The sequence below is a fragment of the Vicia villosa genome, linkage group LG1 (genome assembly GCF_029867415.1).
Source record: "Vicia villosa cultivar HV-30 ecotype Madison, WI linkage group LG1, Vvil1.0, whole genome shotgun sequence".
Lineage (NCBI taxonomy): Eukaryota > Viridiplantae > Streptophyta > Magnoliopsida > Fabales > Fabaceae > Vicia > Vicia villosa.
This window is the reverse complement of record NC_081180.1, coordinates 162,854,609-162,998,787: the sequence shown is the minus strand read 5'-3', so window position 1 is coordinate 162,998,787 and position 144,179 is coordinate 162,854,609. Positions and strand designations below refer to the sequence as shown.

At 37.2% G+C, this 144,179-nt stretch overlaps 1 protein-coding gene, 1 long non-coding RNA gene, 5 other non-coding genes and 3 pseudogenes across 10 annotated transcripts; 7 read left to right on the top strand and 3 right to left on the bottom strand.

Annotated features, from left to right (window-relative positions):
* The first annotated feature begins 26,419 nt into the window (after positions 1 to 26,419).
* Positions 26,420 to 32,734, top strand: LOC131644570 (uncharacterized). Of its 4 annotated transcripts, XR_009296554.1 has the most exons (7): positions 26,420 to 26,678; positions 26,861 to 27,479; positions 27,594 to 27,715; positions 28,881 to 29,186; positions 29,296 to 29,418; positions 30,084 to 31,954; positions 32,330 to 32,734. It is a non-coding gene; the product is annotated as an uncharacterized LOC131644570 (long non-coding RNA). The 4 variants fall into 4 exon arrangements; XR_009296553.1 differs by lacking the exon at positions 26,861 to 27,479 and having other exon boundaries at positions 26,423 to 26,678; positions 30,087 to 31,954; XR_009296552.1 differs by lacking the exon at positions 26,861 to 27,479 and having other exon boundaries at positions 26,424 to 26,678.
* Positions 27,836 to 27,984, top strand: LOC131645289 (U4 spliceosomal RNA). The gene has a single exon (XR_009296921.1). It is a non-coding gene; the product is annotated as a U4 spliceosomal RNA (small nuclear RNA).
* LOC131645277 (U1 spliceosomal RNA) lies at positions 28,616 to 28,776 on the top strand. The gene has a single exon (XR_009296910.1). It is a non-coding gene; the product is annotated as a U1 spliceosomal RNA (small nuclear RNA).
* Positions 29,623 to 29,739, top strand: LOC131645292 (U5 spliceosomal RNA). The gene has a single exon (XR_009296924.1). It is a non-coding gene; the product is annotated as a U5 spliceosomal RNA (small nuclear RNA).
* Positions 32,047 to 32,120, bottom strand: TRNAV-AAC (transfer RNA valine (anticodon AAC)). Its single transcript has one exon. It is a non-coding gene; the product is annotated as a tRNA-Val (tRNA).
* Position 32,735: 1 nt separating the features above from the next.
* On the bottom strand, positions 32,736 to 37,213 carry LOC131658578 (uncharacterized; annotated as a pseudogene).
* Positions 34,152 to 34,233, bottom strand: TRNAS-AGA (transfer RNA serine (anticodon AGA)). Its single transcript has one exon. It is a non-coding gene; the product is annotated as a tRNA-Ser (tRNA).
* Positions 37,214 to 37,417: 204 nt separating the features above from the next.
* LOC131644569 (uncharacterized) lies at positions 37,418 to 39,104 on the top strand (annotated as a pseudogene).
* A 7,351-nt stretch (positions 39,105 to 46,455) lies between these two features.
* LOC131644568 (uncharacterized) lies at positions 46,456 to 109,223 on the top strand (annotated as a pseudogene).
* A 19,352-nt stretch (positions 109,224 to 128,575) lies between these two features.
* LOC131658569 (uncharacterized) lies at positions 128,576 to 131,064 on the top strand. Its single transcript, XM_058927852.1, has 4 exons — positions 128,576 to 128,917; positions 129,037 to 129,336; positions 129,469 to 130,014; positions 130,900 to 131,064. Exons 1-4 carry the CDS (start codon positions 128,576 to 128,578, stop codon positions 131,062 to 131,064), a joined length of 1,353 nt encoding a protein of 450 aa, XP_058783835.1.
* The last annotated feature ends 13,115 nt before the right edge of the window (positions 131,065 to 144,179 follow it).

The following is a 144,179-nucleotide window of genomic DNA, read 5'->3' as shown; positions in this document are numbered from 1 at the left end:
AGCAATATGCCGCATACGAGCATACCGGAGAGCTGCCTCAATATTTAGAATATTTGAGGGCTGTTGGTTATGCTCGGACACCCCGGGGGTATATTCTAATACTTGGAATATAATTGATAACAATTGAAATGTGCTCGGCTGTCATACCCCAAAATTTGCCCATACAATTTCTCTTACACAGATACAAATCAATACACAAAGCTCCAAAACACACTCTCCTATACAAAAGCTCTGAACTAGGGTTTGATTAATTCAATGGAAAATCATTGAATCAATGGCTCAAGGTGTTTCCATAGGTTCACCAACATCCCAAAGTATATCCATATAAAGTTTCAAGTCAAACAGAGCAAATTTAGTCCCTCAAATCCTGATTAGGTCAACAGTCGACTCTCAAGGGCAAAACGGTCATTTCAAGTTAAAATACAGTCAAAGTTCAAGATATTTTGTCAACAACATCCTCATAACCCTAAAATCATCATTTGATCAAGGGTTGATCATGATGATGCAAGGAAAGACCAGAAAAGTCATAGGTCAAAAGTTACTATTTTGGGCATGAACTGAAAAAGTCAACCAAACTTTGAAAATTCACCAAATACTCATACTTCATCAGAAAAATTCCCACCAAAGCTCATTTTGAAGAGAATTCATTCCTCTATCCAATGGTCCAAGAATCAAAGCTCACAGGTCAATGGTTTAAGAATTATGGCCTCATACATTACAGGTCCTTTCCAAAAGTCAACAAAAAGACATGTTTTTCAAAAGGTCATAAAATGAGAATGGAAAATGATTTTGATATGGGACCAAAGACACTAGTTAGAGGACTCTCTAAGGTTTCCAAAATGTCTTAGAACACCTCCATACCTCAAAAATTGAGGGGGATACACCTTGTCAAAAGTTGGACTATTTTTGAGAAAAAATGTAAAGAGATAAGGTTCAAAATCCAAAATTTTCCAAATGGGCCTATGATTTCTTCACCCAATCTTCACTTTGAGCCCATGCACGCCCTATGATGAGATCCTTTTTATTTTTAAGTTTTTATTATTTATTTTATGGTTTTTATTATTTTAAAACATAAATTAAATACATAAAATCATAAAAAATAGATAGGGATCTTATTTTGCTCCAATCCCAATCAAATATATTACATTAATGATAAAAATTTCGTGGTCTTGAGAGCTTGAGTGAAAAATATTGGATTTGGACTTATTTAGAAAGAATTAAAATATATTTCCAATCAAATTTTCCAAAACTTGCAAATCAAGATTCAACAGGATTCTTTTCAGCTTTGTTAACCTAATTGCACCTCTATAAGTACCTGAACAGAGACAATTGCTAGGATTCACGTTTCTGCAGCCAAGGAATCCCATACCCGAGCACAAAAAATTCTTCAAAAACTCAAACTCCAAAACTGAGATTGGAGCCAATTCAAGTGTTGCAATCAGTCAAGACTTGTTCCCTGATCATCACTGGACCCTTCCCGTTCATCTTCAAGCCTTAAAGCATCAGGAATCACCCTCGATTTGCCACGGTTTGTCAATTCAAAACTTGATTCGATTTGCATCATACAAGCATCATTAATCATATTTAATTGTATATATGTGCTTATTATTATCTAATGACCGATTCTGGAAACTTTGAGACATTATTATGCTGTCACGAACGATTTTCCATATTAGGGTTTTTTGGGAATTTTTTAGGGCTTTCTTATACAGGTCCCGTTTGGTCCAATTAAGGACGTGATCAGATTCGTGAGATCCATACGAACATGTTGGATCCCTCGCGAAATGTTTTTGTGTACGTTTGCACCCATTCGCTATTTTCAGGTGATGCTTTTATAGCGCTTCTGTAAAACAAGCGCTGTAAAAAGTTGTTTCTGAAACTTCCCAAGGTTGAAGATGAAGACGTGTCGTCTTCGTATTGGTCAGAAAACGCGCGCGCAGCTTTTGAATCCTGGAGAATCCGGTGCGTTAAGAAACACGTGGTTCAGTGTTCCCTCGCTACTTCAACCGTAAGATTGACTCCCATCCAGATCCAACGCGCCAAGATGCGAAGGCTCACCATAGACCACGCGCGCGCGCCACACAGGATCCAGCTGAGTATTTTTTAAATTTTTTTATTTTTATTTATATAGCAACGTTAATGTATATATGTATATATATATATATATATATTTTTTTTTTCCTTTTCTTTTATTCAAGTTATTTTATATATATATATAATATAAAAACTTTTACCTTTTTTTTTTTTCTTTTAAAAAACTTTTTTTTTAATTTTATATCTAATAATAATTTTTATTTTTATGTTCTATTTTATTTATATTTTAATTATAAATCATATTTATTTTAATTTAATTAACCATGTAAAAATCACCCAAAAAATCATAATTATTTCATTTAAATTCCAAAAATTTTCCTAAATACAATTTTACGCTCGATTTAATTTTCTGAACCTGATTTAATTAATTAAATCAATCCATCATTACACTCTATTTGAATTCCAATCGGGAAGGATCATACACTGATTTGTTTTCTGTTCGGTGCATTATCAGGGTTAACAACATGATTCGTCCCGAGCGCGCGCCTTCAACAAACCCCAAAGTTAAGTAATTTAATTTCATTTAATTTAAATTACATCTAAATTACTTTGATATTAGGGTTTGCCTTGCATTCATCCTCTCTTTCTGCCTTTGCCTTTTTCAGGGTTAACCCTGAGATCTCTCCCGCCTATCAACCATATCAGATCAAATGCAAAGCTAAGTTGCTTTTTATTTATTTATTTAAATCCTTTATCTTTTTGCTTTCTTTAGGGTTAACTGTGTTTGCCTTCGAACCTGATAATGCACTCACATTGTGTTTTCTGCCTATTCTTTTCTTTTTTAGGGTTCGTCGAATGCCAAAGCTACGTTGTTGGTAACCCTAAACCTTATTTTTATTTTATGCCTATTATTATTATTACTTGTGCCAAACCCCATTGGGGGATCCGCTGGTTTCACTTTCCCCTCCCCTTTATTGACTTATAACTGCGTGGTTAGTAATCCTAGGGAGTGCAACTTGTTAGTGCAACTTGTTAATTGAATTAGAATCATTAATTACAAGATAAATATTTGAATATAATCACGTGATTGGTGCACACACGCACGCTTTTGGGTAACCCTCTCTGTTGCCTGTTGCCTGTTGCCTGTTGCCTTGTTGCCTTGCTGCCTTGTGTTTATTTGCAGAATAAGCCAGTCCCTCGAATACGATGATACCTCAGCCCTGTTGCCTCGATAATTAAAAGGTCATACGACCCTAAATGATGCTGCCTTCGATACACAAGTATGACCTTGACCCTCGAAAGTTGCCTACGGAAAAAGGCTAAGGTATCTTCTGGCTGCCTACGAAAAGGCTTATTCTGATCCTTCCCCTTAGACTACCTGCCCCTCTATGGCATGGGTCAGTCTTAGGGCGAACGATAACTCGATGACCCTTCAACCTCCAAACGAAAGGCTTCCTGCCCTCTTATGGCAAGGATTGACCCCTTCATTCTGAAAGGCTAAAAAGAGACCTATCATCTGAGTTTAAGGTAATTGCCCCTAATTGCCTTGCAATGCTCAATTTTCATATTCTTTCTCACAATTCTTCAGAAACTGGCTACGCTCATTTACGAGCTAAAGTCCACTTTTTTTCTTTCATCTACTTTTTCTAAAGACGAACGAGCAAGCAAAGCAATTAAGAGCCCATGGAAAACCATGGATGCAAAGGGTGCCTTACACCTTCCCTTTGCATAAATTACCCCCCGAACTCAGATTTCTTTTAAAAGGTTTTTTTCTGTTTCTTTTTGCCTTTCCGAATATTGTTTGGATAAAATAAAAGTCGGTGGCGACTCTTGCTTACCGCGACATTTCGATCGATAAAAAGTCAGTTCACCGTATTACAGAACTGGCGACTCTGCTGGGGATTTATTCGATTAAAAGAGGGGTTACCTTAAAAGTTTAGGATTCACTTAATTGTTTTCTATTGTCTGCTTTGCTTGCTTTATTTTTCAGGGACGTTTTGGGAAAATTAAAGGACGAATCCTATTCCCGGATTCAAGAACACTTAAGATTAGGAGTGGCATAGTCATGGCGACCTCTTTCACATATGTGGGAGATGAGTCAATATGAAGTTCACGCTTGAGTTAGGACTCCATAGCATATGCACACCTTTCTCAAATGAGGGGGGTCTATGTATGTGTCTGTGGGTGCGCCGGAGCTCAAGGACCTTTAGTTACCCTTAACCCATCCTGGCCTTTAGGAACGTAGTGGGGGGACTACTCTTGACAAATGTTAAGAACTAGTCGCTACCCGATGCTACAATTCAGATAGGTTCTTTCTCAAAGTATCATTGCATGGTGCGAATGCATCATGTCCGAGGGTGCTTTAGAAGGGCTGACAATTCTGGATAACTTATAGAACCTGTTGCTGAAATCTCCTTATCCATAGAAACACCCTTGGGAAGGACACCTGATCAGACTCCATGCAAGCCTTAAGCCAAAAATTGTGTGACTTGTGTGACTTGCGTGACTTGTGTGACTTATTGTGTTCACTACTAACCTTTATTTCCTTGCAGGTTTTGTTAAAAGGACTTGTTTGTCCTTGCTATCTCACACTATGCCAAATAAACTTCATTCGCATAACATCATGACATCATGACATCATAAGCATAACATGATTTAACTAACCCTTTCAAGGATCTTAGGGATTTAGGGCGCACAATTTCAGGTACCTCTATCAAAGGTTGATGTCCTAATCAAGGGGCAAGAGGATTTATTTTCCTCTAGCCACATACCTTCCAATTCAAAGACACAATACTTATCTAGGGGCAAGAGGATTTACTTTCCTCTAGCCATATACTTTCAAGTTCAGAAGTATCTCGAATCAGAGGCGATGACCCACTCGATATGGTGAGCTTGATTCTCAAAGAAAGACATTCAAAGACAAAGTTCAGATTTCTTCAGACAAAGATGCGACCAAATCACTTTCCAATGTCGCTAACTAAATTCCTTAAAGATCCTTGAAAACATTTCATTTGCATTCATGACATTGCATATTTCTAACTTTGTTTTCAGGTTCCGCCTCGACAATCATTCCTCTCAGATATAATCGAGCTGGAGATTCATTCTGACAAGCCCTTTTTACATTCCAAAACTTCGTCAAAATAACTCATCGACTCTAACAAGCAAGCATTCTCTATCAGATATGGTCTAATATATGATCCGTTCCGGTATCTTCAGTCAGATATGGTCTAATGTATGACTCGTTCTGACATTCCAACAGATATGGTCTAATGTATGACTCGTTCTGCCATTCCTCAACACATATAGTCCAATGTAGGACTCGTTCTGACATTCCAACAGATATGGTCTAATGTATGACTCGTTCTGCCATTCCTCAACACATATAGTCCAATGTAGGACTCGTTCTGACATTCTAACGGATATGGTCTAATGGATGACTCGTTCTGACATCCTTCATCAGATATGGTCTAATGCATGGCTAGTTCTGATTGTTCTCCTTCAGATATGGTTTGATGAATAACTCGTTCTGATTTTCCACTTCCAGATATGGTCTAATGTATGACCCGTTCTGGCATTTCTCTTCAGATATGGTTTAATGAATAACTCGTTCTGATGTCCTATGTCAGATACATTCCGGAAGCTCGAATCCCGGATACTCTGAATCTCTACACCAGTTCCACAACAACGAAGAAAGCCAGACGTACCCAAGCATCAATTCACCGAGATCAATATGTCATTGGGTCAAGCATTACAACATCTATTGAAGATCGAATTGATTACTCTGAGGGACCCTCCTAAAAATGCTAACACCTCCACTCCTGACTATAAACTCAACGCGAGGTGCGCGTACCATTCCAACAGTCCTGGACATTACAAAAACAATTGCTGGACATTGAAGAATGAGATTCAAGATCTGATCAATGATGGAGAAATCTAATTCACCCCTCTTGAGACTCCTGTGGTGATCGCCGCTCTTATGCCTAGTCATGACAAGACTGATTGAGATCTAGACGGACGAACTATTGGATCATTAGATCTACTTTCATGTGCAATTTCTATTCTGTTTGTTTAAACATTTGACTCATGATAGACATTATCTGTTTTAATAATCATCATCAGTGCATTGCATATGTTTGTCTTGAATAAATTATTTCGTTATCACTCATTTTTAATTATGTCTTTATTCCGCATATGTTTTTGTGATATTCAACTCCTGCTAAGCTGTAAGCCTTCTGAGGGAGGATGACGAAAGCGATACCGCAACCTCATACAGTATGTTTTTGAGCGGACTATGCTGACGATGTACAGGCATTGTTTCAATTCCTAAACAGTGGAGATATAAGGATGTTAATCCCTCGTCAACCCCTTTGAGCCTAAGAAGTAGAAGTTTTCTTTCTTGTACTAATTAAAACCCTTGATCATAACCTGGGGCAGGGCAGTTCTCAGTTAATTCGGCTGTGCATTCTATTTTAAGAGAATCATTCAGTACACCTTTCAACAAAGGTTTCAATCATAAACGTTCAACCATACACATCAAAGAAGTGTTGGAGATGTCAACCAAAAGACAATGATGGTGCATCAATCATCAAACAAGGCAGTCAATATCTTTCAAAAAAAAATGAAAAAACATATATACAAAGAAAAGCCTGCTAAGTCAAAAATCAAAAGACGACTTATGCAAAAATCAAGGCATCCCGCTGACTGTAAGCTCAAAAGAGACAGTTCAGGCAGAAGTTAGGGATATCAAAAAGATGAAAAAGAAGTCAATAAATTCTTGAACAATTCAAAGTTGTGACTACCAAAAGGAAGAAGTGACTGCCATCTCAAAAGTTCTCCTTGTTTGCGAACCATCAACATTATCAAAGGCGCAAATCCAAATATCTCTTGGAACCTGAATGCATAAGTCGAACCAACTGAGCTTAGGACTGAAGATCATCACGAAGAGGGGTGGGTACAATAAACTTTGAGCCATTATCCTTTGTTTCTTAAAACCGTGAACCAAGCCACGTTACAACCCTTGAAAGTCCTAATTGAAGCATGGTTAGTTCGAAAGCGTACTGTCACCAAAAGGGTATCCTGACTCCTTAAGGTTTACCAAAAATGCTGAGTTGATATCTCTTTTTTACAAACATCACATTGTTACAAATATCATGCTTTTACAAATGTCATGCTTTATTACATCCTGTTTTAAATGTTTCAAAAAAAAAAAAACTCAAGACAAACGTATGCATTGCATCTCATGAATTCATTATTAAACATATTCTGCTACATAATTTCAAAAGTTAGCATCAGAAAAAACTTGCACAGGGTACAACTAATGACTGAAAGTTATCCCGATAGACAAAATCACTCCAAGAAGCCATGTCTCTTACGTATACAAGGGGCATGACATGTTTTGCCCAATCAATCTGGGGCAATCAAGTCAAGATTCCGAGAATCTCTCATGGATGCTCGAACAATCAGGGGCATACATCCAAGTATATCTAAAGCTAGTCCCCAATCAACATGGGACACTGTCTTGAGCCTATGATTACTGGGGGCATATCGCCCATAGTGTACATCTCATAAAGCCCTCGCGAGGCGAATCTTTCCAAAGATCCTACTAGCAGGGGCAAATCTATGCAAGTCTAGTTTTACATCTTTATCAAATACTCAGTGGCATGTCCTAATCAAATCCAGGAATGGTAGTCACTATAATACTGGGGGAAATATTCAAAGCATCCATGCCTTCCCGCAATTCCGATTTCACAAAATCATATCCCCACAGAACAATCCTCTAGAAGATATCTTCAAACACTCTCGACAAAGACATGGCTCCCCAACAAAGTTTACATCTTCAACATTGCTGGTTCTCCAACACTTTGCTCTCCGCCAACATGGTTTATTAATTTCTTTATTCCCAATCAGGGTACATCAAGTTACTGATCATCCCCAAGCAAGAATCATAAATCCCCAGTTGTACTTCTTCAAGACAAAATCAAACGACAAAATCACAAAGATACAGAGATTTATTTTCTCAAGATACTCCAAATAGCATAAATCACTTTCATACATCATGTGTCATAGTAAATTCATACATAACATACATACGCCTCATTGCCTATGCATAACACTTTCATTACAACACATGCATCACAACATTGCATAAAACTAATGTTCCTTTTTCAGCCTACTTCTACAATCAAATAAACATTGTCTTCTAGATATAGTGCAGAGATAATCAAATCAAAGATTTAATTCTGACGCTCATTCAAGATGGAGATTTAGTTCTGATACTTAATTTTGGATATCTTCCAAAGATAGCTCAGAGATAATCAACACATATATCTAAATTCTGATACTTAGTTCCGGATATTCTCCAGAGATAGTTCAGAAATGATCAAGACAAAGATTTAGTTCTGACACTTAATTTTGGATATCTTCCAGAGATAGTTCGGAAATGATCAAGACGAAGATTTAATTTTGACACTTAATTTTGGGTATTCTCCAAAGATAGTTCAGAAATAATCAAGATAGTTATTTAATTCTGACACTTAATTTTGGGTATTCTCCAAAGATAGTTCAGAAATAATCAAGATAGTTATTTAATTCTGACACTTAATTTTGGGTATTCTCCAAAGATAGTTCAGAGATAATCAAGATAGTTATTTAATTCTGACACTTAATTTTGGGTATCCTCCGAAGATAGTTCAGAGATAATCAAGATAAAGATTTAATTGTGACAATTATTTCGAAAATAGTTTAGAGATAATCAAGACGACGATTTAGTTCTGATACTTAGTTTCGAGTATCCTCCATGAATAGCTCAAAAGACTTAGATTTAATTCAGTTACTACGAACGGTGCTGACATGATCAATCTCCAATAAATTTTCTCTCAAGGCCTGGATGGCATCTTTAAGCCCATCTCCGACAAAAGTCCCTATTTCAGCTAGGGCAAATTTCTTGGTATTCTAGTGTTCAATCATCTTCCACCTTCAGATACCGACTGGCATATAAACCACTCTACATCTTCAGGTTTAAGATAATTGAACAGGGGCAGCTGTCATACCCCAAAATTTGCCCATACAATTTCTCTTACACAGATACAAATCAATACACAAAGCTCCAAAACACACTCTCCTATACAAAAGCTCTGAACTAGGGTTTGATTAATTCAATGGAAAATCATTGAATCAATGGCTCAAGGTGTTTCCATAGGTTCACCAACATCCCAAAGTATATCCATATAAAGTTTCAAGTCAAACAGAGCAAATTTAGTCCCTCAAATCCTGATTAGGTCAACAGTCGACTCTCAAGGGCAAAACGGTCATTTCAAGTTAAAATACAGTCAAAGTTCAAGATATTTTGTCAACAACATCCTCATAACCCTAAAATCATCATTTGATCAAGGGTTGATCATGATGATGCAAGGAAAGATCAGAAAAGTCAAAGGTCAAAAGTTACTATTTTGGGCATGAACTGAAAAAGTCAACCAAACTTTGAAAATTCACCAAATACTCATACTTCATCAGAAAAATTCCCACCAAAGCTCATTTTGAAGAGAATTCATTCCTCTATCCAATGGTCCAAGAATCAAAGCTCACAGGTCAATGGTTTAAGAATTATGGCCTCATACATTACAGGTCCTTTCCAAAAGTCAACAAAAAGACATGTTTTTCAAAAGGTCATAAAATGAGAATGGAAAATGATTTTGATATGGGACCAAAGACACTAGTTAGAGGACTCTCTAAGGTTTCCAAAATGTCTTAGAACACCTCCATACCTCAAAAATTGAGGGGGATACACCTTGTCAAAAGTTGGACTATTTTTGAGAAAAAATGTAAAGAGATAAGGTTCAAAATCCAAAATTTTCCAAATGGGCCTATGATTTCTTCACCCAATCTTCACTTTGAGCCCATGCACGCCCTATGATGAGATCCTTTTTATTTTTAAGTTTTTATTATTTATTTTATGGTTTTTATTATTTTAAAACATAAATTAAATACATAAAATCATAAAAAATAGATAGGGATCTTATTTTGCTCCAATCCCAATCAAATATATTACATTAATGATAAAAATTTCGTGGTCTTGAGAGCTTGAGTGAAAAATATTGGATTTGGACTTATTTAGAAAGAATTAAAATATATTTCCAATCAAATTTTCCAAAACTTGCAAATCAAGATTCAACAGGATTCTTTTCAGCTTTGTTAACCTAATTGCACCTCTATAAGTACCTGAACAGAGACAATTGCTAGGATTCACGTTTCTGCAGCCAAGGAATCCCATACCCGAGCACAAAAAATTCTTCAAAAACTCAAACTCCAAAACTGAGATTGGAGCCAATTCAAGTGTTGCAATCAGTCAAGACTTGTTCCCTGATCATCACTGGACCCTTCCCGTTCATCTTCAAGCCTTAAAGCATCAGGAATCACCCTCGATTTGCCACGGTTTGTCAATTCAAAACTTGATTCGATTTGCATCATACAAGCATCATTAATCATATTTAATTGTATATATGTGCTTATTATTATCTAATGACCGATTCTGGAAACTTTGAGACATTATTATGCTGTCACGAACGATTTTCCATATTAGGGTTTTTGGGAATTTTTTAGGGCTTTCTTATACAGGTCCCGTTTGGTCCAATTAAGGACGTGATCAGATTCGTGAGATCCATACGAACATGTTGGATCCCTCGCGAAATGTTTTTGTGTACGTTTGCACCCATTCGCTATTTTCAGGTGATGCTTTTATAGCGCTTCTGTAAAACAAGCGCTGTAAAAAGTTGTTTCTGAAACTTCCCAAGGTTGAAGATGAAGACGTGTCGTCTTCGTATTGGTCAGAAAACGCGCGCGCAGCTTTTGAATCCTGGAGAATCCGGTGCGTTAAGAAACACGTGGTTCAGTGTTCCCTCGCTACTTCAACCGTAAGATTGACTCCCATCCAGATCCAACGCGCCAAGATGCGAAGGCTCACCATAGACCACGCGCGCGCGCCACACAGGATCCAGCTGAGTATTTTTTAAATTTTTTTATTTTTATTTATATAGCAACGTTAATGTATATATGTATATATATATATATATATATTTTTTTTCCTTTTCTTTTATTCAAGTTATTTTATATATATATATAATATAAAAACTTTTACCTTTTTTTTTTTTCTTTTAAAAAACTTTTTTTTTAATTTTATATCTAATAATAATTTTTATTTTTATGTTCTATTTTATTTATATTTTAATTATAAATCATATTTATTTTAATTTAATTAACCATGTAAAAATCACCCAAAAAATCATAATTATTTCATTTAAATTCCAAAAATTTTCCTAAATACAATTTTACGCTCGATTTAATTTTCTGAACCTGATTTAATTAATTAAATCAATCCATCATTACACTCTATTTGAATTCCAATCGGGAAGGATCATACACTGATTTGTTTTCTGTTCGGTGCATTATCAGGGTTAACAACATGATTCGTCCCGAGCGCGCGCCTTCAACAAACCCCAAAGTTAAGTAATTTAATTTCATTTAATTTAAATTACATCTAAATTACTTTGATATTAGGGTTTGCCTTGCATTCATCCTCTCTTTCTGCCTTTGCCTTTTTCAGGGTTAACCCTGAGATCTCTCCCGCCTATCAACCATATCAGATCAAATGCAAAGCTAAGTTGCTTTTTATTTATTTATTTAAATCCTTTATCTTTTTGCTTTCTTTAGGGTTAACTGTGTTTGCCTTCGAACCTGATAATGCACTCACATTGTGTTTTCTGCCTATTCTTTTCTTTTTTAGGGTTCGTCGAATGCCAAAGCTACGTTGTTGGTAACCCTAAACCTTATTTTTATTTTATGCCTATTATTATTATTACTTGTGCCAAACCCCATTGGGGGATCCGCTGGTTTCACTTTCCCCTCCCCTTTATTGACTTATAACTGCGTGGTTAGTAATCCTAGGGAGTGCAACTTGTTAGTGCAACTTGTTAATTGAATTAGAATCATTAATTACAAGATAAATATTTGAATATAATCACGTGATTGGTGCACACACGCACGCTTTTGGGTAACCCTCTCTGTTGCCTGTTGCCTGTTGCCTGTTGCCTTGTTGCCTTGCTGCCTTGTGTTTATTTGCAGAATAAGCCAGTCCCTCGAATACGATGATACCTCAGCCCTGTTGCCTCGATAATTAAAAGGTCATACGACCCTAAATGATGCTGCCTTCGATACACAAGTATGACCTTGACCCTCGAAAGTTGCCTACGGAAAAAGGCTGAGGTATCTTCTGGCTGCCTACGAAAAGGCTTATTCTGATCCTTCCCCTTAGACTACCTGCCCCTCTATGGCATGGGTCAGTCTTAGGGCGAACGATAACTCGATGACCCTTCAACCTCCAAACGAAAGGCTTCCTGCCCTCTTATGGCAAGGATTGACCCCTTCATTCTGAAAGGCTAAAAAGAGACCTATCATCTGAGTTTAAGGTAATTGCCCCTAATTGCCTTGCAATGCTCAATTTTCATATTCTTTCTCACAATTCTTCAGAAACTGGCTACGCTCATTTACGAGCTAAAGTCCACTTTTTTTCTTTCATCTACTTTTTCTAAAGACGAACGAGCAAGCAAAGCAATTAAGAGCCCATGGAAAACCATGGATGCAAAGGGTGCCTTACACCTTCCCTTTGCATAAATTACCCCCCGAACTCAGATTTCTTTTAAAAGGTTTTTTTCTGTTTCTTTTTGCCTTTCCGAATATTGTTTGGATAAAATAAAAGTCGGTGGCGACTCTTGCTTACCGCGACATTTCGATCGATAAAAAGTCAGTTCACCGTATTACATCGGCCTTAGTTGGTTGCCCGGAGGTGTGGGGAACGATCCGGGGGCGCAGAGCAGGTGTGCGCTACTAGCGAGCGCGAGACCGCGGTTGTGGCCAAGCGTTCGTGGCGTGAACGATCCCATCGCGAGCTGGGGTTCAGCCATGCAGGTACTTCCACGGAGGGTCTAGGTGTAGAATCCGCCGAGGGGTCGGTCCGTCCATCTGACGAGGGGGATCGACAGTTGCTGTCGTGGAATACTCACGTCCGTACCGACGACGTGGATCCGTGCCCGTCGGTTACCTGAGTTTGGGCCAGGTGCCGGGCGTTTTAGTTTATGTTTAACTGTAATAACGTCTGAGTTTTTCAGCGTTCCAGGGTCGAGCAAGTTTTTCGCCGAGAAGATTCTCGAGGTAGTAGGCGCCATTCTCGGTTTTGTCATAAACCCGGTATGGGCCTTCCCAGTTCGGGGCTAGTTTGCCCTCGCGTGAGTCTTTCATGTTTCTGCGGAGCACTAGGGCGCCGATTTCAAATTCGCGCTTTATAACTTTGGCGTTATGGCGAAGAGCTATTTGCTGTTTTAGTTTAGCTTCTCGGAGGGAGGATCCTGCTCGGATCTCCTCTACCATATCGAGCTCTTCCCTCATGGCCTCGTCGTTAAGTTCTTCCTCGAGGGGGGATTCGGTGCGCCGAGAAGGCTCTCGGATTTCCACGGGGATTACGGCTTCGGTGCCGTAGGTTAATCTGAAAGGAGTCTCGCCTGTGCTCGAATGGGGCGTCATTCTATACGCCCAAAGTACACTATGTAGTTCTTCGACCCAAGCTTTTTTAGCTTCGCCGAGCCTCCTTTTCAGTCCTCGGAGGATGACTCGGTTGGCTGCCTCCGCCTGCCCGTTCGTTTGAGGGTGTTCGACTGAGGTGAAGTGCTGTTTTGTGCCGAGCTTGGCCACGAATTCTTGGAACTTCCTGTCAGTGAATTGGGTGCCATTGTCGGTGATTATAGCCTGTGGTACCCCGAACCGAGCGAGTATGTTTCGTTTGTAGAAGCGTAGCACATTTTGAGACGTGATCTTGGCGAGAGGTTCGGCCTCTATCCACTTCGTGAAGTAATCCACGGCGACCACCAGGTACTTATTCTGGTATGATCCGACCGGGAAAGGGCCGAGGAGGTCCATTCCCCAGGTGGAGAAAGGCCAAGGAGAGGAGAGGGATTTAAGCTCGTTGGGGGGAGCTAGGTGCATGTCGGCATGCCGCTGACATCTGTCGCATTTCTGAACATGCTCTTTGGCGTCCTGCTGCATAGTCGGCCAATAATAGCCGGCTCTGAGGGCTTTCCTCGCCAGCGACCGGCCGCCGAGATGCTGGCCGTTGATCCCTTCGTGAAGCTCTTGCAGTACTTCCAGTGCTTGCGAGCCGTCGATGCATTTAAGGAGGGGAACGGAGAAGCCCCGTCGATAGAGTTTATTTTCGATGACTGTGTACGAGCAGGCTCTCCTCTTAATGGCTGAGGCTTCCTTCGGGTCGTCGGGGAGCTCGCCGTTGGTGAGGTATTTGTACACCGGGGTCATCCAGCAATGGTCGTCTCCAATGGCAAACACTTGTATGGCTTGCGTGTTTTTGCTTATGCTTGGATCGGACAAGATTTCTTGTATCACCGACTTGTTCTCTCCCTTCTTTCTCGTGCTCGCAAGCTTGGATAAAAGGTCGGCCCGCGAGTTGTGTTCCCGAGGGATGTGTGCGACGTCTGCCTTTGTGAATCCTTTCATTTTTTCTTTGACGAGCGATAGATACTCGGCTAGTGTGTCGTTTTTGGCCTGGTAATCGCCGCTAACTTGGGACGCGACCAGTTGAGAGTCAGTATAAATCATGACTTCTCGAGCGCCCACGTCCTCGGCGAGGCGTAGGCCCGCTAGGAGGGCTTCGTACTCGGCCTGGTTGTTCGATGTGGTGAAGGATAGGACTAAGGATACTTCGATGACGAGCCCCTCGTCGTTCTCCAAGATGATACCGGCTCCGCTGCCCGCGTGGCTTGAGGCGCCATCAACATAGATGGTCCACTTATTCTCGGTGGGTGTTGGGGAGTTGGAGATCGTCGTCATCTCGGCCACGAAGTCGGCGAGTGCTTGGGCTTTTAACGCTTTCCTGCCCTCGTATTGTATGTCGAACTCGGACAGTTCGAGGGACCATCTCAGCATTCTCCCGGCCATGTCTGGTCGGCTGAGAAGTTGCTTGATCGGTTGGTCTGTCCGGACGATGATAGTGTGGGCGAGGAAGTAGTACCTCAGTCTTCTGGCGGCCGTTATTAGGGCCAGTGCGATTTTTTCTATCTGTTGATAGCGGACCTCGGGCCCTTGTAGGGCTTTGCTAGTGAAGTACACTGGCTTCTGCCCGTCTTCCGTTTCTCGGATCAGGGCCGCGCTGGCCCCCTCGCCTGAAACGGCCAAGTAGAGATAGAGAACCTCGTTGCTGTCTGGTCGGGATAGCACCGGGGGTTTGGAGAGCACTTGTTTGAGGTGGGATAATGCTTGTTCGCATTCCTCGGACCACTCGAAAGCTGCTTCTTTCCGAAGAAGCTTAAAGAATGGAAGTGCATGCTGGGCGGATTTCGCGACGAAGCGGGATAATGCCGTGAGCATTCCGTTTAGTACTTGGATGGATTTTTTATTGGTGGGGAATTTGTCTGCCCGTACTCCGAAGGTACACTTCTCCGGATTGAAGCGCATCCTGCAGGACCTGGCCTGCTTGAAGACCCGCTCGAGATGTAGCGTGTGGTCGGAGTCTTCTCAGGATTTGACGATCATGTCGTCCATATACACCTCGAGCGTGTCGCCGATTTCTCCTCGGAAGACCTTGTTCATCATCCGCTGGTAAGTTGCCCCGGCGTTCTTGAGTCCGAAGGGCATTACGTTGTAGTAATAATTGCCCGATTCGGTCATGAAAGCCGTGCACTGCTTGTCGCATTTCGCCATGGGAATCTGGTTGTAACCAGAATAAGCGTCTATGAAAGACAACAGTTTATAGCCGGCCGAGTTGTCGACCAGTCTATCAATATTAGGTAAAGGGTAGGCGTCTTTTGGACATGCCCGGTTAACATCAGTATAATTAACACACATTCTCCATTTTCCATTAGATTTTTTAACAAGTACAACGTTTGAGAGCCAAGTTGAATACTTGGCCTCGGAAATAAAATTTGCCTCTAGGAGGTCTTTTACAGCTTTCTCGGCAGCCTCCGCTTTCTCGGGAGACTGCCGACGCCTACGTTGTACTACGGCCTTGGCGGTTGGATTGATGGAGAGGTGGTGGCAGGCGACCTCAGGGTCGAGTCCGGGCATCTCTGCGGCGCTCCAGGCGAACAGGTCGGCATTGGCTCGAAGGCAGGCTACGAGTTGCTTCCTCGGCAGGTCAGGGATGCCTTTGCCGATCTTCACTGCTCTGTCGGGGTTGTCCCCCAGGGGGATCAGCTCGAAATCTCCGTCGGGGACAGGCCGGACGGGATGAGGGGCCTTTGATTGTGTCTCTTCCCCGGTCTTCAGTTCTTCTTGTGTAAACCTTGCATCGAGGCCGACTGAGCTGACGTTGGCCGTTGGAGCCTGGTCTTCCCGAGGATGCTTGTCTTCGGCTCTAGGTTTTTTGTTGGAGCTGGTCGGAGGGGCGATCAGCTCTAGTCCTTTGACGGAGGCATCGAAGATCCTCCTCGCAGCTTCAATGTCGGCGTTGATGGTGGCCACTTTCCCTGTCCTCGTGTAGAACTTCATCTTCAGATGGACCGTGGAGGGCACGGCGGTTAGCTCGGCCAGTGTTGGGCGTCCGATGATACAGTTGTACAATGTTTTGCAGTCGATCACCAAAAACCTGGTTTTGACTTGTCTGGACGCTTCCCCTTCCCCGAAGGTGACAATCAGCTCGACGTAGCCCCACGGTTTGGTGGTGGCTCCGTTAAAACCCTGGAGGTCGGAACCCACATAGGGAGTGAGGTGCGAGTCGTCCAGCTGAAGTGTTCGGAAGAGGTGAGAGTACATGATGTCGACCGAACTACCTTCATCTACCAGGACCCGTCGAACATCGAAGTTTGCCATTCTGGCTCGGACGAGGAGGGGAATGGTGGCGTTTGGAGCTCCGCCGGGCAGTTCCTCGAGGTAGAAAGTGATTGGCTCTGACTTTCCTCGGAATTTCCGCAGAGTAGGGCCGAGATCGGCATTGGCGCTGAGTAGCTCGTCGAACTTTCTCTTGACTGAACTGACGGTGAGAGAGTCGGGGTCGCCGCCGTTGGAGATGACCATTGCGGTGGGGAAATGTTCCCAGGTGCTGAGGGCGGTTGTCACGCCGACTGAAGGGATGAAGTCCTCCGGTCGGGTTACGGACAGCGCGACTTGAAGCGGTCTGCTGTCTGGTGAGTTCCCCTCGTCAGAGTTTCGAGGGACGTCTCTTCTGGAGGGTTCTCCCCTCTTGGTGTATTTTGCCAGGTGGCCCTCTTTGATCAGGGTCTCTATGGCATCTTTGAGATGTATGCATTCGTCGGTCATATGCCCGTGACTCTTGTGGTACTTGCAGTACTTGGACTTGTCCGTCCCCGGTCTTGTAGGATTTGGCTTCGGGGGCCTGATGTTGGATTTCTTGAACTCGGTGTTCTGGCAGTCGGCCAGGATTTTCTCCCGGGAGGTGTTCAAAGGAGTGTAGTCGTTGAACCGCCCTGCCGGTCCTCGCCGTTCTTTGACATCTCGGGACCTGTCGTCCCTTCTTTTGTCTTGTCCTCGGCGTGACCCTGGATCCTCGAGGTTTGAGCTGCGAGCGGCATCACTGCCCCTCGAGGCTTTGACCGCGGCTGCCTCGCCTTCCTCAAAGTCGATGAACGCCTTTGCTTTGCGGAGGAGGGCATTCATCGAGTGCACCTTCTCAATCTTAATGGCCTTCTTGAAGTCACTACCGGGGAGTAGTCCCCGTTCCAAGAGGTATCTCTTCATGTAGTCGGCCGTCTGTACTTGGACGGCCTCCTTGTTGAACCTTTCGAGGTAATCCCGAAGAGGTTCGTTGGGTCCTTGTATCACGGCCTCAAGGTTGGCTTCCGATTTTGGTTGTCGCCGGGAGGCTGTGAAGTGGCTCAAGAAGAGTTCCTTGAGCTCGGTTCAGGAGTGGATGGAGTTCGGACGGAGATTCCTGTACCAATTCATCGCCCCTTTCCTGAGAGTGGTCGGGAAGATGCGGCACTTGATTGAGCCCCTGACGACGTGATAATCCATGACCGCCTCGATGCTCCGAATATGGTCGTCGGGGTCAGTGGTCCCGTCGTACTGGTCCAATACTGGAGGTTTTTCCATCCCGCGAGGGAGGTGGGCTCTTCGGATGCTCCCGGACAAAGGGCTACGGAAGTCCTCTTCGTCGCTTGGTCCTGGTGAATCGTAGTGCCTGTTTCGTCGGGAATCCTCTTGGTTGTCATCCAACGCAGCTTTGGAGGGGCCCCGACGGCCCTGTTCGGGGGAGGGGCTTCTTTGTTCAGCGGTTTCAGGTTTCTGGTTCTTCCTGTTCTTTCTGGGTGGAGAACGGGAACGAGTCCTCCGGCAGCGATGTCTTCTCGGGGGAGACCTTGAAGAGGATGGGGAACGCCGACGGTATCTTCTCGGCGGTGAGCGCGAGGAGGAATAGGAGCGTGACCTGTAGTGCTTCCTCAGAGAGGGGCGACGTCGTCGCTGTCTTTCCAGTTCGTGAATTCGGTCGTCCTGAATTCTGAGGAGGCTGTTCGTCAATTGTATTTCTTTGAGCAAGCGGACGGTGATGGGGTCAGCGTCCTCGGGAACGTTGAGCGGTTCCTCTTCTTCTCCATGACGGGCTCTCCGCCTCTCGGAGGTGTGGGTGAATGAGGAAGCATGTTGCCCATCTCGGAGGTCGGTCTCATTCACATTCTGGGCATGTTCTGGCCCATTGGTCGTTCGGATCTGCTCGCCGCCCCCGTTCTGAACGTGCCCTTCGGGAGGAACATGGTCGACATTCTGGACTTGTTGTAGGACCTGCAACAGCTGAGTGTCCTGGGTTTCATGCCCGGACCTTTGTCGCCGACGATCCCCCCGACGATGATTAGCTAGCTCGCGGGAGGATTCCTCGATCAGCTCGTGAAGGAGGAAAGGGTCAGCGCTTGGGATGTTGTTGTTGTTGTCAGCCATGACGATTGGAGATGATTAGCTTTGATCTTTGTTCGTTAAAGATGGGGAAGCAAGTTTCCCACAGACGGCGCCACTGATCGTACCTGATCAGAAGAATCGTCGTAGGCTGCTCGGACTGGATCTTCTAGGAAGGAGGAGGGGGGTGTACCTGCAAGGTACTCCAATGCCAAAGTAAGTTGACGAGCAAAGGGCGCAAGCACTAGCTAAAGGTTAGAAAGAAGTGTGTACCTGACCCTCTACTGAGAGAGGGTATTTATAGCCCCCAGCGCTGGGCCATGATCACGCTAGTGGACTGGATTTCCAGGCCCAACTAGGAGACTGCCAGGTTTCCTAGGCGGAAATATCGGAGGTGCGTGATGCCCTCTGTCCTGGTTAATCGCTCCGGAATCCCAGGGAGACGCGGTCTTATAGGGGCCACGTGGACTCCGTAGTATTCGGAGGATTGAGTGTGAAGGACCACTGCGCGGAGCAGGGTCCTCGGCAGTTAGGTGCTCGCGGGGAGCTGTGTGCCGAGCACCAGCTAGAAGACGGAGAGCGGTGCCGGGCAAAGCCGAGACGAACATGAAGCATCGTCTGCCAGTAGCTTAGGTTGGTTTGGGCCTTTAAGCCTAATGGGCTGAAACTAGGTGGGCCGAATCTCGGCCCAGCCCAGAACAGTATTGATATAACATTTTTATATTTTCATGTCAATATCGATGATTCTAAAATGTATTACCTTTTATGTATGTTACTAAAACCTATGAAAATCATTACACTACCTTCTTATTTATTTCTTTACGAAATATCTCACGTTAAAAAAAAAAAAAAAACTCTTCGTTCCAAAAGTTTTACACTAATAAAATATTTGTAATTAGTTCAATTAAATAGATAATTTTTGAGTAAATAATTAATGTAATTTATGGTAAAAAATATATGATTTTTTTAAAAATAAATTATTAATAATTTTAATTATAAATAATTTTATAAAATTAATATTATATTTTATTTGTTAATAATCTAACTGTTACACTATAAAATGTCTATTTATTTATGTAAGAAAATCCTCTTAATATATTATTTTCTACAACTTGGAGTATATAATGAATTGAAGACTATCCACCTGCTCGGTATGATGAAGTTTCGATATTGGATCAGATAGAAAATGATGGTGCACTTCACATAAAATTGATTCAAACAAGAATAGTAATGGTAGAAGATTTTACGCGTCTTCTTTTCACACTACACAATTATTAAGATTTTAATGTCATTGCTGATTTATAATCTAGTTAATTGTATTAATCTCTCACACAATTATTAAGATTCATGTTTTAAAAAAGAAAATTAGAGTTAAATATGTTTTTCGTCCATATAAATAAGCCAACATTTAATTTTAGTCTCTAAAAATTTTTTCTTCAATAAATAGTCCTCTAAATTTCTTTTCATGTATTTTTAGTCTGTTAATTTTTAAAATTTTAAAAACTGTTTAATTACCCATTAATTTTTAAATTTTTAAATAATTTTTTTTATACATGTTTAGAATACTGTAAAATTTTTACTATATTTTAAATTTTTTTAAATTGACAAGAATTAAATATGATTTTTTTAAATTTCAAAAAATAATGATTAAAGTATTGAAAATCACGACTTAAAAATTATATTTTGAGTTTTTTTTTTTCAAAAAACTTTTTAAAACGTTCCAAAAAAATCATTCAAAAATACACATTGGTTTAACGGTGGGACTAAAACTACGTGCATAATAATTTTATAGAGACCCAAACATGTCATTTATTTTTATAGGGACCAAAAATAATTTTTTTATTTTATTTTATAGGGACAAAAACATATTTAACCATAAATATTATTAATATTTTTTGATATTATATTAAAAAAATAGAAAAAATTATTAAGATTCTCTGTTTATAAAATAATAATTAATGTGGTATTAAACTCTAAAATTATATGCAAATATATAATATACCATTTTATATATTGCATTTTTTTGTTATATCAAAATAATTTGTTATATCATTCTTAAATTAACATTATAATTTAAAAACTAAAAAATTGTTTTATAGTTAAATAAATTAAAAATTTAAATAATAAAGATATTTTTATAAACAAAACATAATTTACTATTGATAAAAAAAATTATGTACAAATAATAACAAAGACATATTATAATGTTAATATAATTTTATTTGTAAATCATAATAAAATATTTTTAACATAAGAATTTTTATTCCGTGCCTCGCACAGGTATACTAGTATAATTTATACTGAAATTGTAGCATTAACGATTTTTTTAAATTTTATAAATGGAGTTTTTTTGTTTGTTTTTTTTCTCTGCAATGAATTATTCTAAATTGCCCATATGAATATGATAACATTGACACATGTTGTTTTGATATATCTATATTTTAAAAGATGTTCTTTAATTTTAAAAAAAAAAAATCGCATAATATTTTCTCAAAAATAGTCGTATATATTCAAGAGAGAATATGACAATGGGTTCTGGTGTTCTTGAACGTAATAATTTGGATTTTAATGAAAATTAAATCGTATCATTTGTGTCTATTTGTTTCAATGCAGTTTCTATATCTTTTCATTGCAAATTGATTTCGGCATTTTGTTGAATTGATATTGAATTCCCCAATGACATTAAATGAGATTTAATGTACTAATGATTTACTATAGTTTGAACAATTAGATATTGATTTGCGTAATGGTTTCTGTGAATGTTTTGAACAATTGGCATGAGTGATGATTAGTGGTAAACTGGTAATGGCCTTTATTTAACATGAATTTCTTGTTTACGAAACATGAATTCCGTAAGTTCCGATTCAATTGCATATCCAAATTCCGGATTACAGAAATGAGATAACTTAGAATATCTAACCTTCTATACAATTTGTTAGGTTTAATTATTATTTAATATCATTAATATATAATTAAATAATAATAATAATAATAATAATAAAAGATTTGTTATTATTTATTATTAAATAATATTATATTTATGACCTTAGATTTTGCCATTTATTTATTTTAAATACGGTGTGCGTCTTGTAGTTTATTTTGTTTAAATACGATATACGTGTTATGCCAATTAAGCATGATGGAGGTATTATATATTTTATTTATTTTAAATATAAAATGTGTCTCGTGATTTATTTTATTTTATTCGTCTAAATGGAAATTAAATTAAAATGAATTAAAAAAATATAATTATATGTATTAATGTAAACCAGAAGTTTACAGATCACACTAAGTGTATTGTTGACAAAATTGGTTGGGTCATCTCAGATGTATTATGATGCGAGAATTAGTTTTGAAGAACCAAAAGTTTCTTCATTTCAATAAATTTATGTGGTTCCAAAGGAACATTTTAGAAATTGAGTTTTAATGACATTAATTGTTGCATTGACTAAATGATCATGCATATGTCTACTAAGTATCTCATATATTATTAAAATTGATATTGAATATTATGTAATATATGTTCATAAAAAGAAAATGGACCTAAAAATCAATTCTTTAGACATCTAAAGTTAATTTTATGGTTGATACTTATGAGATCATCAATTCTAAATTATATATTTGAAACACCCAAATCATGATATTAAGATATTTATTAGTATTAAGCCAACAAAATATTATATGTTAGTTCTCCCTTAACGTATAAATTATTTTAGGTTAATAACCTAATACTTTTCATGTAAGTAAACTTTTGGATGTGTTGCGTATAATTCAATTGCTATAATATAGTACACTAAAACGAGTCTTGAAAGAATATTAGGGAAAATAATTTTTATATGAATTTTGTATTTTGAGGAGATAATTTGAGTAAATAATCAAATACTTGATTGCAACCCAGTAGGCTGATTATCACTTAATAAATTAATTTCTCAATATTAGGGGATGAAATAAGCAGCTGGAATCATGAACAAGAAGTTCAAATGAACAATTTTAGATCTTGATCCTCATACAAACTAATATGAACCAGAAGTTCGAAAGATTATTCATTTGCAAATTTTATACAACCAATTACAGCGGCTAATACTACAATCCAAGTGGATTCTCCAGTTGGATAATCTAATATAGCAAATGAATTGAAAGCGTGCATGAAGCATGGTAGGAAAGTCGGTTCCAATATTAATAATCATCTACCAAGCAAATAAGTTAAAATTAAAGATGACCCAAGTGAGCAGGGGTGTGCAAAAAAACCGGTTATCCTTAACCAAATTAGTATCCAAATTATTTCACTTTTTAAAACCCAATCCAAATATTAAAATATAAAATTGGGTACTCATTTTGTTATCCAAATATAAACCAGTACCCATAATAATAATTTGGTTTAGTTATTGGATACCCAAATTTTATTATGTATTGAATTTATATGCTTGATTTCTTTCTTGGTATTAAGTGTATTTCTACATTACATATCACACGCTTAAGCATGATGATCATATATTAATTGTCAAATATTTTTATACTGCTATATCATTTTTATATATAGAATGCTGTCAAATATTTTTATACTGTTATATCATTTTTATACATAGAATAGAATGCTGCCAAATATTTACTATACTGTTATTTCATGTTTATATATAAAATGAAGTTAATGTTAAATTAATTAATCATATGTTTGATTATACTCTCATCAAATTTTGAGAGATAGAGAGGCGGTTAGTTGAAATAAATTACTGTGTGATGAGAGAAGAAAATTAGTTAAAATATTACACTATTTTATTATATCCTCCAATATTTAAACACCATTTTTTTGGAGATAAATTAGGTAAAATAAATAGGCTGGTTAAAGAAAATAAAAATAATTTTTTATACAAAATTGGTTTTAAAAAAAAAGCTGGTTTTAAAATTAAGTTTTTTATATTAAATTTTTTTAAAATTGGGTTTTTATAAAACTGGTTTTTTAAAGAAAATAAAAAACTAGTTTTGAGAAACCGGTTTTAAACTAGTTTTTTTAAAAAATTGGTTTTTTTTAAAAAAAACTAGTTTAGAACTGAACCGATCCACATGTAAACCGGTTTTAGAAAAATAAATCAGTTTTAAAAAAATGGTTTTAAGATCCAAACCAAACCATATATATGGTTCAATTTGGTTTGGTTATTGATCCATGCACACCCCTACAAGTGAGGATATAAAAAATCTAAAATAATCTTCAGACATAATAAACATTTCATCTTCAAAAGAGATTGATCAGGTACCTGAAACTTATGAAAATAAAGAGATATCGATAAATTATGTCTAAAATGGAATATAATGGAACCGACACGAAGTCGACATTAATGATAATGTTTCGTACAATATAGCGCTAAATGTGATAAATGACAAAGAGGATCATGAGTCAAAGTCTATTAAAGATTGTAGACAAAGTGAGAATTGGCCAAAATATATATATATTCAATTGAATAACATTTAAACTCACCTTACAAGTGACTCGATTTTGAACCTGTAGTCCGAACACCTCAAGGTGTAAATCAATGGGATATAAATGAGTTTTTGTGAAAAAGAAAAATAAGAATGGTATAAAGTTTGATTTGTTGCTCAATAATTTTCACAAAGACCTAATATTGGTTTTGATGAAAAATTTAACCTGTAGTGGATTCAATTAATTTTTTGATATTTTATTAGCCTTGTAGTACATGAAGAGCTTAATATGAACATGATGGATGTTGTAACATCTTATTTATATGATTAACTTGATAGTGACATTTACATAAAAGTCCCTAAAGGGTTTAATATATCAGAGACACATAATTTCAAATCTCGAGAAAGCTACTCCATGCAATTTAAAGGATCTCTCTATGAGCTGAAAGAATCTGGACGCATGTGGTATAACCCCGTCTTAGTAAATATTTGCTTAGAGAGGGATATATAAATAACTCCATTTGTCCTTGTATTTTTATAAAAATATCAGGAAAAGAATTTGCAATAATAGTTGTCTATGTTGATGACATAAATATTGTTGGAACTCCTGAAGAGCTTTCAAAAGCTATGAATTGTTTAAAGAAAGAGTTTGAGATGAAGGACCTAGGAAAGACAAAATTATGTCTGGATTTACAAATTGAGCATTTGGATAAAGGAATATTTGTACATCAATAATGCTATATAGAAAAAGTGTTAAAACGCTTCTATATGGACAAATGTCACCCGTTGTCTACTCCAATGATTGTTAAATCATTAGATGTATAGAAAGATTCTTTCAGGCCTCCAGAAAAGGATGAAGAATTACTTGGTCCTGAAGTACCATATCTCAGTGCGATTGGAGCACTGCTGTACCTTGATAATTATACACGCCCTAATATATCATTTACGGTCAATCTGTTAGCAAGATATAGTTCAGCACCTACACGAAAACATTGGAACGAAATCAAACATATACTTCGTTATCTTAAAGGTACAATAGACATGAGTTTGTTTTATACCAAAGTATCAAAACTCGAATTAACAGGTTATAAAAATGCAGGTTAATTGTCATATCCTCATAATGGTAGATCACAAACAAGTTATTTGTTTACATGTGGCGGTGAAGCTATTTCATGAAGATTAGTGAAACAAACAATATCAGCAACTTCATCTAATCATGCAGAACTTTTAGCACTACATGAGGCAAGTCGAGAGTGTGTTTGGTTGAGATCCTTAATCCAACACATACAAAATACTTGTGGTTTGTCTTCTGGAAAAACAAATACAACGATCATATATGAAGATAATACTGCATGCATCACTCAATTGAAAGATGGTTACATTAAAGGAGACCGAACAAAACACATCTCTCCAAAGTTCTTTTTCACCCATGATCTTCAGAAGAATGGCGATATTAACACCCTACAAATTCGTTCATCTGATAACCTTGCAGACCTTTTCACAAAGTCACTCCCAAGTAGAACTTTTAATCAACTAGTACAAAAGATTGGTCTTCATCGTCGAAGAAATGATCGCTTAGTTGAGGGGGAGAAATAAATTTATTCTAAAAAGATATTGTACTCATTTTCCTTCACTAGATTTTTTTCCCCAAATACATTTTTTCTAGTAAGGTTGTAACGAGGCATATCCAAAACTAACATACAAAGGGGAGTGTCATGAATAATTGGATGATTGTCTCCCAAACATCTTATTCCTTATTTATAATATTTTGTATTTACTACTATATATTATCCTATAAATAAGACCAAACTCATTGTAATAGATACACCGATAATAATACAAAATTGTTCTCATCTTTCTCTCATCCCTTTATCTTTTTTTCTCTTTATTTTATAATAACAATATGATATAAAAAATACAAAAATTAAATTATAAAACTGAATTAATTTTCTTAATAAATACATTGTGAAGTTTTTATTTATTTATACATAATCAAAATGAAATGGAGTATATGTAGTAAATCAACCATCAGCTTCAAAACGTGTCCCAGGTGACAATGTTAAAGTGCATCATTGGGTTGAACATAGTTAGTTACGTGGCAACAAGTCCAGGAAATAAATTAAAACACTTTACCAAAACAACAATTAGAGGAAAAAATGGATAAACGTTTTGTCTTCCTACTGCTGCTAGAAATTTTTAGTGCGTTATGATTTTGATAAGTGGAGCAGCAATCTCTATGTTTTGAAGAAGAAAACCGAGCAAGTTGCTTTTTTCCTGTTTCCATTTCCACTTGCAAGAAGCTTCCATCTTCTATATGTGAACCAAGCAAGGTAAAACAATATAATTCTTTTCTTAATAAATCATTTTTTTAGCATTTTAAAAGTGAGAAAATAAGGTTGAGAATTTTGTAAGATGGCTTTTGAAAATCATATTCAAAGCACTTTGCATATGCAACTTTAGACAAATGGAATAAAAGACACACCTTTGATATTTTCCCCTTAAATCGGTGCAGCAACATCCATATAGATCACATGCTTCATGATAGATAGAGACTGAATTTTCGATCCGAGTATGGACAAGATTGTTCCATCTTAGCCAAGCTTCATAACTAGGATTGAAACGATTTGATAACGACGCAAATTAAACCAAAAATCTAATTTAAGTTCTTCATGATAATCATACACTTCATGGAATGCGGCCAAGAATGGTATTTCTTACCATCAAGAAGAGAAGTGACAAAAGGGGCTGGAGTCCTTATAGCAGGATGCTTGTAGTATGGATTTTGTGTATGATCAGTAGGTTGAATATTTTGATTTATGGCATTAACAAGCACGGTCGTTGGAGGCATGGTGAAGAATGAGTAGCCCAGTGCTCTTTTGAGCTCTTATACCATATTAGTGAATGAAGATCAAATTGAAAAGAATTCGAGAGAGAAATTGACATTGAAGATCAGATTATGTATTCAACTTTTTAGAATGCATATTACAGCTAAACTAACTTGTGAAACCTAATTGGAATTGAATTCTAATCTTGAGATGTTTGATAGTGGATCCAGGCCCGGGGTTTCTTTGAAACAGTTAAATTGATCACATTGTGCAATGAGGAGTACTTTATTGTTTCATCTTTCATTGGTATTTTTTTTTTTTTTTTTGAATAAAGTATGTTATGTCTAACTGTTTATATGGCATGCATAACCTGTTGTCTTGCGTCCGAACACTAAGGTAAAGCCTCTCTGTCTTCTACAGGATTCTTTTGAATGCTATAGCCATGGTATATTTTGATCAAGAAAATGGCGAGGTCGCTAAAGACTTACTTAAATAAATGATGGAGTAGACCGTTTAGCTCAATACAACACCTCTGTTGCAAGGTGAGTTCTTATTCATGTGCTATGTTTGCATTGAAATTCAATTGTCTCGGTGCTGATTCGTTGTACTTTCTAGTCCCACATTAATAACGAGAGGAATTAGATAAGTTTGAAGTTATATATAACCTAGCCCACATTAATGACGCAGCTAGTGAGGTTCTAACCGAGGCGCGTCTATTGCTGGTTGAAAACTATTTCCAAACCCCCTCTTAGGCTTGGGTTCAACTCAAGCCTTTGAGAATTTCTGGAAGGACTCCCTTTGGGGTAAAGTCCTACAATTTTAGTTCAATAATTAATTAATTTGATTACATTATAGTAGTAACATAACCTAGCCACGAAATGACAATATGTAACCCTCACAAACCTCTTGGTTCATTCTCTTCCACTGTTTTTTCCAGACTAAAAACTTCTCACAAACCTCTTGGTTCATTCTCCTCCACTGTTTTTTCCAGACTAAAAACTTCAACTTGAAACTAAATAAAAACTGATATGAATGGTAAGATTTGATCTCAGTTAGTTTCAAAAAAAGAGGATAGAGGAAAAATGAGGAGCCCAAAGAATTTCATATATCAATATGAGATTATACATACTTTATCTATTTGGATCCTAATGGAGGGGGCAAATGTGTATACATTGTGGATCCACTAAGTTAATAGTATAGACTGTGTACATACATACTACTCAAGCACTAAATCTTGGGAACAAATACGTCTTAGTTTAGATTTAAAAAATAACGTTATCTTTCTGAAAAAATGCTGTTACGGTTATACTCAAATGATATTTTTTCCTTTTATGCTATTTTGAATGAATCAATATCATGTTATCTTAGTCCCGCATCGGAATTGTTAGAATGAATAGTACGGAACATGAGGTATAAAATAGAAGTGTGTAATACATTGTAAAATACTTACCTGGATGGGGTCAATGGATGATCATCAAGGTCCATGGTCTAGGCTAGTGACCTCCATTGCACTTAGGAGGGGTGCTAGCCTAAGGTCTACCCAAGTGGTGGAGCCTACATCATAATTTGTTGCTGTGGGGGCCTGCGTTCGCGCGGCCCCCTCCTTCTCAATGTTAAAGTTTTTTTTTTCAATTTCTATCACTGTATAGTTCTTTGGATTCTGGATCCTATATCTTCTGTCTCAGAATAAATCTTATTGTCAAACAGCAATAATCTGGACTTATCATCTGGTCTCCCCTAAGATAAAGGATCCCACCAGACTTGTGTTCTGAAGGGCACAAAATTACAAGCCTATATAGTATAAGGAAACCATAACAGTACTTGGAGTTCAAAGACATCGATGGGGCAAATGAGGGTTTAGTTAACGTGTCAGATTCTTGCAGAGTGACTGGAGACAATAACTTTTTCTCTGAAGGGAAAAAAAACCAATTGATGGAGTTCTTCCAGCTTATTCAGGAACACTTGTAGATGAGAAGATTTCAATCTGTATACTCAGTGTGCTTACACATTTTGGTGAGGGTGTTGTATATCTTCTTTCATTGGTGTTTATGTTAAATATGTTAAGCCTGACTGTTTACAGTTCATGCATAACACTAAGGTAAATCCTCTCTGTCTTCTACAGGATTGTTTGGTATGCTATAGCCATGGAAGGTTTTGATCATGAAGATGGTGAGGTTTTTAAAGAATTACTTAAAACAAAAGATGGAACAGATCAGTTAGTTCAATACAACACCTCTGTTGCAAGGTGAGTTTTTATTCATGTAGTTTTGTGTGCTGCATTTGTATTGAAATTCAATTGTCACTAGATTGGGATACTTTAGTAATTAAAGGTCCTAGTAGGAGTCAAGTGAGTGGGTATCAAACTAAAGTCCCACATCGTCTACTTCGTTAAAGAAACTATGTTCATTAGATATAAAATGAAAGGACCTATCATTGTCAACAATTACGGAGCCGTGTGATGATGACATAGCGAACTATTCTTTCGCCTTTTACTAAAGAATACCGTGTCAGCGTCACAATTAGCGGCATACACTAGTTTTTGGAAGAGTCCTCTTCACCGAGGGCTCTGCAATAATAGTTGAAGTTTAGGTCTGTTTTGATATTTCCCTATAACCCAAGTAAGATTTTATCTCCTTTCAAGCATTATCGGGCTCTTGATGATTCTGGTTCAAAACCAAAAATGTGTTAACATCCTGGTTGGTAATTAGTAGTGGCTACTGAATTGTTGAACCATTATCATGTAGATTTTCATTAAAAAAAGGAAGTATACTACTTTTATTCTATAGTTAATATTTTAGAATTTACACTTGATATCTACTTTGTTTGTTCTATATAAAAAATGAATGTTGGGTAGGATTTACTGAGATAACTAATAGGATATACTGTCCCCGTTCTTATTCCTAATTGCAGCAGAAGGTTTTAGATCATTGATGAAGAAAGCTACTGAGATAGGAAAGTACTCGGGATACAAATTTGATGCTGGTGCAGATCGGTTTTCCCATTTACAATACGCAGACGACACGTTGATCATAGGTGAGAAGAGTTGGGCGAACATTAGAATAATAGAAGCAAATCTATTGCTGTTTGAATTAATGTCGGGGTTAAAGGTTAACTTTCAAAAGAGTTATTTGGTGGGAATAAATGTTCCTCCATGTTGGATTGGAGAGGCAGCGAAGGTTCTAAAATGTAAAATAGGCTCCTTCCCGCTCAACTACCTCGGCATCCGGATAGGAGCGAACTCGAAGAGGATAAGCAGCTGGAATTCTGTGATGGATACTGTGAAATCTAGACTATCAAAATGGAAGAATAAGTACTTGTCGTTGGGTGGTAGGATTGTTTTATTAAAGTCAGTCTTGTATTCTCTTTCGGTTTACTTCCTCTCTATCTTCAAAGCCCTGTCAGGTATCATCTCAAAATTAGAATCTATTTTCAAAAAATTCTTGTGGGGTAACTGGGGAGGAGAGAAAAATTAATTGGGTTAGCTGGGATAAGGTGTGTAGGCCTCCTGAAGAGGGTGGATTGGGTATTAGGAATTAATTTGAGGGTATTTAATGAGGCATTATTAGGTAAGTGGGCATGGAGAGTTAGATTAGTCAAGTCAGGTATGTGGTATAGGGCACTGGTCAACAGATACGGGTCGACAAATGGGGATTTAAATTCAGGGGGCAGTGCTACCTCAGTATGGTGGAAGGATATTAGTCGGATAGCTTTAGGGAACTGGTCTCAATCAGAGGCAGAGGTATATTCAGTGAAGGAGAGGCATACAAGAGGTTAATGTCAGAACCTCAAAATAGTTCAAGTCTTCCATGGTCTAAAGTGTGGAACAAGACAGTGCCGTCAAAAGTGTCGGGGTTAGTGTGGAGAATGTTTCAAAACAGGATCTCTACCAAAGACAATCTTGCTAGAAGGGGAGGGGCTGTCCAGGGTACGAATAGGTGCGAGGGAGAGTGTGGTAGTGAAGAGTCTGCATCTCACCTATTTTTTGAGTGTCCAGTTTTTGCAGGCACGTAGAGCAGCATATATCATTGGCTTGGAGTCAATACTGCTATGCACAATGATGGGTGGCAACACTTTTTGCAATTTGATGGGCTGTTGAGCAGAGGGAATCGGGCGTCCCCGAAGGTAGCAGTGATCTGGTTCGCTCGTGTGTGGGCAATTTGGAAGGCAAGGAACGAAAAGATTTTTTGAAATGAGGAAATCAACGTTGAAAAAATGGTTGAAGAAGCAAAAGTCCTATCCTGGAAGTGGCTCCGGTTTAAAACAACGATGTTTTCTGATAGCATTTCGCAATGATTCACCCATCCTAGGGAGTGTCTTGGGATGTTGGATGCCGACAGATAAAGTTTGTGGAATTGCATCATAGGCTCTGTGTACAGTTATGTCTAGAGGAGGAACTGCTGACTTGGGCTAACTGGTAGAAATTTCTGCTCTTTGGATTCACTTACAGCGTGTTATCATCAACTTCGAATCGACAAATCCTATTCAGTATTTTCCTCCTTTCTTGGTCTGAGGGGGGCTGGTAGGGGTGTTCATTATCCAGCTGTTTTGGCGTGGTCACAGAGGCGGGTGGCGATTGCAGCATTTGGTGTGGAGACCGTGGCGCTGTCAAATTTTTCGTTTCAAAGCGGTCTGTTTTTGTGTCGCAGTTTGGCGGTCTTTTGAGTCTGAAAGTTTATATGTTGTATAAGTCTGAAAAGGAGTTTATATGTTGTATAAGTCTGAAAAGGATTTCTATCAGTGGAGTGTTACTGGTCTTGGTGGTATGCTTCCTATTTAATAAGGTAATAGTAGGTAGCAGTGTTTTGTATGAATGGAAAAAACAACAAATTATAGCTTAGCAGTGTTTTGTATGAATGGAAAAAACAAAAAATTATGGCTTCGCCCAGGCTCGAACTGGGGACCTTCAGTGTGTTAGACTGACGTGATAACCAACTACACCACGAAACCACATGTTGTTCAATTCGCAATTACCATTTTACTATCTTTAATAAGTAAATCAACCAATTTTCAAATATCTTATAAAGCTGTCACTACTACTATTGTAGCGTTGCATGTACGTTTAATTTGATTTCATTGGCGTTTATGTTAAATATGTTAAGTTTAACCGTATATAGTACATGCATAACACTAAGGTAAATCCTCTCTGTCTTCTACAGGATTGTTTGGTATGCTATAGCCATGGTAGGTTTTGATCATGAAAATGGTGAGGTTTTTAAAGATGGAACAGATCAATTAGCTCAATACAACTTCTCTGTTGGAAGGTGAGTTTTTATTCATGTAGTTTCATGTGCTGCATTTGTATTGAAATTCAATTGTCACTAGATTGGGATACTTCCATATAACTCAAGTTAGAGTTGATCTCCTCTTCAAGCACATGAGATGAATAGAGGCAGTGATAATTATTATAAGCTTTTCATTGTATTTGATTGTAATGTATTACTATTACTATTACTATTGAATTGTATGTATCTATACAAACAAAATTTCAATCCTCAGCAGAACCTTAAAATTTGGATGCTTGCTTTGGGGAGAAACTAAAGACACAGAAAACTATTGAGTCATGATGTTCAAAAGACAAACTCTAGTTTTAACCAAACGCCTAAATACACTTTTCAAACCTTTCTCTAGCAATTCAATTGCACTCTCCAAAGCTTCAAAACTTTCATGTGCAGCCTGCATCTTGGCAACATCAGAACCTTTGCGTAAAAGGGTTCTTAAGGATGCATCCACACATCGCAGTTCATTTAAATTCTCATCCTCACATGATATTGTCCTCTTATGCATCAACTTTGCCATTTTCAACCATTTGGTTGCCTTTGACTTGGAATCTAAGAAAGACAAAATAGATTGAAAGATATACATGTTCATTACTATAACCTTTGACTTGGTTTTCTTATTGCTTCTTACATATCATTCATGCACACACAACCAATTAATAGAATAAAAATTGTATATAATTTAGCTCCTCAACAATGGAACATTCCAGGCAATAGGTACATCTGGACCAAAACAACGCATTCTATTTTATAGTATTAGAAACGAAGTGACTAAAGAAGTTTGCTATTTACCAACACACAGAAGACATGTCAAATCCATTTCATTGTTATGATGAGATGTTTAATAATGCTGAATGTTTGGCACAAGTGTGACAAGTTTTCTAATTTAACCGGAAAACTCATGTTTCTACCACATGCTCACATTGATTGAGAGAAGTTAGCTGCATATGCTGCATTATTTATTTTGAATGAATTATGAATTGCTTGCTATTATATATTATAAATATTAGAAAGTTTATCATATAATCATTGGAGAATATTGTTGAATGAAGGTTATGAACTCATTGCTTTGAGTAGTGTGCTTAGAGAAGTTATTGGGACAAACATTTCTATCTTACAATCAATCCCTTTTATCCTTCTTCGCAACATTGATGCATATGAGAATCTTATCTTGGGAAGAGAACTTGGAGAAGACATTGATTATAAGGAAGAAAGTAATTTGTCAACTCCACATGTCATTTTATAGGGCCAAGCAACCATCTTGAAGTTGGTTCCGACAGTTTTATTGTACAATTAAAAAATGGTTTCCAAACAATCAAAGGTTGATTGTTCACTATTACACAGTGAAGAGACTGAGCGAGGGAGAGTAAATGGAGATGAGAAGAAGCTTTGAGGATTAAGGGGAAAGTGTGGAAGTCAAGAGGGAGAGACAGACGGCAGAGAGAGGGGAAGAGAGAAGTTGGGTTTGGGATTGAATTGAAGAGGGAAAGTGCATAGGTTGTTAGAGTTGTTTTGGAACATGTTTGGTTGTTTTTGTTTGTGGGGATTAAGGAAGTGAAAAAGGAAATGATGTTAGGGAAAATGCATAGGTTGTTAGAGTTGTTTTGGAACATGTTTAGTTGTTTTTGTTTGTGGGGATTAAGGAAGTGAAAAAGGAAATGATGTTGTTTAAGATTGCTGAATAGGAAATAAAAAACAAAATCGTGGACGGCAGGATTCGAACCTGCGCGGGCAAAGCCCACATGATTTCTAGTCATGCCCGATAACCACTCCGGCACGTCCACATTTCTGGAAGCTTGTTAAATTTTGAGCTACTAGTACAAGTGAATTACCCACAAAAGAACGAAAGTATATGATGTAAATGTAATACTTGTATTTTCTAGGGATGATGCCCACTCGATTAACATACTTTATTTATTTGAGATTTAAAATATTAAATGTAAGACTTTCTTTATTTGATATTTAAAATTCAGTCTACCTTATTATGTATTATGACTCGTAGAGAATAACCCCTCATAGCAATTGCATAATAGTTTTATTTATAGTAATAAGAATACTTTTTTCTTGTTTTTTACTACATAATTTTCTTGAAGTTTTTTTTCTACTTATATGTTTTCTTGAAGGTACATATTTCTTGAAGGGATTCTAGATTAGTTCCACCTTGTACTTCATTACCAGAGGAAGCCCGAATTCGGACACGAGTACGTGACACAGATACGAGGACACTGTTAATGTAAAAAACATAGGACATGGACATGGCTATATATTTGATATAATGATACAATAATGTAATTTATGAGCATAATTTATAAATAGTCTAAAATGAGAATTGAAATTGATGTATATTTAAACCTAGTACTCTCTATCAACTAAAAAAAACTTTAAATTGATTACTTTCAATTAAGAAAGAAAAAGAATGAGTATCTGAAGAGAAAGAGTGGAATACCGACAATTGCGACGGTGGAATATCGATGTGCGGCGAAGCGGCATGCGGCAAACATGAAAACAAATAAAGAAGATGAAAATAAATAGAAAATATGAAAAAACAAGGAATATATGTTGTTTTTTAGTGGGGAAATGGAATATGAAAGGTAAATTTTTTTTAAAAAAATTCCGAGAATTTGAGAGATTGATGTGTATGTTATTTGAAATAGTGTCTTATCCGTGTCTGTTATATTTTAAGTTTTATTTTTCGCTGGACACTTCAAAAACGTGTCTGATACGTGTCGTACGTGTGTCGTTGTCTGATATGTGTCTGGTGCTGGAACACGCTTTCTGATTGACGTGTTAAAGCTTCATAGTTACCAGATAAGTCAAGCCGGTCAAGAAGATTTTTTAGGTTGGCAAAATCATATAAATTGGCGCCTTCGAGGATGTTATTGCTAATGCCAAGCTCAATTAAGTTGGTGGTGACATTAAACACCCATTCAAATATTTTGGAAGATTACCGATCATTTGCAATCAAATATAAGAAAAATAGAGATTTTGAAGACCACTCAAGTCTAGGTGGGGGTTAAAAGAGTGAGATTTGAAAGCCACTCGCCTCCAACGTGACTATTCTTGTCATGAACATTGAGTCCTTGATTGTTTCCAAGATAAAGCTCCTGTAAGTTTAAAGGCTTCCAAATTGATGAGGAATGGTTCCAACAAGAGCATTGCGATTAACATTAAGATATTACAAATGTGAGAGATTTCCAAATTGATGAGGAATGGTTCCAACCAGAGCATTCCGACTATGATCAAGGTACTGCAAATGAAAGAGATTACCAAGTTGATGAGGGATTGTACCCTCAAGGCCATTCTATGAAAGATCAAGATATTGTAATTGCAAAAGACAGACAAATTTTTTTTGGAATTTTTCCGTCAAAGTACGAAGCTTGAAGGTCAAGGAATCTCAAGTTACTTAGAGAACTAAATAATTCTCGAAAGTTACTTCTTGAAAATAAACTCCAACTTGGATTCAAATACTTAAATGCCGCAACTCCATCAATGATACACCAACCTCACCTAGAAAAGGACCAAACTGACGACCATTTAGATCAAGCATTTCAATGTGGCAAGATTGATTGCTACATGTGATTCCTACCCATGCACAGAAACCATAGCTCTTGCTGTCCCATGTAGACAAAAGAGAAGTTCCATCGACCACAAGGACTGCCTTAAATTTAAAACATTAGAATGACAACATTGCTCATATGCTTCAACACTGATCTGAACGTTTGATGTATTGAGACAATCCATTGCACACACATGAGAGCAATATATGTGGCATATCTGAGCATGGTGGACGACCGAGCTATCTTAGAGCTTATAGTATGTAGCATCTATGATCAAAAGCTCAAAACCAAGAAACTGAAGGCAAACACACAAAGCAGAAAGCATGTGACAGCAGAACATGGTGTTAGGCATCAAATAAATTGCTTAGGCTTTGATAAAAAAAAGACTAAATAAAATTGTAGTAAGTTACAAAAGTATAATATGGTTCTGAAAATTGTCCTTCAATTAAAATTTCGGTCAAAGAATGATACTTAAGATTAAAAAATTAATAAGGAGTATCAATTAAAATTATTATAGGTATGATACATTTTTGAATGGAAGCTGGTCTTTGATTATATTATTCTTTAGAATGAATCGATACAATGTTATTTGAGTCCCACATCGAATTGTTAGAATGAATAGTATGGAACATTGGGATCAATGGATGATCATAGGCAAGTGGCCTCCGTTGCACATATGTCTGTCCAAGTGGTGGAACCTACATCATAATTTGTTGCAATGGGGGCTTGCGTGGAATTTTTATAATGACCTTTATTTTGGAAGAATTATGGGTAAGCTTTTTACAGTTGGTGTTTTATTGAATTTAACAGTACTGCCTTCGAGTACTTTTTCAGGATCAAAAGGTAGGCTCTATCTAAGCAATTTTTGTAATCAAAGTAGTGAGCTCATGATCCTCACTTAGTAATGGGATACTCTAAACTCTCTATCCATCTTTTTCAATAATGTGATTAACTTTCTAAAATTATTCCTTATTTTCTTTGAGAAGAAAATATATTCAGCTACACCATTTTCAATGCTTGAATCCCTTATCTCTTTCTAAGAACAGATTCAAGTGCCTGAATATTTTCCTCTCTCTATGTATATAATAGCAAACAATTAAAGCTTTAATAAAAACAATGCAACACATGCAATTCACCTCTCTTAATCAAAATTTTATCATGTGGTTGTTACATTAGGTTTCCTAAAAATTTGGTGAACTTCTCGCATTTGTGCAAAACATTGTGTATTAGTTGACAGGCCATCATGGTAATGAAATGGATTTGAAGTGTATATAACCTGGCATGTCCTCGGAGTGTTGTTTTTAATTTAGAGCTTCAGAGGTATCTTTAGACAATAAAAGCAATAATTTAATAATAATTTACATTTGGTAGAGTAAAATAAGGGACAAATTGGTTGTATGTGGCATCCACATCCACATCTGATTCTGTTACAACTGGTCTTTCTTTGCTTGAAGATTTATATATTTCATTTGAATATCTTCTCAATATGTCATCAACACAAAAGGTTATTTCTCACCGTCAAGGTGAGAAATGCGTGGAAGTTAGGGGTGATCGTATCCGTACCAATCCAAAAGGAAAACCGCAAACTGAACCAATCCAAATCGAAAACCGCAAAAACCGTGTTTGGTTTGGATGGTTTTGGATGATTTTTGGGCCGAACCGCACGGTTCAGTTCGGTTTGCGGTTTTCATTTCACAAAACCGAACCAAACCGAGCCGAACCGCATATTTAACTAAACTTTTGAATTTCTTTACTTAATTTATTATATTTCCAATCCAATTGCAATACTGTACACTCACGTCACGTGACTCACTGTTCCTTCATTCTTCCTTCCTATTCAACATTTCAACTTCATTCTCTGATTTCCCTCTCACTCATTCTAGAGAAGCATTTGGTGTATATGTAGTAATGATAATATTTAGTCCTGAAGTTGTAATATTGTATCAATATTTAGAACTGAAGTTATCTGATACTTGTATATGTAGTATGTAGTTTATTAGTTAGTATGTAGTTTATTAGTATGAAAAACTGTATATAGTATGTAGTATGAATAACTGAAGTTATATTAGTAATTTAGTATGCAGTATATGTAAAATACATAGTATGGTACTGTAAAATACATGATACACTTATATGGTAGTAATTTTGGTGTAAAATACATGTATGGAGGAATGAATTGTTTTGGTGTAATTAGTATGAAAAACTTCTTTTTAATGGTACTGTAATATATGTAATATATGCATGGAAGAATGAATTATTTTACTTTTTTTTTATTTCAGTACATTTTTATTTTATGGTGCAAACCGCAGCCCACCGAACCGATCCTAACCGCATTGGTTTGGTTTGTTTGGATGACTTATTAAAAATTAACCGAACCAAACCGAACCGCATGCATTTTTATCTCGCGGTTAGGATGACTTTTATGCTCAAAAATGAACTAAACCGCACCGCGAACACCCCTAGTGGAAGAGTTGTTGGATGGTTCAGTGAAAATTTTGGATGTATGTGGCATCACAAGGGACACCGTGTTACATATTAAGGAAAATGTTCAATCACTTCAGTTTTCTGTTAGAAGGAGAAAGGGAGACTCAAGCATTGAAGCAAGTGTAGCAGAATATATATTCTTCACAAAATAGATGAAAAAGAATGTCACAAAGTTGATCACATCTTTAAAATATATGGAAAGTAAATTTGGAGCTTCCTCACTTTTGAATCAAGATCAAAACTTTGCTCTTGTTGTAAGAGTTCTTAGAGAAGTCATAGTAATTAACATCTCCATATTTCAATCCATTTTGTCTTTCTTGGTTGAATATGAGTCAAAGTCAAAGGCAAACAAATGGTTGAAAGTGGCAAAGTTGATGCATAAAAAGGAAGTTTTATGTGAAGAGAATTTGAAAAACTTCAATGAATTGCAGTGTGTAGAAGCATCTTTGAGAACCCTTTTAAGAGAAGGTTCTGATGTTGCCAAGATGCAGACTACACATGAAAGATTGGAGGCTTTGGAGAATGTTGTTGAAAGGATAGAAAATGGTTTGGAGAGTGTGTTTAGGCGTTTGGTTAAAACCGGAGTTTCTCTTTTGAACATCATGACTCAATAGTTTGTAGGGTCTTTATTTTCTTTCCAAAAGCATCCAAATTTTACGGATCTGCAGAGGATTTTTCTGTCTTCTCAATTAGTATAGATACATACAATTCAAGAGTAATACATTTCAATAAAATACAATGAAAAGTTTATACTAATTACTACCCTTTACTTATTTCATTTAATTTTTCCCCATCTTTTCTTGTCTTCCATTCAAATGCGTGAGTTAGTATGCATACATTCATGATCCGTCTAATGTTATCTAAGTCTCACATTACAACATACTTGCCTGAATGCAAAGTGGTGGAACTTACACATACTCCCTATACAAATTAAATTATTTTTTCCTTATACCTCAAACATAATAGTCATGTACAGGTACAAGAGAAGATGATCAACATAAAAAGTTATTTCAGATTTTAACACATAAGTTTGAATTTTAACAAACTTAAGATTAAAAAAACTAAACAACTTTAGTTACCCTTTTAACAATATGAGATGCACTTACTTCATAAGTGCTCCGAATTCACATGAATGTGAAGACAGTGAATTGTTTGAAAACTTGGATGATGTTCTAATTTGGTGTAAAGCAAGTTTTTAGCTTTCACTAAGTTGTATACTTCACATTCCAATAGCGATAGCATTTTGTCCATTATGTACAAGTATATGAGCAAGGAGAGATCAAAGCAACAAGTTGTATTAACATGGTATTACTAAATATCAAAAGATCAAGGGATCACAAATTTAGGATTTTAGGGTTTTACATCATGTACCCCTAAACATAATTGATTTAAACAAAGTTGATTAAAAGCTAAACCCTAAAAGGATTGACTTAAGGGAACATGTTATCATCAAGATTTATTTTAACCTAACCCTAATTGGTTCACACAAAAGTATGTACAAGTTACTTGGTGAGAATATTTAAAAGAAGTTAATTTAAAAGCCTTTTAAAAGGAATAAAATACTTGTTTTTGATTTAATTTAAAAAATAATTAAGTAATAAATATTATTGGGATTTTAAATTATATTCTCAAAATAGACAAGATGAATAAGGAGTGTATAAAATTTCAATTCATAATGAACTGATTTGCTATTTCAAATAATTATCCAAAGTTATAAAATAAAAGAAATGAAACTAGTGTTAAAAATAAAGGGTTTGGTCTTGGCAGGTCTTGAACCCACACCTTTGCGGTTACAAGTTAAAACACTTACCACTGAACAAACGCGCTACAAGTGATAAACAAACACGCGCATAAATATATATTAAAAAACATGTTCTAAGTTCAGTCTTGAACTTCATCTTCAACCTTGGTTCAAAGATTTTCAGAAAATTGTGTTTGTGATTTAGGAAACCATTCTCAATGATGTAAAGACCAAACATGCTCAGAAGTTAAATGCGAACTCGACCATTTATCATTCATAAATTTATTCAAATTGTAGCTCATGAATTTCTCAGAATACTTTGTGAACCCTAATTTTCTAAAACAAAATTAAATGATGAATACAAGACATATAAATGAACACAAATAGAGGGCTTTTGATCCCTACATTGTGCTGAGTAGAATGGTATTGAGTTTTGTTCAAAATGATGCACAAATGACTAAGCTCAAGTTCAAGAACTTACCTCTGCAAGTTGGAATTCGAAGTATGCTTAATTAACTTCCAGAAGGGATTTGATGACCTGGGAAGCTTCCTGGCACCTTGTAGAAGCTAACTGAATGTTCACTTGAGTTTGAACAGCCCTGGATTGTTCTACCCGACTCCACCTGCAAATAGCAAAAGTTGGAAAAGGAGGTTTGTGTTTCAGGTGTTATAGAAGTTGTTTGAGTGTTTTGACAGCTTCTATGTGATATATATGAGGTGTATGAAATGGAATTTTGGAAAATGCTCAAGCCAAATGGAAGTTTGAGGTTTAAGACTCAAAATGTGCAACAATGGAGGGCAAAAAAAAACCACATGTAAGAAAATTAGCTATCGTGGACAACACCATTTGAAGGGCATATTTGGGCTTTCCAGAGGTATGAAAGTTCTTATATGGTAGATATGAATGAAAAACGTGAAGTGCGCTACTTGTTTGGGGTCCCACTCATCAATTTTAACTTGAATTAAAATTTGAATAAATAACCTCCAAACATGGCTTGGGACTTGGAGAAGTAAAAATGGACAAAGAAATCTTGATGGGCTTTAGTAAAACTTGTATAAATGGGCCTGTAAAAGTTCTTGAATGGACCTCCCCTCTTCTTTTTGCACCTATTAAAATAAAACAAAAGTAACACAAATAACAAAAAAAATATATTTGATTTTAAATTTTAATAAAAATTCAATTTAAAATTAAATTAAAATTAAAATTATAAAAATCAATGGAAGGTTAGTAACAATGAACAAAAATTATTATTAACTGTAAAATCAAACAATAATGCGCAAAATGAGTATATGAATATATTTTTGATTTTTTTGAATGAAATGCAAATGGACATATGTTGTATAATTTTTTTTTTATATTTTCTGAATGCAAATGAAAAGTCAGAGTAATATTTAAGGTGCAACACTAATGCAAGTACTAATATCCTCCACCACTACCTTCGTAATTAAAAGTTGTGTTTTCCCGCCTTCATCCCTGTCCCGAGTTAAATTAGTTTTTTTCTGTTAGATTCGGGATGGAGGTGGTCAGATCCTGTTTCGAGGCGGATTTTGTTGCGATGCCTAAATCTCACATTATACATATTTAACACACAATCAATATTAAGTGCAGCTGCGGATAACTATAACATTCTTCACGTTCTAGACGTGGGGGCTATATGCTTCAGGATTGTCCCCCCTTTAAATCTCCTTGAATGTGAGGTGTTTGATCTTCTTGTAACAGCATTTGGACCGAGATACTTTTCCATTTTAACACGATCATTATTTCAAACACTTATTTTTCATTCAACAAACTCTTGTTCTCAACAGTGCAAGAAAAGGACAGTGATATAAGAAAACACAACAAAAATAGACATAGTAATGCATACACGCTTGCATTATTCAAAAGAATTTTAATTAAATTATAATAAATATGAAATAAAATTATCATTGCACGCAATGTGCATGTTCATGTCAAAAGAACACAAGTTAGGCTTGTCTGCATTTTCTACTTAGGTAAAATAATTGGACCCCTATCATGTTAGTAACAACAAGTCTTGATTAGATAAAGTTGGGAATATGCTAGAATAATAATATAATGTGGATAGAATAATAAATTAATAATTGCTAGTAATAATCATGCATCACATAAACTTGTACTTTTAGCCGTACACATATTTGCACTAATTATTTTCAAAATTCCACACTTTGAAATGTTCAATTGGAAGATAATCCACTAGTTAATCTCTTGTTTTTATAAGCATTCAACATTAACATAAAAAGGTCTTCTTTTCACATTTTATTCTTGGGGGACAAAGGGTCAATGTAACAGAGCATGATGTCTCAAAACAAACATTATAAAGAATATGTTTGAAAATTTTGTTCCATGCTTTCTTTTTGCTCATAATTTGGCATATAACAATTTTTGTTCTGCTACACATTCTTAAAAAAATTCTCAAAAAAATTCTCCTTCATTATTTGAAGCAAAAATGATGATGATTTTCTCTAATATATGTTTGGGTCCTGAAAGGAATTCCGTAGCCGGGAATCGAACCCGGAAATTCTCCAAATGAATTTATCCAATTGAGCTACTACGGATTGCTTGTTGAGGTGCTGAATAATAAATATATAATATGTGCTTATAATCAAAATTAAACTATTTTAACAAATGTTTGAATTGGGAGAAATTAGAATGGAAGTAGTGATATAAAATAGAATACGATAAAACTGTACTGTTTTGACTATTTAAAATTCCATAATATTTATTTTATTTATCATTTACAGACACTTTTTTTAATTTAGACGGATAAAAATTTTGCTTATATTATTTTAAAATAGGCTTAATTGCAACTTTGATCCCTCTATTTTGTCTTTTTTTATTTATTTATTTTAGTCCCTCCATTTTTAAAATCACGATTTTGGTCCCCTTTTGAGTTTTCTATTGAAAAAGATACACGAATGGGGACTAATTTTGCTGAAAAAAGCAAAATAGAGGGACAAAAATTGCACAGAAAACTTTAAAAAGGGGCTAAAATAGTGATTTTTAAAATAGAAGGATTAAAATCAAGAAAAAGACAAAATAGGGAGACTAAAGTTGCAATTAAGCCTTTAAAATATTTAAATAATAGAATAAACATTTATTTTATTCCATTCATTTTGAAATATCCGATCAAAGGCTATAACTGAATATATATTCATTTGGAATATAAAAGCATTACACAATTTTTTATAAAAAAAAGTACATTGTATTGTTGAATTTTTGAAAAAAACCTTACATCAATTTAGAGGATTTACCATGTCACTTCCTGAATTGTATCAAGCCCCCTCTATTTTTTTTTTAATTCTCAAATTGTTCATAAACAAATTTAGAGGATTATCTTTGAAATATTATTTTTTGAAAAAATTGTAATTTTGATAATGTTTGTTTATGGTATAGACTTATATGATGTCAAAAGCAATGTTTCAATTCAGAAAAAATAAATATAAATTTTTTTGTAATATTTTGAAAAACAGCTTTGTAAAATCTATTTACAAAATACAAAAAAAAAAATTAAAGCTGAACCAAAGAAACCTTAAATCTAATTCCTATATAATTGCTGAAAATTAAGATTTTAATGGTCCACGTCTAGCACCCTAATTATAGTATTTAGGATGTCATCATCGGAGCCCCAACAATTTAACAGTTTTTGAAGTAAGGGGTGAATTTAGTTTCACACTACTTACAGGTATGACATATATAATGCTTATAACATATTGTAATAAGTTTTGTAAACATAAGCTCAATATATCTGATATAACGAGCGTCGTCAAGAACAAATTAAAACTATGAGAAAGATTAAGTTTTTTGAACGAACAGAAGAAATCCTTCAGTTTTTATAAAATATAAAGAATAAGGAAGAAGAAGAAGAAGAAAATCGGGATTAGTTAAAACCCTTTTACTATTCACTTTCTCAATTAGGATTAAAAAATATTACAAGTGAATAACAACAATCAATGCTCTCTGAACAACTTGAGAGAATCCGTCTATTTATAGACTACTAAACTAACTTAAGAAATTGAACTAACAGACTGGTCCAGTTCGACATGCTAATAATATCGAATATTATGACAATTACATGCTCGAATGGACTTCGACTACAACATGCAAGACTTTGACTTCTATCAAACCAAATCTTGTCGAGACTAGAGTTTGATCCAATTACCACAAATCTCCACCTTGGAACAAAATCTACAACATCAAAGGAACAAACTAGCTTTCTTCATGCAGCTTTATCACTTCTTGGTGATCATATCAACAACATTGTCTTCGGTCAAAAACTTATGAACTTGGACTTTTCCACGCTCTATTATCTCTCTAACAAAATGCAGCCTCACATCGATGTGTTTGGTTTGCTCATGATATGATGAATTATTCGACAACTGTATTTCACTTTGGCTGTCACAGTTATTCCTCAACCTTGAAGTTTCATCTCCTTAGAAAAACCTTCAAGCCACAATGATTCCTTCATAGCTTCAATATATCCCGTTTCAGTGGTTAATAAGGCAACAGTCTTCTAAAGCGTAGCTTTCCAACTGATTATTGTGGCAAACATAGTGAAAACATATTCAGAAATAGATTTTTTTGGAATACATACAACTTGCATAATCAGAGTCGAAAAATACTTTGATTTCTACTTTGCTATCATCACCACAGGCTCCACAGTAAATCAAGATTCTTCTCAGAGACCCACTTACGTACTTTAGAATCCACTTCAATGCTTTTCTTGTGCGCCTTTTCAGGATTGGCCATATACCTTCTTACAAGGCTCACTACATATGCAATATTTGGGCTAGTGCAGTGATAACACGAATTTATATGATATATTTAGCTTAATTTCCATAAATATTATTATCATTTTCATTTAATTATGTTATTTTATTCTGGTATTATGCGGGTATTTTCCTTTGTTTCAGGTAATGAGTATGCGCGAGCATATTTGTGAAAAGAAGAAGAAACAGAGCAAAATCGATCCGTATTTATTAAAGAGAAGTGAAAAGAGGTGCTAAAGAAATCTGGAGGTGCAAGCATACAAGACCCAAAAGACATAGTGGAAGCCCAACCCACGTGGGAGCTAAAACTCCCACTACTCAAAGGGAGACGTCCGTCTCCAAGGGCCCACAAGCCAAACATGCCACAAATGCAAGAGGAGACGCCCGTCTTCATGCTTCCCTAAAAGTTCTCCACTTGAGACGCACGTCTCCAAGTGCTTACCAAGTCAAATTCAAAAGTGGAGACACACGTCTCCAACTCAGTCTCAATAGGTTACTTTTTTTCCGGAAGAAAAGGCACAGCGTGGGAGAAAAGGAACGTTACTATTCAGCTATAAAAGGGAACTGATAGTTCATTATCAGGGTCCTAAATTTTCCACCAGAATTTATTTTCTCGTTTTCAAGTTTTCTATTAATTTCTTTCCAGCATTTTACTTAGCATTTTTTATTTCCTTTGTTCTTTTCTCACAACAATTTCTACACCAGAAATTGTTGTGAACCTTCGGCAGGTCTAACCTTACGTTAGATTTAGTTTTTTTTATTTCCTTGTTTAATTTACACCGAATAATTTTTGAAGAACGATCCAACCAATCTGTGGTGGAAGTTCAAGTACTCGAAGATTCAATAATGTGATTAACTTTCTAACATTATTCCTTATTTTCTTTGAGAAGAAAATATATTCAGCTACACCATTTTCAATGCTTTAATCCCCTTATCTCTTTCTAAGAACAGATTCAAGTACCTGAATATTTTCCTCTCTATATATAATAGCAAACAATTAAAGCTTTAATAAAAAAATGCAGCACATGCAATTCACCTCTCTCAATCAAAATTTTATCATGTGGTTGTTACATTAGGTTTCTTAAAAATTTGGTGAAATTGTCGCATTTGTGCGAAACATTGTGTATTAGTTGACAGGCCATCATGGTAATGAAATGGATTTGAAGTGTATATAACCTGGCATGTCTTCGGAGTGTTGAAAAATAGAAAACCTCAGTAGTAAATTTGTTTCTAATATAAAATAAAGTGTTGTTTTTAATTTAGAGCTTCAGAGGTATCTTTAGACAATAAAAGCAATAATTTAATAACAATTTACATTTGGTAGAGTAAAATAAGGGACAAATTGGTTGTATGTGGCATCCACATCCACATATGATTCTGTTACAACTGGTCTTTCTTTGCTTGAAGATTTATATATTTCATTGGAATATCTTCTCAATATGTCATCAACACAAAAGGTTATTTCTCACCGTCAAGGTGAGAAATGCATGGAAGAGTTGTTGGATGGTTCAGTGAAAATTTTGGATGTATGTGGCACCATAAGGGACACCGTGTTGCAGATTAAGGAAAATGTTCAATCACTTTAGTCTTCTCTTAGAAGGAGAAAGGGAGACTCAAGTATTGAAGCTAGTGTAGCAGAATATAAATTCTTCACAAAAAAGATGAAAAAGAATGTCACAAAGTTGACCACATCTTTAAAATATATGGAAAGTAAATTTGGAGCTTCCTCACTATTGAATCAAAATCAAGACTTTGCTGTTGTTGTAAGAGTTCTTAGAGAAGTCATAGTAATTAACATTGTAACGCCCCGAATTTAATTAATTAGTGAATTAAATTATTTAAGAATTTGATTATTGGATTTACTCGAAGTTCGATAATCAATCGATTTGTCGGTATTATTTTGGGAAGCGTATTTGGATTATTAAAGTTAAAGTCGGATTTTATTCGGTTAGCCGGAGAATTAGTAAAATTGATTTATATTGAAGGAATAATATTAGAAATAATATTATTATTTATATTGGATTATTTGCATTTAATTCGATTTTTATCGACGAAGTCAGAATTATTTTATTAAGTTGACATGGTAATTAATCGGATTAATTTGGTGGAATTAAGTCGGAGTATTCTTTTATAAATGAGCTTAGAAATAATATTGGGTTTAATTTACGTTGTTGTGGAGTAATAAGGGAGTATGTCTCTAGGTCCATTTAAGCTTATTAAGTGATATAATGTTATTTATTTGGAAATAGAGAAGTGGATGAGGTAGTGTTATAAATAAGAAAGCCAATGAGTAAAGGGGGTTAGGGTTTGAAGAAGAGTAGAAGAGGCAACAAGATAAGTGGAGGAAGGGATTACTAGAAGTTGCAAATCTTCCATTGAAGAGCAAATCAACCATCAAACCCAAGGTAAGGGGAGATTCTTTCTACCTAAATGAAACAATGAGGGATTATATGTGGGGTTTAGTATTTAGGAAAAATTGTTGTCTGTGCTTAATTTGTTTCGTTCTGTGTTGATTTTCGTTTCATTTTGTTTACAAATTACAACCTGTATGTAATGAAACATGGTTATATTTTCAAAGGCATAAGTGTAGCTTTTCTTTAGAAAACCAAACGCAGTACCGTACCGAGGCATGTGTGTAGAAACTTTATCCATAGTTTGTGGTTCTTTAGAAAACAATACAGTTACTGTAGCCATCGCCACTTGGTTGATTTTTGTTTGATTGTTTCTTTGTTTAATGTTGCTTGTGTTTGTAGACATATTTTAATTCATGGTCACATTTTTCCTGGTACAAAAGAAATGATTCTCTTATATTAAATTAAGTGTGTAGCATGGTATGGCTAGTAGTAGATTAATCCAAGTTACTCCATACCAACATTTTGTTTAACACCTGTAGTACGCTTTTCTTTAATATGTATGATGTATGTATGATGTACCTAAGTTACATATCCAACAAAGACTTTATCCATGACATCATACATCCTTAATCTTTGACCAATATTTTGCAATACCTCTAATGAAGTAAGTGCCTTTGGCACATCCCTATGGCTAGTGGCGACACACTCATGTGTGGAATAAGCCTTACAATCTGATTCACTTGCCTCCTATAAATTGTAGCCATTTCTTTTGTTTGTTCTAATAGAAGAATGATCTGAATAGTAGAAACAAGCAGAAACAAGCAGTATAACCCCTATGTGCTATATATCCTCTAAATTAATAAATTGCAGTAGTGATAATGGTGTTTAAAAATAGAACCGAATTAGAAAATTAGGCGGTATAATTAATTATCCGTAATTTAATGAAAATTTACGTGGTAGCTAAGTTTAATTAGTAGATTAACATGGTGGTGTTATTTCGTTGAAATTGTGATTTTTACGAATCGACCGAAATTATTCTTTATAAATAAATTTTAACAATTTAATAGAGTTGTCAATAGAGTTATTAAAGTTGTCAATAGAGTTATTAAAGTTGTCAATAGAGTTGTTAGAGTTGACAATAAAGTTGTTAGAGTTGTTTTGAATTATTAAGAGTCATACTTTTGTTGTTTCGAGTAATTCTGACATATTTAGAGTTGGCAGTGTATAATGTCGGTGTTTGCTTTTCATTGGAACTTTAAGAATTCATATATTTTAAACTGTAACTCCGTTTGAGTCTCCGTTCAAGGCGTTAGAAAGATAGCGCGATATTCTTTTCAATAAAAATGGTCTTGAGCAATAGAACACTAGAAAATGGAAATGTAATAGAAATAGAATTGAATTGAAATTAATATAGTGTGATTATTAATTGGTTGATTAAATTAATAGTTGAATTAATTTCAATGTGTTTAATTGGTTGGAATATAATTTGGAATTTGATCAACTATTTGGTTTGTCGGTAAATTACGGTATTTTGGGAATTTGTCCGTAATTGTGTTTTGGCTTGAATATGTTTATGTTGAGAATAAGTAATGTATACGCCATGATGTTGTGCTAATATTGATTCTCTATGAGTAGTTGGATAGCATTAATTCTAATAATTAATTGTTTGATGTGGAAAGTGTGTGTTCATGTATAATTGACAAAAATGAGAATTAACATGAGATAGTATGGTTACTAGTGTTAATTGGATAGTGTGAATCGTAATTGATTAATTGACCTCTCATATGTGAATGATGTGTGTGTGTTGTGAATGTTGTGTACAATTGGTGGATAATTCATAGAGTTGAATTATTGTGATATGCGGAAAGTTAAGATGGTAGAGATGATCTTAATTGCATATATTTGTGATATTGTACATACATTCATATCATAGTGTGCCTTGAAACACAGGTGGATTTGCTTTGAAACACAAGCGGGCTTGGATTCTAGAGTGAATCGGAAGCCGTAAACTATATGTTTACAATTGGTGGACTTTGATCTTGTCCGGATCGGAAGTGTGGCTTAGATTCTAGAGATATGAATCGGAGGCCGGTGAAACTTAGAATTTCACATTGGTACCACATGCATAGTGTCACATGTTTCATTGAGTCACATTAGAGTTATGTGATAGTTGACTATGTGCATTATGTTGTCATGATATGTGCATGATTGTGATAATTGATTATGTGCATTATGTTGTTGTAATAAGTGTACGAGTGAACAATTGATTATGTGCATTGATGTCGTAATGCTATGTGTATGAGTTTGGTAATTGATTATGTACACTTGGTGTTGTAGCGATATTTGTATTAGTTGATAATTGAGAATGGGTGATGTTTGAATACGTAATTGGTTAAATGCGGGAATATGTGATAATTATGGCTATGTGTATAATTGAGAATATAGTATTGAGATATTATACTCTTATACTTGGTGTACGCTTAATATATGTGAATTATGATTATCATTAATTTTATGATTAGGCAAGTGTAATGCATTCCTATAATTGTTGATTTAACCATTGTATCTCATTATACTTTCTTCATAATGGTTTGTATTCTCACCCTTCTGTTTAATGTTGCCCTCGTTTGGCGACATGCAGGTTCTGGAGTTAGTAGCTCGCGTGTGATCTTAGTCGGAGTTTCTTCCGAGTTATTTGGAGATTAGGTAGTGAGTCGATGCTCTGGTCATGTAACACTAGGTAGACTAGTTATTTGAACTCATGTTTCTATTCGGTTATGTATTACGTTTGATTTGAGAACCTGTTATGTTACTACTTGATGTTTGATAGGCTCTTAAGCCAAAAATTCTGAATTATGTTTTAATTTATGTTGATATGATTATTGAGACTTGATCATGGTATGGGACATTGATCATTTTATGAAACACATGAGTATTTAGTAGTTTCCGCTGTGAATGCATATTCTGGATAAAGTATGATTAATTGAGAAGTGTTATTTGAAATGACCAGGTGTATCATATATTGTAAGTAAATGCTGTCGGTTTTTAAAGGCTTTTAGTTTTTAAAAACATCGATGTGACGCCCTTTTGTTATATGCATGCTTATTCTCTGATTATATACTTATTTATTTTGGGGTATTAAAGGGGTGTTACATTAGTGGTATCAGAGCATGGTCGACCAGTTGGTCAATAGTCGTTAATGTTGTCTAATCCTGTTGTATTTGATTTGTGTATCTGACACAATCGATACTGTTTTATCTGTTTAGTTGTTGGATGTCTTAGGACAATGGTTGCAGGAACGAATGGTAACATTAATGTTGAGGCAGTGATGAAGTGGACTGGTGCGATTGGACAAGCGCCACAAGAGAGTGCTGGTTATGGAGGAAAGGAAGAGTTTTGTGCTTTTGGAGATTTCTGAAGGTGCAATCCACCGATCTTTGAAGGAGAGTATGGACCGAACAAAGCACAAGCATGGATGAGAGAAATTGAGAAGATCTTTCAAGTCATGAGTTGCACTGATGTATATAAAGTACGGTTTGGTACTCACATGCTGACAAAAGGAGCTGACGATTGGTGGAGTAATACTGTGCGGAGATTTGAAAGAGAAGGTATTGAAGTTACTTGGACTCTTTTCTGTGATGCATTTTTGGAAAAACTATTTTCCAGAAGATGTGCGTGGAAAGAAAGAAATGAGGTTTCTAAAGTTGAAGCGAGGAAGAGGACAATCCAGCGGGAAACCATATGATGACAAGAGAGAACAATCTGATTTTGGCAAGAAGCTAAGTGGGGGAGGAACTTTTACTCCACTTAAGTGTTTCGGATGTTATATTGAAGGTCATTGTGCCGTAGATTGTGATAGGAATCCTGTGATGGTCATAAAGCACACAAGTGTAGAATTGGTTTGAGTGTCATTTGTTACAATTGTGGTGAGCGAGGTCACATTAGTACCAAATGTGATAAGCCAAAGAAAGAGTAAGCGAAAGGAAAAGCATTTGCGTTGCCTGGTGCTGAGACCACTGCTAAAAAGAGGTTAATCTGAGGTACGTATTTTATTATTGATGATGGTGCAACGTATTCTTTCGTTTCTTTGGATTGTGGTGTGAGATTGGATCTTGTTTTATCTGTTATGCATAGAAGTATGGTTATTGACACAACTGTTGTGGTTTTGTTTCTACTTCTTTTGCGTGTTTGAATTATCCGTGGAGCATCTTGGTAGAGATTTCGGGATTGATTTAGTTTGTTTTCCGCTAGACCAATTTGATGAGAATTTTGGTATGAACTGTTTGGAGCCTAAGCAAGTAATTGTAATTTTAAGAGAGATGTTGGGTATTGGTGTTTTAAGTGATTTCGAGTGCGAGTTCTGAAGGAACACTATTATGGTTTAGTAACGATGGTATATGTTTCATTATGATTGTCGACTGTCTATTGACAAATTGAGGACTTGATCACCCTTAATCTATTGTTGATAGGAGACGATATCGTATTGAACGAGATAAAATTGTCTTACTAACTTGGTAGCGTGTAAAGCGACTAAGGAGAAGTTGAAGAGTAGATTTGAGGAATTGTTTGAGAGGAGGTTCATTGTCTGAGTGTATAGCCGTAGAGTTACCCCTGTTCGTCGAGTAAGAAGAAAGAAGGTTCTATGAGGTAATGTTTCTTAAGGATATTTGATTCTGAGAGCGACGATGATCATGTTTAACATTTAAGGATTGTGTTATCGGTGCTGAAAGAGAAGGTTATGTAAAGCTTTCTGAATGTGAGTTTTGGTTGGAAGAAGTGAATTTTCTTGGATATGGGATTTCGAGTTGAGATGTGTTGATGCAGATATCGATAAGTGGTAGCTTATGCTTCAAGGTAACTTAAAGTACATAAGAGGAATTATTCGATGTATGTATTGGAGTTGTTTGTCGTTGTGTTTGTTTTGGAGTGTAAGAGGCATCGTTTGTTTGGATCAAGGTTTGATGTGTTGAGTGATCACAAGAGTTGAATATGAGGTAAACAAGACGAGTAGAATTTCAAAGGATTATAATCTTTGGTTTGAATTACCACCCTTGAAAAGCGAAGGTTGTGGCCGATGCATTGAGTAGGAAATAATTTTATAAGTTATGTTGTGGATTCAAGAATTGGAACTCGTTGGAATGATTTAGAGAGTTGAGTTTGGTTGTGAAGCGACGTCTTCGTGTGTTAAGTTGGTATGTTGAAGCCTACTTGTGATATTTTTGACAAGATTAGAGAAGGTTAGAAATCGGATTTTGCAATTTGTTGACACGATGATATTGATTAATCAAGGAAAAAGTGATAACTTTTGGATTGTCGAGAATGGTGTCATGAGATGGTTGTGTCGACTGAATTTTCGAGGACGAAAATATCCTAAGTGGGGGAGAGTTGTAACGCCCCGAATTTAATTAATTAGTGAATTAAATTATTTAAGAATTTGATTATTGGATTTACTCGAAGTTCGATAATCAATCGATTTGTCGGTATTATTTTGGGAAGCGTATTTGAATTATTAAAGTTAAAGTCGGATTTTATTCGGTTAGCCGGAGAATTAGTAAATTGATTTATATTGAAGGAATAATATTAGAAATAATATTATTATTTATATTGGATTATTTGCATTTAATTCGATTTTTATCGACGAAGTTTGAATTATTTTATTAAGTTGGCATGGTAATTAATCGGATTAATTTGGTGGAATTAAGTCGGAGTATTCTTTTATAAATGAGCTTAGAAATAATATTGGGTTTAATTTACGTTGTTGTGGAGTAATAAGGGAGTATGTCTCTAGGTCCATTTAAGCTTATTAAGTGATATAATGTTATTTATTTGGAAATAGAGAAGTGGATGAGGTAGTGTTATAAATAAGAAAGCCAATGAGTAAAAGGGGTTAGGGTTTGAAGAAGAGTAGAAGAGGCAACAAGATAAGTGGAGGAAGGGATTACTAGAAGTTGCAAATCTTCCATTGAAGAGCAAATCAACCATCAAACCCAAGGTAAGGGGAGATTCTTTCTACCTAAATGAAACAATGAGGGATTATATGTGGGGTTTAGTATTTAGGAAAAATTGTTGTCTGTGCTTAATTTGTTTCGTTCTGTGTTGATTTTCGTTTCATTTTGTTTACAAATTACAACCTGTATGTAATGAAACATGGTTATATTTTCAAAGGCATAAGTGTAGCTTTTCTTTAGAAAACCAAACGCAGTACCGTACCGAGGCATGTGTGTAGAAACTTTATCCATAGTTTGTGGTTCTTTAGAAAACAATACAGTTACTGTAGCCATCGCCACTTGGTTGATTTTTGTTTGATTGTTTCTTTGTTTAATGTTGCTTGTGTTTGTAGACATATTTTAATTCATGGTCACATTTTTCCTGGTACAAAAGAAATGATTCTCTTATATTAAATTAAGTGTGTAGCATGGTATGGCTAGTAGTAGATTAATCCAAGTTACTCCATACCAACATTTTGTTTAACACCTGTAGTACGCTTTTCTTTAATATGTATGATGTATGTATGATGTACCTAAGTTACATATCCAACAAAGACTTTATCCATGACATCATACATCCTTAATCTTTGACCAATATTTTGCAATACCTCTAATGAAGTAAGTGCCTTTGGCACATCCCTATGGCTAGTGGCGACACACTCATGTGTGGAATAAGCCTTACAATCTGATTCACTTGCCTCCTATAAATTGTAGCCATTTCTTTTGTTTGTTCTAATAGAAGAATGATCTGAATAGTAGAAACAAGCAGAAACAAGCAGTATAACCCCTATGTGCTATATATCCTCTAAATTAATAAATTGCAGTAGTGGTAATGGTGTTTAAAAATAGAACCGAATTAGAAAATTAGGCGGTATAATTAATTATCCGTAATTTAATGAAAATTTACGTGGTAGCTAAGTTTAATTAGTAGATTAACATGGTGGTGTTATTTCGTTGAAATTGTGATTTTTACGAATCGACCGAAATTATTCTTTATAAATAAATTTTAACAATTTAATAGAGTTGTCAATAGAGTTATTAAAGTTGTCAATAGAGTTGTTAGAGACAGTTGACAATAAAGTTGTTAGAGTTGTTTTGAATTATTAAGAGTCATACTTTTGTTGTTTCGAGTAATTCTGACATATTTAGAGTTGACAGTGTATAATGTCGGTGTTTGCTTTTCATTGGAACTTTAACAATTCATATATTTTAAACTGTAACTCCGTTTGAGTCTCCGTTCAAGGCGTTAGAAAGATAGCGCGATATTCTTTTCAATAAAAATGGTCTTGAGCAATAGAACACTAGAAAATGGAAATGTAATAGAAATAGAATTGAATTGAAATTAATATAGTGTGATTATTAATTGGTTGATTAAATTAATAGTTGAATTAATTTCAATGTGTTTAATTGGTTGGAATATAATTTGGAATTTGATCAACTATTTGGTTTGTCGGTAAATTACGGTATTTTGGGAATTTGTCCGTAATTGTGTTTTGGCTTGAATATGTTTATGTTGAGAATAAATAATGTATACGCCATGATGTTGTGCTAATATTGATTCTCTATGAGTAGTTGGATAGCATTAATTCTAATAATTAATTGTTTGATGTGGAAAGTGTGTGTTCATGTATAATTGACAAAAACGAGAATTAACATGAGATAGTATGGTTACTAGTGTTAATTGGATAGTGTGAATCGTAATTGATTAATTGACCTCTCATATGTGAATGATGTGTGTGTGTTGTGAATGTTGTGTACAATTGGTGGATAATTCATAGAGTTGAATTATTGTGATATGCGGAAAGTTAAGATGGTAGAGATGATCTTAATTGCATATATTTGTGATATTGTACATACATTCATATCATAGTGTGCCTTGAAACACAGGTGGATTTGCTTTGAAACACAAGCGGGCTTGGATTCTAGAGTGAATCGGAAGCCGTAAACTATATGTTTACAATTGGTGGACTTTGATCTTGTCCGGATCGGAAGTGTGGCTTAGATTCTAGAGATATGAATCGGAGGCCGGTGAAACTTAGAATTTCACATTGGTACCACATGCATAGTGTCACATGTTTCATTGAGTCACATTAGAGTTATGTGATAGTTGACTATGTGCATTATGTTGTCATGATATGTGCATGATTGTGATAATTGATTATGTGCATTATGTTGTTGTAATAAGTGTACGAGTGAACAATTGATTATGTGCATTGATGTCGTAATGCTATGTGTATGAGTTTGGTAATTGATTATGTACACTTGGTGTTGTAGCGATATTTGTATTAGTTGATAATTGAGAATGGGTGATGTTTGAATACGTAATTGGTTAAATGCGGGAATATGTGATAATTATGGCTATGTGTATAATTGAGAATATAGTATTGAGATATTATACTCTTATACTTGGTGTACGCTTAATATATGTGAATTATGATTAGCATTAATTTTATGATTAGGCAAGTGTAATGCATTCCTATAATTGTTGATTTAACCATTGTATCTCATTATACTTTCTTCATAATGGTTTGTATTCTCACCCTTCTGTTTAATGTTGCCCTCGTTTGGCGACATGCAGGTTCTGGAGTTAGTAGCTCGCGTGTGATCTTAGTCGGAGTTTCTTCCGAGTTATTTGGAGATTAGGTAGTGAGTCGATGCTCTGGTCATGTAACACTAGGTAGACTAGTTATTTGAACTCATGTTTCTATTCGGTTATGTATTACGTTTGATTTGAGAACCTGTTATGTTACTACTTGATGTTTGATAGGCTCTTAAGCCAAATATTCTGAATTATGTTTTAATTTATGTTGATATGATTATTGAGACTTGATCATGGTATGGGACATTGATCATTTTATGAAACACATGAGTATTTAGTAGTTTCCGCTGTGAATGCATATTCTGGATAAAGTATGATTAATTGAGAAGTGTTATTTGAAATGACCAGGTGTATCATATATTGTAAGTAAATGCTGTCGGTTTTTAAAGGCTTTTAGTTTTTGAAAACATCGATGTGACGCCCTTTTGTTATATGCATGCTTATTCTCTGATTATATACTTATTTATTTTGGGGTATTAAAGGGGTGTTACAAACATCTCCATATTTCAATCCATTTTGTCTTTCTTGGTTGAATATGAGTCAAAGTCAAAGGCAAACAAATGGTTGAAAGGGGCAAAGTTGATGCATAAAAAGGAAGTGCCATGTGAATAGAATTTGAAAAAATTCAATGAATTGTAGTGTGTAGAAGTGTAACGCCCGTTTTTAGTTTGCGTGTTTTATTTAATTATGTCGTGTTATGATATGTGTTTTGTTTTACTAATTTATGTGTTGATTGAGTGCTTGTGCGATATTGGTGTTATTCTTGGGGTTTTATCATAAATAATATAAGTTAATAAATTAGGAGAGTTATTGGGCTTAAGGTAACATTAGTAAGTGTAGGGTATGATTTAAGGCCCATTAGTAATGAGAAAGATAGTAAGTTAAACAGAACAAGGGTTTTAAGGGTTTTAGACTTAGAAGCTCATTTTGACAAAGTTGTGAAAGAAGAGAAGAGTAGAGTGAAGAGAAAGAAGGGAATCTCAATATTGAAGCTAGAGTTGTCTTCAATCCAAACCTAAGGTAAGGGTGGGATTCTTTCATGTTAAAGGGATGTATGATGATGTTTTGGGTGGGATTTGATTGTATGTTTGTATCCATGGAAGTTGTGTGTAGAGATGTTAGGGTTTATGAACAAATGTATGAATTTATGATTTGAAATATGTTTTAATTGATGTCTGATGATGTTATGATGTTAGAAGATCCATAATATGTGTTATATTTGTGTTTATAACATGTATTCTATTGTTGTTCGTGATGGTTGGTGTTTTCCAACTTGATTGGGTTGAGTTTAGGGGATTTGGGATGGGATTCATATGCTGTTTTCTGTGTTTGGGATTTTCTGAAAATCGCCAGTTCGCACCGCGAACTTTGTTGGCGCTGCGAACTGCTTGGCAGAAACTTAGGAATATTTAGTCACTCAATTCGCGCCGTGAACTTTGTTGGCGCCGTGAACCCTGTTTTGCAGAACTTTTTCTAAACTTTGAAATGATGTAACTTTTGAACCGTAACTCCTTTTTAAGTGCCGTTTGGACCTACGTGAAGCCCTAATTGATGTCTTTCTATTGAATATGCCTAGTTTAACTTTGAAAACTCTTGTAATCTTTCTTGAATTGGATTTTGTTGACATTGGATATCCGGAATTGATTATGTTGTTTAAGTTGATCATGTCGTTTACGTAGATTATGTTGTTCGAGTCGATTATGTCATTAAGTGTGATTGTGAATGTGCATCATTGAGTCACATTCATTGCATTGTTTGAGACGGCCTTAGTTGCAAATGTTTGAGACGGCCCTTGTGGCACATGTTTGAGACGGCCCAATGGCAATTGTTTGAGACGGGAGTTTTACTCCAATGGTACCACATGCATTTGTATTGTTTGAGTTGCACAAGTAAAGTCGTATGATGAGTCGTATTTGAATATTTGTGTGTGCATAACATGAATGTTATCTTGTGTCGATTTGAAGGTTGTTTCGTTGAACATATGTGATAATCGACTAGGTATGCCTTAATTGAGATTGATATTATTGTTCTCGGTAAGATGTTGAATGATGTGAATAGTAGTAAGTGATATATGTTGAGAAGTGGTGACCGATGTATGATTATTTCTCCGCTTTGAATATTATCATACACTTCTTTATAATGAATGATATCTCACCCCTTATGTTTGAATGTTACCCTCCGTTGGTAACGTGCAGGTAATGACGCGGAGTAGTCGTGTACCTATAGCTCGAGTCGATGTGTGTCGATGCTCTAATACGTAGCACTCGGGGAACGTTGGATTACTTGTTTATGTTTTGGCTTCTTGTGTTTGTCCTTGTTAAACTTTGTCCTTATGTTATGCTGAGACTTTTTAGATGTATCGTGCCGTGTTTGGCCGTGATATTATGAGTTGTATTGTTGTTGACATATGATTTTCCGCTGCGATGCAAGTACTTGATTGGCTGACAACGATTAATGATTTCGATATTGTTCTCCTACATGTGTGTTATGTATCTGAGTAATTGAGCATGATATACGTATGTGATTTTGTTGTTTAAAATGCGACGCTCCGAATTGTTATGTTCTATTTGCTTGAAATTTTGTACTCTGATATTCCTGTTGATTGCGGGGTAGATTTGGGGTGTTACATTAGTGGTATCAGAGCAGGTCGGTCTTGTCCGACCATGTGTCGTGTCGTAGTGTAGTCTAACAAGCGTATATTATTGTTTGTGTTGATTGCTTTTATGTTATAGTGAAGACTTGTGATGGCTGGGAGGAATGATGCTGCGATAGCTGCTGCTTTGGAAGCAATGGCTCAAGCTTTGGAGAACCAACCGAATGGTGGAGAGAATGATGCTTCTCGGAGTTTGGCTACCTTCCAAAGTGAGAACCCTCCCGTGTTTAAGGGAACTTATGATCCTGATGGTGCATTGACATGGCTTAAGGAGATTGAGAGGATTTTCCGTGTCATGGACTGCACTCCTAAACAGAAGGTTCGGTATGGGACTCATATGCTAGCAGTTGAGGCGGATGATTGGTGGCTAGAGACCCGTAGGAGATTGGAAGCGAGTGGTGAGGAGATCTCTTGGATTGTGTTTCGCATGGAGTTCTTAAGGAAGTACTTTCCTGAAGATGTCCGTGGCAAGAAGGAAATTGACTTCCTTGAGCTAAGTCAAGGGAACAAATCTGTTGTGGAGTATGCTGCTAAGTTTGGTGAGTTGGCAAAGTTTTACCAACACTATGATGGGCCGAATGGTGAGTTTTCCAAGTGCATTAAGTTTGAGAATGGGTTGCGTCTGGAGATTAAGAAAGCAATTAGTTACCAGAAGATTCGTATCTTTGCTGATTTGGTTGATTGTTATCGGATCTATGAAGAGGACAACAATGCTCATTATCGTGTGATAACTAAGAAGAGGGAAAGGGTTATCAAGGTCGTGGTAAGCCTTATGAAGCTTCGAGTGGAAAGGGAAAGCAGAAAGTGGTTGAGGGTAAGAGAAATAGTGGGGGAGATGCTCCTGCTGGTATTGTGTGCTTCAAGTGTGGCAAGGTTGGTCACAAGAGCACGTCGTGTAACGTTGATGCTAGAAGATGCTACAGTTTTGGGAAGTTTGGTCATGCATCGTCTGATTGTACGCATAAGGATATGGTGTGTTTCAACTGTGGTGAAGAAGGCCATATTGGAAGCAAGTGTCAGAAGCCCAAGAAGGAACAATCTAGTGGGAAGGTGTTCGCCTTGTCGGGAACTCAGACCACTAGTGAGGATTCACTCATCAGAGGTACATGTTTCATTAATAGCATTCCTTTGACTACTATTATTGATACCGGTGCTACGCATTGCTTTATATCTGCTGATTGTGTTGATAGATTAGGTCTGGTGTTATCTGCTATGAACAGAGAAATGGTTGTCGATACTCTGGATAAGGGATCAGTGACTACTTCTCTTGTGTGTCTTAAGTGTCCCGTGTCAATTTTTGACAAAGACTTGTTGATTTTTTTTGCTTGCCGTTGAGAGGTTTGGATGTGATTTTGGGGATGAACTGGTTAGGGCATAACCATGTTCACATTAATTGTTTTGATAAGTCTGTGAGGTTTTCTTCTCCTGAAGAGGAAATATTAGAGTTGTTATCGGCCAGACAGTTTCGTTTGTTGATGAAAGAAGATGTTCAAGTGTTCGCGTTGGTTGCTTCGATGTCTGTTGAGAATCAGGCTGTAATAGAAAGGTTGAAGGTAGTATGTGAATTTCCTGAAGTTTTCCCAGATGAAATTCCCGATGTGCCGCCTGAGAGAAAAGTTGAGTTCTCTATTGATCTTGTACCTGGTACTAGACCTGTGTCTATGGCACCGTACAGGATGTCTGCTTTAGAGTTGTCTGAATTGAAGAAGCAATTGGAAGAGCTGCTTGAGAAGAGGTTCGTGAGACCTAGTGTGTCACCGTGGGGAGCTCCAGTGATGTTGGTTAAGAAGAAGGATGGAAGTATGAGGCTTTGTATTGATTATCGTCAGCTGAATAAGGTGACAATCAAGAATAAGTATCCACTTCCAAAGATCGATGATTTGATGGACCAATTGGTTGGTGCTCGTGTGTTTAGCAAGATTGATCCGAGGTCGGGTTACCATCAGATTAAAGTGAAAGATGAGGACATGCAGAAGACGGCTTTCAGAACACGTTATGGACCTTATGAGTATTCCGTGATGCCCTTCGGCGTTACTAATGCAGCTGAAGTATTTATGGAGTACATGAACCGCATTTTCCATGAGTATCTGGATCGTTTTGTGGTGGTGTTCATTGATGACATTTTGATTTACTCTAAATCAGAATCAGATCATGCTGAGTATTTGAAGTTGGCATTGCAAGTCTTGAAAGAGAAGAAGTTGTATGCTAAGTTGTCCAAGTGTGAGTTTTGGTTGAAAGAGGTTAGTTTTTTGGGGCATGTCATCTCGAGTGATGGTATTACCGTGGATCCGTCTAAAGTTGATGCCGTGTTGAGATGGGAAACTCCTAAGTTGGCTACCGAGGTTCAAAGCTTTTTGGGATTAGCCGGTTATTATAGAAGGTTCATTGAAGGTTTCTCTAAGTTAGCCCTTCCGTTGACTAAGTTGACTTGTAAGGGTAAAACTTTCGTATGGGGTGTTTCTTGTGAAGAGAGCTTTGTTGAGTTGAAGAAAAGGTTGACATCGGCACCAATTTTGATATTGCCTAATCCGGAAGAATCGTTCGTGGTCTATTGTGATGCTTCTAAGATGGGTTCAGGAGGTGTACTCATGCAAATTGGTAAAGTTGTTGCTTATGCATCAAGACAGTTGAGAGTTCATGAGAAGAACTATCCTACACATGATTTGGAACTTGCTGCTGTAGTGTTCGTGCTGAGGATTTGGAAGCATTATCTTTATGGTTCTAGATTTGAAGTCTTTAGCGACCATAAGAGCTTAAAGTATTTGTTTGATCAGAAGGAATTGAATATGAGACAACGAAGGTGGTTAGAACTGTTGAAAGATTATGATTTCGGTTTGAATTATCATCCAGGAAAGGCTAATGTTGTTGCCGATGCTTTGAGTCGCAAGACTTTGCATATGTCGGCAATGATGGTTAAGGAGTTAGAATTAATTGAGCAATTTCGAGATATGAGTTTGGTATGTGAAGTGACCCCTAAGAGTGTTCGATTGGGTATGTTGAAGATTAACAATGATTTTATGGATAGTGTCAGAGAAGCCCAGAAGTTGGATGTGAAATTGGTTGATTCGATGATTGGAGTCAATCAAGCTGAGAATGGTGATTTCAAGTTAGATGCACACGGTGTGTTGAGGTTCCGTGATCGGATTTGTATTCCTGATGATGTGGATTTGAAAAGATTTATTCTTGAGGAAGGTCATAGGAGTAATCTGAGTATTCATCCCGGGGCTACGAAGATGTACCAAGATTTGAAGAATTTGTTTTAGTGGCCTGGAATGAAGCGTGACATAGCCCAGTTTGTGTATGCATGTTTGACTTGTCAGAAGTCGAAGGTTGAACATCAGAAGCCTGCTGGTTTAATGCAACCGTTAGAAGTTCCTGAATGGAAATGGGATAGTATTTCCATGGATTTTGTGACAAGTTTGCCGAATACCGTGAGAGGACATGATTCAATTTGAGTGATTGTTGATAGGCTTACAAAGTCGGCTCATTTCATACCTATTAACATCACTTATCCGGTTCCAAAGTTGGCAGAAATTTATGTCCGTGTGATTGTGAAGTTGCATGGTGTTCCTTTGTGTATTGTTTCGGATAGAGATCCGAGGTTCACTTCAGATTTTTGGAAGAGTTTGCAAGAGGCGTTGGGTTCTAAGTTGAGGTTGAGTTCGGCGTATCATCCTCAGACCGATGGTCAAACGGAGAGAACGATTCAATCTTTGGAAGATTTGTTGAGATCTTGTGTTCTTGAGCAGGGAGGTACGTAGGATACTTATCTTCCATTGATCGAGTTCACATACAACAATAGTTACCATTCGAGTATTGGAATGGCACCTTTTGAGGCGTTGTATGGTCGGAGATGTAGGACTCCGTTGTGTTGGCATGAATCGGGCGAGAGTGTAGTACTTGGACCTGAGATTGTATGAGAGACTACCGAGAAGGTTAAGTTGATTCGGGAGAAGATGAAGGCTTCTTAGAGTAGGCAGAAGAGTTACCATGATAAGAGGAGGAAGGATTTGGAATTTCAAGCTGGTGATCATGTATTTTTAAGAGTTACGCCAACGACTGGTGTGGGAAGAGCCTTGAAGTCGAAGAAGCTAACTCCTCGTTTTATCGGACCATATCATATTTCCGAGAGAGTTGGTAATGTGGCGTATAGAGTGGCCTTACCCCCTAATCTTTCGAATTTGCATGACGTGTTTCATGTGTCGCAACTTCGGAAGTATGTTTCGGATCCTTCACATGTGATTCATATGGACGATGTGCAAGTGCGGGATAATCTCACGGTGGAGACTATGCCTATAAGGATTGAGGATCGCGAGACGAAGACACTTAGAGGCAAAGAGATTGCTTTGGTGAAATTCGTTTGGTCGGGTGCTACCGGTGAAAGTTTGACGTGGGAGTTGGAGACCAAGATGCGCGAGTCGTATCCTGAGCTGTTTGTTTGAGGTAATTTTCGAGGACGAAAATATTCTAAGTGGGGGAGAGTTGTAACGCCCGTTTTTAGTTTGCGTGTTTTATTTAATTATGTCGTGTTATGATATGTGTTTTGTTTTACTAAATTATGTGTTGATTGAGTGCTAGTGCGATATTGGCGTTATTTGTGGGGTTTTATCATAAATAATATAAGTTAATAAATTAGGAGAGTTATTGGGCTTAAGGTAGCATTAGTAAGTGTAGGGTGTGATTTAAGGCCCATTAGTAATGAGAAAGATAGTAAGTTAAACAAAACAAGGGTTTTAAGGGTTTTAGACTTAGAAGCTCATTTTGACAAAGTTGTGAAAGAAGACAAGAGTAGAGTGAAGAGAAAGAGGGGAATCTCAATATTGAAGCTAGAGTTGTCTTCAATCCAAACCTAAGGTAAGGGTGGGATTGTTTCATGCTAAAGGGATGTATGATGATGTTTTGGGTGGGATTTGATTGTATGTTTGTATCCATGGAAGTTGTGCGTAGAGATGTTAGGGTTTATGAACAAATGTATGAATTTATGATTTGAAATGTGTTTTAATTGATGTTTGATGATGTTATGATGTTAGAAGATCCATAATATGTGTTATATTTGTGTTTATAACATGTATTCTATTGTTGTTCGTGATGGTTGGTGTTTTCCAACTTGATTGGGTTGAGTTTAGGGGATTTGGGATGGGATTCGTATGCTGTTTTCTGTGTTTGGGATTTTCTGAAAATCGCCAGTTCGCGCCGCGAACTTTGTTGGCGCTGCGAACTGCTTGGCAGAAACTTAGGAATATTTGATTCACTCAGTTCGCGCCGCGGACTTTGTTGGCGCCGCGAACCCTGTTTTGCAGAACTTTTTCTAAACTTTGAAATGATGTAACTTTTGAACCGTAACTCCTTTTTAAGTGCCGTTTGGACCTACGTGAAGCCCTAATTGATGTCTTTATATTGAATATGCTTAGTATAACTTTGAAAACTCTTGGAGTTTTTCCTGAATTGGATTTTGTTGACATTGGATATCCGGAATTGATTATGTCGTTTAAGTTGATCATGTCGTTTACGTAGATTATGTTGTTCGAGTCGATTATGTCGTTAAGTGTGATTGTGAATGTGTATCATTGAGTCACATTCATTGCATTGTTTGAGACGGCCCTAGTGGCAAATGTTTGAGACGACCCTTGTGGCGGATGTTTGAGACGGCCCAATGGCAATTGTTTGAGACGGGAGTTTTACTCCAATGGTACCACATGCATTTGCATTGTTCGAGTTGCTGTTTACGGTGATTTCCGGTAATCAACCGCTAGTCTTCCAAACTATAATAAATATGATTTGGTTACTCGCAGGATCGACTAGATTGATCCTAGGACATAGTAAAAAAGGTTGTTATTCATGATAGTTCGAATTATGTCTATGGTTGGCTTGTCTCGAAATAAGAAACACTTAATCAAAGAAATAAAGATTAGCAATCACCTTGTTATACACGTATATATAACATCAGCGAAGGGTAAGATGAAGATAAAATATAAGGCAAAACTGTAAAGTGCCAGAATGTTAAAGTGTAGAAACTTAAATGCTTCGAAACTAAATAGAATGAAAATAAAGAGTGCAGGAATGTAAACGACAGAAAGTAAACGAAATGCAGTAATATCAAAAAAATACTTGAATAAAGAAAGATACAAATGTATTTAAAATGGTGTTGGTGTCATACGTACATTTCTCAGCGAAACTCGTTCTCTTAACACTTGATACTTGAGCAATATGTGAGTGATTTGTAGAAAATGAACACACGGAATCCTAATACTAAGACCCTTATTTATACTAAATTTGACCCTAACGGTCCTACACTAATCTGATGCCACGTTACTTCACGAGAATCCTTGGGATGCCATCTGTCTTTGTGCAGTTATATAAACTACTTCGAAATTCAAATCCTCCCGCCTGAATCCTCTTTCGACGCGTGGCAACGTAATCAGAATCGAGAATGCCACGAAAATACGCTAAGCTTCAGTACTTTACATATTTCGTAAAAACGTTTAAGTCCCAAAAGATGATTCTTTTCGAATTTAGCTTCAGTGCTAGCTGTCTCCGTTCCAACTTAAACCATCATTCTCGAACATGGCCATCAATAGCCATTTTTGATCTCAAAGATGGTCATCAGTAACCATCTTCCTTCGAATTTCAAACCTTTGAAGGATATTCTTCCCAAACGAAATCTTCAGCTAACAAATTGCCCCCAATAAATGCCTGTTTCGAAAGCAAGAGAATTAGGCGTTTCTTGTTATAACGAGATTTCGTTTTACTTAGTTCTTAGAGTTCCAAGACTATTGACTGACGTCATAATCATTTATGACTCTGTTTCCAAAACGTCTTGTCATTTTCAAAGATGTCTTCTCATAACTTACATTCCCACGTTCTGGTCTTACTTCATGATCATTACTCCTATATACTAGGAGTAAAGCTAATAATTATTCGACCGCCGTTGGATTAAATCAACGCCTGCCGCGTGTCTCTCGGCTTTTACCCAAAAGATTTGAAAGGGTTTCTGTTAAACCTTTAAATACTTGAACTTCTACCTTCATATAACTTCCACTTCTATTTCCTCATTCTCTCCACATAAAAGAACATCTTCGGTTACATTCAAACCCATTTCCCAAATCAAACTTATCCATGGCGTCTTCTTCAAATGTTCTTCAACCTGTTCTAAAACTTCAAAACCCTATGCGGACAGGAAATCAAGAACATATACCAAGCCCAAATACTGCAGAGGCGCGCGCCATCTATGCTTCTCAGGTAATCATTCCCTTTGAACTTTCTAGGAATACTCATGCCTTCATGGGTCCTCTACCAGGAGAAAATAACTCCTCTTTGAATAAATTCTTTCCTGCTTATTATAAAACTAGGCCTTTAGTTAGCAAGAATAAGATAGACGATGAAGGTCACCCAGTCTCAGCTAACCCTGATAGCCCAAAAGAGACCTCAACTGAAACTCCTTTGGCCTTAGAGAAAATTAGGTTAAACTATGTAACCAATTTTGTGAAAGTCTTTAGGTCAATCCCATTAGCAAAGGATCCTGACCTGTATTATGCTTGGCTAACGAAGGTAGAAAAGCAAATAGCGCCTTTCTGGAAACAACTAGGGATTTATGATTTAATCCAATTATCCAAAACAGGTTTAGAATATAACCAAACCATGTTAGTAGTGTCGGTTTACTTCTAGGATGCTTCTCACAATACTTTTCACCTTCCATGCGGGATGGTTACCCCTACCCTCTTCGATGTAGCTGCCATTACAGGGCTTCGACCAACTGGGGAAACCTTCAACCCTAATGTCATGGATACTGACACCATCAATTTTAATGAAGCAACAGTCACCTATACTGCCTTCATTCAACAATACCACAACGAAACGGACCCAAACGTTTCTGACGAAGAACACATAGCATTTCTAGCACTTTGGCTCTCGAGATGCGTCTTTTGCTCTAGGTCCATACAAGTAGCAAAAAGATATCTTTGCATGGCTAACCAGCTAAATGCTGGGATAAAGTTAAACCTAGGCCATTTAATTCTAGGATTTCTTTATGAGAATCTTGGTGAAGCAACGGACCTTGTTAAGAACTACAAAACAGGATCTCTTCTTTTCGCTGGTCCTTTCTGGCTGTTGCAACTATGGCTTAATGCCACTTTTGAGGCTCACCTCCCATATAAAAATGTCGTGGATGAAGAAAGTGCAGACATAAAGGATCGAACAGTGGAAGGAACCAGATTGGCTTACCTAACTCCCAAGGAAGAAAGTGGCAAACTTTGTGAAACCTTCATGGCATTCATAATGATGTTCGCTGAACGTCATCACTTCACTCCTTTGATGGCTCCATTCGTACAACGTAAGGTGGGTCCCGAATGGTTTACTCGAGAGTTTCCAGCAACTTCTCCTGATCAACAAGCTGAAGCTATGGCCATCTGGGAAGCTTTCCTCACCCAAAGCTGTTATATCACCGACTTCGATCTTCAAAAAGTCATTGCTATCTCCTTTGCTATCAACCCAATCTGGTTTCAAGACAATTTGGGCTGGTTCAACTCAAACCAAAGTGTTTGTATGACAAAAGGAATCACATGTGTCTACACACTTCGCATCTGGCAGAAGATGATTATGAATCAAAAATCTCCCGATATGTTGGCATCAACACTTTGTCTCCCGTTTCTTTCGAGCCTGCTTTTTATTCTACCATAGATTTTCATCAATGGTGGACAGAATATTATTCTGCGCAAATCTTCGATGCTGAAAGCCTTACTCGGGAACTAACTGAAGCTTTTGCTGATGTGCAGGAGAATTTCCAGAAAGGTACTTCGACTCATATTAAAGAAATTCAAGCATTTCAAAAGTTCTTTGAAACTATCTACAGGCCTGATGACCTTAGTCGGACCGTTCGTGAGGCTGCGGTTACTTTACGTGAAAAGTTTTCTGCTAAACTGGATAAGTTGAAATTGCCTACGTCTGTTCGACCTGAACTACGTTATAAAGTGGCTTTTGAACTTCATCCTCCAAAATTTCCTCTACTTCCTAGTGCTAATTTTGGGGTGGCCTTAAGCCCTCCTTTTCCAGATTGGTTTGTGTGTTGGGAATCTCATAAATATTCTTCAGGAAGAATCTAAAAAACGTGCTTAACGAGTGGTCCCGACTAAGCATACCTTGGATACTTTCAAAGGACATCTTCATATAGATCTTGAGCACGTTCGCATTTTGACTCCAATACCTGAAGGTTGGGGTTTAGACAATCCTTCGACTAATTTTTCTTTTTCATTGAAATACTGATTTATATTTTGTTCACAGCTGTTGCTCGAAAGAGGCAAATCAAGGAAGCCCCTGTACAAAAGGGTTCTGGAACTTCGAGGAACACCAGGGCGAGTGGGAGTGACTCTGTCACCACTGGCAAGAAGCCTACGGTACATGGATACCTTTATATTTTAGCTTGTGGAATTTTAATGAATGTCACTCACTTGGTTTTAATATGTACTTCAGAGCTCGAAACCTCCAGCGCCTTCGAAGCGAAAAGTTCCTCCAACAGCCGACTCGGACGATGAAGATAAATCTCCTCCTCGCACCAGACAAACAATAAAGAAAAGACAAAAAGCGGCCACACCTTCAGCCAAAGGAAAGGGATCTGGGACTTCGAAGCTCACTTCTTCGAGTGACAAGGTATCTTCTGAGGACTCACCCTTGAAGGCTGCTAGCACTATCCCCATTGTGGAGAGTCATAACTCCAGTCCAGACAACATTCCGGCCAAGGTATTTTGGGTTTCACAATTTAACCATTTCTTTACACTCTAATTCTAATGATTAAGTTCACATTTTACCTTGTAAATGTAGGATGATGCTGGCACCGCTACTTCTGATCTCAACGCCTCAAGTTTACACATTGACCTTGACAACCTTCGAGGTAAATGTCCGCTCTTTCGAATGACAGATGGACTTTCTGCCCTTTTCTCCGTTTTGATCGATTCTAACTGTCCATTGCAGGTGTTTCTCAACACAAATCTCATGTGCTTTCTCCCGTTCTCGAAGACACTCAACCTCTTGCAACCATTATTCCGACTGTGTCTGCTGAAGAAAGCCATTCAAATGATGAGTCTCCACCCATTCATCAAGATGAAACTATGGAGGAAAATCCACAATGTTCGAATAGTGGTAACGCAGCTGGACAACCAACTGGCAGCGTAGAGACTCTATCTGAACAAGATGCTGCAGAAGAAACTTCCAAACTGCCTACACCTGGCTCTAATGAAACTTCGAACCTTGGAACTACAGTCACTCCTAGGACTACTTCGAAGCAAGCCCCTGCGATGCCTACTCCCTCAGAACTAGAGCAACTCAAGAAATTTGATCCTGTGAGCTTCCTCAAGACCATGATGAGTATCGATAGCGTTTCATCCCTTGGAACTCCTTCGACTATCTTGGTAGGTGCTGGTGACAAGGATGATATTCCTAAACTCCTTCATCAGATAAGAGAGAGGTTCTTTGAAACCAACCTCGTCGAAGCTCTCAGCAAGGATTCCACCAAATATTATGGTCTAAACAACCTTCTGAAGAAAGTGGACTTACTTCTTGTTCCAGTGGAAGTCTCAGAAGTAATTGTTTTATTGAGTTCTCTGATTGAACAACTCCAATCTAATCTCCTTCGAAAACGGGATGTTGACGGACAACTCACAACAAAAATGACTTCTCACAGTTCTTCATGGGAAGCTGCTAACGATGCAACGAAGAAGGTTGACGCCCTTAAGCTCGAGCATTCGAAGAACCAACGAGAATATGAAGAGTGTGAGACAAATATCAAAGCCTGGAAAAAAGAAATTGAGCAACTCAAAGGGAAGATAAAGGATGCCCAGTCTCGTCAGGTAGAAATCCAAAAAACCAATCAAGATGAATTAACTGAAATGGCGCAGTCGGGGATTCGACACTTCGAGACGGCACAGAAGCTAGTGCCAGAGATCGAAGAACTGAAAAGACAACCGGCATTGATCGAATGTCATATGTCCTTATGGGAGACCCAATACTCGAAGATAAAAGATAATCTTCCCAGGGATTTTAATTAGTTGCTTTGAACCTTGTACTCCCTTTTGTGCTGTGTACTTATTTTATTTTGTAATCAAATTTCTCCAAGAATATATATATATATATATATATATATATATATATATATATATATATATATATATATATATGTGCAACTTTATCTTTCAATCTCCCCACATATTTTATTTTGCAGTTGTCATAAGTAATGCCCTAGCAATTCTCTAAAACTTGCCAAAATATACTTTTTCACTGTCACAGTAATTTTAATAAATGTAAACCACGTGACATGATTACCCTTCGCAGCCCTTTGAGCCTAGACTTGACGTTTCTACCACCCTTAGCCGTAGCCATCATTGAAAGATGATGTCACCTTTTTCAAAACGTCTATTTGAGACGTGCGTGCATCACTTCTCATCATGATTACACTTCAACTTCCAAGGGCGGGAAACGGCGGAAGCCATAACTTCTCTTTGGAATACCAAACGCAGTCCAATCAAACATTAAAAATGAACCGTTCCTTTACTGCCAACTTATTCTATATAAAGGGTTGGCATTCCACTTCTTCCTTCACACTTTCTTCAAACTCTTGCCCAAAATTTCGTTTCTTCTAGCATTCTCTCCAATACAGAGTCAGATAAAACCTTTTCCAACCTTTCTTCTCCAAATGGCTCTACCCCTAACTTACGCTAACATCAGGGCTTGCATCAAGAAAGAATTCAAACTCTCTGAAGAAGAACTTGATGAAAACTTTATAAGCATCAGCACCCTCTTTGCTAACCAAGAGCTTGATTTTTACCATGAAATCCTGGAGGGATCTGTTTATCCCAATATGTTAGCGGACTTTTGGATGTTTGCGTCTCTGCGCATAGATCCGGAAGGCAGAACCACTATCGTCTCTGAGGTTCGAAGGGCCCATATTACTATCACTCCCTTCACCATCTCCAACCTGCTGAGATGCAATAACTCTGGAGAGACTTTTGATGACAATACCTTCAACATGACCACCCATCTTATGTTGAGGACTCTTAAGGACAATGATCCTTTCAGCGCCAAGGTCATTAGGGTTTGGCACCAACTCCTCGTGGGCAACTTTCGTCCACGAAACCATGATCAAAATAGCATCATGGTGGAGGATTTGGAGTTTATACTCTGTGCCCTCCGTGGGAAGAAAATTAACTTTCCTCTGATGATCTTCAAAGGACTTGTTGAAGCAGTTTCTATGGCTGCTGCTCGGCAAGGTGTAGTAACATGTCTTCCATATGGAAGACTCTTGTCCTACATGTTCCTTAAAAAGGGGATAGTGAGAAGGATGCGTAGATCTGGATCCTTGGACATGTTCGAGGCAGAAAGCTTGCCCCTGCTGTCCCTAGAGGGTTTAGATTAAAGGATCAACTAGGAGGTGGGTTGTTTTAGGCTTCATGTTTTGAATTTTGTAATCCTCAATGTTCTTGGGAACCACCTTCTCTGTAACGAATGTACTCCTTTGATATCAATGAAAAATATTTTGACGTTTCTTTGTCTTCTTACTGTATTTACCATGCATGTTTGTTTGAACATACAACCATTTTGGTGTTAGTTCAACCATTTTGGCCTACGTAATATACTTCGAATATCTACGTTTTTGCAAGAATCTTTACTTCATGCATGCTTGGTTTGTCTATTTTCAGATACTTTCCATTTACCCTTAAAATTCTACGATCTTCTGCCAATTCTTCTATCTCATAAGCGTTATTTGAGAACACTTTCAAGATTCGAAAAGGGCCTTCCCAATGTGGGGACCATTTACCTAACGCCTGATTCTTTCGATCTATAGGTAAAATAGCTTTCCAGACTAAGTCATTACTGATAAACGTTTTACCTTTCACCTTTTTATTGTATGCTCTGGAAACTCTTTCTTTTTGTCTTTTTATCATCTCCAATGCTCGAAGTCTGTCTTCGTCCAAATCTACTAATTCATTCATCATCAATTCCCAGTAAGTGTTTGGAGGAATTTCTGCTTGTCTTTGTATCCGAACTGACTGCAAATATATCTCAATTGGGAGTACTGCATCATGTCCAAATGTCAGTTGGAAAGGCGTAGTGTTTGTAGCTTCTTTTGGAGATGTTCGACAAGCCCAAAGTGCTTGGTCCAAAGTTTTGTGCCAATTCTTGGGTTTTTTCCCTACATGTTTCTTTATAAGACCAATTATTATCTTATTTGCTGCTTCGACTTGTCCATTTGCCTGAGCATAGTAAGGTGTAGAGGTAAACAACTTGAACCCCATATCTTTGGCGAAATCTTGCATCTTTCGCCCAGTGAACACTGAACCTTGGTATGTGGTTATACTTTCTGGGATTCTGAACCTGTATATGATGTGTTTTTGAATAAACTCAATCACAGTCTCCTGATCCACATTCGCAAGTGGTATCGCTTCGACCCATTTTGTGAAGTAGTCTATTCTTACCAAAATATATCTTTGACCTCTAGAAGACTTGGGGTGAATTTCTCCAATTAAATCTAATGCCCAACCTCTAAAAGGCCATGGTTTTATTATTGAACTTAACTCGTTTGCAGGAGCATGTTGAATACCTGCATGTTCTTGACATTTCTGACATCCCTTTGCAAATTCTATGCAATCTTTCAACATAGAAGGCCAATACATTCCGTATCGAAACAAAAGCCATTTCATTTCGTGCCCCGCTTGGTGCGCACCACATGCTCCGCTATGTACATTTGAGAGAGCCAAATATGCATCTGCTTCGCCCAGACACTTTAATAAAACTTCTTCGGGAGTTTTCTTAAACAATTCATTTCCCATTAAAAAGTATGATAAAGCTCGATATTTTACCTTTCTATCCATGTCTGTCGAAGGATCTTTTAAATAGTTCACAATTGGACTTCTCCAATCTGTGTCTGCTAAAGAGTCTATATTCAAAACTTCAAACTCTTGTTTGTTGGCAAAACCTAATTGTGAGTTCTCCAAGTCACTTGGGGAGAGCCTGGTAGCCATTGCCTTGCCTCTTACTTCGATCAGCTCTTCTAGTTTGTCTTTTGATACCCTGTATCCTGAAGCTAACTGTGCCAAATCATTCGCTTCTTGATTTTTCACCCTTGAAACGTGATTTAAATCCACGTACTCGAATTTTTTGAGCAGCCTATTTGCTATGACAAAATACATGATCAAATTTTCTTTGATACACTCGTATTCTTTCGTCAACTGCTTAATCACTAGTTCAGAGTCTCACACCTGGTGGGACCCAAAACCTAATTGTGAGTTCTCCAAGTCACTTGGGGAGAGCCTGGTAGCCATTGCCTTGCCTCTTACTTCGATCAGCTCTTCTAGTTTTTCTTTTGATACCCTGTATCCTGAAGCTAACTGTGCCAAATCATTCACTTCTTGATTTTTCATCCTTGAAACGTGATTTAAATCCACGTACTCGAATTTTTTGAGCAGCCTATTTGCTATGACAAAATACATGATCAAATTTTCTTTGATACACTTGTATTCTTTCGTCAACTGCTTAATCACTAGTTCAGAGTCTCCTTTAATTTTGACTCTAGTTGCCCCCAATTCTAACAAAGCTTCAAGTCCAGCAATCAGTGCTTCGTATTCAGCTTCGTTGTTGGAGCATAAGGGACCTTCAATTTTGTACTTGAGCTTTGTTGGAATTCCATCAGGAGAAATTATTAGTACTCTAACGCCAGTTCCTTCTTTGTGGGTTGAACCATCGAAGTATAGCTTCCAAGGCTTCAATTCTACGTATTGTTGAGGGTTTTCAACCACTGCATGGTCAACAATGAAATCTGATACGATCTGACCTTTCATTGCTTTAAGGGGTTGAAATATCAAAGAGTACTCAGTAAGGGCCAACGCCCATTTGCCAATTCGACTATGCAATATAGGCTTTGATAGCATGTGTTTAATCACATCACAATGAGACGAAACATAAACATCAACTGGCTTTATATAATACTTTAGTTTGATACAAGAGAAATATAGACAAAGGCAGAGTTTTTCTATTGCACTATACCTAGTCTCTGCATCATTGAGTACTCTACTTAAGTAATAAATGGCTCTTTCAATGCCATTATCATCTTCTTGAGCTAACATGCTACCTATTGTATTATCTGACGCTGAAATATACAGGCGCATGTGTTTCTTCCCATTTGGGGGAGATAAAATTGGTGGATGCATCAAGTATTGCTTTATCTTCTCAAAAGCTTCTTGATGTTCGGCACGCCATTCGAACTTTCCTTGCTTTAGTCGAAGTAAAGGAGAAAAAGCTTGCGTGCGTCCACTCAAGTTAGAGATGAATCTTCTCAAGAAGTTTATCTTCCCCGGTAAAGACTGTAATTCTTTCTTCGTGGATGGAGGCTTTGTTTCCATAATAGCCTTTGTTTTCTTTTGATTAATTTCTATTCCCTTTTTGTGGACAACGAAGCCCAGGAAATCTCCAGCCTGCACAAAGAAAGCACATTTAAGGGGGTTCATCTTTAAGCCATGTTTTCTCATTCTCTCGAATGATTGGCTCAGATGGTCCAAATGACTGGTATCTGAAACAAATTTCACCACAATGTCATCTATGTACACTTGCATGAAAGTTTCTATAAAATCATGGAATATAGAATTCATTGCTCTTTGATAAGTTGCCCCAACATTTTTTAAACCAAAAGGCATTACAACCCATTCGTAGGTGCCTATGGCCCCTGGGCAACGAAAAGCTGTTTTAGACACATCTTCTTCTGCAATGAATATTTGGTTATACCCAGAATATCCATCCAACATACTTAGATATTCGAAGCCTGCGGCTGAATCTACTAACATTTCTGCCACAGGCATGGGATATTCATCTTTAGGCGTTGCTGCATTAAGATCACGAAAATCTATGCATACTCTCAATGAACCGTTCTTTTTAATAACCGGCACAATATTAGCAATCCATTCGACATACCTCGTAGTTCTAATGAACTTGCATCATAGAAGTCTTTCGACCTCTGCTTTGATCTTCGAATGAATTTCTGGTGCGAACCTTCTAGGAGTTTTCTTGATGAGCTTTTTCCATTCCTTTATGGGTAACTTTAATTCGACCAAATCTCGCCCTAAACCAGGCATCTCGTCGTAATCCCATGCAAAGCAATCTTTGTTCTCCTTCAACAACGTGATGACTTTTGCCTTCAAAGTTGGCTCTAGTTTTGCACTAATGTATGTTACCCTCCTCTGATCTCCATCTCCAAGATTTACTTCTTCGAGTGGGTCTTGGGCTAACATTTTGATATTTGCCCCGATTGGTTCTTTCTCGGATCCCAAAGGCTCTTCGTCGTAGATTGCATCCAGCCTTTGACTCATCTCCTCTCCTGAGATTTATTTGGCTTGAACTGGATCTTCGAGGAACTGGGGGGTAGGATGTATTCCAGAATCCCTCGTTTTTGCTTCTCTTTGAACCGTACTGATCGTCATGTGTGATAACTCGGCTTCGAGAGCCGTGTTTCTTTTGTTCTCGGCTATGTAAGCCAAAATCTTTTCGAAAAAAGATGCTTCAGACATGACCAACGTCGTTATCCCAGCCTGTTGGCCGTATTGTTGGTGAATGCTCCACCGGCGAGGTATCTTCTGGACCTTCCATTATCTCTCTATTCCATTGGAATCCATTAGGATGTAAAGACAAATAGTATAAAGCATTTCTGTTTGGAGTGTATATATCTTCAGCAGCATGGTAAGGTCCTATGTTCGCCAAATTCCTGTCGAAACTAGTTTTATTGACCTGATTGACTTCAGCCATGTAGTAACTTTGATCTCCTTCGATGTTCTCTACTATGCCATTGTCATACCCCAAAATTTGCCCACACATTTTCTCCTATTCAAATTCAAATCAAAACACAAAGCTTCAAGACACACTCTCCTAAGCAAAGATCAGAGAATTAGGGTTTGGCTTATTCAAAGGAAAATCAGTAAATAAATGGCTCCAAGGCATCTCATATGACTCAATATATCTCACATCATCTCCATGACAAGTATCAAGTCTCATTTCAAAGAATTGGTCACTCAATTGTTCAGAAAGTCAACAGTCGACTAGGTTAACCTAAAAGTCAACTGTGGTCGAAGTAAAGTCAAAACTCCTGATTTTTTGTCAAGATCCTCATATTGAAGCATCATTCACCATTTGATCAAGAATTGATCATGGTTCATCAAGGAAAGATAAAAAATCAACAAAACCAAAATTCCCAAATTAGGGTTTTCATAGGAAAAGTCAACTGAACTTTGACCAGCCATAACTCTCACATGGAACATCAGAAATTTTCCATCCGAAGCTTATTTTGAAGGAAATTTGATTCTCTACAATTTTGTCTCTCACATGCCAAGTCTAAAAATGCTTCATTTGAGATATATGGACCAAAACATTATAGGTCCTTTTCAAACGTCAACAAAAAGACACTTTTTTCAAAAGAGCGCACAAGGAGCATAGAAAATTATTTTGACATGGGACCAAAAACATTGGTTAGAGGACTCTTCAAAGTTTCCAAACAGTCCTAGAATACTTCCATATGATAAAATTTGAAGGAGTTATGGCTTGCGCAAGTTTGTCGGTTTTGAAAAAGGGAACTTTAAAACAAAGTGGTGAAATTTGATGTTTTGAACTATTGGGCCTAATTTTTGAATCTCAAACATATCCATGGGCAATATCATGACTTATAATTCTATTATTTTATTTTTTATGACATTTATTTAATTTATTTGAATTTTTTTCATTTGAATTTTATTCATTTGAATATTAAATAAATAAAATAAAAAATAAAACAATTGGATTTAATCAAGAAGATTGGATTTCTAATTATATCAAGTATCAAAATATCAAATATTTGAGGAGAATTTTGTGAAATAATTGAAGCATGATTGGAAGGGAGATTTTAAATAAAAATAGCAAGTTTCAATCAAAGATCTTCTTCTCCAAATCAAATATTCTTTTGATCCAATCTCTTTAAATATATTGACCTAATACATCTCTATATAAACTGAATTCACCCAGCATAAAGAGGGGATTTTAGGATTTGCAGCCAAAGAGTTCGTGCCAAGCTTCAAAAAAAATCCCAGTCAAGAACAAAAAAAACACGTGAAGGGAGATAGAATGGCGAACCGAATCTTAGCGAGTTCCAGGCTATTCTAAGTATCCAGAACAATTCATTGTTGTCTCCTGAAGCTATTGGGATAGTCACTATCGATTGGAGCATCCAGAATTGCAAGAACTAAGCAACGGTTTGCAGGTTTTTTTAACATTATCGTTTTCATTGATTCTTCATGTATAAATATATTTTGATTGCATCTCTTCAATTGTTATGAAGCTTTGAAGCTTTCTGTGTGATTATTTTGTCGATTGCGTGCATATACTGCGAGCCACCATTGATGATTATTAGGGTTTCGATTTTGGGGTTTTCTGATGTAGGCAAAATCAGGCCGTAATAATGGCACCGTTGTCTTCGTAGGGATCGGTATACTTAATCTGGGTCGTTTGTTGGTGTTGATTGATGTTGTTTTGTAGCTTTTGAGAACGAAGGGCCAAGGCCACGGGTGAAAACCGTGGCCAAAAATCTCTGCAATTCTAAAATTTGCAACAAAGAAGAAGAGGCCTGTGCGCGGGCGAGATTGATTTGAATCTTGAGTTTTTTTGTTTTTTATATATTATTAGCGTGCGCTTGTTGACAACAAAACGAAATTGGCTTAGTGGTAAGGGCATCAGTCATGAAGGGCCATGCGTATGTGCGTAGGTTCAACACTTGCCGGCGACACATTTTTTCTCTGGTTTCCCTTTTCTTCAGTTCCCTTTTGCAGATCCAGTATGATTGCTTCCATCACGCCTACGGAATACCTTCAATCATGGGTCATGGGATTCACATCAAGGCTAATCCAACGCCTCTAAGCATGCAAGCCTACCATGGATCCTCATAAGCCTGCCACATTCAAGCAAAGCTAAGAGTTTTCTAAATCCTTTATTTTTAATCACATGAACTTTATTTTATTTTTCTTCTATTCTTTCTCATACTTATTTTGTTACACATTAATTTTTTTATTTTAATAAAATTTTATCATAGAAAAATTAAAATCATGTTTTTTATCGAAAGTTCGACTGTTACAATATTATTAATGATCAATTTTTATTATTATTATTATTATTATTATTTATTCATTTAGAATTCAATTCTTTTTTTTAAAAATACTTTTAATCGGTTAAATAATTAGGATTTATTCCAATAATTATTTAATTGGTATATTAAATCGAACTTTCGACTTTTGGGCATTATTTATTTTATTTTATTAACCATGGTTAACTTGTGCCCTAGATCAGGGTTTTTGAGGTTTGTTATTAGACCCCTCATGCACTAAAAATGTGATTTTTCTGTGTCCTTTTCAGGGTTGACTTTTCGATGCCTTCCGATTACGCGCCACGCCTTTCATAAAGCTAAGTCCCGATTTAATTTTATTATTTCTTTTATATCTAATACAATATTATTTTTCCTTCATTCTTTTTAAATATTTGTTCTGCCCTGTTACTGAAGAATTGGCGTACACTCACTGTATTTTCTTTCTGTCAATTCTCAGATGATCAGAGTCAATGCTCGAGGCAACCTCTGACTGCCGACCCTATCAGATCAAATTAAAAAGCTAAGTCTTGTCCATATTTATTTCATTTACTTTCTTTTTGCTTTATTTATTTAATTAGGGTTAACCCTAATTGTCAATGAATCGATAATGCACTCACCCCTTCGTATTTTTTTTCTTTTTGTCAATTTTTCAGGGTTTGTCAAATTGCCAAAGCTACAAACATTGGTAACCCTAAACCCTGTCCTCAATTATTACTTGTGTTAAACCTTTTGTTTTAGTTATATCCCGCTGGTTTCAATTCCCCTCTCCTCCGCTGGTTACAATTTCCCTTCCCCATTATTATTGTTTATATTATTGTGTGGTTAGTAATCTTAGGGAGTGCAAGATTGTAATTAACATAGAATCATTAATTTATAAGATAAAATAACCGAATATGATCACGTGATTGGTGCACACACGCACACTTTTGGGGTAACCTCTCTGTTGCCTGTTTCCTGTTGCCTGTTGCCTTGTGTATTTTTTTTGCAGAATAGCCAGTCCCTCGAATACGAGGATACCTTAGCCAGTTGCCTCGATTAAGATCATGGTCCCTAATGATGCTGCCTTCGATATACATGATCTCGACCCTCGAAAGTTGCCTACGAAAAGGCTAAGGTATCCTCTGGTTGCCTACGAAAGGCTATTCTGATCCTTCCCCTTAGACTACCTTCCTCTCTATGGCATGGGTCAGTCTTATGGCGAACGATAATGCGATGACCCTTCAACCTCCAAACGAAAGGCTTCCTGCCCTCTTATGGCAAGGATAGATCCTTTCATCCTGAAAGGCTAAAAGAAACCTCCTTTTCAAAACTTCAAGGTAATTGCCCCTAATTGCTTTGCCTTGCTCTAAACCTTTGTTATATTCTTTCTCATAATTCTTCAAAAGGGCTACGCTCATTTACGAGCTAAAGTCCCTATCTTTTTCATCTACATTTCTAAAAAACAAAGAGCAAAGCAATTAAGAGCCCATGGAAAACCATGGATGCAAAGGGTGCCTTACACCTTCCCTTTGCATAATTACCCCCCGAACCCTATTTTATTTAAAAGGTTTTTCCTGTTTCTTTTAGCCTTTCTAACTTGTTTGGATAAAATAAAAGTCGGTGGCGACTCTTGCTTAACCGCGACATTTCGATTATAAAAGTCAGTTCACCGTGTTACAGAACTGGCGACTCTGCTGGGGATAAATTTCGATAAAAGAGGGGTTACCTTAAAAGTTTAGGATTCACCTTAAATGTTTTCTATTGTTTGCTTTATTTTTGCAGGGCTGTTTTGGGCATTCTGCTGTGTGAAAGATCCTAACCCGGATCTGAGTACCTTAGGTAAATGGAATGAGATCAATGAGACTGCACAGCGTATACTGATGTGGTTGACCTGATGGCCATCATTAGTGTGATACATTGGTTTGTCCTGGTGTTCCTTGGGATCCGACCTGCGGAAATGCTTGGCTGCCGCGTGGTGTCGTTAAGCACTAATCTGCCCTTAGAACCTTAGTCGAACTTGACTTTGGCCTATTAGAAAGTAGCGAGATGGCTGGCTTTGGTTCCGATCGAAGTTGGTTGATACTCGAAGCTACACTCATATGGACTGGACTTTCAGGACCTTTTCGGTTGGCGATTCGATTGCCGAATCGAGATAAGCGCCTTCGAGAAAGGTCAATGATATGAGCTCCCTAGAACCCGATCTTTATATAGGACAGGTTTGAACCAACTAAACTTCAGGGGGAGGGTACATACCTATGGACCACGCGCAAGCCTAACCATAAGGCAAAATTGTGTGACTTGTGTGACTAGCGTGACTTGTGTGACTTGTTTGTGTTTGCGACTAACCCTCGTTTCCTCGCAGGTTTTATTAGAGGTCTTGTTTGCCCTTACTATCTCACGCTATGCCTAATGAACTGCATTCGCATAACATTCATGACATCATGACATCATAACATTGCATGCTTACTAACCCTTTCAAGGATCTTAGGAATTTAGGGCGCACAATTTCAGGTGCTCTTATCAAGGGCTGAACTCTTATCAAGGGGCAAGAGGATTTACTTTCCTCTCGCCACATACATTCTAATTCAGAGACGATGTACCTATCAAGGGGCAAGAGGATTTATTTTCCTCTAGCCCTATACTTTCAAATTCAAGAGGTATCCCGAATCAGAGGCGATGACCCACTCGATATGGTGAGCTTGATTCTCAAAGAAAGACGTTCAAAGACAAAGTTCAGATTTCTTCATACAAAGGCGCAACCAAATCATTTTCTAATGTTGCTAACTAAAAGCTTAAAGATCCTTGAAAATATTGCATTTGCATTCATAACATCGCATAACAGGTTTCTTACAATAGGTCTCTCATCCTCCCTCGCTGTTTATTTCAGCATCATGGACCTTGAACAATCTGTCAAAAATCTTCAGGCTCAGAATAACCAGTTCCAGAAAATAATCTTTCACTTGGCCAAGGGGCAAGAAGAATTAAAGGCACTTCTGGCCGAGAAGGAGAAGGACCAACAAAGGGAGCAAGGTGTGCAAGGTAAATGGAAATCCAAACCTAAGCGGTCATTCACTCCGTTACCCATGCCGTTGTCTCAAGCTCTGCAACAAATGATCAATCAGAACTTGATAACTCTATTGCCTCCATATTCATTTCCTACTAATCCCGCTCCTGGGTATAAGTATCATGCGAGATGTGCTTATCATTCGAATAGTCCTGGTCATGATACAGAGGACTGTGGACCGTTGAAACACAAGATTCAAGACTTAATTGATGAAAAGATCATTGACTTCAACTCACCTGAACAACCTCACATGGCTAAGGCTGTGTATAATCGGAAAGGTCGCAACGAACACAATCAATCTGTGGGGACATTTCTGATCTCTACACCAGTTCCACAACAAAGGCGCAAGTCAGAGGCACCTAAACGACAGTTCACAAAGATCAACATGACTTTGGCTGAAGCATTACAACAGATGTTGAATAAAGGGCTAATTACTTTGAGGGATCCTCCTGTGAAGCCCAACACTTCCGCTCCTAGCTATAAGCCCAATGCGAGGTGCGCGTATCACTCCAATAGCCCTGGACATGATACGAATGATTGTTGGCCATTAAAGAACAAGATCCAAGATATGATCGATGCTGGTGAAATTGAATTCCCTCATCCCAAGACTCCTGTAGTGATCACTGCTCCCATGCACAATCACGACAAGACTGATTAATGTCATAGTAGATGAACTTTAGATCATTAGATTTGCTTTCATTTACAATTTCTATTCTGTTTATTTAAACATTCAAATTATGATAGACATTATCTGTTTTAATAATCATCATCAGTGCATTGCATATGTTTGTCTTGAATAAATTATCTCGTTATCACTCATTTTAAATTATGTCTTTATTCCGCATATGTTTTTGTGATACTCAACTCCTGCTAAAGTTGTATACCTTTTGAGGGAGGATGACGAAAACGATACCGCAACCTCATACAGTATGCTTTTGAGCGGACTATGCTGACGATGTACAGGCGTTGTTTCAATTCCTAAACAGTGGAGATATAAGGATGTTAATCCCTCGTCAACCCCTTTGAGCCTAAGAAGTAGAAGTTTCTTTCTTGTACTAATCAAAACCCTTTGATCATAACCTGGGGCAGGGTAGTTCTTAGTTAATTTGGCTGTGCATTCTATTTTAAGAGAATCATTCAGTACACCTTTCAACAAAGGTTTCAATCACGAGCGTTCATCCGCACACATCAAAGAAACGTGGGAGATGCCAATCAAAAGCTAATGATGGTTCATCAATCATCAAGCAAGGCAGTCAATATCCACCAAAAGAAAAAAGCTATTAAGTCAAAACCTACGAAGGAGACTTATAGCAAAGTCGAAACATCCCGCTGACTGTAATCACCGAAATAAGCAGTTCAGGCAAAAGTTAGGGATAACAAATTCAAAAAAGGAGGTCAGTATAAATCCTCAACAAAAAATATATGCTACAAAAGAAAAATAGAAAAGAAGGATGGCTGCTTGGTCCAAATAAACTTCTGGTGCTTTAACCACCATCAAATATCAATGCTAAACACTTCAAGCTTTGCTAAAGCTGAAACGCAACGTTAACTGAGCATAGGATCAAAGAACATCACGAAGATTGGGATGGGTATAAATAAAATTTTGAGCCTTTATCCTTTGTTTCTTAAACCGTGAACCAAGCCACGTTACAACCCTTGAAAGTCCTAACTGAAGCATGGTTAGTTCGAAAGCATACTGTCACCAAAAGGCATCCTGACTCCTTAAGGTTTACCAAAAACGCTGAGTTGATATTTCATTTTACAAAACATCACGTTTTTATAAATATCACGCTTTTACATCTCATGTTTTAAGGTTTTTCAAAAACTCAAGACAAACATATGCATTGCATCTCATGAATTCATTATTAAACATATTCTGCTACATAATTTCAAATGTTAGCAACAGAAAGAATTTGCACAGGGTACAACTAATGACTAAAAGTTATCCCGACAGACAAAATCACTTCAGAAGCAATGTCTCTTACGTATACAAGGGGCACGACACGTTTTGCCTTATCAATCTGGGGCAATCAAGTCGAGATTCCAAGAATCTCTCAAAAATACCAAACAATCAGAGGCATGCGCTCAAGTGGATCTGAAGCTACTTCCCGAGCAGTCAGGGGCATCATCCTCAGTTTATGATTACTGGGGGCATGTCACCCATAGTACACATCTCATAAGGTCCTCACGAGGCGAATCTCTTCAAAATTCCCTAAATAGTTGGGGCAAAGATATACAAGGCATATTCAACACTTCGATCAATACTCACTAGTGTTCCAATCAATGCGAGTCCAGGAATGGCAAGTACTATAACACTAGGGGCAACATTCAAATAAGCGATTTCGCAAGATCATATCCCCACAGAGTAATCACTAAGAAGATACCCTCAAATACTCTCGTCCCGACAAAGACATGGCTCCCCAACAGAGTTTACATCTTCAACACTACCGTTTCTCCAACATTTCGCTCTTCTCCAACATGGTTTACTAATATCTTTTATTCCCAATTAGGGTACATCAAGTTACTGATCATCCCCAAGCAAGAATCATAAATTCCCAGCTGAGCATCTTCAAGACAAGATCAAAACATCAAACTCACAATGACATAGAGATTTATCTTCTCAATCAAGATGCTTCGAGTAACATAAATCATAGCCATACATCATATACATCACATGCATATTCATATACTGCATGCGGTTATAATTCATGCATAACATACAAAGCGTCCCATTTATTTTGAGAACTCCACCTCATTCATTACATACATTGCATAAAACTGACATTGATTACCAAGTGAATATGTGACAGGTACATTACAAAGATTCGAATCTTATTTAAAGCACAGCCTAACGCACGGCCCTCCAGACATCTACGGATGCAAATCGGATTAGTCTAACGCACGACTTATCCATCAACCTAACGCACGGTTTTCCAGACATCTGAGGATGCAATTGAGAATAGTCTAACGCACGATTTATTCTTCGACCTAACGCACGGTTTTCCAGACATCTGAGGATGCAATTTGGATTAGTCTAAGGCACGACTCATCCATCAACCTGACGCACGGTTTTCCAGACATCTGAGGATGCAATTGAGAATAGTCTAACGCACGACTCATCCATCAACCTAACGCACGGTTTTCCAGACATCTGAGGATGCAATTGAGAATAGTCTAACGCACGATTTATTCTTCGACCTAACGCACAATTTTCCAGACATCTGAGGATGCAATTGAGAATAGTCTAACGCACGATTTATTCTTCGACCTAACGCACGGTTTTCCAGACATCTGAGGATGCAAGCTAGACCCAGTCTAACGTACGACTCAACCTAAGTCTAAGGCTCAGAAACAGTCTAACGTACGACACATTCTGACTCTCAAGTATATCAAGTCGGATGGCATCTTCAAGCCCATCTCCATCATACATCTTCTCGAAACACCTGGATGGCATCTTCAAGCCCATCTCCGACAAAAGTCCCTACTTCGGCTAGGGCAAATTTCTTGGTATTCTAGTGTTCAATCATCTTCCACCTTCAGATACTGACTGGCATACAAACCACTCTACATCTTCAGGTTTAAGATAATTGAACAGGGGCAGCTGTCATACCCCAAAATTTGCCCACACATTTTCTCCTATTCAAATTCAAATCAAAACACAAAGCTTCAAGACACACTCTCCTAAGCAAAGATCAGAGAATTAGGGTTTGGCTTATTCAAAGGAAAAACACGTGAAGGGAGATAGAATGGCGAACCGAATCTTAGCGAGTTCCAGGCTATTCTAAGTATCCAGAACAATTCATTGTTGTCTCCTGAAGCTATTGGGATAGTCACTATCGATTGGAGCATCCAGAATTGCAAGAACTAAGCAACGGTTTGCAGGTTTTTTTAACATTATCGTTTTCATTGATTCTTCATGTATAAATGTATTTTGATTGCATCTCTTCAATTGTTATGAAGCTTTGAAGCTTTCTGTGTGATTATTTTGTCGATTGCGTGCATATACTGCGAGCCACCATTGATGATTATTAGGGTTTCGATTTTGGGGTTTTCTGATGTAGGCAAAATCAGGCCGTAATAATGGCACCGTTGTCTTCGTAGGGATCGGTATACTTAATCTGGGTCGTTTGTTGGTGTTGATTGATGTTGTTTTGTAGCTTTTGAGAACGAAGGGCCAAGGCCACGGGTGAAAACCGTGGCCAAAAATCTCTGCAATTCTAAAATTTGCAACAAAGAAGAAGAGGCCTGTGCGCGGGCGAGATTGATTTGAATCTTGAGTTTTTTTGTTTTTTATATATTATTAGCGCGCGCTTGTTGACAACAAAACGAAATTGGCTTAGTGGTAAGGGCATCAGTCATGAAGGGCCATGCGTATGTGCGTAGGTTCAACACTTGCCGACGACACATTTTTTCTCTGGTTTCCCTTTTCTTCAGTTCCCTTTTGCAGATCCAGTATGATTGCTTCCATCACGCCTACGGAATACCTTCAATCATGGGTCATGGGATTCACATCAAGGCTAATCCAACGCCTCTAAGCATGCAAGCCTACCATGGATCCTCATAAGCCTGCCACATTCAAGCAAAGCTAAGAGTTTTCTAAATCCTTTTTTTTAATCACATGAACTTTATTTTATTTTTCTTCTATTCTTTCTCATAATTATTTTGTTACACATTAATTTTTTTATTTTAATAAAATTTTATCATAGAAAAATTAAAATCATGTTTTTTATCGAAAGTTCGACTGTTACAATATTATTAATGATCAATTATTATTATTATTATTATTATTATTATTTATTCATTTAGAATTCAATTCTTTTTTTTAAAATACTTTTAATCGGTTAAATAATTAGGATTTAATCCAATAATTATTTAATTGGTATATTAAATCGAACTTTCGACTTTTGGGCATTATTTATTTTATTTTATTAACCATGGTTAACTTGTGCCCTAGATCAGGGTTTTTGAGGTTTGTTATTAGACCCCTCATGTACTAAAAATGTGATTTTTCTGTGTCCTTTTCAGGGTTGACTTTTCGATGCCTTCCGATTACGCGCCACGCCTTTCATAAAGCTAAGTCCCGATTTAATTTTATTATTTCTTTTATATCTAATACAATATTATTTTTCCTTCATTCTTTTTAAATATTTGTTCTGCCCTGTTAATGAAGAATTGGCGTACACTCACTGTATTTTCTTTCTGTCAATTCTCAGATGATCAGAGTCAATGCTCGAGGCAACCTCTGACTGCCGACCCTATCAGATCAAATTAAAAAGCTAAGTCTTGTCCATATTTATTTCATTTACTTTCTTTTTGCTTTATTTATTTAATTAGGGTTAACCCTAATTGTCAATGAATCGATAATGCACTCACCCCTTCGTATTTTTTTTCTTTTTGTCAATTTTTCAGGGTTTGTCAAATTGCCAAAGCTACAAACATTGGTAACCCTAAACCATGTCCTCAATTATTACTTGTGTTAAACCTTTTGTTTTAGTTATATCCCGCTGGTTTCAATTCCCCTCTCCTCCGCTGGTTACAATTTCCCTTCCCCATTATTATTGTTTATATTATTGTGTGGTTAGTAATCTTAGGGAGTGCAAGATTGTAATTAACATAGAATCATTAATTTATAAGATAAAATAACCAAATATGATCACGTGATTGGTGCACACACGCACACTTTTGGGGTAACCTCTCTGTTGCCTGTTGCCTGTTGCCTTGTGTAGTTTTTTTTTGCAGAATAGCCAGTCCCTCGAATACGAGGATACCTTAGCCAGTTGCCTCGATTAAGATCATGGTCCCTAATGATGCTGCCTTCGATATACACGATCTCGACCCTCGAAAGTTGCCTACGAAAAGGCTAAGGTATCCTTTGGTTGCCTACGAAAGGCTATTCTGATCCTTCCCCTTAGACTACCTGCCTCTCTATGGCATGGGTCAGTCTTATGGCGAACGATAATGCGATGACCCTTCAACCTCCAAACGAAAGGCTTCCTGCCCTCTTATGGCAAGGATAGATCCTTTCATCCTGAAAGGCTAAAAGAAACCTCCTTTTCAAAACTTCAAGGTAATTGCCCCTAATTGCTTTGCCTTGCTCTAAACCTTTTTTATATTCTTTCTCATAATTCTTCAAAAGGGCTACGCTCATTTACGAGCTAAAGTCCCTATCTTTTTCATCTACATTTCTAAAAAACAAAGAGCAAAGCAATTAAGAGCCCATGGAAAACCATGGATGCAAAGGGTGCCTTACACCTTCCCTTTGCATAATTACCCCCCGAACCCTATTTTATTTAAAAGGTTTTTCCTGTTTCTTTTAGCCTTTCTAACTTGTTTGGATAAAATAAAAGTCGGTGGCGACTCTTGCTTAACCGCGACATTTCGATTATAAAAGTCAGTTCACCGTGTTACAGCCATCTTCTCTCCAAATGGTTAGTCTTTGATGCATCGTCGAAGGCACAGCCGCCACTCCATGGATCCACTCTCTTCCAAGAAAAAGATTGTAATTAGCCTTTGCTAGTATCACCATGAACATCCTTGGCCTGGTGACGGAACCCACAGTTAAATTTACTTGGATTACTCCTAAAGTTTGCCCTATCTTGCCTTCATAGTTGGACAGAACCATGTTATGTGGTCTTATATCAGTATCGAACATACCAATTCTCTTTAACATGTACTGGGGCATTAGGTTCACTGCTGCTCCCCCATCTACTAAGACTTTCTTAATGCCAACATTCTCAATCTTCGACTGCCCCATTGTTCAGCACATAATAACACACAGGTCTGTGTCTTGCCATCTCTTCCTCATCAGCTTCCTCACAATCCTCAACTTCTGTTTCTTGGTTAAACTCATGAGGGAGTACTGACACAACATTGCAATTTAAGTTTATCGACGATACTCCGTCTGAGTCGAAATCGTTTGTCATCCTATCGTCTTCCTTCCAAGGGCTGGAATGCATTTTTTCTTATTCTTTCACATTTTCAGAATCGAACAGCTTACGCTCCACTGGAGGTTTATTTGTCCTTGCCCCCTGCATTGGGATTTGATTGCTACTTGATTCTCCAGTCTCCCTTGGTTTGTATTCCCTTTGGGCTTTCTTCATCCTCTGGTGCCTTCTCCATTGTGATCTGGACATAGGATTTTTGCCTTTGTAGTTCTCCAACCTGTACATCTCTCGATTGGAAGTCTGGAATTGCTTCCTATATGCCATTGCAGTTCTTCCTCCTTGGTCCTAACTTCGCAATTTGTTGGTTCTGGCACCAGCTTGCATCCATTTATCCCTGGGTATGTCGGCAGGAACTTTGAATATGACCCTTCGAGCTCTAGGGTGTGGGCTGTCAGGCCTCCTTGATGGGGTCCTGATATCGAACCCATACAAGTTGGGACGAAGTCCTTGAGTTTCCCGACCCACGTAGAGATACACCCTTTCGAATGATCTTGCTAGTAATTCATCATAAACTGCTCCACACCTAGGGCACAATGCAATCTCAGAGTTATCGTTGTGACATCTGACCAAGAAACCCACCAAGCTTTCTTCAGTCCTTGGGTACACCTTCAGCAATAAGTTTCCTCCTCTCCAAGGCTGCTCCATTCTTTCTCGCAGGGCCCTCTCAAAATTGGCTTGAACCCTTCGATTCAGCATAACCGTGGCCAAAAATCTCTGCAATTCTAAAATTTGCAACAAAGAAGAAGAGGCCTGTGCGCGGGCGAGATTGATTTGAATCTTGAGTTTTTTTGTTTTTTATATATTATTAGCGCGCGCTTGTTGACAACAAAACGAAATTGGCTTAGTGGTAAGGGCATCAGTCATGAAGGGCCATGCGTATGTGCGTAGGTTCAACACTTGCCGACGACACATTTTTTCTCTGGTTTCCCTTTTCTTCAGTTCCCTTTTGCAGATCCAGTATGATTGCTTCCATCACGCCTACGGAATACCTTCAATCATGGGTCATGGGATTCACATCAAGGCTAATCCAACGCCTCTAAGCATGCAAGCCTACCATGGATCCTCATAAGCCTGCCACATTCAAGCAAAGCTAAGAGTTTTCTAAATCCTTTTTTTTAATCACATGAACTTTATTTTATTTTTCTTCTATTCTTTCTCATAATTATTTTGTTACACATTAATTTTTTTATTTTAATAAAATTTTATCATAGAAAAATTAAAATCATGTTTTTTATCGAAAGTTCGACTGTTACAATATTATTAATGATCAATTATTATTATTATTATTATTATTATTATTTATTCATTTAGAATTCAATTCTTTTTTTTAAAATACTTTTAATCGGTTAAATAATTAGGATTTAATCCAATAATTATTTAATTGGTATATTAAATCGAACTTTCGACTTTTGGGCATTATTTATTTTATTTTATTAACCATGGTTAACTTGTGCCCTAGATCAGGGTTTTTGAGGTTTGTTATTAGACCCCTCATGTACTAAAAATGTGATTTTTCTGTGTCCTTTTCAGGGTTGACTTTTCGATGCCTTCCGATTACGCGCCACGCCTTTCATAAAGCTAAGTCCCGATTTAATTTTATTATTTCTTTTATATCTAATACAATATTATTTTTCCTTCATTCTTTTTAAATATTTGTTCTGCCCTGTTAATGAAGAATTGGCGTACACTCACTGTATTTTCTTTCTGTCAATTCTCAGATGATCAGAGTCAATGCTCGAGGCAACCTCTGACTGCCGACCCTATCAGATCAAATTAAAAAGCTAAGTCTTGTCCATATTTATTTCATTTACTTTCTTTTTGCTTTATTTATTTAATTAGGGTTAACCCTAATTGTCAATGAATCGATAATGCACTCACCCCTTCGTATTTTTTTTCTTTTTGTCAATTTTTCAGGGTTTGTCAAATTGCCAAAGCTACAAACATTGGTAACCCTAAACCCTGTCCTCAATTATTACTTGTGTTAAACCTTTTGTTTTAGTTATATCCCGCTGGTTTCAATTCCCCTCTCCTCCGCTGGTTACAATTTCCCTTCCCCATTATTATTGTTTATATTATTGTGTGGTTAGTAATCTTAGGGAGTGCAAGATTGTAATTAACATAGAATCATTAATTTATAAGATAAAATAACCAAATATGATCACGTGATTGGTGCACACACGCACACTTTTGGGGTAACCTCTCTGTTGCCTGTTGCCTGTTGCCTTGTGTAGTTTTTTTTTGCAGAATAGCCAGTCCCTCGAATACGAGGATACCTTAGCCAGTTGCCTCGATTAAGATCATGGTCCCTAATGATGCTGCCTTCGATATACACGATCTCGACCCTCGAAAGTTGCCTACGAAAAGGCTAAGGTATCCTTTGGTTGCCTACGAAAGGCTATTCTGATCCTTCCCCTTAGACTACCTGCCTCTCTATGGCATGGGTCAGTCTTATGGCGAACGATAATGCGATGACCCTTCAACCTCCAAACGAAAGGCTTCCTGCCCTCTTATGGCAAGGATAGATCCTTTCATCCTGAAAGGCTAAAAGAAACCTCCTTTTCAAAACTTCAAGGTAATTGCCCCTAATTGCTTTGCCTTGCTCTAAACCTTTTTTATATTCTTTCTCATAATTCTTCAAAAGGGCTACGCTCATTTACGAGCTAAAGTCCCTATCTTTTTCATCTACATTTCTAAAAAACAAAGAGCAAAGCAATTAAGAGCCCATGGAAAACCATGGATGCAAAGGGTGCCTTACACCTTCCCTTTGCATAATTACCCCCCGAACCCTATTTTATTTAAAAGGTTTTTCCTGTTTCTTTTAGCCTTTCTAACTTGTTTGGATAAAATAAAAGTCGGTGGCGACTCTTGCTTAACCGCGACATTTCGATTATAAAAGTCAGTTCACCGTGTTACAGCCATCTTCTCTCCAAATGGTTAGTCTTTGATGCATCGTCGAAGGCACAGCCGCCACTCCATGGATCCACTCTCTTCCAAGAAAAAGATTGTAATTAGCCTTTGCTAGTATCACCATGAACATCCTTGGCCTGGTGACGGAACCCACAGTTAAATTTACTTGGATTACTCCTAAAGTTTGCCCTATCTTGCCTTCATAGTTGGACAGAACCATGTTATGTGGTCTTATATCAGTATCGAACATACCAATTCTCTTTAACATGTACTGGGGCATTAGGTTCACTGCTGCTCCCCCATCTACTAAGACTTTCTTAATGCCAACATTCTCAATCTTCGACTGCCCCATTGTTCAGCACATAATAACACACAGGTCTGTGTCTTGCCATCTCTTCCTCATCAGCTTCCTCACAATCCTCAACTTCTGTTTCTTGGTTAAACTCATGAGGGAGTACTGACACAACATTGCAATTTAAGTTTATCGACGATACTCCGTCTGAGTCGAAATCGTTTGTCATCCTATCGTCTTCCTTCCAAGGGCTGGAATGCATTTTTTCTTATTCTTTCACATTTTCAGAATCGAACAGCTTACGCTCCACTGGAGGTTTATTTGTCCTTGCCCCCTGCATTGGGATTTGATTGCTACTTGATTCTCCAGTCTCCCTTGGTTTGTATTCCCTTTGGGCTTTCTTCATCCTCTGGTGCCTTCTCCATTGTGATCTGGACATAGGATTTTTGCCTTTGTAGTTCTCCAACCTGTACATCTCTCGATTGGAAGTCTGGAATTGCTTCCTATATGCCATTGCAGTTCTTCCTCCTTGGTCCTAACTTCGCAATTTGTTGGTTCTGGCACCAGCTTGCATCCATTTATCCCTGGGTATGTCGGCAGGAACTTTGAATATGACCCTTCGAGCTCTAGGGTGTGGGCTGTCAGGCCTCCTTGATGGGGTCCTGATATCGAACCCATACAAGTTGGGACGAAGTCCTTGAGTTTCCCGACCCACGTAGAGATACACCCTTTCGAATGATCTTGCTAGTAATTCATCATAAACTGCTCCACACCTAGGGCACAATGCAATCTCAGAGTTATCGTTGTGACATCTGACCAAGAAACCCACCAAGCTTTCTTCAGTCCTTGGGTACACCTTCAGCAATAAGTTTCCTCCTCTCCAAGGCTGCTCCATTCTTTCTCGCAGGGCCCTCTCAAAATTGGCTTGAACCCTTCGATTCAGCATAACTGAACATCTTGGGCACATCAGCATTTTTCCACCATTTTTCACATGACAATCCCAGAGATAATCCTTCAGACTGTTCCCTCTTGGTGGGATTTCAATATTTCCTTTCTCCCTTATCAGCCATTTTCTAGTTCTTCTGTTTCAAATAAAGGCCGTCTAACATTGACCATGTTAACAACTGCCGGAGGAGCCTCGGAAATTCGTATCTGCTGAAGCTTCACTGTGAGGTCTTCAGTGCTCTCACTTGTTTTTCCTTTCAGATCTTCAGTCATCTCAGCATCAAAGGATTCTTCAACATCAGTATTGAAGATTGAATTGGCATTTAGGCTTTCAGTAGCCTGCTTTCCACCTGAATTTATCTCCGATTCAGCAGCATCAGTTTCAGATACTTCCACCATGTTGACGTCAAATGGTTCACACAAGTTAGTGTCAGCCACACTCAAAGGATCTGTGTCAACCTTCATATGGTTCTTGGTTTTGTCAGCAAATTTCAGACGTCCATCCTTGATAGCATTCTGAATTAAATCCCTGAAAAGAAAACATTGTGAAGTTTTATGGCCCAAAAAACCGTGATATTTGCAAAAACCTCGCTTCTTCCGTTGTTCTAACGGAGGAACTTTTGAATTGGGAGGTACTATCATCTGGCCATCTTTTACGAATAAATCAAATATTTCGTCACATTTAGTGACATCAAATGTATAAGTTTTCTTAGGAAATCTATCGCTTTTATCATTCTCTACTGGATTTTTTCCATTAGAAGGGGTGAGCAATTTGCAAGAATAAGGTGGCGCCTCTTTTAACTCAGCATGATGTATTTCGACCTCTTCCATACTGTATGAATCTTCGAAAGGTTCGCTATCAACGTCGTCTGCTTCGACGTATGCTACTCTCTCCTTCTTATAACTTTTACTTACTCTGGTCTTTTCTGCTTTTAATCGTTCGACTTGTCGAACTCTGTCTGCCAATTGGGCCATATCTCTTAGGTATTGAGTATCCAGTTTCTTTCAAATTGAATAATCTAGGCCACCTGCAGCCATTTCAACTAATTCGTGCTCTGGGACAGTCGTGAAGCATCTTGACTTCAACAAACGGAACCTGTTTAAGTAATCATCTATAGATTCCATGAACTTCCTCTTGATGCTAGCCAACTCTTCCAGACATATCTTGGTTTGACCCATGTAAAATTGTTCACGGAATAATCTCTCCAAGTGTGCCCATGCATCTATGGAATTTGGGGGCAAAGTAGTGAACCAAACAAAAGCATTTTTTGTTAGCGAACTAGGGAAGTATTTAATTCTTAAATCTTCGTTCCCAGCTAGATCCCCTGCTTCCGTCAGATACCTGGTGTAGCGGGGAAAATCTGATATCGAAGCCATAAGATTGACTCGAATCAATATTTCATTTGAAATCGCAACCGCGCTTTATTTTTTCAAAGGAAAAGGGAAAAGAACGAAAAACCCAAAGTTTGTTTTTAAAACAAGAAAGAGAACTTAGGTTCGGGTGTTGATTATATGAGGGGAAGGTTTTAAGCACCCCTCATATCTGTGGTATTCCACAGGAACCTTTTTGAAAATCTGTGTCGTGTGTGCTAAAAAAGGGTTTATTTTATTTTAATATAAGCTCGGCAAAGCGTAAAGCTTTGTGCCTACATACCTCCTCGGTGCAATGGAGAAGTCAGAGCTAATGTAGTTCCGCTTAAAGGGAAAACATTTTAAAAAAAGAATAAACACTTTATCGTCGTCGGAGAGAAATACTCAGTCATTGATCTTGAGCATGAGAACAAATGAGTTCTTTGCTTTGCAAATGAAAGAAGGGCTCCAACTCGGATAAAATCGACGAGTATGCCACTAGCTTTCTCACGCGGAAAAGATCTCATTATATCAATCAATTTCAAAATCGTGGGGTATAACCACTCGTTCCGACAATTAACAGTGTCTAAACTTTTAAAGAAAAGCCACTAGGGAAAAAGATATTTTTAAAAGAAAGGTTTTGAAAAGATTGCAAACATAAGAAGGTTTTTGAAAAAGGGAGAAGATTTTGAAAATTTAAGAATGGGAGGAGATGAAGAGGCTATCCTATTGCGTAAAATAAAAGCTAAGGAAAAGAACGGTCTAACCGAAATAAGAAGCCAACACTTGACATTGTGAGTCAAGGTAGATTTCCCATCCTTTGGAATATCAATACTAAACCAACATTATCATTTGGGGATCCAGATGAAACTTATTATCTTAGCACCACTTTGCATTAAGCACATTAAAATTCTGACGGAAATCGGGCAGAGTAACGGCTGTTTTCGGGTAAAATCCTTATCTCAATGCCTTGGAATTAACCATCAAGGGCTTTCAAGGAAATACCTGCACATACAAACAGACAACAATCCAATGCCAGACAGACAGAATAACAGCAGAGTAACAATATCATAAGAGTCCAGAGGTACTAAGTCCATAAGTCCGAATCTCCAAAATGCAAGGGATAGTAACCAATAGTCCAAAAGAGAGCCTTAAGTGTTTTTTAGATTTTTGTTGATTATTAGTGTTTTAGCATAAAAGTAAATTATGGTCCAAGTGGACAAAGAGAAAATAGCGGAAACATAAACATATGTCCAAATGGACAAAGAGAAAATAGCGGAATATAAACGTCCAAATGGACAAAGGAAAAATAGCGGAATATAGATATGATGAAATGATAAAATAAAGCGATAAAGCGAGAAATATAAAGAGCGGTATAATAAAGTGCGGAAATTAAAGTTAGTTGTTAGATGTTAAAGATAACCATCTTGAAACTTGTCAAGTATGTTATCAAAGTTAGTAATGAAGATCGATGGTGAGTGAAGGATGTTCTCGGATTTAAATTCAATGGAACTTTATCAGAAGCTTGATAAAATCATAGCGACTACACGATAAATTTCCATAAGTCCTAAATCAACCGCATACAATTCTCTTCCATATGTGATCTTTTTTATTCGGGACACGAAATATTGCGCTATGTTAAGCAGATCGCCAAGTGATTTATGTAGAAATCACCCTACAACGAGGCCGGTCAAAACTTTATGTGCTAATGCATGCGAGAGACATGATATGTAGATCATTCTCCAAAAGCAATACCGCACGAAAAGAAAATAGGTAACGATCTAGTCTTTACTAAGAATCCATAAGAATTCTCAAAGTATTAAGACTTTCATCGATCAAAAGAAAAAAAAAGAGAAGAAGAAGATAAAAAGCATAAAGTAAAATCAACTCACACTATCATTAGTATCATTCATCTAATATTATGGATTTGGTCCTTTCAAACCTATCAACATCCTAGATCCAATGATATTAATGAAGTGGAGGAAGTAGGAAGCCAAAACAAGCATAAAAAAGGCAAAAAACCACATTCTGCCAGCAGGAAATCGATTTACCTCTGTAGGAAATCGATTTCTTGAGTGCAGAGTTCAAATTTTGAAAAAAAATAAGGTGGAAATCGATTTCCTACAGAGGGAAATCGATTTCCTGCACGCAGCATTCAAAAAATCAGCATTAGGTGGCATAAAACTTGACTTAAGCAAACATACAAACACCTTATGATCACACATCAATTGGAGCACGAATTTTCCATCAATTCACCATCAAATAGGACCAATATAGCATCAAAGATGCATCACACACAAGCACAAAAGAATCACATTATGATGGATGAATAAAGATGAAGAAAATTACCAAATCTTGAATAAAACTTAGATCTACTTCAAGAATCACGAACACAAATCTTGATCTCTCAACAATTGAAGAAAAAAGAGTGAAATGGATGGTGGCTTAGCTCAAAGTTTGTGGGGTTCAAGATGTGACTCACAAACTTTATGAAAGAAAAAGAGCTTTGGTGAATTTGGTAAGGATGAGGAGAGAAATTGCAAGGGTTTTTTTGGCTCTCAAAGCTTGAGAAATGAGGGAGTAGAGACCTCTATTTATAGGATGGGAGTAAGAGTAGTGGCAATTTGGTCTTTTTGCATTTGGTAATTAGCTTATGTTTAAATGGTGTTTAAATGGTATTTAAATGGTAAAAATGGGGTTTAAGTGGGTTTAATGAAGGGAATTAATTTTGATGAGGTGGAAAATTGGTAAAATGACAAAAATGATCAAATAAAATGTGATTGGTGCCAAAATGGTGTCATGCTTCCCTCTTTTTTTCAAATTTCGTCCAGGGAAATTGATTTCCTATATGGGTAAATCGATTTCCATAGTGAAATTTTCAAAAATTCCTTTTCTTGCACTGTTTTGATTTCGCCCGATCTTTTTCCTGCAAAACACAAACAAAGGAAACAAAAATGCATATTTTTGGATTTTGGTTAATATAAAAAAAATAAAAAGCTAAAAGTGCTTGATGATTCCTCTCAAAGACAAACTGATACCTCAAGATTGTGATCTTGATTGATGATTGAAATGCAAATGATGTATGATCTTAGGGTCAAAAATTGGGGTATGACACCTGGCTATGTGCTCCACGGTAGACTCATTGGTGTCCCCTGAAAATTTAGTAAATTTTGGTACCTTGGTACCCCTTGGCAATTCCGTTTGCATGATATATTCTGCTATTGGGGATGTATAATTTGGGCGTCGAAGCCCGGTATTAAGGCCATTGTTAGCCATTATTCTCTCTATCATGGCAGTGAGATTGTTCTCTGCTGCCAAATTGTCTCTCCTAACCCTATGGACCACTCCGTCAGGATGTTCGTTTCTTCTTACCATCACCAGATTAGGCTATTGCTGGGTAACTGCTTGTTGGCCAACGTTAGTCGTTTGCCTTCGAGTTTCTAAGTCTATCACTTGGTTTTGCTCGACTGGTGTTGGTCTAGATGGTGGTGCTGTGGCTCGAACTTGTTCTAGAATGGTTTCCCCTTCCTGATAAGTTGATTGGTTGTTCCTTCGTCTATTTTGTGGAACTCCTAAAAAATCTGCCATTCGATTTATTTGAGATGATATTTTTTGGAAAGTTTCCACATTATCCTGGTTAGTCCTAGCAATGTTTGTTGCTAACGGATTCAAGATGGAGCCCAATTCTTTGGCAAGAGTTCCTAACATATCATGGTTACTTGCATCCATTTCCTGTCGAAATGCTGCTTGACTATTTGTGGTAAAAGGGGGTATTTGGGCAGAGAAGCCAGTATTCTATGCGCTTCGACTTATCAAACTGACATTCGGCGAAAATGCCGTCGGGTTAGTCGTAGTGTATGTAGGCCCTGATCCTCGTAATACTGTCATATATGAATATGGCATTCCATATGGATTGTTGGGTCTCCAACCTTCGAAAGTCGATGATGGTCCTGGGGAAAATAACTGACTTGCAGCGTTTGTCGAGAAAGGTGGTATCTCGCTTGCGCTAATGAATGGAGGCGCGGTGGTCGAACTCGAAACTCGTGTAGTCCCTGTTGTCCCTGTAGTATTTTCGGGCATCGCCTAGGAACTACCTATGGGTTCAGATCCTGTCGAAACTGGTATAGCCTGCGCCTCTTGAGTAGAAGTCGAAACGTGCGTAGAATTTGTCGCTACTATTCTTGACCCTTGTGGGGGATCTTGGTTTCCCCCTCCACTGGCCGTATTGACCATTTTCTTGTTGTACCTTCGTTTAGGAATCGGTTGTGCACTGTTGGTTAATTTACCGTTCCTAAGGTTCATACAAGGTCTTGATATTTTCTAGACAAAACAAAACAATCAATTAAAACAATCTGTTTGACACCGTCCCACCAGGTGTGCCAATTTGTCTACGGTGATTTCCGGTAAACAACCGCTAGTCTGTTAGAACAAGATTTGTTCTGATCAATATTCTTAGTTTTGATGATAACAAGGATATGAATTTTGTGTGAGATAATGTGGTACTCTAATACATTGCAATTTCCCTTTCAAGAAATATATATAGAGTATGCACAAATCAGCGCTCAGAAGCTTTGTCTCAGAAGGTTCAGCATGCAACATCAGAACATGGTCTGGCAAGACATCAGAAGATGGTCAAGGCAGAATCAGAACATGGGTCTATGAAAGCATCAGAAGAACTTGAGGTCAGAAGCAGAAGCACTGAAGTTCTCATGGTATCACGCTCATAAGCACTTCAAGGTCAGAAGACAAGAAGATGCTATGCACCAAGCTGTTTGACTCTGATGATATTCAAATATTTTATTCACAAACATCAGATCAGAAGAAAGTACAGGTGGCAGGCTACGCTGACTGACAAAAGGAACGTTGGAAGCTATTAAAGGCAACATCAGTAGACACAGCATGAACAAGGCTCGAGGTAGTTGACAAAAGCGTGAAACATTAAATGCAAAGCTGTACGGAACACGCAAAGCATTAAATGCGTTCAACGGTCATCTTCTCAAACGCCTATAAATATGAAGTTCTGATGAGAAGCAAGGTTGACGATTTGCTAACAATTAACTTGCTGAAACGCTGCTCAAACTCAAAGCTCAGAAACTTCATCTTCATCAAAGCTCACTACATTGCTGTTGTAATATATTAGTGAGATTAAGCTTAAACATTAAGAGAAATATCACTGTTGTGATTATAGCTTGTAAGAAGCATTTGTAATACTCTTAGAATTGATTACATTAATTTGTAAGTAACTAGAGTGATTAAGTGTTGATCAGGATACTCTAGGAAGTCTTAGCTTGTGTCTAAGCAGTTGTAATTAGAGTGATCACGTGGTGGTCAGGATACTCTAAGAAAGTCTTAGCTTGTGTCTAAGCAGTTGTTCCTGGAGTGATCAGGTTGTGATCAGGATACTCTGGAAGACTTAGTCGCGGACTAAGTGGAAAACCATTGTAATCTGTTGCGATTAGTGGATTAAATCCTCAGGTGAGGTAAATCACTCCGTGGGGGTGGACTGGAGTAGTTTAGTTAACAACGAACCAGGATAAAAATAACTGTGCAATTTATTTTTATCGTTCAAGTTTTTAAGACTACACTTATTCAAACCCCCCCTTTCTAAGTGTTTTTCTATCCTTCAATTGGCATCAGAGCGCCGGTTCTAAGGTGCAAGCACTTAACCGTGTTTAGAAAAGATTCAGGAAGAGAAAAACGCTTCAGTAAAAGATGGCTGGTGAAATTCCAACAAATTCAACTCCATCTACATCTGGCTCTGCTGAGCAATACAATGGTAACAATGGTTATACTAGACCACCAATATTCGATGGTGAAAACTTTGAATATTGGAAAGATAAACTGGAAAGTTACTTTCTTGGTCTAGATGCTGATCTATGGGATCTTCTGTTGGATGGTTACAAACATCCTGTTAAAGCTACTGGTGTAAGGCTCACGAGAAGCGAAATGAATGATGATCAAAAGAAAGATTTCAAGAATCATCACAAATGCAGGACTGTTTTGCTGAATGCTATCTCTCATGCTGAGTATGAGAAGATATCTAACAGGGAAATGGCCCATGACATATATGAGTCCTTGAAAATGACTCATGAAGGAAATGCTCAAGTCAAGGAGACTAAAGCTCTTGCACTAATCCAAAAGTATGAAGCCTTCAAGATGGAGGATGATGAAGACATTGAAAAGATGTTTTCAAGATTTCAAACTCTGACTGCTGGATTGAGAGTTCTCGACAAAGGCTACACCAAGGCTGATCATGTAAAGAAGATTATCAGAAGCTTACCCAGAAGATGGGGCCCAATGGTGACTGCATTCAAGATTGCGAAGAATCTGAATGAAGTTTCTTTGGAAGAGCTTATCAGTGCCTTGAGAAGCCATGAAATTGAGCTGGATGCAAACGAGCCTCAGAAGAAAGGTAAGTCTATTGCATTAAAATCTAACGTTAAAAAATGCACTAACGCTTTTCAGGCTAGAGAAGAAGATCCTGAAGAATCAGAATCTGAAGAAGAAGAAGATGAACTGTCCATGATCTCCAGAAGGGTAAACCAACTCTGGAAGAGCAAACAAAGGAAGTTCAGAAGCTTCAGAAGTTCAAAGAAATTTGAACGTGGAGAATCTTCTGGTGACAGAAGATCTGACAAGAAGAAGGCTGTCTGCTATGAGTGCAATGAGCCTGGACATTACAAGAATGAGTGTCCGAAACTTCAGAAGGAGAATCCCAAGAAGAAGTTTCATAAGAAGAAAGGTCTTATGGCAACATGGGATGATTCTGAATCAGAATCAGGATCAGACTCTGAAGGAGAGCAGGCAAACTTTGCGCTGATGGCGACAGAAGATGATGGATCAGAATCTACATCAGAATCAGATTCTGAAGAGGTATTTTCTGAACTATCTAGAGAAGAGTTAGTTTCCAGTCTAACAGAGCTTCTTGAATTAAAAGCTCATCTTAGTATCAAATACAAAAAGCTGAGAAAGCAATTTGAATTTGAAACTAAGAAGCTTGAGTTGGAAAATTCTGAATTAAAAGAAAAAGTTTTAAAATTATCCAATAATGTTGGATCTCCTTTTGATTCAGAAAAATCCACTCCCAGTCTGAATCATATTCTGAAAGAATATGATTTAAGTTTCAGGAAGTTCTTATCTAGAAGTATTGGCAGAAGTCAGCTAGCTTCTATGATATATGCTGTGTCTGGAAACAAGAGAGTTGGCATTGGTTATGAGGGTGAAATCCCATACAAGCTTGAATCTGTGGATGATATGAAAATATCATACAAGCCTCTGTATAACCAATTTAATTTTGGCCACTCCCATGATATTAAGCACACATCACATGCACAAAGTTTTCACATAACACACACCAAGAAGCATGTGACACAACCTAAGAAATATCATGGAACTCAGAATAAGAAATATCATGCTGTTCCTCCTGTTAAATATTTTGCTAAACCCAAGTTCAATCAGAACTTGAGGAGAACTAACAAGAAAGGACCCAAGAAGTTGTGGGTACCTAAGGAAAATATTATTCCTATTGTAGATATCCTTGGCGGAAAAGAGGACAAAAAGCAAAATGTCATGGTACCTGGACTCTGGGTGCTCGCGACACATGACGGGAAGAAGGTCTACATTCCAAGACCTGGTGCTTAAACCAGGTGGAGAAGTCAAGTTTGGAGGAGATCAGAAGGGCAAAATCATTGGCTCTGGAACCATAAGTCTTGGTAACTCTCCTTCCATAACTAATGTACTTCTTGTAGAAGGATTAACGCATAACTTATTGTCCATAAGTCAATTAAGTGACAATGGTTATGATATAATCTTCAATCAAAAGTCTTGCAAGGCTGTAAGTCAGAAGGATGGCTCAATCCTATTTACAGGCAAGAGGAAGAACAACATTTATAAGATTGATCTTTCTGATCTTGAGAAGCAGAAGGTGACTTGTCTTATGTCTGTTTCTGAAGAGCAATGGGTCTGGCACAGAAGATTAGGTCATGCTAGTTTGAGAAAGATTTCTCAGATTAACAAACTAAATCTGGTCAGAGGACTCCCAAATCTGAAATACAAATCAGATGCTCTTTGTGAAGCATGTCAGAAGGGCAAGTTCTCCAGACCTGCATTCAAGTCTAAGAATGTTGTTTCTACCTCAAGGCCGTTAGAACTCTTGCACATTGATCTGTTTGGCCCAGTCAAAATAGCATCTGTCAGAGGGAAGAAATATGGATTAGTCATCGTTGATGATTATAGCCGCTGGACATGGGTAAAGTTCTTGAAACACAAGGATGAGTCTCATTCAGTGTTCCTTGAATTCTGCACTCAGATTCAATCTGAGAAAGAGTGCAAGATCATAAAGGTCAGAAGTGATCATGGTGGTGAATTTGAGAACAGATTCTTTGAAGAGTTCTTCAAAGAAAATGGTATTGCCCATGATTTCTCTTGTCCTAGAACTCCACAGCAAAATGGAGTTGTAGAGCGAAAGAATAGGACTCTACAAGAAATGGCCAGAACCATGATCAATGAAACCAATATGGCTAAGCATTTCTGGGCAGAAGCAATAAACACTGCGTGTTATATTCAGAATAGAATCTCTATCAGACCTATTCTAAATAAAACTCCTTATGAATTGTGGAAGAATAGAAAGCCCAACATTTCATATTTCCATCCTTTTGGATGTGTATGTTTTATTCTGAATACTAAAGATCATCTTGGTAAGTTTGATTCTAAAGCATAAAAGTGTTTCCTTCTTGGATATTCTGAACGCTCTAAAGGCTACAGAGTATACAATACTGAAACATTGATTGTAGAAGAATCAATCAATATCAGATTTGATGATAAGCTTGGTCTTGAAAAACCAAAGCAGTTTGAGAATTTTGCAGATTTTGATATTGATATATCAGAAGTTGAAGAACCAAGAAGCAAAGCTGCAGAAGCTGGCAGTCTCAGAAGTAATGGATGAGAAGATCAAGTTGTTGCATCCTTAGAGAATCTGAGAATCTCTGAAGAACCTACAGTCAGAAGATCACCTAGACTTGCTTCAGCTCACTCAGAAGATGTGATCCTTGGGAAGAAAGATGATCCCATCAGAACAAGGGCATTCCTTAAGAACAATGCAGAATGTCAATTAGGTCTTGTTTCTTTGATCGAGCCAACTTCTGTTGATCAAGCTCTAGAAGATCCAGACTGGATAATTGCCATGCAAGAAGAACTAAATCAGTTTACAAGGAATGATGTATGGGACTTGGTTCTTTGACCAAAAGGATTTAACATCATCGGTACTAAGTGGGTTTTCAGAAACAAGCTAAGTGAGAAAGGAGAAGTGGTAAGAAACAAAGCTAGACTGGTTGCTCAAGGTTATAGTCAGCAAGAAGGAATTGACTACACAGAAAACTTTGCACCAGTGGCCAGGTTAGAATCTATTCGTCTATTAATTTCTTTTGCCACTCAACACAACATCACTCTTTTTCAGATGGATGTCAAGAGTGCCTTCTTAAATGGTTACATAGATGAAGAAGTTTATGTCCATCAACCTCCTGGTTTTGAAGACTCCATGTCTCCAAATCATGCTTTTAAATTAAAGAAATCATTATACGGATTGAAACAAGCTCCCAGAGCTTGGTATGAACGTTTGAGTTCTTTCCTTCTGGAAAATGGTTTCACTAGAGGAAAAGTGGATACTACTCTCTTTTGTAAAACATTTAAAAAGGATATTTTAATTTGTCAAATATATGTTGATGATATTATCTTTGGAACATCTAATGCTACACTTGGAAAGGAGTTTGCGGAGTCTATGCAGGCTGAATTTGAAATGAGCATGATGGGAGAACTCAAGTATTTCCTTGGGATTCAAATTAACCAAACTTCCGATGGAACCTATGTTCATCAAACGAAGTATGTGAAAGAACTTTTGAAGAAGTTTAATCTTTCTGAAAGCAAAGAAGCCAAAACTCCTATGCATCCAACATGTGTACTGGGTAAGGATGAGGTAAGTAAGAAGGTAGATCAGAAGTTGTACAGAGGTATGATTGGATCTCTTCTATATCTAACTGCTTCTAGACCTGACATTCTCTTTAGTGTTTGTTTGTGTGCTCGATTCCAATCAGATCCAAGAGAATCTCATTTAACTGCGGTTAAGAGAATTCTAAGGTATCTGAAAGGTACTACTAATGTTGGTTTAGTTTACAGAAGATCTAAAGATTACAACTTAGTAGGATTCTGTGATGCTGACTATGCTGGAGATAGAATAGAAAGAAAGAGTACTTCTGGAAGTTGTCAATTTCTTGGAAGTCATCTGATCTCATGGTACAGCAAGAAGCAAGCTACTATTGCCCTCTCAACAACAGAAGCAGAATATGTTGCTGCTGCTGGTTGTAGCACACAAATGCTCTGGATGAGAAGTCAGCTGGAAGATTACCAGATATATGAGAGTAACATTCCTATTTTCTGTGATAATACTTCTGCTATATGTTTATCTAAGAATCCTATTTTACATTCAAAATCTAAACATATTGAGATTAAACATCATTTCATAAGGGACTATGTTCAGAAGGGTGTTATATCCTTAAACTTTGTGGATACAGACCATCAATGGGCTGATATCTTTACAAAACCCCTTGCTGAAGATAGGTTTAAGTTCATTCTGAAGAATATCAGTATGGATTTATGCCCAGAATGAGAAGATGAGAAGATCTTATGTATGAGTATCTTCTGAAATGAAATTGGATTTTTTGTTTATAAGAAGTTCTGATTGAAATCAATTAGAAATTGTGATTCAGTTATTACTAACGTTTCATTGTCTAAGTTGATTCAGAATCTCTTTAAAAGCAAAACAGCTGTAACTGGCTATCCAGATGGTAAACACGTGTTCACTATTCCTGGACAAGCGTGCGTGCAGTTGAGGGGACGTCTACTTAGGTAACTGTGCAAATCACGTCTTTTGTCATTATTATCTCTCCTCACGTCACGTAACATTAAATGCTTTTCATCATTTCTTTTTTGGTCCTTTACGTTTTTATATCCGTCAAACGTTTCCCTTCCCTAGAACGTTTTCCTTCCCCACATTCCCTCTATTTATTTCTCCATTTCCTTGCATTCTTTAATCAATCTTTGTGCTCTCGCTTTCTTTCTCTCCTTTGTTTATGAATATCTTTTGTGATAACCCTAGTTCTCTTTTCATCGATCTAGCATTCATCATGAATCCTTCGCCTAGTTCTCTTCATCAAAACTTTAAACCAGTTGAAGAAACTAAGTCTCAACAGTGGCTGATCTATTTGAATAGAACGGATGGAAGGGTTAATCGGTTACAGGATGAGAAACATCTCTCAGGATGGCATTCCAAGGTTTTTCTCAAGACAGATTTCTTCCTTGATGCTGTTATTAACCTTTGTCCAAAGGAAGAAGACTTTCTTAAGATATTGGATGAAGTAAGGTTCCCTAAGGACTTAACTTCTATGTTAAGGGAAAGCCCATCTGAGAATACGCTCTCTCTTGGTGAACTGTTCTCAGTTCCTCTTTTGTATTCATTTACTTCTTTCTCTGGGAGCTGCTCAGGCATGCAGAGTTTCAAGCCTTCATGGCTGAACAAACTGAGAAGACCGCAGGGATTCATGATATGTTAGCTAGGATTATGTCTAAGTTAGAGTTGTAGCTCTTAAGTCTTTGTAGTTTTCGTTGCTTGTTGCACTTGTGTATCAGCATACATCTTTTGTAATCCTACTTGGTTAATCAATGAAAAGCTTATTCTGCATAACTCCTGTACTTCTGCTTTCTATCAATGATTATTTATGTTTCTTTCCTTTTGTCTCTTGCTTTACATCTGAATCTTTTATGCTTTTTGGTGTTATGACAAAAAGGGGGAGAAAATATATGATAAATGATCTGATTAATATTATCAGTTACCGAGTAAAAAGACCCCACATTTACTAACAGAAGCTGCAAGCTTCATATGTTTCTAAGTTGTGTTGTTGCAGGAATCAAAGATTCAAGACCAACACGAGGAGCAACAAGATGAATCAAGTTCTTGGATTCTTGAAGCAAGCTGAGTGCTATGAAGCTTCAGAATCAGAAGCAAGAAGAAATGATCAGAGATAGCTCTTGGATTCTTGAAGCAAGCTGAGTGCTAGGAAACTTCAGAATCAGAAGGAAGAATGATCAGAAATTCTGATAGTAGAATATGATCCAAATCATTGTCTATTTGCTCTGATACATTGTCTATTAAATCTGATATAGTCTATATGGCTTATATGGCTCTGATACATATTTTGTGTTCTGATACACATCTTATGTTCTAACTCATTCATGCTGACTTTTGTCGTTTAGTTTCGTTCTGTAACATTTCAGGATGTAGAGATGCTCTGATGATGCTCTGGTACATTCAACAATGTTCTGATACAATCTAGCATGAAGTGATGAAAGAAGAAATTCAAAGCTCTGAAGCTATCCGAGGGAAGCAGAAATCAGAAGCTGTGAATGTTCTAAAAGATCCAGAAAACTCATGTTCTGAAGCTGTCCTAAATGGAAGCATGAATCAGAAGCTGTGAATGTTCTGAAGATCAAAGAAATTCAAGTTCTGAAGCTGTCCTAAATGGAAGCAGGAATCAGAAGCTGTGAATGTTCTGAAGATCAAAGAAATTCAAGTTCTGAAGCTGTCCTAAATGGAAGCAGGAATCAGAAGCTGTGAGTGTTCTAGGGATCTAAAGAAATTCAAGTTCTGAAGCTGTCCAATGGAAGCAGAAGTCAGAAGCTATGAATTATCAGAAGCAAGAAGCTTATGTGATCGTCTCTACCGAAATAATCAGGGAAGTCTTTTATCATTAAAGTTCTTCGAGTATTTATTTCAGGGGGAGATTATTCATCTCAGGGGGAGATTGTTAATCTCAAGGGGAGACATATTCACATGCTTATGCTATAGCTGTGTAATTTGTCTTTAGCCGTCTGCTCTTTCTGATCGCAAATTCATATCATTTATATATGTTTTTGTCATCATCAAAAAGGGGGAGATTGTTAGAACAAGATTTGTTCTGATCAATATTCTTAGTTTTGATGATAACAAGGATATGAATTTTGTGTGAGATAATGTGGTACTCTAATACATTGCAATTTCCCTTTCAGGAAATATATATAGAGTATGCACAAATCAGCGCTCAGAAGCTTTGTCTCAGAAGGTTCAGCATGCAACATCAGAACATGGTCTGGCAAGACATCAGAAGATGGTCAAGGCAGAATCAGAACATGGGTCTATGAAAGCATCAGAAGAACTTGAGGTCAGAAGCAGAAGCACTGAAGTTCTCATGGTATCACGCTCAGAAGCACTTCAAGGTCAGAAGACAAGAAGATGCTATGCACCAAGCTGTTTGACTCTGATGATATTCAAATATTTTATTCACAAACATCAGATCAGAAGAAAGTACAGGTGGCAGGCTACGCTGACTGACAAAAGGAACGTTGGAAGCTATTAAAGGCAACGTCAGTAGACACAGCGTGAACAAGGCTCGAGGTAGTTGACAAAAGCGTGAAACATTAAATGCAAAGCTGTACGGAACACGCAAAGCATTAAATGCGTTCAACGGTCATCTTCTCAAACGCCTATAAATATGAAGTTCTGATGAGAAGCAAGGTTGACGATTTGCTAACAATTAACTTGCTGAAACGCTGCTCAAACTCAAAGCTCAGAAACTTCATCTTCATCAAAGCTCACTACATTGCTGTTGTAATATATTAGTGAGATTAAGCTTAAACATTAAGAGAAATATCACTATTGTGATTATAGCTTGTAAGAAGCATTTGTAATACTCTTATAATTGATTACATTAATTTGTAAGTAACTAGAGTGATTAAGTGTTGATCAGGATACTCTAGGAAGTCTTAGCTTGTGTCTAAGCAGTTGTAATTAGAGTGATCACGTGGTGGTCAGGATACTCTAAGAAAGTCTTAGCTTGTGTCTAAGCAGTTGTTCCTGGAGTGATCAGGTTGTGATCAGGATACTCTGGAAGACTTAGTCGCGGACTAAGTGGAAAACCATTGTAATTTGTTGCGATTAGTGGATTAAATCCTCAGGTGAGGTAAATCACTCCGTGGGGGTGGACTGGAGTAGTTTAGTTAACAACGAACCAGGATAAAAATAACTGTGCAATTTATTTTTATCGTTCAAGTTTTTAAGACTACACTTATTCAAACCCCCCCTTTCTAAGTGTTTTTCTATCCTTCATAGTCTTCCAAACTATAATAAATATGATTTGGTTACTCGCAGGATCGACTAGATTGATCCTAGGACATAGTCAAAAAGGTTGTTATTCATGATAGTTCGAATTATGTCTATGGTTGGCTTGTCCCGAAATAAGAAACACTTAATCAAAGAAATAAAGATTAGCAATCACCTTGTTATACACGTAAATATAACATCAGCGAAGGGTAAGATGAAGATAAAATATAAGGCAAAACTGTAAAGTGCAAGAATCTTAAATGTATTTAAATGCTTCGAAACTTAAATGCTTCGAAACTAAATAGAATGAAAATAAAGAGTGCAGGAATGTAAATGACAGAAAGTAAACAAAATGCAGTAATATCAAAAAAATACTTGAATAAAGAAAGATACAAATGTATTTAAAATGGTGTTGGTGTCATACGTACATTTCTCAGCGAAACTCGTTCTCTTAACACTTGATACTTGAGCAATATGTGAGTGATTTGTAGAAAATGAACACACGGAATCCTAATACTAAGACCCTTATTTATACTAAATTTGACCCTAACGGTCCTACACTAATCTAATGCCACGTTACTTCACGAGAATCCTTGGGATGCCATCTGTCTTTGTGCAATTATATAAACTACTTCGAAATTCAAATCCTCCCGCCTGAATCCTCTTTCGACGCGTGGCAACGTAATCAGAATCGAGAATGCCACGAAAATACGCTAAGCTTCAGTACTTTACATATTTCGTAAAAACGTTTAAGTCCCAAAAGATGATTCTTTTCGAATTTAGCTTCAGTGCTAACTGTCTCCGTTCCAACTTAAACCATCATTCTCGAACATGGCCATCAGTAGCCATTTTTGATCTCAAAGATGGTCATCAGTAAACATCTTCCTTCGAATTTCAAACGTTCGAAGGATATTCTTCCCAAACGAAATCTTCAGCTAACAGTTGCATAAGTAAAGTCATATGATGAGTCGTATTTGAATATTTGTGTGTGCATAACATGAATGTTATCTTGTGTCGATTTGAGATTGATATTATTGTTGTCGGTAAGATGTTGAATGATGTGAATAGTAGTAAGTGATATATGTTGAGAAGTGGTGACCGATGTATGATTATTTCTCCTCTTTGAATATTATCATACACTTCTTTATAATGAATGATATCTCACCCCTTCTGTTTGAATGTTACCCTCCGTTGGTAACGTGCAGGTAATGACGCGGAGTAGTCGTGTACCTATAGCTCGAGTCGATGTGTGTCGATGCTCTGATACGTAGCACTCGGGGAACGTTGGATTACTTGTTTATGTTTTGGCTTCTTGTGTTTGTCCTTGTTAAACTTTGTCCTTATGTTATGCTGAGACTTTTTAGATGTATCGTGCCGTGTTTGGCCGTGATATTATGAGTTGTATTGTTGTTGACATATGATTTTCCGCTGCGATGCAAGTACTTGATTGGCTGACAACGATTAATGATTTCGATATTATTCTCCTACATGTGTGTTATGTATCTGAGTAATTGAGAATCATATACGTATGTGATTTTGTTGTTTAAAATGTGACGCTCCGAATCGTTATGTTCTATTTGCTTGAAATTTTGTACTCTGATATTCCTGTTGATTGCGGGGTAGATTTGGGGTGTTACAAGAAGCATCTTTGAGAACCCTTTTAAGAGAAGGTTCTGATGTTGCCTAGATGCAGACTACACATGAAATATTGGAGGTTTTGGAGAATGTTGTTGAAAGGATAGGGAATGGTTTAGAGAGTGTGTTTAGGCGTTTGGTTAAAACCAGAGTTTCTGTTTTGAACATCATGTCTCAATAGTTTGTTGGGTCTTTAATTTCTTTCCAAAAGCATTCGAATTTCAAGGATCTGCTGAGGATTTTTCTGTCTTTTCAATTAGTATAGATACATATAATTCAAGAGTAATACATTTCAATAAAATACAATGAAAAGTTTATACTAATTATTACCCTCTACTTATTTCATGTGATTTTCCCCCATCTTTTCTTGTCTTCCATTCAAATGCGTGAGTTAGTATGCATATATTCATGATCTGTCTAATGTTATCTAAGTCTCACATTACAACGTACTTGCCTGAATGCAAAGTGGTGGAACCTACACATATTCCCTATAAAAATTAAATTATTTTTTTCTTATACCTCAAACATAATAGTCATGTACAGATACAAGAGAAGATGATCAACATAAAAAGTTATTTCAGATTTTAACACATAAGTTTGAATTTTAACAAACTTAAGATTGAAAAAACTAAATAACTTTAGTTACCCTTTTAACAATATGAGATGCACTTACTTCATAAGTGCTCCGAATTCACATGAATGTGAAGATAGTGAATTGTTTAAAAACTTGGATGATGTTCTAATCTGGTGTAAAGCAAGTTTTTAGCTTTCACTAAGTTGTATACTTCACATTCCAATAATGATAGCATTTTGTCTAATATGTACAAGTATATGAGCAAGGAGAGATCAAAGTAACAAGTTGTATTAACATGGTATTGCTAAATATCAAAAGATCAGGGGATCACAAATTTAAGTTTTTAGGGTTTTATATCATGTACCCCTAAACCTAATTGATTTAAACAAAGTTGATTAAAAGCTAAACCCTAAAAGGATTGACTTAAGGGAACATGTTATCATCAAGATTGATTTTAACCTAACCCTAATTGGTTCACACAAAAGTATGTACAAGTTACTTGGTGAGAATATTTAAAAGAAGTTAATCTAAAAGCCTTTTAAAAGGAATAAAATCATTCTTTTTGATTTAATTTAAAAAATAATTAAATAATAAATATTTTTGGGATTTTAAATTATATTCTCAAAATAGACTAAATGAATAAGGAGTGTATAAAATTTCAAGTCAAAATGAGCTAATTTTCTATTTCAAATAATTATCCAAAGTTATAAAATAAAAGAATGAATAAAGGGTTTGGTCTAGGCAGGCCTTGAACCCACGCCTTTGCGGTTACAAGTTAAAACACTTACCACTGAACCAACGCGCTACAAGTGATAAACAAACACGCGCATAAATATATATTAAAAAACATGTTCTAAGTTCAGTTTTGAACTTCATCTTCAACCTTGGTTCAAATATTTTTAGAAAATCCTGTTTTTGATTTAGGCAACCATTCTCAATGATGTAAAGACCAAACATGCTCAGAATTTAAATACGAACTCGACCATGCATCATTCATAAATTTATTCAAATTGTAGCTCATGAATTTCTCAGAATACTATGCGAGCCCTAATTTTCTAAAACAAAATTAAATGATGTATACAAGACGTAAATGAACACAAATAGAGGGCTTTTGATCCCTGCATTGTGTTGAGTAGAATGGTATTGAGTTTTGTTCAAAATGATGCACAAATAGAGGGCTTTCTCGGATTGTAACAAATGGAAAATTGGTAACAATAAGTGGAGAACAAGCCTTGATGGTGAGTCATTTATCCAATTTCTCTTTCATAAGTGCTGATGATGTAGAAGGAACGCAGTTCCAAGGCCTCTCTTTAGAAGACGAGTCTTCCAAAAAGAAAGCATCAATTTCTTCATACAAAGAGGCAGTGAAAGCAGTGAAAGATGGAACTACCACTGGCTGGGGGCAAGTTGTGATCCCGACCAAGAATGAAACTAGAGCAGGTCTCGGATGTTCACCAACATTCTCAAACTGCACTAAGAAGGATGAAACCCTTCGACCTATTAAAGAAACATTCATTAGTGGAGGGTTCCTTAACCCAATTCCTCAAGAGGTTAATGTCCTTATCGAAGAATGCATCGAAGAAGGTCTCTCCGATACTGAAGAAGAATGGAAATGTTATCTCAATGACTCGGGATACATATCTCAGGAAGAACCATATCCTCCGTCAGAGAAATCCAAAGGCAATGAAACTGAGCCTGTTCCTGCAGAAATATGGGACACCTTGGGACAACCAAGTGGAAAATTTGATTATATGGTGAAATACACTGCACCTGAAAGTTACAAGATTTCGATTGAGGATATTCAACCAACCGGATGGGGAGATTCCTTTGAATATAACAGTCAACCAGAAGAGGCTTATCAGCCCTGTCAATTTTCTCAGCAGCCTGAAATTACTGAAGATTTCAACTACAATGTATCTGCCAAGGTTCATAATCTTGAAGATGGTTATTATCACATAAATGCCATTTTTGAAGATGAAGGGGAAGATGATCCCGCAGCTGACTCGGAAAGTGTCGCTGATAATGAGTCTCTTCATCCTGAAGACTGGAAAATACATCCTGAAAATTCTGAAGATTGTGACTCGTCTTATGCTCTTCAAGAAGTAGAAGGAGACCGTTTCAACTCTACAAAGAACAAGGTTGACAAACCAGGGCCTTCAAATCCTGCTCGACCAGCGGTCAATGTCAACACTGAAGATAACTCTGAGGAGAATTTTCCTGAATACATAATACACAGAGGAGTTCGTTGCTACTGGAAAGCTGTCGACGTTCCGAATGTTGTTCGCCGCTCAAAGTAATCACCTCGCTGTTATTTTGACCTCCTGCCTTGCCCAAAGCAGAGAGATGTTTTATAGGGCTTCGCTTTTAAATGTTCCGCCCAAATAACTTTGTGTATAGGGCTTTGTTTTAAAAGTTTCCCTCTTTGTCCCGCCCAAGACAAATGAGTTTGTGTTTAGGGCTTTGTTTCAAAAATGAATCATAAATAAAGTGTCATTTTGAATTCCCTACATTATGTGTTTTATTTTTGCTTTTTCTGGAAATGGTAATCCTAAAAAACCAAAATAAAAAAAAAAAACTTTTTCAAAAAAAATCTGCATACACTCCTGCATTCATAAATTTTCTGAAATAAATATAAATCACATGTGCAGATTTACTATTGATAAACCCATTGAATGCAATAACCCTATGCCCTCTCCCAACTTTGAGTTTCCTGTGTTCGAAGCCGAAGAAGAGGAAGAAGAGGAGATCCCGGACGAGATCTCTCGATTACTTAAGCACGAGGAAAGAACCATTCTGCCTCACAAAAAGCCTTTAGAAAAGATCAACTTGGGTTCTGAAGAAGACAAAAAAGAAGTGACTATTGGATCGTTGCTTGATGCTGATATCAAGAGTAAGTTGATAGACCTTCTCAAAGAATATGTTGACGTGTTTGCCTGGTCCTACCAAGACATGCCTGGGTTGGATACCAATATTGTTCAGCATTACTTGCCATTGAAGCCAGAATGTCCGCCGGTTAAGCAGAAATTGCGAAGGACTCATCCTGATATGGCTAACAAGATCAAAGTGGAAGTTCAAAAGCACCTCGACGCAGGTTTTCTTGTCACCTCTGAGTATCCTCAATGGTTGGCCAACATAGTGCCAGTTCCGAAGAAAGATGGCAAAGTCAGAATGTGTGTTGACTACCGTGACTTGAACAAGGCCAGTCCAAAAGATGATTTTCCATTACCACATATCGACATGCTGGTTGATAACACCGCTAAGTTCAACGTCTTTTCCTTCATGGACGGGTTCTCCGGTTATAATCAGATCAAGATGGCTCCTGAAGACATGGAGAAGACATCTTTCATCACCCCATGGGGTACCTTTTGCTACAAAGTGATGCCGTTCGGATTGAAGAATGCAGGCGCAACTTACCAAAGGGCAATGACTACTCTCTTTCATGACATGATGCATAAAGAAATTGAAGTTTATGTGGACGACATGATAGCCAAGTCCAGCACAGAAGAAGAACATATTGAATACCTTTTGAAGTTGTTTCAACGACTAAGGAAATATCAGGTTCGCTTGAATCCTAACAAATGTACTTTTGGGGTTAGATCTGGAAAACTCTTGGGTTTCATTGTCAGCCAAAGAGGTATTGAAGTAGATCCCGACAAAGTCAGAGCTATTCAAGAGATGCCTGCACCAAAGACTGAAAAACAAGTAAGAGGATTTCTCGGACGATTGAACTATATCTCCAGATTTATCTCTCAAATGACTGCTACTTGTGGGCCAATTTTCAAGCTTCTCCGCAAAGATCAAGGGGTTGTATGGACTGAAGATTGCCAGAAAGCGTTCGACAGTATCAAAGAGTACCTGTTAGAACCACCAATATTGATTCCTCCAGTTGAAGGAAGACCATTAATCATGTACCTTACTGTGTTAGAAGAATCCATGGGTTGTATGCTTGGACAACAAGATGAAACCGGTAAGAAGGAGCATGCCATCTATTACTTGAGTAAGAAATTCACAGACTGTGAGTCTCGTTACTCCATGCTCGAAAAAACATGTTGTGCTTTGGCTTGGGCTTCAAAACGTCTCCGCCAGTACATGCTTTTGATGGAGCAGTAAACGCTTTTGGCAATGGAATTGGGGCAATCATCATCACTCCCAAGGGTACTCATATCCCGTTCTCCGCCAGATTACTATTTGATTGTACCAACAACATCGCAGAATATGAAGCTTGTATCATGGGTCTCGAAGAAGCCATTGACTTAAGGATCAAGATCCTCGACATATATGGAGATTCAGCCCTTGTGATCAACCAAATCAAAGACAAATGGGAAACTTACCACCCTGGCTTGATTCCTTACAGAGATTATGCAAGACGTCTGTTGACTTTCTTCAACAAAGTTGAATTGCATCATATACCTCGAGATCAGAATCGAATGGCAGACGCCTTGGCTACTCTATCTTCCATGTTCAAAGTCAGTCACTGGAATGATGTGCCTAAAGTCAGAATCACGTGCCTTGAAAGGCCCGCTTATGTGTTTGCAACTGAAGCAGTCATCGATGATAAACCGTGGTTCCACGACATCAAACGCTTCCTTCAAACTCAAGAGTACCCGCTTGGGGCATCAAACAAAGATAAGAAAACTTTAAGGAGACTTTCTGGCAGTTTCTTCCTGAATGGAGATGGGCTATACAAAAGAAACTTCGACATGGTTTTGCTCAGATGCGTGGATAGACACAAAGCAGACATGTTAATGCATGAAGTGCATGAAGGGTCCTTTGGAACTCATTCAAATGGGCATGCAATGTCCAAAAAGATCTTAAGAGCAGGATACTATTGGTTGACAATGGAATCTGACAATGGAATCCATGTGCCACCGACTCTACTCAACGTTCTCTCATCTCCATGGCCTTTTTCCATGTGGGGTATTGACATGATCGGAATGATCGAACCGAAAGCTTCAAACGGTCATCGTTTCATTTTGGTAGCCATTGATTACTTCACCAAATGGGTCGAAGCAGCATCTTACGCCAATGTTACAAGACAAGTGGTTGTGAGGTTTATCAAGAATAACATCATTTGCCGATATGGTATTCCCAGCAAGATCATTACTGACAATGGTTCAAACTTGAATAACAAAATGATGAAAGAATTATATGAGGAATTCAAGATTGAGCATCATAACTCTTCTCCTTACAGGCCAAAAATGAACGGCGCTGTTGAAGCTGCCAACAAGAACATTAAGAAAATCGTCCAGAAAATGGTCGTCACTTACAAAGACTGGCATGAAATGCTGCCATTTGCCTTACATGGATACCGTACTTCAGTGCGTACTTCAACAGGGGCAACTCCCTTTTCTCTAGTATACGGCATGGAAGCTGTGCTCCCCGTAGAAGTTGAAATCCCATCAATGAGAGTCCTCATGGAAACTAAGTTATCAGAGGCTGAATGGTGTCAAAACAGATACGATCAGTTGAACTTAATCGAAGAAAAACGTATGACTGCTCTATGCCATGGACAGTTATACCAAGCAAGGATGAAACAAGCCTTCAACAAAAAGGTTCGACCTCGTGAATTTCGAGAAGGTGACCTCGTGCTTAAAAAGATCTTGTCTTTTCAACCAGATTCTAGGGGCAAATGGTCTCCTAATTACGAAGGCCCGTATGTTGTCCAAAGAACATTTTCTGGCGGCGCCATGACTCTTGCAACCATGGATGGTGATGAACTCCCATATCCTGTGAATGCTGATGCAGTCAAGAAATACTTTGTCTAAAAAAATACAAAAGAACAGCTCGGTAAGTCGAAAACCCGCAAAGGGCGACTTAGGCAAAAATGAGCGTCTCGGTGGACTGAAAACCCGAAAGGGCGGTCCAGGCAAAAATTAGAGACAATAAACAGAAAAAAATTCATCCTGGTAGATTGAAAACCTGAAAAGGCAATCTAGGCAAAAATTAAGGATTAATGACAAAGTAACTGCATCAGTCTGTACTTCGTCACCTGAGGAGTCTTTTTCCATCAAAGGATCTTCGATCAAATCATTATCAATCTGAAGCGACAAACACAGTTGGAACTCAAAGTTGTTAAGGGGATAGTGGTTATTGCTTTCAATGTAGCCTTTTCCGCATAATTACCATTTTCAACTTTTGTAAATACTCCATGGAATCACGCCTTTAGCGGATTTCCATCCTATTAAATAAATTTGAGCCTTGTGCCCATTTGTTTGCAATCTCTAATTTCTTTTAGCTTGCAAAATGACGCTTTAATTGTGTTATTCGTTTTTGAAAAAAAAAAAGAAAAAATAAGTTTTAAATGAATTTACTTCACTTTTCTTTTTCAAAATAAAAGCGAAATTTTCCTTTGAGTTGTGAACAACGGAAGGAACATCAGCAGTCGTCTCCATAGGATGAACAAAAGGATTCTCCCTGAAAAATTGTTGAGACAACGGTATTCTTGTCCCAAAAAAGAATTCTTGAAGCAATTACCCCTCGAGGTAAAGAAGCTCTTCTATCCCCAGTGAAGAAGCTCTCCTATCCTCAGTGACGAAGATTTTCCATCTCCAGTGAAGAAGTTCTTCCATCTCAATGAGAAAAGATGCTCATCTTCCCCAGAGAAGTTTAAAGCACGCAACACCATTCATCACCTGTGTTATCTACACCGTGTTGAAAAACATTTGCCAAGTATCTGGTTGTATCGCGACGTCGGTCATTCTCCAGTATATACTCCTCTGTCTGTCAATATCGTCAGTATGCATGCTACATTCATGACATTCATCATTCATACATATTTACATCATTTATGCATTCTTGCATTTTTTAATGTTTGCCTCAAAATCACTTTTTTAGGATATATCTATCCCAAAAAAAAAAAGAAAAAAAAAAGAGAAAAAAGAAAAAAATGAAGCAGGTATGGGCGTGTCATCTCTCCAATAGATTGTCACCCATAAGCAGAAAGAACATTTTGTTTCTCCAGTTCCCCACTGAGATCATTCCTCGTGGAAGAAGGTTGCTTTAGTTTCTCCTCTCAAAACAAAGGAGAAAATACCCAGTTGAGTTCATTCCTCATGGGTACAAAGTCTTGTTTGACTGTCTCTTTCCAATTCATTCTTGGTTAGAACTTTGTCTTTACCAAAAAAATTCAAATTCCGATTCCTCAAACAGAGTCGTGAAAAAAAAATTGAACCCTAAGCAATGGCCTCATCATCTGAGCAGCTTATGTCTCTTTCAAAAGCTTTTTCCTCTCAAGGAAATCAATCATGAAGACCATCTGACAATCAGGGCCTTATTACTGTTCACAAGGCTGAATATCCAGTAATTTCCCTAACAAAGTCTCCAGAATCATTTTATCACTCGGCTGATAATTGATCATGTCTTCAAAACCGCTATCACAAGGCTGGTAGTCGGTAACCTTTTGTTCTGGTTATATTATTAAACATGTCTATCACCATGCTGATAGTCGGTAATATTAACCAAACCTTTGAAACTCTTTTACCTTGTCAAGTCTATCACAACGCTGGTAGTCGGTAATACAGTTTCATACCTTTCACCTTCGCATTATTAAACAAGTCTATCCCCAAGCTGATAGTCGATAATGTCGATAGGTAAGCTTTTCTTACAAAGCTATCATTCTCTGGCGAAGCGTACACTTGCTTCCCCGAAAAGAAAGAAAATGGATTCTGTTCCTTAAAACGGATGGAGACATCCTTCCCGATCTCTTTTCCCCAGCGGAGTCAGTTCTTGATATTCCCTCGGTAAAGACATTCTTGCATCATTCGCAATTTTGGTATCTTAGGTCCAAAATTTGCGTCTTCTGATATTTAAGTCTCTTCCACCCTATCAAAACGAAGATTTTCAATCTTCATGTCTCAGGTTGAAGAAACTTAAATAGGGGCATCTGTCATACCCCAATTTTTGACCTAAGATACCACCTCATATCATTGCATATGCATCATTTGCATCTCTAACAAATTGCATTAGCTTGTGTTTGCTACTTGTGACTCAGCAGGATTTAATCCGGAAATCACTCATCAGTACAAGTAACAATCAATTAGGGTTTTGTTCTCCCTTCATTTCAAATGAATCATCTTCATCAACAATCAACATTTGGTCCTCAGAGATTCATTTCAACAAGCTCAAAGACTTTGAATCGACTGAATTAGGGTTTTGACTGAAGACAGCATACTCCTGACTTTTGCTCAGGATTTGACCTAATGACTTGGGACATGACCTCAAAACCCCAAGTACATCATTTTGACCTAATCCATTGGCTCATAACATCTTCTGCACAAAGATTGATCAGACAAATCCTCAGATCAGGGTTTTGAACTATCAGGGACCAAAATCAGGGATCACATTTGGGAAACCCTAAAAATCCCTAGGGAGTCAATCAAAGGTTTCAATCATCTTCAAATAATCCCTATGACAACATCCAATGGAAATTACATCTCAATTCAAGATCCACAGTCATCAATTTCATCTGGTCGACAATTAGGGTTTTTGACCTAATTCACTGAACAACTGACTTTTTAATCAGGACATGGTGTCACAACTCAAACCATGGCTCAATATCCTCTAATGCTTCAATATGATTCATTCATACCATTCATTTGATGAGGGTAGTCTGTTTCATTTGAAATCTCCAGAAACGCGATTCGACTGAAAAAGTCAACTGTACAAGATCACCATTGACTTTTGGGGAATTTTGGTCAACCATGACTTTTGAAGTTTTGAATCATCAATATATGATATATGAAGTCATTTGATCAAGGAAAATCAAGAAAATCAATCAAGAATCAAAAAGTCAAAAGTTTGACTTTCATACTTAGAAAAATTTCTAAGTGTTTTTCAATGGTTTTTTCCAAACTTTGAAAGGGAATAACTCAAAATTTCACCTACAAACTGAAAAAAACTTCCAACATGAAAGTTGTAGATTTTGATCCAATGAACAACTTTGTCACATATAATTTATTTTCATAAGATCAACCATTTAAGAGATATGGAGCTTCAAAGTTGGTATCTTATGAAAATTTCACTTAAAACTTCATTTTCTTCAAAGTTCATGGATCTTTTTCACCCACTTCCTTAAGGATCTTGAAGAAACTTTCAACTAGGGTTTTGAAGTGTGTAATATGAGCTTTCCAAAATGTCCAAGAGCATGAAAAAATATGGAGTGTAGCCATGGTTTTGAATTTTGACATTAGTGAACTTTTCACTTGAAATTACATGCCATTTTCACTAAGTTATGAACCAATTTGCCAAATGATCCAAGTAATGATGCATAGAAGCAATAATTGGTAGATATTTTCTGATTTGAGATCAGAATGGAAGAGGATAAGAAGCTTGAGAAATAACCATGGTTAAGTCACTTTTAACCATTTGCATTTAATGTGAAAGATTCCATTTTATCTCTTAAGCCAAATCATCATTCTTGATCAACTTGCAAGAGCTTTGTATTCAGAAACTTTGGCCTATAAATAGAGGTGCAAATCACTCTTCAATTCACACCAAAACCTCACAATTATAGGTTTTCTCTCTTCTTTCTTGAATTACAAGTTTCATAGTTTTCAAAGAGGTAGAAAACTCAACCTCCAAATCATTGAAGTTATGGCCAAAGTGATGGTTCTAACAACTCATAAACATCATATGGGATGTGTTTGAACCACTCACACACCCCAAATCACCCCAAAACTCAGATTCACTTTTCAACCTCCATATGAACATCAAATGAGCCTTATCATGCCAAAATCCACACAAGCTCATTTCTGTCCAAACTAATGCTTCAAACACATTCCATATATCATATATGAGCTATACCAATCATCATCCATGACCTGAAACACCTCCATCATCAGATTCGATCCTCACTCCAAGCAACTGCAGATCGGGTCCCATGACTATGCTCAGACAAATTCAACTTGTTCCAGACATCCAGACACCTTCCATAATCATCATAGAAGCTATTCAGATTGATACAAAGCATCTGTAACACCTCCAGATCAAAATCCAATTCTCAGTTTGGCCGTTTTTGAGGTAAGTGCACTTAAACTTCAAACTCTACTCTCCACGCATCATAAATGAAATATGAACATACCATCTCATTTCTGCACACATGAGGATCATTAACCTTCAATCAATTGCATCATAACTTGCACATACACGATTTCACGATCAAATTCAGTTTTAGGGTTCTTCATGTTCGTGCGAAAATTGACCCCCTTAGAGTGAAAATAAATGAAATTAAAGGTCATCATCATGTTCCTCGTGAAAAACCGAGTGAGATAGACCCTTTGATTAATCAAAACAACACAGTTTTGAAGATTTTTGAAAATCAGTTGAAGGTGTGTTCTTGGCGCCAGTTTTGGTTTGGAAATTTCAAATGCTAAGTTTAAAATATAATTCAATAGAAGCGTGTATATTACAAGCTGCGCGCGCAGCTCAGTTGGCAAGTGTTTTGAGTTGTGAGAGAGAGGGCGTGGGTTCAAACCCTAGTGGAGACAAAACCAATTTTTTACCACTTGTTTTCTTTCATTTTTTAACAAACTTCATCAATTAATTTAACCAATCAAAATTCATTATTTTTTCTTCATTTTTTACACACTTCTTATTTAATATACCTATTTTGACAATATCAAAAAAAATCATCAAAAAATATTTATTTAATATGTTTTTATTTAGGTTTAAAATGACTTATTTTTAAGTATTTTTAATACTTTAAATATTGTTTTTTCATTTAATTTTTTAACCTAATCACTTGTAAATATTTTTTGTGATCAAACCCTAATCATTTAGGTCTTAATTAAGCATTAAAACTTGTTTTAACTTAATTAAGTTGACTTGTGTCAAATTCAAATCGTTTTAAAACAAGCGATCGCGATTCTTTTCAAAAACGATAAACCATTTCTTTTTGATTCTCAAAGGAAGCTTTTGATTAAATCTTTTTAATTGATCAATTGATTATCAAAACGAAGTGGGGCCTCTCGAATATTAGAGAGTATAAGTCCCTTTTCTTTTTCTTTGTACAGTTTTTTTTTTAAACAGAAAACTTTTTCCGAAACTTCAAAACAGTTTTTTTTAACAACAAATCACACATCTTTTTCAAACCATCCACCCTGTTTTATGAAAATAAAACAGGGGCCTCTCGAATATTAGAGAGTATAAGACCCACTTTTTTTTTTTTTTCCTTTTACAGTTTTTCTTTGTACAGAAAACTTTTTCAAAACAATACTTTTCAAACTGTTTTTAAAACAATAAATCTCACATCTCTTTTCAAAACCATCCACCCTGTTTTATGAAAATAAAACAGGGGCCTCTCGAATATTAGAGAGTGTAAGTCCCATTTCTTTTCTTTTTGTACAGTTTTTCTTCCAACAGAATAAACTTCTTTCAAAACAAACTTTCAAACAGTTTTTCAAAAGCGAAACCTCGCGCTCTGTTAATAAACAATCAACCATGTTTTGTAAATAAAACACGGGCCTCCACGTAGGTATAAGTCCCAAGCCCTTTTGTACATACCCATTCATGTACATGAAATTAGGTATTTCATTGTACACACCGTTTTGTACATATCTCGATCAGTTTGATTTTTAACTTTGAATAACAAACCAAAAATGAAGGTTTCTTTAAATCTTCCCAAAAATATACCATGGGCCTCCATGTAGGTATAAGTCCCAAGCCCTTTTGTAAATACCTGTTTACATAGCTTTGAATAAACTCAAGTGGACCTCTCCCCGAGTGTAAGTCCCGAGCCCTGTGTATACAAATGGATCATGCTTACAGGTATATTTCCTTCATAAACTCCATTATATACACACACTTTGTCATATATATAATTGTTCATGTTTGTTCATATTTGTTCATACTTGTTCATGTTTGTTCATATGTGTGATATGTGTGCTTGTTCAACTTAGTATAACACTAGGTTCCCCATAGCCTCCTATTGGGCTTCGTGCAAAGAATCTCCACTAGTTTAGGTTAGGACATAGAGTATGGTTTCCCGGTGAAATCGCTCTAAGAGCTCAGACCAACTATACCATGCCTCCCCTTGGGCTTTGTACAAACGAGTGACCCTCCCATAGCCTCCTCTTGGGCTTACAATGCAAGGACCCTGGATTGTCCCTCCCATAGCCTCCTCTTGGGCTTACAATGCAAGGACCCTCGGATAGCCTCCTCTTGGGCTTCGTACAAGGACCCACGGGCTTCTTATAAGCATCCCCAATATCCAAATCAAATACCCTAGGAGATTAGACATTTATCATCTCTATGATAGGAGTATCTCTTCTATATCATCACAAACAATCAATCAATTAATTTATCAAACTTTTTTGCCACAAGGCTGGCTAATCAATCAAACCGTTTTGCCACCATACTGGCTGATTAATCAAAGTTTTGTCACAAGGCTGACTTCATTGAAACTTTTGCCACGAGGCTGGCTGATTAATTAAAACTTTTTGTCACAAGGCTGACTTCATTAAAAGTTTTTGCCACAAGGCTGGTTAAACAACAAAAACATCTTTATCATTCTAAGCACCCTAAGTGGCATGGCCCCGGGCTTATAATGAAAAGATTTTCAAACAAAAATCAAACAGATGTATGTGATGATATAGATTAGATACATCGAACATTTAGATGACATTTGTCTCTTATCCTTTGCTTCCACTAGCATAAGTGGGAACTACGATTGCTCTGACTTTCTCAACATCCCTTTGAGAATACGTAGGCACAAGGTCGATCCTTGGCGAGCAAAACAAAACAAAAAAAAACCATTCAAACCTTAGCACCCGTAGACCCCGAGCTACAGATGCTCTGATTCCCTCTAAGGGATATGTATGCAGAGGATCGCGATGATCTTTGCGAGCATAATCAAACAAACACCTTAGGTCCCACCTATTTCACCAGAACCTCTCAATAACATGAAATGAAAAATAAAGCAAAGAAACCTATAGAGTACTATAGATACGTTGGGTGCTAATACCTTCCCTTCGTATAACCAACCCTCTTACCCAAAGATCTCTCCCCCCACTTTTAGGTTATTGCAGCTTTTTTCCTTTTCCTCTTTTGGAAACAATAAAAAGTTTGGTCCGTACAAAAGAAAAATCATTTTTTGAGCACTCGAGCCCAAAGAAGGCATCAGGTGTCTCATCCACAAAAAAGAGGAACAAAACGGTTTTTCGCCCGCGACACCCTCCATGAACGAATACGAATCAAAACAGGTTTGACATAAAAACGTGAATATGAGGACACGTTCCAACGCCTTATGGTCGATGATGAGGATCGGTTTACATCCAAGAGGCCACGAGGAGTCGATTGGAACTGTTTACTTGATCTGAAACAGGCTGCAACTTAATCCACCACTCCCTCTTGGTTCACGATTTTCTTACTCTTTGATCAAGGTTTTCGGTCCAAAAAAACTCTCCCTTCAGCTTTTGATTCTCTCCAATATATATGTGGGAGGGTTTTAGTTCAACAAATTTGCATCAAATCCCATTAAATATTCCCCTTTGATGATAGAAAATTTTGCTAAAAATTAGTTATAAAATCTTTCCTAATTGAGTCAAATATGGACCATCTTTCTCCAATGTCCCTTGCCGCGAAATTGATTCAGAGTTATGGTATTTTGATGACTGGATATGATTGGGAATCCAAGCTAAATCAAATCTCCCATATTTCCTTTGATTATTTTGATTTTAATAGCATTTTAAATGAATAAAAATTCACTAAAATTATAATAAAAATCACATGGTCGTGGCCTTGGATTTGGAGGTTCTTAGTAGCCTTATAATCAAGTTTGGGTCATAACAAGATGGCCCATTTGCAAAAATAATCATTTTGAACCACTTTTGTTTCACATATTTCCTTCAAAATCGCCCAACTTTGACAAGGCATATCTCCCTCAATTTTTAAGGTATGGGAGAGTTCTAGGACTTTTTGGAAACCTCAATATGTCTTATATAAGCCACTTTGGAACATACTTTTCATTTGGGGATTTTATCTTGATGATATGCCCTTTGACAAAAAACTGCTTTTGGTTGACCTTTGAAAAGGACCTATAATCTTTTGTACTATATCTTCCAAATGAAGCATTTCTGGCCTTGGCTTGTGAGAGACAAAGTTGTAGAGAATCCAATTTCCTTCAAAGTAGGCGTTGAGTGAGAAATTTATGATGCTCCATGTGGAAGTTATGGCCAGTCAAAGTTGAGTTGACTTTTCCTATAAAAAACCCTAATTTGAACCTTTTGAATTTGTTCATTTCTGAGTTTTTATTGATGGATCATGGTCAACCTTTAATCACATGATGGATGTAACCTCACATACTTGATGTTGACTAAAAATCTTGAAGTTTGACTGTATTTTGACAATAGTTGACTTTTAGGTCAACATAGTCGATTATTGATCATCTGAGCCATTGCGTAAGCAATCCTTGGAATAGAAGCTTGACTTTTGACGTGGAGATGCCTTGAGACATATGAGATACCTTGAGGTTCATTTGAGGCCTCATAGATTCAAACTCTTTTGATAATATGCAAACCCTAGTTCTGAACAGGAGAGAATGATTTGAGAAATACCCTCGGACCTTGAGTCATTGAAGATGAAAAGAGGAGGGAAAATTTTGGGGTATGACACTATAGAAGAGGCTCAAGATATCAGCAACATGAAGGTTGATGAACTCATTGGTTCCCTCCAAACTTTTGAGATGGGAATGTGTGAAAATGCTGAAAAGAAGAACAAAAGCATAGCTTTTGTCTCAAATACTGAAGAGGATTCAGAAGAAGGTAATGGTGGAAATGAGGAAAGTCTATTAGAAGCTATAGCTATGCTTGGAAGACAATTCAACAAATTATTAAAAAGAATAGATCAGAAGACCAGACCAAATGTCAAGAACATCCCCTCTGACACCAGCACAAGATCTAAATCTGAAGAAAAGTCTAACCAAGGCAAAGAGACTCAGTGCCATGGATGTGAAGGCTTTGGTCACATTAGAGCTGAATGTCCCACTTACCTCAAGAAACAAAAGAAATGTATATCTGTCACCTGGTCTGATGGAGATTCTGAAAGTGAATCTGAAGAAGAATCTGCAAAACATGTCACTGCACTAACTAGTGTATGTGTATCTGATGATGATTCAAGTGAAGATGAGCTAACCTTTGATGAACTTGTAGCCTCATATAAAAAGTTGTGTATTAGAAGTGCAGAAGTGTGCCAACAAGGGGAGAAGAAAAAGAAACTTTTAAAGAGCATCTTGCAACCATATAATCACTCAATAATGAAGTCATCCTGTTGAATTCTAAACTTGACCAGATGTCAAAGTCTCTCAGGATGTTAAACAATGGAACTGACACATTAGAAGAAATTATATAAGTTGGTCAGAAAGCAGGAGACATGTCTGGAATAGGATTTGTTGGTGAAAAGGGATCCACCTTAGGGTTCAAAAGGTCAAAACCTGAAAAACATATGTCAAACCGGATGTCAAGACCTATGTCTCAACATCATGGGAACAGAAGCATGAACCAGACAAAGAGGAAATTTCAAGGACGGAGGTGTCACTACCGTGGAAGATTTGGGCACATAAATCCATTTTGTTTCAGACTGTATGGATATCCTAGTCATACTCATCAAGTCAAACCCAAACAAGATACTCCTATCAAGAAACAACAATGGGTTGCTAAGGGTGTTGCTCTAATAGCTCACACTTCTCTAAGGGTATCAACCAAAGAAAACTGGTATTTTGATAGTGGATGCTCAAAACACATGACTGGAATAAAGAATTTATTGGTGGATATCAAACCTCATTCCACTAGTTATGTGACTTTTGGTGATGGAGCAAAAGGGGAAATTAAAGGTGTTGGGAAAGTTAGAATGTCCTGGAGTTCCAAATTTGGATAATGTTTTATTGGTAAAAGGACTGACTGCAAATATTATAAGTATCAGTCAACTATGTGATCAAGGGTACAATGTCAGATTCACTAAAGAAGAATGTGTTGTCACCAATGGAGAAAATGAGGAATTCGTGAAGGGATCTAGATCTAAGGATAATTGCTACTTATGGGAGCCTAAATTCTCAAATTACTCCCCTGTATGTTCTATGGCCAAAGAAGAAAAAGAGGTTAAACTGTGGCATCAAAAACTCGGACATCTTCATCTAAGAGGGATGCAGAAGATCATATCCAAGAAAGCAGTGAGAGGAGTCCCAAAGCTACAAATTGATGAAGGAAAAGTCTATGGTGAATGTCAAGTTGGCAAGAAAATCAAGATGTCACATCCAAAGATCATACATCTTACCACTTCCAAAATTCTGGAACTGTTGCACATGGATTTGATGGGACCAATGCAGGTAGAAAGTCTTCGTGGGAAGAAGTATGCTTATATGGTTGTTGGTGACTACTCTAGATACACCTGGATAAGTTTCATCACAGAAAAATCAGATGTATTTGATGTTTCAAAGATCTGTGTATAAGACTTAAAAGAGAAAAGGAAAGTGGTGTTGTCAGAATCAGAAGTGATCATGGAAAGGAGTTTGAAAATTCCAAGTTTTCCGAATTCTGCTCATCTGAAGGAATCAGTCATGAATTTTCTTTTCCTATTACTCCTCAACAAAATGGAGTAGTGTAAAGGAAAAACAGAACTATTCAAGAGTCTGCTAGAGCTATGATTCATGCAAAGAAACTGCCTATACACTTTTGGGCTGAGGCAATGAATACAACCTGCTATGTTCACAACAGAGTTACCTTGAGAAAGGGAACCTCCTCCACTATGTATGAAATATGGAAAGGAAGGAAACCTACTGTAAAGTATTTTCATGTATTTGGAAGCAAATGCCACATTCTGACAGATCGTGAACAAAGAAGAAAAATGGATCCCAAAAGTGATGAAGGTATATTCCTGGGATACTCTACAAACAGCAGAGCATATAGAGTATTCAACTCCAGAACAAAAGCCTTGATGGAATCCATTAATGTTATTTTGATGACCAGCATGAAGACTCTAATGTCACAGAGGATGTTGGAACATTCCTTAAAACTCAAACTGAAGTGTCTGTCAAGACTGAAGACCCTCATGTTACACCTTCAGACTCTGAGTTAGAAGCACCTAACAAAGGACCTTTTACCAGAGTCCAGAAATATCATCCCAAAGAGCTCATCATAGGAGATCCCAACAGTGGTATAATTACTAGATCCAGAGACATCATCTCAAGTTCATGTTTTGTATCTAAGATTGAACCTAAAATTGTGAAGGAAGCTCTGACTGATGAGTATTGGATCAATGCCATGCAAGATGAATTGGAAAAGTTTAAAAAGAATGAAGTATGGAAATTGGTTCCAAAACCTGAAGGAACAAACTTCATTGGTACCAAGTGGATCTACAAGAACAAATATGATGAAAAAGGAGTTATAACTAGAAATAAAGCAAGACTGGTGGCACAAGGTTATACTCAAGTGGAAGGGATTGACTTTGAAGAAACATTTGCACCTGTTGCAAGACTTGAGTCAATAATGTTGCTATTAGGAGTTGCTTGCATTTTGAAGTTCAAATTATTCCAGATGGATGTGAAAAGTGCCTTTCTAAATGGATACTTGAATGAGGAAGTATATGTGGAACAGCCTAAAGGATTTGTTGATCCTAAATTGCCAAACCATGTATACAAATTGAGGAGAGCCCATTTTGTATGGAATCAAGCTCCTAGAGCTTGGTATGAGAGACTGACTGAGTTTCTCACTGCTAATGGATACAGGAAAAGAGGGATAGACAAGACTCTCTTTGTGAAGGATGAAGGAGGAAAAATCATGATTGCTCAAATTTATGTGGATGATATTGTCTTTGGTGGGATGTAAGATAGGATGGTTAAACATTTTGTTAATCAAATGAAATATGAGTTTGGAATGAGCCTTGTTGAAGAATTGACCTATTTTCGTGGACTACAAGTCAAACAAATGGAAGATTCCATTTTTCTCTCCCAAAGTAAATATACCAGGAACATAGTTAAAAAGTTTGGAATGGATAATGCTAGTCACAAAAGAACAAATGCACCCACACATTTAAAGCTATCTAAAGATGAAGTTGATACTAGTGTTGATCAAAGCCTATATAGAGGCATGATAGGGAGCCTGCTGTATCTAACAGCTGGTAGACCTGATATTGCCTTTGCAGTTGGTGTGTGTGCTAGATATCAAGTAGAACCCAAAGTGAGTCACATAAATCAAGTCAAGAGGATTCTCAAATATGTGAATTAGACTTGTGATTAGGGTATGCTTTCTTCTCATGGGTGTGACCATATCTTATCTGGGTATTGTGATGTTGATTGGGCTGGGAGTGCTGATGACAGAAAAAGCACATCTGGAGGATGTTTCTTCTTAGGGAACAACCTCATATCATGGTTCAGCAAGAAGCAAAACTGTGTATCTTTATCCAGTGCAAAAGCTGAGTACATAGCATCTGGTAGCAGTTGTTCCCAACTGATGTGGATGAAGCAAATGTTAACTGGATACAATGTCACCCAGAATGTCATGACATTATACTGTGACAATCTTAGTGCCATTAATATTTCCAAGAACCCAATTCAGCACAGCAGAACCAACCATATTGATATTAGACATCACTACATAAGAGATCTTGTGGAAGACAAAGTGATTACCCTGGAGCATGTGGCCACTGAACTGCAACTTGCTGACATTTTTATAAAAGCCCTAGATGCCACTCAATTTGAAAACTTGAGGGGCAAGTTGGGAATATGTATCTATGACGAATTATAGCAATTAATGTTAATTGGGAATAATATTTTGGACATTTTAAATATTCAATATTTGAAGTATCTTCTGATTGGTCAGAATATTAAGTCCCCTATCCTCTGGCAATCATAACAAACGCTTGCCTATACTCGCTATCTCTCTTACATTCGTTGCTCATTCCACTCTTTCATCTTACAAACTTTCATCAACTGCCACAGAAAATTCCCAGTCACTCTTTCGAAGCCCTCCAAAATGTCTCAACAATCGGATTCCTCCTCTCCCAAAAAGTTGTCCTCCATCTCTGATCTTGATTCCGTCTCAATGGCTGAACTTGTCAACCCTAACCAGGTTCTTGATGTTTCTCCATTGCGAATGGTAACTATTGAAGATCTGAATGTGAAGAAGCCTCGTACTCCACATGCAAGAAGACCCAAAGAAACTGTTCTGGGTACCAATGTTGTGAATCTTGATGATTACTCAGATAATGATCTGGTAGCTTCTATCAACCCTAGCATAGCCAAAAGGCTCATGACTAGAAAAAAAGAAGGAAGGCTGCTGTCTAAAGCCCTCCCAAGAGGAAAGTTGTTCCTAAAAGTACTTTTGTGGGGCCTACCAAATCTTGGAGCAAAGTGGTTCCCAAGAAAAGAAAGGCCAAAGTGATTGTTGACTCTGACTCTGATGTTACTTGTGATGTCCTTGGCATTCCTCCCAAGAAGAAGCCTACTTCTATCAAGCTTGCTGCTAGATTTCCTGATGTGCCTATAGACAACATTTCCTTCCATTATGCTTCAAGTGTCAACAGGTGGAAATATGTCTACCAAAAAAGGTTGGCCCTTGAAAGAGAGTTAGCTCAGAATTCTCTTGAATGCAAAGACATAATGGAGCTGATTCATGATGCTGGGTTGATGAAGACTGTTGCTCGTTTTTCAAAATGTTATGAAATATTGGTGAAAGAGTTTATTGTGAACTTGTCAGAAGAGTGTGCTGATGGAAAGTCCAAAGAGTTTAGGAAGGTATATGTGAGGGGCAGGTGTGTTAATTTCTCATCCATTGTGATCAATAACTATTTGGGGAGGTCTGATGAAGCTCAACCTGAACTATAAGTGTCTGATAACAAAATGTGCCAAGTTATCACTGCCAAACAGGTCAAGAGCTGGCCCCTAAAGGGGAAGCTGTCTGCAAGTAAGCTTAGCATGAAGTATGCCATGTTGCATAAGATTGGTGCTGCAAATTGGGTGCCTACCAATCACAAGTCCACTATTGCTACTATTCTAGGAAGATTCATTTATGTTGTTGGAACAAAATCCAAGTTTAATTATGGTTCCTATATATTTGAGAAAACTATGAAGCATGCTGGAAGTTTCAGTGTAAAAGGCCCCAAAGCTTTCCCATCACTCATATGTGGCATTACCTTGAACCATTACCCAGGAATTTTGGTTGAAAATGACTCTGTCTGCAAAAGGGAAAGTGATTTTTCCTTTCCATATAAACTGTTTCAAGGAACCCATGTTCCTGACATTGTCATGACATCAGCTGGAACATCCAAAGAACGGACTCCTGCAGGTAAGGCTGCTGTGATTGCTATGCTCAAGGAGACCTGCAAGGAACTGGAGACCAGAAAGCTGACCCTTGAAAATTTGTCAGCTTTCTTGAAATGGATGAAGGTGATGAGTTTACTAGACCTGAGAAAGGTAATGAAAAGGCTGCTGTGTCAGAAGAAGGAGATGAAAAGGAAGCTTAATCAGAAGAAGAAGCAGATGTCAGTCCTGAAGATGGCTTTGATGAAGACAATGATGGTGATGATGGATCCCACAGCTCTAATTCTGAAGATGATTAGAGCCTTGTTGCTCTTTTTAATGGTTCCTTTTAATGAATTCTGTCTGGATTTCTATTTTGAGTAGTTAATGGTCTGTAATAATAATCTGAATAGTTTTGTTGCTTTGATAACTTTTTGGCCAAAAAGGGGAAGATGTATGATGATGAATACCCCAGAACTTTGTGTGTGCGAACAAGTATTTCCTGAAGTGATCAAGAATTAGATGTTCAAATTAATTCTGAAGTTTCTGAAGTTGGTTATGTGTATGTATTAGCTCTCCTGCATGGTTAGATGTTCTTTTCTGCTGCTTGTGATCTCTGATGTGCTAACAGGTTGTTTTAGCCAAAACTTTGCCAAAGGGAGAGTTTGTAGATGTTTTTGATTGGCTGTATTTTATGGTAAAACATATTTTTGTGTTTAGATGTTTTGACTGATGTCATGACATGCAATTGAAGTTTTCTGCAGGAGATATGGTTTTAGCTAATACATGTTTTAGTGATGTCAAGATGAATGTTGTGACATCATTACCCGAACATCATGTGATGTTATGTTCCTGTTATGTTTCCTACTTTATCTCAGGCTATATTTTAGGAAACTAACTATTATGTGCTGACTGTATATCAGTAATAGACCGAGCCATTGCCTGAATTTTAGCACCCTGATTTATGGAAATTAGGTTAACTTGGTTAATCCTAATTTATGTTCTTTAGGACCAAGGCCCATGATCTGCCTATAAGAAGACTGAAAGTCCTACTTTCAGGAGCAGGGATTTGATCGTGAAGAATTCTCTGTGCTGCGACTTTGTGCTTTAGGTTTATTTGTTCTTAGTGTTTCGTGTGAGCCAAGCAATTGTCACTTTGATAATTGTATTGGAGTAGGGTGTATTGAGTTGTTACTTGTTGTGTCACTCAAAGCTTTTAAGTAAGAGTGCTATGTTCCTTGATTGAAGCTTTTAAGCAAAATCAAGATTTGTTTGAAGTGTGTCTTCACTTTATTCTTGTTGAATTTGTCTTGTTATCACTGCTGTGATTGAGGGGGAGTGAGTAAGAACTCAGGTCTTAGTATTAGATTGAAATTGCATTGGGTAGGTGTAGCAACCTGCCCTAATAATTTAGCTTTTAGAGTCGCCACCTATTCTGAAGGGCGAATAGGAAACCCTATGCAGTATAGAGATCAGGGTAAGATACTATATTCAGGTCGAGGGAAGGTGTTAGGCACCCTCAAACCTTTCCTAAAGGCTAACATTCAAAGATAAAGATTTATGACAAGGTTTATAAAGAAAGATGACAGACAATTAATAGAGTTGAAAGGCTAATTATATGAACATGATTAGAGTTTGGAAGAGGGGGACTCGCCTTGTTGCCAAGTGCCTACGTACCTCCTTATGGAGGATCAGAGTCTACGTAGTTCGGGGGACGGGTTGTACGCCCTTAAGGTTTGAAATTTGATTTGAAGGTTTGAAGGCTTTGAATAGCCTGTCGTAGATAAAAATCTGTATTTGGAGTTTGAAGTTTGAAAGGTGTCTGAAAAGTGTTTTGGAATTTGTTTGGGCGTACAACCCTGATTTGGCACTATTAACCGCAATGATCAATAGGTTTGATCACCATAGTCAAAAGATTAGGGGGTTTGCACCATTACCAATTCAAATCGATTGATTCGATTATCACTAATAATGAATTAATGTGTTTTATTATTTTTTATGAATTTTATTTTGTATTGTTACCCCTCATAATCGATTAATACGATTACAAATAATAACAAATTAAACTTAGAGCAAGGAAGGATTAATCATCACAATCAATAAGATAATTGCAACCATTTAATTGAATATAATTTAACTGCATTTTAATTAAATAAACATTATAATTAAAATTATTGTTGACCATAGCGATTAATCGATTTAATCGGCACGAACAACAAATTGTATTTTTAATATAACTATTATATAATTATTTATTTTATAAAACAATAATTATTTAATAATTAATTTACTAAAAATATATTTTAATCAAAATAGATAAATAATTAAAACTATTTGAATTTATTAAAGTTATAATCCTGTGTGGTGATTATGAGGGTACATGGTATAAACCATCAGATTAGGGACGTTAGATTAGGCTGAGTGGAGATCTAAGGGCCAGATCTGGCAAGCGCATGGTGGGGACCTATGGCGCGTGCACATGGGATCATGAATCTGAAAATTCAGAAAAATATATGCGTGGGCGTGGGGGATCGAACCCACACCCTTAAACTTTAACAAGTGTTCCCCAACCAACCCAGCTAGCGCGCGCGTGTGTTTGAAACACACTTCCAACATGTCATATATGAAACAATCCCGGTAAGAGAATTCCCGGGCGCGAAATTCAAATGAACCAGTGCTATGGAGACACATCATCATCTTCTCCATTAAACTCATAAGACCCTGCAACTTTTGCTACGAAATTGCTAGAAATATTTCGTAGCAACTCCAAACCACCAAAAATAGCGAATAGCTCATGGATGCAAACAAAAATGGCGCGACCCCCCAATTCCTCTCGTTTTGATCATACGATCCTAATGCTAGCCCTATTTTGTCTTAATTTTAACCCTACTGAAAACCCCCAATTCAAACCTTCAAGAACCCTAACGGCCTATGATGGTGAACCACCTTAAACACGCCCAGAAATCCAATTAATTATGCACACATGTCCACAGCATGAAACACAATCATAATATGCAAACATAAACCTAAGAGGATGCGTGTAACAGTCCAATCGATCTGGTTTTTTAGAGGTACATACCTTGGATTAAATGGAGGTTATCTGGGGTTGTTGTTGCAGCGTGAAGATCCTCACACGTTCAGAAACTCTTAGGGGAGCTTTTGCAATCTTCAATCCTCGCTAGAAACCTCTCAATCGCCAAAACCGAATCTCAATTATTGAAGCCTTTTTTTCTGTCTTGAACCCTTGCCCCTGATCCAGATTTCCAACCCCTATTCACGTGGTATGCATTAGGTACTTATAGGCAATGGATTAGGTTAAGAAAAATAGCCCAAATGCTCTTTGAATCCAATCTTGCAAGTTTGAGAAAATTGACTTGCTTCTTGAATCCTAACCTTCTATTTTGGCCAAAATTTACATCACCCTTTTCCAAATCAATATATCACGAAATTGTATTATAATTTTCCATTTAATGTTGATTGGAAACAATCAAAACATATTTTTCACTAAAATATTTGATTTTCCATTTATTTAAATCATTAAAAATGAAATAAAATCCTTAAAAATCAAATAAAAATATTTAGTTTCGTGGCATGTGTCTTGGGCAGCCTAAATATCTTATGGATCAAGTTTGGATTACAAAACATAGGCCCACATGCAAGAAATTCCATTTTGAACCCCTTTGATTCACATTTTGCCTCCAAATTTTCCCCTACTTTGACCAAGCATATCTCACTCAATTTTTAAGCTATGAGGGAGTTATAAGACTTTTTCGAAACCTCAAAGTGTCCTCTACAAGCCACTTTGGAACATATTTTTTATTTGGAGCTTTTATCTTGATCATATCCTCTCTGACAAAAAACTGCTTTTGAAGGGTGCCTGAAAATGACCTGTAATCTTTTACACTGTATCTCTCAAATGAATCATTTCTAGCCCTGGCTTGTGAGAGACAAAGTTGTGGAGAATCCAATTTCCTTCAAACTAGGCTTTGAGTGGGGGATTTTTGATGTTCCATGTGAAAGTTATGCCCAGTCAAAGTTGGGTTGACTTTCTCCTAAGAAACCCTAATTTGAACCTTTTTTGTATTTGTTCATCTCTGAGTTTCTATTAATGGAATAATGATCAATCTTTGATCAAATGATGGTTATGCTTCACATACTTGATGTTGACCAAAATTGGGAGGCTTTGACTATGCTCTGATTATGGTTGACTTTTAAGTCAAACCAGTTGACTGTGGATCATCTGGACTTTTGAATGAGTAATCTTTGGGACTGTATCTTGAATTTTGAATCATTGTAGGTGGAATATGGGAGGCAAATTTTTGGGTATGACAGCTGCCCCTGTTCAATCTTCTTAAACCTGACTAGGTAGAAGATGATTGGACACTGAAATGCCCTGAAATTTGCTTGCGTAGGGAAAGAGCTCTGTGGGAGATGGGCTTATGGACGCCACCCATTTGTCTGGCAGGATACTTGTTTAAAGCATATGCTTTTCTGACCTTGATCATTTGATTGTATTTGAAGAGAGAAGAAGTAATGTCCTACATAAGACTACCTGAAGAGGTTTCTGAAATGGATATGAAAATTTGTCTTGAAGAAGACTACCTGAAGAGGCTGAAAATGTTTTACAAAGACTACCTAAAGAGGTTCTTGGAGAGGACAATGAACGTCTTAGAGAAGATGAGGAGTTCTTTAAAAGAACTAAGTGTGTCTTAGAAAAGATTGGGTAAGTATTTTAAGAAAGCTACCTAGAAAGGCATGATGTGTCTTAAACAAGACTGTCCTGGATAGGCTGAGATGTGTCTTAAACAAGATTCACTTGGAGAGGCTTTTAGAACGGAGATGGGATGTCTTAAACAAGATTAACCTACATAGGTTCCTGGAAAGGAAATGAAAACGTCTTAAACAATATTACCTAGATAGGTATGATATGTTCTACACAAGACTAACCTAGAAAAGTTTTTGGAAAGGATGTAATACGTTTTAAACAAAACTCCCTAAAAAGGTTCCTATAAAGGTTACGATACGTTTTAAACAAAACTACCTAGAAAGATTCCTATAAAGGGAATGATACGTTTTAAACAAAACTACCTCGAAAGATTCCTATAAAGGGAATGATACGTTTTAAACAAAACTACCTCGAAAGGTTCCTATAAAGGATGTGAGACGTTTTAAACAAAACTACCTAGAAAGGTTCCTATAAAGGATATGGCATGTTTTAAACAAAACTACCTATAAAGGTTCCTATAAAGGGAATGATACGTTTTAAACAAAACTATCTAAAAAAATCCCTATAAAGGATGTGAAACGTTTTAAACAAAACTACCTAAAAGATTTAGGATATGTCTTAGACAAGACTGCTTGGGAAGGTTAGGATAATTGTCTTGAATAAGACTACCTGGAAAGGTGAGAAATTCTTAGATTGCTTCTGGATTTTCTTTGAAGAAAGACTTGGAATGAGATATTAGAATTGTATCTGTTAAAATTGAATCGTTGATACGATCGTATTTGCACTGTATTTGGATAATAATATCCTTTCGATTATGAAGTGACCTGAAAAGGTAGCGTTAGTTTTATGCATTGTTATGATGCATGTGTTATGTAATGAGATTCTCAAAATAAATGAGAATTATGCATGTATGCCTATCCCACACTGCGGGATGTGAATAGTACAGGCGTGGGAAGACCAATTATGCAACAATGCTCCTAGTGTGACTTCCCGAATATCAGAAATTTTGAGAGTTGTGCCCCTTGATTCGAAGGAGGGACCTTTCGAGGGAACTCGAATTTCACCATGTCTTGCCTGATATGCATTGGCCCAGTGTTTGAATTCTTGAAGGATATGCCCCTAGTCAATAGGATTCTGGATTGTATGCCCCTGTTCTAGGAAAACCCTCTGAACGTGGTTTCCCCATTTAAGGGTCTTTATCAGGAATGATCGTCTTTGATTAGACCGATTTAGAGGTCTCCTTGATGCTAAGTGTTGGTTTGAATATGAAGCAGATGCTTTTCAGAACGAGTCATGCATTTTGGTCGCGCCTGACGGACAGTGATTTGCTGGGTACTCGGAATGAGATGATGCCTTCTATAAGACTACCTGAAGAGGTTCTTGGAAAGAAATGGGAGATTGTCTTAAATAAGATCGCGCTTTAACAAAGCTCAAAGGGATATGTTTGTGCAAAGGGTCAGAAATATTCCTATAGAGGATAAAGACTGTTTTTTTTTGTGATTTTTTAAACAAAACTTAGGAAAAGCCATCTTGAAGAAGATTAGTCTAGAAAGAATGGTGAACTGTCTTAGAGAAAACTCTGTACTTTAAACAAAGTTTGATAAGGTTCTTGGAAGCATAAGAGAAGTTTGAATATGTCTTAAAAGACTAACTGGAAAAAGTTAAGAGATGTCTTACAGAAGACTACCTAGAAAAGGTTCTTGGAAAGGAATATGTCTTAGAGAAGACTGTCTGAAAGGGTTTGAAAATAGAAAGGATAAGAAGGTGGGTCTTTAAAAGACTGTCTGAAAAAGGCTCCTGGAAAGGGTAAAAAGTATTTGAACATGTCTTAGAGAAGACTATATGGACAGATTGAGAAATATCCTATAAAGGTTCCTGGAAAGGATGTGAGAGTGGCATTGACGCCATCTGATACTGAGTGACCTCTACAACATGCCCCAGACAAAGGGCTTGCCCCATGGGCTATTCAGCGTCCTTGAGAGATTCCAATGGATCTTGATTAGATTGCCCCACGTAAATGGGATAATGACGAGTTATGCCATGTGTACATGTTAGCCATCCCAGTCATGCGTAAGAGATGTTTCTTTTTTTTTTGACAAGCTTTTAAAAGCTACTTCATCAGTCAGTGGGATTTTTAGCCATTAGCCATGCCCCATGCAACTTCTCCCTGATGTTTAAACATCTGAATCTACATAGACAAGTGTACTTTGTAAAGAAATTCATAAAATGCGAATGCATATGTCTGTCTTGAAAGTTTAAAAACAATTTTTTGAGCAAAACAAAGTTTTTTTTTTGTAAGAAAGTGATATCAACTCAAGAGTTATAGTAGACCTTAAGGAGTCGGGATACCTTTGGTAACGATATGCTTTCGAACTAACCATGCTTCAGTTAGGACTTTTAAGGGTTGTAACGTGGCCTGGTTCACGGTTTAAAGAAACAAAAGATAGAGGCTCAAAGTTTATTTGTACCCATCCCCATCTTCGTGATGTTCTCCAGTCCTACGCTCAGTTAACTATGCATTTAGTCTCCAAAAGAATTTGGGGAATTATGACATTGACATTTATGATGGTTCAAAAACCAAAGGTTTATCTGCAAAGGCAGTCATTATCCCTTTTTTTTGTAATTTTTCCTTTTGCCTGAACTGTTTGTTTTAAAACTGCAGTCAGCGGGATGCCCCAATGTTGCCTAAGTCTCCTTAATAGGTTTTGACTCAGCAGGCCTTTGCATTGCTTTCTTTTTCTTTGCGGGCATTGACTGCCGGACTTAATGATGACGGAGAACCATTGGTGATTTTGTTCAAACGAACTGTTTGGAATAATTAAGTTAACTGAGCAGCTACCCTACCCCAGGTTATGTATTAAGGGTTTTATTTTATATGAAGGAAAACTCCTACTTCTTTAGGCTCAAAGGGGTTGACAAGGGACTAACATCCTTATATCTCCGTTATTTAGGAATTGAAACAATGCCTGTACATCGTCAACACGGTCTGTTTGAAAGCGTAGTGTATGAAATTGTGGTATCGTTTTCGTCATTCTCCCTCAAAAGGTGTACGACTTTAATCGAGAGTTGAATATCACAAAGAAGAAAACCAAGTAAAAACACAGTTTTAAATATAGTGAGAACACTAGGAATGAATCAAGACAAACGTAAGCAATGCATTAATGATTGTTGTAAAGTACATAGCATATGTCGTAAGACTAATGTTTAAACAAACAGAAAGAAATTGCGAATGAAAACAAAACTAATGATCTATGAAATCCTCCTTCTAGCCACCTATGGCTTTAGACTTGCTAGGATCTTCGAACTCAATGAGCCCTTCTTCAATCAAATCTTGGATCTTGTGCTTTAACGGCCCATAATCCTCTGTATCATGGCCAGGACCGTCTGAATGATAAGCGCACCTAGCATGTTGCTTGTACCCGGGAGCGGGGTTAACTGGAGCTGAGTATGGAGGTAGCAGAGTTACCAAGTTTTGGTTGAGCAGACGTTGCAAAGCTTGAGACAATGGCATGTACAACGGAGTGAATGATCGTTTTGGCTTGGACCTCCAGGTGCGTTGGCCACCTTGTTGCTTTTGCTGATCCATTGATCTCTTCTGCTGAAATCTTGTTGGATAATATGGCCGGGATGTTAGGTTATCCTTCCCAATGGTCCCTCGTTCTGGAGATAGAAGAGGAATCTTCTCTTAATGTCATGAAAATGATGTGTATGCCATGCATGATACGTATGATATCCTTTTTTCTTTCTTTTTTGAATAGAATATGATGCAAGAATGTACATGATGTATGATGAATGAAAAAAGAAATAATAAAAATAATGATCAACACAATATATACATATAGCACAAATCACATAAGTTCATAGGTTCGACGTAGCGGCTCTTGGGAGCCAACCTTTTAATAGGGGGTTCTAGAAGGTCTCATGGGGTCGTTCGTAGCCTCCGAGACTTTTTGTCTCTTCGGATTTTGGAACAACTCATTTTATCCATGAGGTTCGAATTTTTGGGGTAGGTTCCCGGAGAGATCAGCTAAGTATCCGGTCCAGCCCTCCACAAAGTCAAGCTTCGTTTCGAACCTTTCCAAATACCTAACCCACTCCGAGTGGAGTTATCAGTGAGACTCGTAAGGCGATTCATGTCCCCTTTTGGTCTCAAAGTTAACTCCCACACTTAGGGTTTAACATTACATAATATGTCAGCAGTGCATATAAAAATATGACAATTAGGCAATTAAATATAAATATATTAACATAAACAATTAAATATAAACATATTATAAACAATTAAATATTTTTAGATAAAAAACAAATAAATTTTTTTTTAAAAAATAAAATAATTACAAACCCTAAAAAAAGCGAATTAGCCAAACCCTAAAAAGTTGTCAAACCTAAACCCTGCCAAAACCTAAAACCTATAGAAGCATAGTATTCACCATTTAAGTTATCCCCAGCAGGGTCGCCAGCTGTAGCAACCTGCCCTAAAAATTTAGCTTTTAGAGTCGCCACCTATTCTGAAGGGCGAATAGGAAACCCTACGCAGTATAGAGATCAGGGTAAGATACTATATTCAGGTCGAGGGAAGGTGTTAGGCACCCTCAACCCTTTCCTAAAGGCTAACATTCAAAGATAAAGATTTATGACAAGGTTTATAAAGAAAGATGACAGACAATTAATAGAGTTGAAAGGCTAATTATATGAACATGATTAGAGTTTGGAAGAGGGGGACTCGCCTTGTTGCCAAGTGCCTACGTACCTCCTTATGGAGGATCAGAGTCTACGTAGTTCGGGGGACGGGTTGTACGCCCTTAAGGTTTGAAATTTGATTTGAAGGTTTGAAGGCTTTGAATAGCCTGTCGTAGATAAAAATCTGTATTTGGAGTTTGAAGTTTGAAAGGTGTCTGAAAAGTGTTTTGGAATTTGTTTGGGCGTACAACCCTGATTTGGCACTATTAACCGCAATGATCAATAGGTTTGATCACCATAGTCAAAAGATTAGGGGGTTTGCACCATTACCAATTCAAATCGATTGATTCGATTATCACTAATAATGAATTAATGTGTTTTATTATTTTTTATGAATTTTATTTTGTATTGTTACCCCTCATAATCGATTAATACGATTACAAATAATAACAAATTAAACTTAGAGCAAGGAAGGATTAATCATCACAATCAATAAGATAATTGCAACCATTTAATCGAATATAATTTAACTGCATTTTAATTAAATAAACATTTTAATTAAAATTATTGTTGACCATAGCGATTAATCGATTTAATCGGCACGAACAACAAATTGTATTTTTAATATAACTATTATATAATTATTTATTTTATAAAACAATAATTATTTAATAATTAATTTACTAAAAATATATTTTAATCAAAATAGATAAATAATTAAAACTATTTGAATTTATTAAAGTTATAATCCTGTGTGGTGATTATGAGGGTACATGGTATAAACCATCAGATTAGGGACGTTAGATTAGGCTGAGTGGAGATCTAAGGGCCAGATCTGGCAAGCGCATGGTGGGGACCTATGGCGCGTGCACATGGGATCATGAATCTGAAAATTCAGAAAAATATATGCGTGGGCGTGGGGGATCGAACCCACACCCTTAAACTTTAACAAGCGTTCCCCAACCAACCCAGCTAGCGCGCGCGTGTGTTTGAAACACACTTCCAACATGTCATATATGAAACAATCCCGGTAAGAGAATTCCCGGGCGCGAAATTCAAATGAACCAGTGCTATGGAGACACATCATCATCTTCTCCATTAAACTCATAAGACCCTGCAACTTTTGCTACGAAATTGCTAGAAATATTTCGTAGCAACTCCAAACCACCAAAAATAGCGAATAGCTCATGGATGCAAACAAAAATGGCGGGAACCCCCAATTCCTCTCGTTTTGATCATACGATCCTAATGCTAGCCCTGTTTTGTCTTAATTTTAACCCTACTGAAAACCCCCAATTCAAACCTTCAAGAACCCTAACGGCCTATGATGGTGAACCACCTTAAACACGCCCAGAAATCCAATTAATTATGCACACATGTCCACAGCATGAAACACAATCATAATATGCAAACATAAACCTAAGAGGATGCGTGTAACAGTCCAATCGATCTGGTTTTTTAGAGGTACATACCTTGGCTTAAATGGAGGTTATCTGGGGTTGTTGTTGCAGCGTGAAGATCTTCACACGTTCAGAAACTCTTAGGGGAGCTTTGGCAATCTTCAATCCTCGCTAGAAACCTCTCAATCGCCAAAACCGAATCTCAATTATTGAAGCCTTTTTTTCTGTCTTGAACCCTTGCCCCTGATCCAGATTTCCAACCCCTATTCACGTGGTATGTATTAGGTACTTATAGGCAATGGATTAGGTTAAGAAAAATAGCCTAAATGCTCTTTGAATCCAATCTTGCAAGTTTGAGAAAATTGACTTGCTTCTTGAATCCTAACCTTCTATTTTGGCCAAAATTTACATCACCCTTTTCCAAATCAATATATCACGAAATTGTATTATAATTTGCCATTTAATGTTGATTGGAAACAATCAAAACATATTTTTCACTAAAATATTTGATTTTCCATTTATTTAAATCATTAAAAATGAAATAAAATCCTTAAAAATCAAATAAAAATATTTAATTTCGTGGCATGTGTCTTGGGCAGCCTAAATATCTTATGGATCAAGTTTGGATTACAAAACATAGGCCCACTTGCAAGAAATTCCATTTTGAACCCCTTTGATTCACATTTTGCCTCCAAATTTTCCCCTACTTTGACCAAGCATATCTCACTGAATTTTTAAGCTATGAGGGAGTTATAAGACTTTTTGGAAACTTCAAAGTGTCCTCTACAAGCCACTTTGGAACATATTTTTTATTTGGAGCTTTTATCTTGATCATATCCTCTCTGACAAAAAACTGCTTTTGAAGGGTGCCTGAAAATGACCTGTAATCTTTTACATTGTATCTCTCAAATGAATCATTTCTAGCCCTGGCTTGTGAGAGACAAAGTTGTGGAGAATCCAATTTCCTTCAAACTAGGCTTTAAGTGGGGAATTTTTGATGTTCCATGTGAAAGTTATGCCCAGTCAAAGTTGGGTTGACTTTCTCCTAAGAAACCCTAATTTGAACCTTTTTTGTATTTGTTCATCTCTGAGTTTCTATTAATGGAATAATGATCAATCTTTGATCAAATGATGGTTATGCTTCACATACTTGATGTTGACCAAAATTGGGAGGCTTTGACTATGCTCTGATTATGGTTGACTTTTAAGTCAAACCAGTTGACTGTGGATCATCTGGACTTTTGAATGAGTAATCTTTGGGACTGGATCTTGAATTTTGAATCATTGTAGGTGGAATATGGGAGGCAAATTTTGGGGTATGACAGTAGGTTATAAGTGAGGGATGTAAACTGTTGGTTTAATCCCGAATTGATACCTCTTATAGTGGATTTCCTCCCTAGCTTGGTAGGCCCCAGATCAATTGTCTATTACTAGAATTTCACTTGGGATTTGGCGAAGTAAAAATGGACTAAGAAATGTTGATGGGCTTTAGTAAAACTTGGATAAATGGGCCTGCAAAAATTCTTGAATGGACTTCCCCTCTTCTTTTTGCACCTATTAAAGTAAAACAAAAGTAACACAAATTACAAAAAGAAATATTTGATTTTAAATTTTAATAAAAATTCAATTTAAAATTGAATTAAAATTAAAATTATAAAAATCAATGGAAGGTTAGTAACAATGAATAAAAATTATTTATTAACCGTAAAATCAAACAATAATGCGCAAAATGAGTATAATGATATATTTTTGATTTTTTGAATGAAATACAAATGGACACATAATATGCTGTATAATATTTTTTATTTTATTTTTTGAATGCAAATGAAAAGTCAGGGCAAAATTTAGAGTGCAACACTAGTGCAAGTACTAGTATCCTCCGCCCACTACGCCAAATTTAAGTTTTAGCAACGCAGCTACAAAAGCGCTTCCTTCGCTAAAAACAAAACTAAAAATCAAGGAAAAAAAGCGCTCCTGTAGGGGTACCTACGAAAGCGCTTTTGAAAAGCGCTGCTATTGGCTGCCTTAAGAAAGCGCTTTAGTAAAGCGCTGATATAGGATACCTTATGAAAGCGCTTTTGAAAGCGCTGGTATAGGGGTAGGCTACGTAAGCGCTTTTCACCTAAAAAGCGCTGGTAAAGGTTCTTTTACAAAGGCGCTTTTGAAAAGCGCTCTCGTAGGGCATTTAATAAAAAAATTTAAAATAACAGAATCCCTTCATACGCGTTTTCCCCCTTTCATTTTCCAGACACGAGCCCTTGCAAACTCTCACCATCGTTTTCTCTTCATCGTTTTCCATTATTTTCATCATCTCCAGTCATCTTTCTATCTCCAGTCGCCATCTCATCATCTCTGCGTTCAGCCACCACGTTCACCATCTCGCCGCCGCCGTCATCTTCATCTCCAGTCGCCATCTCTTCATCGTTTATTTCTCACTCTCAAGAGGTAAGTTCACATAAAAACAAAAAAGAGAGATTACTGAAATTTCTTTCTCTATGCAATGCATATGTTTGTGAATGGTCAAGCCTTGCTTGTAGCTTCTTTTAGTGCAGCCAATTTGTTGCTGGTTTATGATCCAGAAACTGAGATTACTGAGTATATTAATTTCAAAAACAAGAGTACTCTTGATTCATGGCCAATAGTCTGTGTTGAGAGTTTAGTATCACCTTAGTATTAATATTAGGATTACGATAATTTGTATGTGATTATGTCAGTTGAGCTTGAGACTCTAATGCAATATATTATTAGTTTATGTTTATTATGTTATTTATTTTTTGTTTGTCTCATAACTTTTGCTTTATTTGTAATTGTTTTTGTTCGACTAGCTATGTTATTTAGACAACCTGTTAAGAACGAGAAAATAGAGAGACAATAACTTATTTGCTTCGTTAATTCAGCATCCGGAATCTGGATATTCAGAGGTGTATGTCTTTCAATTAGTGACTTACTAGTATATAAACAGTTTGCTTTAGTTAAAATCGTGTCCATCTCTTTATGTGAAATTTCTTTAGAATCATTGATCTTTGTATATTCATCTTTGTATATTCATCTAACATTCTTTGTAAATTCGAAAAGTCTAGAACATATGAACTACTTACTGCATTTTTCAAAAATCGAGTTCTAGCTAATTGAGTCTAGAACATATTTGAGCATTTCGGTTTTGTAAATTCGGGTGTTTGTAGTTACTAGCTAATTGATAATTGATTTCATATCATTTTAAACAATTGAGTTCTAGATTGGGGTTTTTTTGATATTGTGTTAGTAGTGGTGTATTTAACTGCATTGTGTGTGTTTAATTTTACAGTTACTTTGAATCCTCTGGTTTCTACTTGTTCAACGCCGATTCAAACCTACCCGTCTCCCACATCAAGTCCAACTCAGGTTACTAGCCCTTTCTTCTTGCTTATAGTTTGTTGTTTTCTGCTTATAGTTTATTGTTTATGGTTCTATTTAATTTCAATTTAGTGTCTCTCAATCAGTTTTTTGGTTTGTGGACTTATATTACCTTGAAATAAGGTAATGTCTTCTTTAAG

Excerpts from the sequence above, each read along its gene's own strand:
- LOC131658569 (XM_058927852.1), top strand. The coding sequence starts at position 128,576 with ATGTCTCAACAATCGGATTCCTCCTCTCCCAAAAAGTTGTCCTCCATC. Across the intron at positions 128,918-129,036 it reads GAGGAAAGTTGTTCCTAAAA|AAGAAGCCTACTTCTATCAA; the intron begins GTACTTTTGTGG and ends ATTCCTCCCAAG. Across the intron at positions 129,337-129,468 it reads AGTCCAAAGAGTTTAGGAAG|GTCAAGAGCTGGCCCCTAAA; the intron begins GTATATGTGAGG and ends ACTGCCAAACAG.